The 144,179-nt window shown below is 45.3% G+C and overlaps 2 protein-coding genes across 2 annotated transcripts; one reads left to right on the top strand and one right to left on the bottom strand.

The window, feature by feature from the left end:
• Positions 1 to 26,093: 26,093 nt before the first annotated feature.
• On the bottom strand, positions 26,094 to 54,069 carry LOC143793509 (uncharacterized). The gene is made up of 6 exons (XM_077280542.1): positions 53,923 to 54,069; positions 53,427 to 53,606; positions 52,390 to 52,548; positions 43,010 to 43,194; positions 42,770 to 42,887; positions 26,094 to 28,810 (listed from the first exon to the last, which is right to left on the bottom strand). The coding sequence occupies exons 5-6, from the start codon at positions 42,834 to 42,836 to the stop codon at positions 26,391 to 26,393; spliced, it is 2,487 nt and encodes an 828-aa protein (XP_077136657.1). The 5' UTR covers positions 42,837 to 42,887; positions 43,010 to 43,194; positions 52,390 to 52,548; positions 53,427 to 53,606; positions 53,923 to 54,069; the 3' UTR covers positions 26,094 to 26,390.
• A 969-nt stretch (positions 54,070 to 55,038) lies between these two features.
• On the top strand, positions 55,039 to 102,728 carry LOC143793495 (uncharacterized). The gene is made up of 9 exons (XM_077280512.1): positions 55,039 to 55,154; positions 55,666 to 55,812; positions 56,129 to 56,308; positions 58,422 to 58,545; positions 71,738 to 71,835; positions 71,914 to 71,992; positions 72,098 to 72,195; positions 72,318 to 72,435; positions 99,800 to 102,728. Exons 2-9 carry the CDS (start codon positions 55,723 to 55,725, stop codon positions 102,613 to 102,615), a joined length of 3,603 nt encoding a protein of 1,200 aa, XP_077136627.1. The 5' UTR covers positions 55,039 to 55,154; positions 55,666 to 55,722; the 3' UTR covers positions 102,616 to 102,728.
• The last annotated feature ends 41,451 nt before the right edge of the window (positions 102,729 to 144,179 follow it).

Below are 144,179 nucleotides of genomic sequence, written 5' to 3'. Positions count from 1 at the left end.
TATCACCAAGTCCTGCTGCACACATAGATTCTAAAGACATTCCTAAGAACTGCTGGATATGCACCCATAGCCCAATATCCTCTGATACTATACCATATCTCGCAGTTCCCCTAACCCTATATGAGGGATTAAACTTTACCCATTACCATAAGGAGACTTTAGATTCTGCCCGTTACAACAGAGGAAATCTCCCCGGCAGCCATGTGGTTCCAGTCCAGATTTTGTGGTGGGTGAAGAGTCCATGGTTACAGATAAATCTTACAGGTAGCTTGAAACATTGGTATGAGCTAGACCTAGTACAGGGTAAATTCATAGCACACAAGACTAAGAAGTTTCCAGTAGGTGAGATTCCAGTAAAGAACTTCAGTGAAGCCTGCGATGCCCACACTCCGAGGACCAGGAAAGGTGTGAGACCACATCTATGATTTGTGATGATGGATATTTTCGGGAAATAACCATGGATATTTGGACAATATTGAGTATATGGATTTTGCACAGACTTGTGAACGACTTGACCCATTTATTTACCATTTTGAGACTGACATGCCAAGGCAATGAGGTCGGCTTCCAAAACAACTTAGTTATGCCAAACCTCTGATGCAAGGGCTTCTGACTTCTATACGTTGTCTTGGGAGACCCACTGACATCGTACCCTGCATATTGCCTAAGGATTTATATCTAGTATGTGGTCACCAGGACTATAAATGGCTTCTCCTGAGTGCAGAAGGAACCTGCACCTTGGCACGCCTTACATCTGCTACCTTCATACTTCTGTACGGTGGACTAGATATAAATGCTGTCCCCAAACATTCCCTATATAAACGAGCTGCAGACAATCGCCCCGAATGGTGGACCTCATATAGTGGAGGTAGGGACAGGGAATAAGAATATATTCATTCACCCTTTCATTACATAAATGTTGGTATTACTAGTGGATATAACCGCTAGAACTGGTATATTTGTTATGACGACACTATGTAAAGAGACGTAAGATCAGAAATCATAGACCGTCAGTTATCACATCTGCAGAATATCACCGTGCTCCGCCAGTAATCATATATGATGAGTAGTGTTGAGCAATACCTTCCGATATCAGGATAAAATATCGGGTATCGCCGATTCCGATACCGGAAACCAATGCAAGTCAATGGGACACAAATATCTGATTTAAAATAAACCCTTTCTTTCCTTGCACATCCTGTTCGGGAAGGGGGAAGAGTGTGAGTGGTGCATGGGCGGAGACTGTGCATGTCTGTGTGTGCGGGCGGTGTCTGTGCGGGCCTCTCGGGGGTCTGTACGGGCCTGTTGGGGCCTGTACGGGCCTCTCGGGGGTCTGTGATGGCAACACGTTTCATCCGTTTTTTGCCGGATCCGTCAAAAAAGCTGTTTCCGCCGGACGGAAAACACATACAGAGGAACAGTTTTTCTGTCCGGCGAAAAAAAAGCACAGCGACGGATCCGGCAAAAAACAGATGAAACGTGTGGCCATCAGGCGCAATCCGGCGCTAATACAACTCTATGGGAAAAAACGGATCCAGCAGAAAAAAAAACAGATCGTTTTTTTTCAAAACTCGCCGGATTGTGCCTGATGGCAAAAACCTGATGTGTGAAATTAGCCAGATAGATCTATGGATAGAAACATCTATGTATCTATAGATATATCTATAGATAGATATATCCAGAGATAGGCCGATGATGATAAATGAACATAAAGAAAAAAACGGGAAAAAAACAGCATGGGCTCCCGCGCAATTTTGTGCGCCAGAGGGGGAAAGCTGGGGGCCAATATTTGTAGCCTGGGAAGGGGGTAATACCCATGGCCCCTCCCGGGCTATGAATATCAGCCCGCAGCCTTTACTGGCTATTAAAATAGGGGAACCCCCCCAAAAAATGACGTGGGGTCCCCCTATATTTTATAGCCAGAATGGCTATGCAGACAGCTGCGGGCTGATATTCATAGCCTAGAGAGGGGCCATGGATATTGGCCCCCCCGGCTACAAATACCAGTCCGCATACCCCCCAGAAATGGCGCATCTGTAAGATGTGCCAATTCCGGCACTTAGCCCCTCTTCCCACTCCCGTGTAGCGGTGGGATATGGGGTAATATGGGGTAATAAGGGGTTAATGTCACCTTGCTATTGTAAGTTGACATTAAGCTGGGTTAATAATGGAGAGGCGTCAATAAGATTATTAATCCTACAGTAGTGAAAGGGTTAAAATAAAGACACAGCCAGAAAAAAGTATTTTAATATTCTTCATTTAATCATACTTACCATACTTAAGCGCCTGCAAAAAACGTAAAATAATAAACCGTATACTACCTGTCTGCCATAGTCCAATTAATAACGAGTGTCCCACGACGATCTCCCCTATAGAACAGTGACATCGGGTGATGTCACTGCTCTATAGGACCTCCAGTGACACACTGACAGGAGACAATGGCTCCTGCAGTGTATCATTGAGAGGTTACCTTAGTTCAGAGTCTCACTTTATGGCAAAAGCTGCGTGGGAACTTTCTCACACAGCAATGCCAAAAGTGAGACTAGTGACAAATTTTTTACAGCGGCGGAGGAATACAGTGCGGAAGGATACCTCCCTCCCGTCATTGTATTCCTCGAGCCCCTGGAGAGCGGTCGCATCAGCTGATGCTGCTGTTCTCCACGGGAGATCGTCGTGGGACACTCGTGGATTTCTGCGGATCAGGGAGTATATTGTTTGTTTGTTATTTTACTATTTTTTACAGGTGACACTGGCTTCGGGGAACAAAGTGACAAGTGATGGTGAGTATGTACTCTATGTTATATGCACTGTATGTCTATATGTATGTATTGTATGATGGGCAGGTTTTAGGCAAAGTGGGGCCCTAGGCAAAGTTTAAAATGGGGCCCAAAATGCTAACATATTGCACAGCATACAGAAGCATTTCTGCTATATTTACATGCGCTGATCTCAGGCCGCTAAACGAGTGTGATCGACAATACTGAAGTCGTTGGACGCTTGTTTCCCGGCCTCTTTCCACCATCTGAGAAAGAATAAAGGGGACAGAACGATCACTTACCCTACGTTCACATTAGCGGCGGGCGCCGCAGCGGCGGGTGCCGCAGCGGCGCCGCATGCGTCATGCGCCCCTATATTTAACATGGGGGCGCATGGACATGCTTCGCACATGCGTTTTGCGCCGCATGCGTCGCTGCGGCGCCCGCGTCCGGGCGCAGAGGACGCAGCAAGTTGCATTTTTGCTGCGTCCAAAATCAATTAAAAAAAGGACGCATGCGGCGCAAAACGCAGCGCTGTGCATGCGTTTTGCGGCGTTTTTGTTTGCGTTGTGCGCTGCGGCGCCGACGCTGCGGCGCACAACGCAATTGTGAACGTACCGTAATAGATCACTATCAGATCACCATAAAGTATCATGTTATCAGCAGCACATCTACAGTCTATACCGGCGATGTGCTGCTGAGAACAATGATTTTTATTCCGGCATAAACAATCCAATCACCTAATAAATATGCAGCATTTTGCTTGTTTAGTATAATACACCCCATAGTCCTCCATATAATATAATGTGCCCCATAGTCCTCCATATAGTATAATACACTCCTCATAGTCCTCCATATAGTATTATACACTTCCCATAGTCCTCCATATAGTATAATACACTCCTCATAGTCCTCCATATATTAAAATATACTCCTCAGTCCTCCATATAGCATAATACATTCCTCACAGTGCTCCATATAGTATAATGCACCGCCATAGTCATCCATGTAGTACAATTCACTTCCCATAGTATAATGCAACCCATAGTTCTTCATATAGTATAACGTATTCCCCATAGTCCTCCATACAATATAATTCAGCCCACATATAGTATAATGCAGCCACCACCCCACAAAGTATAATGCAGCCACCCCAGAGTATAATGTATCCCCCCACAGAGTATAATGTAACCTCCCCATAGAATATAATGCAACCCCCCATATAGTATAATGTAGCCCCCTCATAGAGTATGATGCAATCACCCCTCATAGAATATAAATATAATACAGCCCCCCCCATAGAATATAATGTAGCCCCGAACAGGATATAATACAGCCCACCTCCCCATAGAATATAATGTAGCCCCATCAAAGGGTATGATGCAATCATCCCTCATAAAATCTAATAAAGCCCCCCACAGAATATAATGCAGCCCCCTCCATAGAGTATAATGTACCCCCAAATATATAACACAGCCACATAGTATATAACACAGCCTTCCCCATAGAATATAATATACCCCCATAGTATATAGCACAGCCCACATAGTAGTATATAGCACAGCCACGTAGTATATAGCACAGCCCACACAGTAGTATACAGCACTGCCCACAGTAGTATACAGCACTGCCCACACAGTAGTATACAACACTGCCCACAGTAGTATACAGCACTGCCCACAGTAGTATACAGCACTGCCCACAGTAGTATACAGCACTGCCCACAGTAGTATACAGCACAGCCCACAGTAGTATACAGCACAGCCCACAGTAGTATACAGCACAGCCCACAGTAGTATACAGCACTGTCCACAGTAGTATACAGCACAGCCCACAGCAGTATACAGCACTGTCCACAGTAGTATACAGCACAGCCCACAGTAGTATACAGCACTGCCCACATCCCCCCTTCCCTCCCCGCCTCTCTCCTCCCGAGAATGGCCCCACAGTCCAGTAAAAAAAACAAAAAAAAACACAAGCTCCTTACCTCTCCCTGAGCCCGCGCTGCTCCCTGCTCCTGTGTCGGGGGCTGCCGCCGCACTGCCTGGCACACAGTGAGTACACGATGACGTGCACCCACTGTGTCAGAGGCAGAGCGGGGAATGATGGGAGAGGGAGCGTTAGGTGACGCTCTCTCCTCCATCATTGCTTTGAACTGTACCGGCAGACGCTGGTATAGTTCAATGCGGCGGGGGAGTCGGCGCTGGCGGCAGGCAGGCCCCCTTGCCTCACAGGGACCCCATAGCGGCTGCGTGACTTGCCACTAGCTGGGGGCCCCATGGGGGAGCAGGGGCCCCAGGCAGCTGCCTGGTCTGCCTGCCCCTAACGCCGGCCCTGATTGTATGTAATGTATGAATGTATTGTATGTAGTATGTATGTATGTATGTAGTATGTTGTATGTATGTAGTATGTATGTTGCATGTATGTAGTATTATGTAGTATGTTGTATGTATGTAGTATGTATTATGTATGTAGTATGTATGTTGCATGAATGCAGTATGTATGTAGTATGTTGTATGTATGTAGTATGTATGTAATATGTAGTATGTTGTATGTATGTAGTATGTATGTAGAATGTATGTATGCTGTATGTATGTAGTATGTATGTATGTTGTATGTATATATGTTGTATGTATGTTGTATGTATGTAGTATGTGTCACGCCGTTATCGGCGATAAAGGGGCAGAACGGCGTACTGGACTCCGCACCTGTCCCTGCCACTATAAAGGGGCCCTGGCTTTCCCTTATCTCAGGGGGTACCTATAATGGTTAGGAGGCCTGAGCCGCCAGCGTATCCCTGTCTCCTGTGCAGGCCATATCAGTGGCCCCCTCTCCCCCCCAGGTTGGAGGACTGCACCAGTGTATTAATATGACAAGTAAACAGGGTATACAGACAAGGTAACTAAAATCTCAAACTCACCAAATGCTCACACAGCCACAGAGGAAACAGAGAAGGGAAGGGGGGGGGGGGAAACTAGGAAGGAAAGCAGGTTTAACATGCACCCAAAACAGCAGACAACAATCTCTGTAAATAAACCTCCAAGCTCCTAAACAGCACGCTCCTTCCCACTTCAAGCCAGGCAGCAGGACTGATCACTGACAACAGTTGTAGTCAAAGCTGAGTCTATATAGGAGAGGAGATTACAAAAAAACAATTCAGCTGAGAGTCCAAGCCCTCAGCAACTTCAGCAAGAAAGTTTAACTTCTGCCCTGCTGGCACAAGACAGCCAGGTCAGAATTCAGGAGAAGAGCTTCTGTTCATCGTGCGTGAACGAGGCCCAGAGCGCTGCGGTTCTCTGGAACCTCTCTGTCGCGGTAGCCCCATGACAGTACCCCCCCTTCTACGAGGGACCTCTGGAAGCTCAGGACCAGGTTTCTCAGGATGAGCTGTATGAAATGTCCGGACTTACCTAACTGCATGGAAATCGGCTGCAGGTACCCACATCCTCTCCTCAGGACCGTACCCTTTCCAATGTACTAGATACTGTAGAGACCGGCGAACAAATCGAGAATCTATGACCCTGGCTATCTGGAACTCGAGATTTCCATCAACAAGGACCGGAGAGGGAAGTAAAGGTGATGGATTAGGTGACACCACAAACCTCTTGAGTAAGGAGCGATGAAAAACATTATGGATCCTAAACGACTGAGGTAAAGCCAGCCGAAATGCAACAGGATTGACGACGGCCACAATCCTATAAGGGCCAATAAACCTAGGGCCCAATTTCCACGAGGGAACACTCAGTTTAATATTCTTTGAGGACAACCACACCCAATCACCCACACATAGGTCCGGACCTTCCATACGTCTCCGATCAGCCGCATTCTTATATCTGGAACTCATCCTCTTTAATTTATCAAGAACCCCTTGCCAAACGGACGTGATGGACGAAGAAAGCCTCTCCTCTTCAGGCACCCCTGAGGAATCCTTCCTATTAAATGAACTGAATTGAGGATGAAAACCATATGCCCGAAAAACGGGGATTTACCAGTAGACTCATGAGTACGATTGTTTATAGCAAATTCTGCTAACGGTAAGTACTTAACCCAGTCCTCCTGATTTTCTGAAATGAAACACCTGAGATAAGTTTCAAGATTTTGATTTACACGTTCTGTCTGACCATTGGATTGAGGATCAAAAACTGAAGAAAATGACAAATGAATCCCCAACCGGCTGCAAAAAGCCCTCCAAAACTTAGAAATAAACTGCACCCCACGGTCTGACACAATATCTGAAGGAACACCATGCAATCTCACAACCTCCTTGATAAAGATCTGTGCCAGAGTCTTGGCATTAGGTAACGCAGGAAGGGCAATAAAATGTGACATCTTGCTAAATCTGTCAACTACGAATAAAATAACTGTATTACCCTCAGAAACCGGTAAGTCAGTGATGAAGTCTATTGACAAATGGGTCCAAGGTCTATTGGGAATCTCCAGAGGTTGGAGAGACCCAGACGGGCGAGTACGAGGGGTCTTGGAACGCGCACACACACTGCAGGCAGCGACATATTCCTGTACATCATGATTTACCCCAGACCACCAAAAACGCCGAGTGAGAAGGTCCGAGGTAACTTTACTTCCAGGGTGTCCGGCCAAAACCGAATCATGATGTTCATTGATGACCCTAAGACGAAGATTAGCAGGAACGTACAGTTTACCTAAAGGACAGGCTGCTAGGGCATCCCCCTGCGCCTCTACCACCTCTCTCAAGATCCGAATTAATTGCAGCGACAATTACACCTTTCTGCAGTATAGGACCTGGCTCACAATTATCCCCACCCCCTGGAAAACAATGGGATAACACATCAGCCTTGACATTCTTGCTTCCTGGCCTATACGTAATGTAGAAATTGAACCTTGTGAAGAACAGAGACCACCTAGCTTGCAGATTCTAAATACAACAGATTTTTGTGATCTGTGATCACCATGACTGGGTGAAGTGCTCCCTCCAAAAAATGGCGCCATTCTTCAAATGCCCATTTAATTGCCAACAGTTCCCTGTTACCAATATCATAATTCCTCTCAGTAGGAGATAATTTTTTCGAGAAAAATGCACATGGACGCCACTTAATCGGAGAAATCCTCTGTGACAATACAGCTCCCACCCCTACCTCAGAGGCATCCACCTCTACCACAAATGGCTGCGTGATGTCAGGCTGTATTAATATGGGTGCAGTGGAAAAACAATTCTTCAAAGTTTCAAAAGCCTGGCAGGCTGCACTTGACCAGACAGAGAAGTCCGTGCCTCTTTTGGTCATGTCTGTTAAAGGTTTGGCTACTACTGAAAAGTCTTTAATAAATTTGCGATAGTAGTTTGCAAAACCTAAAAACCTCTGTAAGGCCTTAAGGTCCTCAGGACGCTCCCACTCCAAGACCGCCTTGACCTTAGCCGGATCCATACGAAATCCTGTGGAGGATAAGAAATAACCCAAGAACGGAATCTCTTTGACCGCGAACATGCATTTCTCAAGTTTGGCAAATAGTTTATTGTTCCTGAGTACCTGAAGGACCTGCCTTACATGAACCTGATGGGACTCGAGGTCAGGGGAATAAATTAAGATGTCATCGAGATTTACCACCACAAACTTACCTATCAGGTGACTAAGTATATCATTGACAAAGCGTTGGAACACCGCAGGAGCACCACACAACCCAAAAGGCATGACTAGGTTCTCGTAATGTCCCTCTGGAGTATTAAACGCCATTTTCCATTCATCCCCCTCCTTCATCCGAATGAGATTATATGCCCCCCCTGAGGTCTAATTTGGAGAACCACTTAGCCCCCACAATTTGATTAAAGAGGTCCGGAATAAGAGGGAGCGGTAAAGAATCCCGGACCGTAATTTGATTAAATTCATGGAAGTCTAAGCATGGGCGTAAACCCCCGTCCTTCTTCTTTACAAAGAAGAACCCGGCAGGAATGGGTGATGACGTGGGTCTGATATGACCCTTGGCCAGACTCTCCGTGATATAATCCTTCATGGCCTGTCTCTCTGGGGCAGAGATGTTGTATAGCCTACTCTTAGGCAGTTTAGCACCAGGAATGAGACGTATGGCGCAATCATAAGGGCGGTGTGGAGTTAGCTCCTGACTCCCCTCCTCAGAGAATACATCCTCAAAATCTGAGATGAACTCCTGCAGAACCTGAGAACTCAACCCGGCCAGCCGAGTGCCCAGGCAATGTTCCTGACAAAACTCACTCCATCTAGCAACCTCCCGAGTCTGCCAGTCTAACACCGGGTTGTGTAATATGAGCCATGGTAAACCGAGAACTACAGGTGACGGCAATCCCCCCAACACATAACAATCTATTGACTCGGAGTGCAACGCCCCTATTTGTAGGCTCACCCCACGGACGATCTGAGTGAAAGTCCCCTGGCTCAAAGGCAGAATCAATAGCAATTATAGGTATGGGTCTAGACAACTCTTGAGGTTTAAGCCCCTGTGCCTGAACAAACCCAGCATCAATTAAATTAAACCCTGCCCCAGAGTCCAGAAAGGCAGAGATTATGAGCCTACTTTCACCAAGACGAATCTTGGCTGGTAAGAAAAATTGTGGCTTACCTATGGAGGAAACAAGTACACCCGAGTTGCCAAGCTCCCCGCAACCCGGGCTCAATAGTTTTCCGGCGGTTGTCTTCTAGAAGGACACACATTCACATAATGACATCTTCTGTCACAAAAAAAACATGCACCTCCCTTACGCCGTACTACTGCAGCCCCCTTAGAACGAGAAGCGCCACCCAACTGCATAGGTTCTCCTAGAGACTCAGGTTCTGGTAAGTCCAAATCTGAGTTACCCTTGAATAGCGGCAATTCATTAAGTCTCTGGGGCAGGCGGCGGTCCACACGGATCGCTAGAGACATAGCTGCCTCCAGTGTGGTTGGTCTCTCCTATAGGGCGAAGGCATCTTTTATCTTATCAGATAGTCCCTGATAAAATTGACTGCAGAGTGCAGGGTCATTCCACTTTGTGTCAGTAGCCCATCTCCGAAACTCGGGGCACTACTCCTCTACAGGCCGGTCTCCCTGCCGAAGGTGGCGTATTGTGGACTCAGCGAGGGAGACGCGGTCAGCATCATCATACACTTGACCTAGGGCTCGAAAAAACTCCTCCACAGTCCGTAACGGCAAAGCGTCAGTGGGAAGTGAAAAAGCCCAGGCCTGAGGATCACCCTGTAGGAGCGATACTACAATACCAACCCTCTGCTCCTCTGAACCTGAAGTGTGAGGACGCAACCTAAAGTATAATTTACAAGCTTCCCTGAATGTAACAAACTTGTCGTGCCCCCCAGAGAACCTGTCAGGTAATGCAATTTTAGGCTCCAGCGAAGCTTGTGGAGGTGTAATAACCCCTGCAGTGGCCACTGGAGTGCGTTGTACAACCGCTGAGCGGAGGTCAGCCACCTCTAAACTGAGTTGCTGCAATTGTCCAGCTAAAGCAGCAATGGGGTCCATATTGGACCAAGAAAATTTTATAGGTCAGTGATACTGTCACGCTGTTATCGGCGATAAAGGGGCAGGACAGCGTACTGGAACCCGCACCTGTCCCTCCCACTATAAAGGAGCCCTGGCTTTCCCTTATCTCAGGGGTACCTATAATGGTTAGGAGGCCTGAGCCGCCAGCGTATCCCTGTCTCCTGTGCAGGCCCTATCAGTGGCCCCCTCTCCCCCCCAGGGAGGAGGACTGCACCAGTGTATTAATATGACAAGTAAACAGGGTATAGAGACAAGGTAACTAAAATCTCAAACTCACCAAATGCTCACACAGCCACAGAGGAAACACAGAGAAGGGAAGGGGGAAAAAACTAGGAAGGAAAACAGGTTTAACATGCACCCAAAACAGCAGACAACAATCTCTGTAAACCTCCAAGCTCTAAACACCACGCTCCTTCCCACTTCAAGCCAGGCAGCAGGACTGATCACTGACAACAGTTGTAGTCAAAGCTGAGTCTATATAGGAGAGGAGATTACAAAAACCAATTCATCTGAGAGTCCAAGCCCTCAGCAACTATAGCAAGAAAGTTTAACTCCTGCCCTGCTGGCACAAGACAGCCAGGTCAGAATTCAGGAGAAGAGCTTCTGTTCATCGTGTGTGAACGAGGCCCAGAGCGCTGCAGTTCTCTGGAACGTCTCTGTCACGGTAGCCCCATGACAGTATGTATGTTGTATGTATGTAGTATGTATGTAGTATGTATGTATGTAGTATGTACAGTATGTAGTATGTATGTAGTATGTATGTTGTATGTAGTATGTATGTTGTATGTATGTAGGATGTATGTTGAATGTAGTATGTAGTATGTATGTTTGTGTTGTTTTTTTTTACATTCAACACATTAGCCGGATGATGGGACTACTACTGTCCCATCATTGGCTAATGTGTCAATCACTGTCATTGTAGCAGGCATAGCCCAATGGGACTTGTAGTCCCATCGGACGATGCCTGCACACACAGACAATCCCCGAGAGGCCCGCACAGACCCCCAGCAGCCAGCACAGACCCCCGGCAGGCCCGCACAGACCCCCAGCAGCCCGCGCAGACCCCCGGCAGGCCCGCACAGACCCCCCACAGTCATGCACAGACCCTGCCCGCACACACAGACACGCAGTCTCCCCCCACGCACCGCCCACACTCCATTATAGTGCATCATTGCATTATGGGAACTTCCGATTCCGGTATTCTATATTGCAAAAGTATCGGAACTCAGTATCGGAACTCCAATACAGCGAATATCGGCCGATACCCGATATTTGCAGTATCGGAATGCTCAACACTAATGACGAGATCTACAGACAAGATGTCCTTCTGTGAACAGGATTCGTCCCCTCCAGGCTCTTATAGCATGGAAAAGTATCTGATGGATACATTGTCTGTAATAAAAAAAATAGGAATTGTTATGGGAAATATTTATACTTTGCTCCGATTATTATTAGACAATTAAATCTCCCTATATCTCTGATAACTCTGTATTTAGTATTCGCTTTATAAGTGCTATTCATAATATCACAGGGGGTTATATCTGATATACAGTAAGTAAGGAAAGTATTCAGACCCCTATAGATTTCTCACTCTTTGTTTCATTGCAGCCATATGGTAAATTCAAAAAAAGTTCACTTTTGTCTCATTAATGTACACTCTGCATCCCATCTGAAAAAAAAACAGAAATGTAGAAATTTTTGCAAATTTATTGAAAAAGAAAAACTGAAATCTCCCATGGTCATAAGTCTTCAGCCCCTTTGCTCAGTATTGAGGAGAAGCCCCTTTTGAGCTAGTGCAGCCATGAGTCTTCTTGGGAATGATGCCACAAGTTTTTCACACCAGGATTTGGGGATCCTATGCAATTCTTCCTTGCAGATCCTCTCCAGTTCAGTCAGGTTGGATGGTGAACGTTGGTGGACAGCCATTTTCGGGTCTCTCCAGAGATGCTCAGTTGGGTTTAGGTCAGTGCTCTGGCTGGGCCGGTCAAGAATGGTCACAGTTGTTCTGAAACCACTCCTTTGTTATTTTAGCTGTGTGCTTAGGGTCATTGTCTTGTTGGAAGGTGAACTTTCGGCCAAGTCTGAGGTCCAGAGCACTCTGGAAGAGGTTGTCATCCAGGATATCTCTATACTTGGCCGCATTCATGTTTCCTTCAATGACAACCAGTTGTCCTGTCCCTGCAGCTAAAAATCACCCCCACAGCATGATGCTGCCAAGACCATGTTTCACTGTTGGGATTGTATTGGGCAGGTGATGAGCAGTGCCTGGTTTTCTCCACACATACCACTTAGCATTATCACCAAAAAGGTCTGTCTTCATCTCATCATACCAGAGAATCTTATTCCTCATAGTCTGGGAATCCTTCATGTGTTTTCTAGCAAACTCTTTGCGGGCTTTCATATGTCTTGTACTGAGGAGAGGCTTCCGTCAGGCCACTCTGCTATAAAGGCCCGACTGGTGGAGGGCTGCAGTGATAGTTGACTTTGTGGAACTTTCTCCCATCTCCCTACTGCATCTCTGGAGCTCAGCCACAGTGATCTTTGGGTTCTTCTTTACCTTTCTCACCAAGGCTCTTCTCCCACGATTGCTCAGTTTGGCTGGATGGTCACGTCTAGGAAGACTTCTGCTGGTCCCAAACTTCTTCCATTTAAGGATTATAGAGGACACTGTGCTTTTGGGAACCTTGAGTCCTGCAGAAATTCTGTTGTAACCTTGGCCAGATCTGTGCCTTGCCACAATTCTGTCTCTGAGCTCCTTGGCCAGTTCGTTTGACCTCATGATTCTCCTTTGGTCTGACATGCACTGTGAGCTGTGAGGTCTTATATAGACAGGTGTGCGCCTTTCCAAATCAAGTCCTATCAGTTTAATTACACACAGCTGGACTCCAATGAAGGAGTAGAACCATCTCAAGGAGGAGCACAAGGAAATGGACAGCATGTGACTTAAATATGAGTGTGTAAGCAGGTTGTGGGATGCAGTGACAGACAGAAGGCAGAGCAAGCGTCAACAAATTTAACAGTTTTAATTCAACAGGATATTAACTCCTTGCAGGGAGATGAAGGGTTAAAAAGGGGAATAGCAGTCCAATTGCAGAGAATATACAGGGTAAATAAACAAAGTGACAGTAGTTCTGTGGTGCACTTATCGTGTCAGGAGTTCTTCAGAATGCAGGTACCACTTGGAGGTTGGTAGTGCCATCAAGGAGATTCAGCTGGTAATGGTGATCCGTCTTCTGGAGGCAGCAGTCGGTCTCCGGTACCTTCCACTGAGCCCCTAGTCCATGAACATATGCAGCCGGAGCAAACAAGGCCGCAGCACGATCAAGGCCCTCCGTGGGCGGGAAGGTATATGCTGGTAAGGTGGGCCGCAAATGTCTGTCCAGTAACCGATTCTCTCTTTGCGGCACGTGCCCTGCACTCATGGCCACGAAGCTCAAGGCATCTTGCTCACTGCCAGTTACCGGGCGTGCTGCACTTCTCTCTCTGAAATCCCCGTTGGTCAAGGTGGGAGTACACGAACGTGGGCCAGTGCAGACCCATTGCTCAAGGGCCGGAGCATTTCTCTCTCTGTCCTGCGCGCTGCCTGTTCCCGCCAAGACTGACTGCTTCCGCGTGCGCTGTGGCTCTTGCCACTTAGCCACACCACCCTATTTCCGAGTGCAATGGTCTGTCTGGTCTCTTACTCTTGTGGAGAGTGACATACCAGCTCTGGCTTGTCAAGGTAAGGAGGCTTATTCGCCGTGCAATGCTCCTCTGGGAAATGTAATATGCAAATTGCCTCTTCAGACAAAAAGATAACTTGAACTCTATAGCGCCACCTATTGGAAGTAGCGATCCTACAAGTCACAATCAACCTTTTAACGAGTTTTGCAATATGACTTAGGATAAAAGCCAAATCAGTATCTCAATTTGCAGACACGGTGTTTTGGGCTGTTGGCCCTCGTCAGTGCGAAGGATGAGAACTGATTTGGCAGGTGAGAGGCTCTGGACTGAGGTATAAGGGGTAAAGTTTCTCCTTGTGGAGAGTGACATACCAGTTCTGGCTTGTCAAGGTAAGGAGGCTTATTCCACAAAGAAAAAAAAAAAAAATGGTTCCAGCTTCTTGTAAAATGTAAAACTTTAATCCAACATGGTAAAATCAGAGTAACTCCTGGGACAACACCATAGCACTGTATGAGGCAAGCGAGGCGTTTCGACCGACACAGCGGTCTTTGTCCCAAGGAGGCTTAATCACCGTGCAATGCTCCCCTGGGAAATGTAATATGCAAATTGCCTCTTCAGAGCCACTAGTCACCGAAGCTCCGTTACCTTCATTTCATTCATTCCCCAGTCTCTTACAGCCTTGAGCAGCTGCATTAGCAGCGCTCCTGGCAGTAGCTGTATTTAACCTCTTCAGATGGATTTACAGCATGGGACATGACTGTACGGCGGACAGGTATGGGATGTTCTTGCTTTTTTTCCAGGAGAACAAGGGTCTTCAGTTGGATTGAGCATACAATAAAGATTTTAAAACCTGTGTTTCTTTCGTTCAATAAAATACTTTATTCTTAACGTGTGTGTATTTTTAACCCTTTCCTACTATTGGATTATTAATGGAGAGGTGTCTTATTGACACCTCTCCATTATTAACCAGGCTTAATGTCACCTCACAATAGCAAGGTGACATTAACCCCTTATTACCCCATATCCCACCACTACTCGGGAGTGGGAAAAGAGAGGCTAAGTGCCAGAATAGGTGAATCTTACAGATGTGCCTTTTCTGGGATGGCTGGGGGCAGATGTTTTTAGCCAGGGGAGGGTCCCTCTCTAGACTATATCTGCCCTCAGTCACTGGCTTTCCCACTCTGGTGGAGAATATTGCGCGGAAGCCCATGCCAGTTTTTTGTGATTTAACCCTTTATTTTAACACCTAGAGCTCCCAAATGTTGCACACACATACTACTAACATTACTAGTGAGGGATATGTAAAAATATAACGGATATGAAATGGTTTACTGTATGTAACCATGTCTCATATCCTGTCGGGTTCGGGAATTATTTAGCAAAAGCCAGCAATTGAATTACCAGCTTTTTTGCTATCTAGCGCTGTATGAAATATAAAAAAAATATATATACAGTGGGGCAAAAAAGTATTTAGTCAGTCAGCAATAGTGCAAGTTCCACCACTTAAAAAGATGAGAGGCGTCTGTAATTTACATCATAGTTAGACCTCAACTATGGGAGACAAGCTGAGAAAAAAAAATCCAGAAAATCACATTGTCTGTTTTTTTATCATTTTATTTGCATATTATGGTGGAAAATAAGTATTTGGTCAGAAACAAACAATCCAGATTTCTGGCTCTCACAGACCTGTAACTTCTTCTTTAAGAGTCTCCTCTTTCCTCCACTCATTACCTGTAGTAATGGCACCTGTTTAAACTTGTTATCAGTATAAAAAGACACCTGTGCACACCCTCAAACAGTCTGACTCCAAACTCCACTATGGTGAAGACCAAAGAGCTGTCAAAGGACACCAGAAACAAAATTGTAGCCCTGCACCAGGCTGGGAAGACTGAATCTGCAACAGCCAACCAGCTTGGAGTGAAGAAATCAACAGTGGGAGCAATAATTAGAAAATGGAAGACATTCAAGACCACTGATAATCTCCCTCGATCTGGGGCTCCACGCAAAATCCCACCCCGTGGGGTCAGAATGATCACAAGAACGGTGAGCAAAAATCCCAGAACCACGCGGGGGACCTAGTGAATGAACTGCAGAGAGCTGGGACCAATGTAACAAGGCCTACCATAAGTAACACACTACGCCACCATGGACTCAGATCCTGCAGTGCCAGACGTGTCCCACTGCTTAAGCCAGTACATGTCCGGGCCCGTCTGAAGTGTGCTAGAGAGCATTTGGATGATCCAGAGGAGTTTTGGGAGAATGTCCTATGGTCTGATGAAACCAAACTGGAACTGTTTGGTAGAAACACAACTTGTCGTGTTTGGAGGAAAAAAAATACTGAGTTGCATCCATCAAACACCATACCTACTGTAAAGCATGGTGGTGGAAACATCATGCTTTGGGGCTGTTTCTCTGCAAAGGGGCCAGGACGACTGATCCGGGTACATGAAAGAATGAATGGGGCCATGTATCATGAGATTTTGAGTGCAAACCTCCTTCCATCAGCAAGGGCATTGAAGATGAAACGTGGCTGGGTCTTTCAACATGACAATGATCCAAAGCACACCGCCAGGGCAACGAAGGAGTGGCTTCGTAAGAAGCATTTCAAGGTCCTGGAGTGGCCTAGCCAGTCTCCAGATCTCAACCCTATAGAAAACCTTTGGAGGGAGTTGAAAGTCCGTGTTGCCAAGCGAAAAGCCAAAAACATCACTGCTCTAGAGGAGATCTGCATGGAGGAATGGGCCAACATACCAACAACAGTGTGTGGCAGCCTTGTGAAGACTTACAGAAAACGTTTGACCTCTGTCATTGCCAACAAAGGATATATTACAAAGTATTGAGATGAAATTTTGTTTCTGACCAAATACTTATTTTCCACCATAATATGCAAATAAAATGATAAAAAAACAGAATGTGATTTTCTGGATTTTTTTTTCTCAGTTTGTCTCCCATAGTTGAGGTCTACCTATGATGTAAATTACAGACGCCTCTCATCTTTTTAAGTGGTGGATCTTGCACTATTGCTGACTGACTAAATACTTTTTTGCCCCACTGTATGTGTGTCAATGACACATATATATATATATACTGTACTGTATATACCCCTATACTATGTGTAGACATTTATTTTAGCTATTCTATTTTAACCTGTCTGTGTGATTTTACTGTACAACGCACTGAATTGCCGGCTTTTCTATAGAACACTGGTGCATATTTCTCACAAGTCATATGTGTGGTCCGTGTGTAATCCGTATTTTTCTCGCCCCCATAGACTTGCATTGGCGTATTTCGGGCGTAATACGCTGACAATCGCAGCATGCTGCGATTTTCTCGGCCCATAAAATACGGCTGAGAAATATACGGCTGATGGAAGCAGCCCCATAGAGAAACATTGGTCCGTGTGCAATGCGTTGTTTTTGCTCCTCTCCCTCGTCCGTATTACTCTCTAGTGTGATGCTGGCCTGAGTCTGTACTCTAATCTCCACAGGATAAGATATCTTCACTCTAGGGGCAACCTCACATGTGACTATCCTTTGTGGGGACAGGAAAAACAATGGATGGTGGAGGGGAGTTTAAATCCCTTAGTGACCAGGATTTTTTTTTTAAATCTGACCAGTGTCACTTTAAGTGTTAATAACTCTGAAATGCTTCAACAGATCTAATTGATTTTGTGGGTTTTTTTGTGACACATTGTACTTTATGTTAATGGTACATTTATGTCAATATTTTTTGCATTTATTTATAAAAAACATCAGAAATTTGTCAAAAAAATTCTAAAAATTAGCAATCTTCAAACTTTGAATAATTATCCCTTTTATCCAGTCAGACCACATAAAATAGTCATTAAATAGCTTTCCTCATGTCTGCTTTACATCAGCACCGTTATTAAAATATCCTTTTATTTTGTTTAGAAGGTTTAAAATTGTAGCTGTAGGTTTTCATTTTTTCAAGGAAATTTGCAAAACATATTTTTTTTTTAGGGAACTATTCAGTTTTGAAGTGACTATGGCAGACCTATATGTTGTAAAATCCCCAAAAGTGAGACCATTTTACACTGTGTTCCAAATTATTATTGAAATAATATTTCCTCATATTTTCTCTAAATTACCTATCTGAATTGCAGTCATTGTTATTTTCCAGTCATTTACCATTCTAGTATAATTGCAATGTTTTGGAACAAACTGCCTATGACAACAGTATCTTTTTTTAAAAATAAACACTCAAAATGCATGTTCCAAATTATTATGCCCAGCAGATTTTTCATCCGTTTTTTTTTATTTTGAACAAAAAAATGGTCAATTGTGAAGTTATAGCATTATCAGCTGAAAACTTTATTCTAGGTGATGTTACATTTGCACATAGGACCCCTTGGTGGAAAGAAGCTTCTGAACTCTCTCGTCCATTGAATTTGTCAGTTTTTGGATGGTTTCTGCTCCAATTGTTTTGCATGTGGACAGAATCCCCCCCCAGAGCTGTTGCTTAGATGTGACCTGCCTCCCGCCATCATAGACACTCCTTTTGATGATGCTCCAGAGGTTCTCAATGGGGTTGAGGTCAGGGGAAGATGATGGCCGCACCATAAGTTTGTCCTCTTTTATGCCCATAGCAGCCAGAGATGCAGATGTGTTTTTTGCAGCATGAGACGGTGCATTATCATGCATGAAAATGATCTTGCTGCGGAAAGCACGGTTCTTCCTCTTGAACCATGGCAGGAAGTGTTGTTTTAGAAACTCCACATAGATTATGGAGTTCATCTTTACCCCTTCAGGAATCAAAAAGGGGCCGACAATCTCTCTCCCCATGATTCCAGCCCAAAACATTACTCCACCTCCTCCTTGTTGGGCCTTAGCCGTGTTTTCATGGGGTGTCCATCCTCCACTCCATCCATCTGGACCATCGAGCGTTGCACGGCACTCATCGGTGAACAAAACAGTTTGGACGTCAGTCTTCATGTATCGTTCGGCCCACTGGAGCCATTTCTGCTTGTGTGCAGTGGATAGAGGTGGTCGATAGGATGGCTTACACACAGCTGCAAACCTCTGAAGGACCCTGCATCTTGTTGTTCTGGGGACGTTGGAGGCACCAGCAGCTTCAAAAACTTGTCTGCTGCTATGACAAGGCATTTTTGCAGCTGCTCTTTTAATCTCACGCAATTGCCTGTTGGAAAGAGTCCTCAATTTTTCCTTATCAGCACGCACACGTGTGTGCTGGGAATCAGCTACATACTTCTTGATTGTGCGATGATCACGATGAAGGGTCTTGGCAATGTTGATTGTAGTCATGCCTTGACCTAAATACTCCACAATTTGTTGCTTCTCAGCAGCTGACACATCCTTTTTCTTTCCCTTTTTGGCAAAAAATGTAGGCTGCTTAATAATGTGCAACAGCCTTCTTAAGTAGTCTTGCCTTTATTTGGACACACCGGCCAAACTAATGTGCACAGGTCTCTGCAATTGCTTTCAGTGATATAAAGAGCCCTGACACACATCACCAGCAATGAGTTTACATGACAAACAAAAAAATTCTAATCTTATCACTCCTAAACTCTTTGTGCATAATAATTTGGAACACAGTGTAAATACAGAACCCTTCAACATATTCAAAACTGCGGTCAGGTAGTTTATTAACCATTTGGGTGCTCTTCAGGAATTAAATACAAATTGGCACGAAAAATGTTATTTTTATAGAGAAGTGTCGCTAACTTCTGAACAGGCTACTAGAGCTGGCAGAGCTAAGGCCGTTATTTGGCTGTAAATTACTATGGCAAACATCAGGACCACATGATCAATATCTCAGGGCGCTGACTTCGTTAAAGAGGGAACCCCCACACTATATTAACCATTTTAATGCTGTAATCACTATTGACAACGGTATATAAGGAGTTAAAAAGCCATAGTTTGTGCCAAAACCAATCAAGGCTGATACAGCAAGGTGTCTGCTATAGTGTACAGACGACAGATACTGCATTTTCACCAGTCAGGGGATGTTATTTTTTGATACGTGAAGTCAGTAAAAAGATTTATTGGTGGTCACTAATGCTACTTTCACACTAGCGTTTTTTTTACATACATCGCAATGCGTCGTTTAGGAGAAAAAAAAAAGAAGAAGAAAAAGAACCCATGCAACGAAACATGCACACCTGCTACAATTCTTATGAAAAATGTAAAGAACAATTTTTATTACAAGCAAAAACACATTACAACCATAAAATTAATTAAAAACAGTATAAGTACAAAACACCCCCAAACATCAATCAATACAATTGGCAAAAAATGTGCAAACACACACTGTATGTCCTATGCTAATGGACTGGATATATCACATAATATGGGGTAAATCAGCATGAACTTAGCAACAATTATAACAATGGCCAAAGCAAGCCCTATAAATACGACATAATAGGCGTCCCTATATGTGTCCTGAATAGTGCCAAAAAGTTAAGCATATGGCTCATAGAGTGAAAATATGTCACTGGCCCTAAAAGGGTGAACAAGTGCCGCAAAAGAATAATGCTCGCGGCGTGCAACCTGCAAACCACCCCTGGGAACCACAATGGAGGGAGAATTGAAGAAAATCAGGTAGATAAATAAGACCTGAAGCCTGGTAACATGGCCAGCGTAGCAAAGTGGACCACAGGGAAAGCATGAAATAACCTGCAATGAACGGTGCCTCAGGGTAAAGGCAGCCAAGAAATATATACCGGCATCACTCATGCATGTCAGGGCCAAGATGTAGGGGGTGGGAAAATCCCACGCGTATCGCTGCTGGGGAGCAGCTTCGTCAGGGAAAGTAACACATTTGAGTAAGTGTCCGCTTTATATATAATACACATGAAAAGGAAATAGTTTACCGGTGTGTTGCGCCAGTGATCCAGGACCGGAAGTGAATGCAGAAGGGCGGCGCATGCGCAACCACAGAAAAAATCGGGCAGGTAAATACACTTGCAGGAACAGAAGAGCCGCCGGAGAAAATGCTCAAGCAGAATGGAAGAAACAAGCGCAGTGTGCGGCCGCACAACAAAACATAAGACAAAGCAGACAGATAATAATATTAGATACAAGAAATAGCGTTGCAGATTTAGATGCAGATAAAATCCACATACGCCCTGTTAGGATGACAACCAAGGAGCAAAACTGCATATTGGTTTTAGAAAGCACACAAAAATAATAATAAAAATGATACAAGAAACATGTCAATAATGAAAATATATAAACCAAAAAACAAAATGAACTGAAATACCTGCATAAAGATATACATAATGTGCACAAAAAAGTTTTGATAATAAAGAAAGACCTCATATCGCGTTAAATATACAAAAAATAATAAGTAATATACACATGTAGCATACAAGATTTTTACAAAATAAAGACAAAAATAAAAAAAACCACAGTTCATGAGACAATAGATGTTTGAGTTTCAAACGTGCTGCATTGTCCAGATGAAAACCAGTTCCAGAAATAGGTAAGTCATATCGTTCTGGGAGAAAATCATCTCCCTACCAATAATCAAAGGATATCTCGAAGGTCATCATACAGCCACGCAATAGGAGGACGCAGTCCAGAGATCCAAGGGCAGGTACACTCCCCCAAGAGACGAAGTTATAAAAGAAGAATCAGCCCAGAAATCCTGTATATAACAGCTCTTCATTTAAACCGGAAGGTGCCATGGATTGGAGGCGAAAGATCCAACGGGCTTCATGTTGTAAGAGAAGTTTGTGTCGGTCACCCCCTCTTTCATTGCAGAAAATTTTCTGCAGGCCAAAGATTGAAGTATTATTAGGCCTGCCACCATGATTCTTGAGATAATGAAGTGCTAATGGGGTCAAGACCTTACCCTTCTTATGATCCGTAGAAGCCAGATTAATTGTTGACAAGTGCTTCTGTGCCCGTCTCCTCAACTCCTGCGAGGTTTGACCAACATAGATTTTCCGACATGGGCAGATAATTGCATAGATGACAAAGCTTGACCTGCAATTGACATATTGATAAAGAGGATGGTCAGTCTTATCAAAAGGATTAAAAAAATGATCCTTAGTCGGAGGCACATATGGACAAATGACACAGTCCCCGCAGGGGAAAGAACCGTAGAGGCGAATACCTCAATTTTATTTGATGACTGGCCTTGAAAAATGACTCCTTGTAAGCAGGTCCCGAAGATTCGGGGCCCTACTGGCAGTCAGCAACGGTCTAGGGCTAACACAAGATGATGTTTGGGCATCCAAAGTAAGGATATCCCAGTTTTTACCAAGAATCTGTCTCACCTCGTTCCAATTCGTGCTGTATGCTGTAACAAATCTGATGAAGGGATCCTGTGGGCGAGGATGTGGTATCAAAAGAGCCGCTTGATCAGATGCTTTTGCGCGTTGAAATGCCTTGGAAATTGTCCTACGAGGATATCCTCTCTGATGAAATCTCATAGTCAGATCTCTGGATTGTTCCTTAAAGCTTGTATCTGTACTGCATAGGAGAAAAAACGCATCCTGCATAAGTGCTTGCAGGATGCGTTTTTTTCTACATACTTATTAACGACGCAGTGCGACGCATTGCCACACGTCGCAACCGTCGTGCGACGGTTGCGTCGTGTTGCGTCTGCACAAAAAGTTACATGTAACATTTTTTTGTGCGTCAGCGACTTTTCCGACCGCACATGTGCGACCGGAACTCCGCCTCCCCGCACATCACAATGGGGCAGCGGATGCGATGTAAAACTGCATCCGCTGCCCCCATTGTGCGGCGGTTTCACTGCTAGCGTCGGTGCGCCGCAACGTCGCATAGCGACATGCGGTGCACGACGCTAGTGTGAAAGTAGCCTAAGGGGTTAACCTCTCTGTGATCCGGTCCAGTCATAGGTAAAGGAAGGACGACCTCCTGGTGTGCTGTTGGGATTGTTGTACTGGAAAATGTGATTCAATAAAATTAAGTTTTACACAGCATGTAATCTCCACTTTTTGTTTACCAGGTTATTTCCTAGAACTAGTTATTTAATATATCTTTTTTTTATTAGCCCATTGTGAGTCACTTAGAGGCCAAATATTATTTTCCTATATTCATCTTAATTCTGTTGGAAACCTACTGCAGAAATCCCCCCAGTACAGCTTTAAAGAGGATCTTTCACCAGTATGAGCATGCTAAACTTCCACATCTTGGAATAATGGCTGAAAGCTGAAGAAAATATAGTTTCTATTTTTTTTTTATTAATTCCTCCTCTCCAATGTGGAGATATCAGCTTGTAAACTTTAGGTTATAATTTATGATAGTGTGGCGATATCAGAGAATTTCTTCTTGGAGAACATGTACTTGTGATGTAACTGCAAGGCAGTTGCACGCAACCTCCCCCAGGGGGCGCAGGAAGGGGACAAGGTAGCACTCACCGTGTAGCACCACAGTGCAAGGCGCGGAGCTCCACTAGGAGGCGGAAGAGTAGTCAGACAGGCTGGTCCACAAAAACAGGAGACGAGATACCAGAAGTAACAGCTGAGCACGTAGTCAGATACAAGCCAGAAGTCAGAGCCAAAAGGGAGTGCGGTATACAATACGTGAGATGTAAGACAAAGTCGGGGTACAAGCCAGAGTCAAAAGCCGGGAACATGGTACAGATACGGAAAACAAGAGGCGAGGTCAGGCCGAGTCATACACTGTAGGGAACGGGTCTAATACAAATAAGGGAATTCAGAGGCAGAAGGAACACAAGGGTAATCAGGTCAGCTGCTCTAGCCAGGAAGTATGGACTTTCACTGACGCCTGCCAGACTACAGAAGACTTAAAAAGCCCAGCAAGCTCCAAAACGAGGCCGAGAGGATTAACTTCTGCATGACCAGTCCAGAGAGGGAACAGCGGAAAACAAACTCCGAACTGGGTCATGACAGTACTTTATTATTATTTATATAGCACCATTAATTCCATGGTGCTGTACATGAGACGGGGTTACATCAAAATACAAATATCACTTACAGTAAACAAACTAACAATTACAGACTGGTACAGAGGGGAGAGGACCCTGCCCTTGAGGGCTTACATTCTACAGGATTATGGGGAAGGAGACAGTAGGTCGAGGGTTGCAGGAGCTCCAATGGTGTTGAGGTGGCCGTGTGGTAATTACAGGTTGCAAGCTTCTTTGAAGAGGTGGGTTTTCAGGTTTCTTTTGAAGGATCCAAATGTGGTGGATAACCGAACGTGTTGGGGCACAGAAATCAAGAGGATGGGGGATATTCGGGAGAAGTCTTGGAGGCAATTGGGTGAGGAGCGAATAAGCGTGGAGGAGAGAAGGAGGTCTTGGGAGGACCAGAGATTACATGAGGGAAGATATTGAGATTAGTTTGGAAATATAAGGAGGAGAAAGGTTATGGATGGCTTTGTAGGTCAGTGTTAGTAGTTTAAACTGGATACGATGGGAAATTGGGAGCCAGTGAAGGGATTTGCAAAGAGGGGAAGCAGGAGTGTAGCGAGGACAGAGATTAATTAGTCGGGCAGCAGAGTTAAGGACGGACTGGAGGGGTGCGAGTGTTAGAAGGTAGGCCACAGAGGAGGATGTTGCAGCAGTCGAGGCGGGAGATTAGGGCATGCACAGCAATTTGGTAGAGTGAGGGTTGAGGAAAGGACGGATTCTGGAAATATTTTTGACCTGGAGGCGACAGGAGGTGGCGAGAGCTTGGATGTGCAGTTTGAAGGACAGGGCAGAGTCAAGGGTTACTCCGAGGCAGCGGATTTTGGGGACAGGGGAAAGTGTGGTCATTTATTTTAATAGACAGATCAGGTAGGGTTGATGTGCGAGATGGAGGAAAGATAATTAGTTCAGATTTGTTCACATTGAGCTTGAGGAAGCGAGAGGAGCAGGATATGGCTCATAGGCACTCTGGAATTCTGGAGAGCAGAGGTGACATCTGGGCCAGAGAGGTAGATCTGAGTGTTATCAGCATATAGATCTGAGTGTTATCAGCATATAGATGGTACTGGAAGCCATAGGACCGTATTAGTTGTCCCAGGCCAAGTGTATAGATTGAGAAGATTAAGGGCCCAAGGACAGAGCCTTGAGAGACACCAACAGAGAGGGGGCGAGATGAAGAGGTAGTATGGGAGTAGGAAACGCTAAATGTGTGGTTGGTAAGGTATGAGGAGATCCAAGATAGGGCAAGATCTTTAACACCAAAGGAAGAGAGGATCTGTAGGAGGCAGTGGTTAGGTCTAGAAGGAGGAGTATAGAGAATTGTCTGTTAGCTTTGGCTGTAAGTCATTAGTAATTTTGGTCAGGGCAGTCTCAGTGGAATGGTGGGGACGGAAGCCAGATTATAGGTTGTTGAAGAGAGAGTTAGATGCAAAGTGAGAGGAAAGTTCAGCATGGACGTGCTGCTCAAGGAGTTTGGAAGCAAATGGGAGCAAAAATATGGGGCGATAGCTGGACATAGCGCTTGGGTCAAGGGATGGCTTTTTGAAGATAGATGTGATTGTGGCATGTTTGAAAGCAGAGGGTAAGGTATCAGAAGTTAGTGATGGGTTGAAGAGATGGGTTAGGGATGAGATTAGTGTGGTGGTGAGGTTGGGGAAGAGGTGGGATGGGGTCAAGCACACAAGTGGTGGGGTGTGATTTGGAGAGAAGATGAGCTAGCTCCCCTTCAGTAATTTTGGAGAGGGAAGTTATGGGGTTAGAGCATTGGTCTGGTAAAGAAAGGGGTTGTGGTGGTTTGACAACAAAGACTTGCCTTGTTTCGTCTATCTTATTTTTGAAGTGCGTGGCAAAGTCCTCTGCAACGATTAGGGAACTCGGAGGGGGCAGTGGTGGACAGAGGAGGGAGTTAAAAATGTTGACCAACTGTTTGGGGTTGTGGGATAAAGAAGATACCAACTAGGCCTGTTTAGCAGGTGAGAGCTGATTTGAATGAGGGTTGCTTGTTTGAGTGCAGCGAAGTCATCTTGCGAATGTGTTTTCTTCCAACGCCGTTCTGCAATTCTGGATACTTGCCGAATCTTTTTTAGTGATGTCACTGTGCCAGGGTTGTCTATCGATTTATCACACTCTGCTATGCATGACAGGGGCGACCGCGTCAAAAGCTGATGCGAGTGTGGCATTGTAGAAAGCAGTGGCAGTGTCGTGGAGTGAGGATATGGATGCTAATGGTAGGATAGAATCAGAGAGCGTGTGGGTAGAAGGTAGAAGAGAACTAAAATTTAAAAATATATATATTTTATTGAGCTCCGCAGCCACTATGCCATGATGTGAGCAGTTTAACATGCTCAAGATGGGGGAACATCCCCTTTAAACATCCAGATCATTTTATTTTTTTCCCCAAAATTTGTTTTGGATTCAATTTGCCCATAAATTGCGATTTGGAACCAAATCGATTCAGCAAAAATTTAACATGGTTCAATGTCTTCAACTGCCCTTAAAATACATGTATGACACTCCTGAGCCTTCCACCGTTTATTGCATTTCACAAAACACAGTCAACATAATTACAATTTCTTTCCTTCAGGAGTTCCCTTATGTAAAACAAAATTATATTTTGGAAAAAACGTCTCTCACAGAGGACATGAATACGGCTTTCTCTCCAGTGTGAATTTTCTCATGTGTAGTAAGGCTTGATTTACGTGTAAAAGATTTCCGACATTCGGAACATGAATACGGCTTCTCTCCAGTGTGAATTCTCTCATGTGCAGCAAGCCTTGATTTAACTCTAAAAGATTTCCCACACGCAGAACATGAATGCGGCTTTACTCCTGTGTGAATTCTCTCATGCTTAGCAAGACTTGAGTTACATGTAAAAAATTTCCCACATTCTGAACATGAATACGGCTTCTCTCCTGTGTGTCTTCTCTCATGTGTCACAAGACTTGTTTTATCTGAAAAGCATTTCTCACAGTGTGAACATGAATACGGCTTCTCTCCAGTGTGAATTCTCTGATGTAGAACAAGATTATATTTTTGTATAAAACGTCTCTCACATAGTGAACATGAATATGGCTTCTCTCCAGTGTGAATTTTCTCATGTATAGTAAGACTTGATTTACATGTAAAAGATTTCCCACATTCGGAACATGAATACGGTTTCTCTCCAGTGTGAATTATCTCATGTGCAGCAAGCCTTGATTTAATTCTAAAAGATTTCCCACATTCAGAACATGAATACGGCTTTACTCCTGTGTGAATTCTCTCATGCTTAGCAAGACTTGAGTTACATGTAAAAGATTTCCCACATTCTGAACATGAATACGGCTTCTCTCCTGTGTGTCTTCTCTCATGTGTCACAAGACTTGTTTTAGCTGAAAAGCATTTCTCACAGTGTGAACATGAATACGGCTTCTCTCCAGTGTGAATTCTCTGATGTTTGACAAGATTATATTTTTGTATAAAACGTCTCTCACATAGTGAACATGAATACGGCTTCTCTCCAGTGTGAATTTTCTCATGTGTATTAAGACTTGATTTACATGTAAAGGATTTCCCACATTCAGAACATGAATACGGCTTTCCTCTTGTGTGAATTCTCTGATGTTTAAGAAGTTGTGTTTTATGTGAAAAGCACATTTCACATTGTAAACATGAAAACGGTTTCTTCCCGGTGTGAGTTGTTTGATGTACAACTAAATTTGATTTAATTTTAAAACATTTCCCACATTCTGAACATGAATACGGCTTCTCTCCAGTGTGAATTCTCTCATGTGTATCAAGAATTGATTTATACATAAATGATTTCCCACATTCTGAACATGAATACGGCTTCTCTCCAGTGTGAATTCTCGCATGTGTATCAAGAATTGATTTATACATAAATGATTTCCCACATTCTGAACATGAATACGGCTTCTCTCCAGTGTGAATTCTCCGATGTGTATCAAGAGTTGATTTATACATAAATGATTTCCCACATTCTGAACATGAATACGGCTTCTCTCCAGTGTGAGTTCTCTCATGTGTATCAAGAATTGATTTATACATACATGATTTCCCACATTCTGAACAAGAATATGGCTTTTCTCTTGTGTGATTTCTCTCATGTGTAGCAAGACTTGATTTATACATAAATGATTTCCCACATTTTGAACATGAATATGGCTTTTCTCCTGTGTGAATTCTCTGATGTGTAATAAGACTAAATTTAATTTTAAAGCATTTTCCACATTCTGAACATGAATATGGCTTCTTTCCTGTGTGAATTTTCTGATGTTTATTAAGATTCCCTTTGTCTATAAAAGACTTCCCACATTCTGAACATGAAAATGGTTTTTCTCCTGTGTGAATTCTCTGATGAACAGTAAGAGTCCCTTTATCTGTAAAGCATTTCCCACATTCTGAACATGAATATGGCTTCTCTCCAGTATGAATTTTCTGATGTTTTATGAGCCTCCCTTTATATGTAAAGCTTTTCCCACATTCTGAACATGAATAAAGGTTTTCACCAGTATGAATTCTCTGATGTATATTAAGAGTCCATTTAGCTTTAAAGGACTTCTCACATTCTGAACATGGAAATTTTTTTTTTCTTGTGTGAATTATCTGATGTCTAATAAGCTTCCTTTTATTTGTGAAGGACTTCTCACATTCCAAACATGAAAATGGCTTTTCTCCTTTGTGACTTCGCTTATGCATAACACATTGTGATTTCTTTGTAAAGCATTTCCCACATTCTGAACAGGAGTATGGCTTTATTCCTTTGTGCTTTCTTGGTTTTGAAAAATCTGAGCTTTTAGTGATTTGCTTGTCACACTGAAATCTTGTATCCATTTTGGCTCCTGGAATTGTGGTAACAATGCGAGATTGCTCAGGAGAGGGTTCCTCATGATTAGAATTATTACAAAGTGAAGTGCTGTGACGTCCAGGAGGTCCATGAAGGGTAAAAAGGTTTTCTCTATTAGAGTGCTTCCTGATATCTTCTTTTTTACAGTTTGGTGATAAACCGTTGTTCTCACAAGGATTTCCTATAAAGATGAAAGATAAATTGGATGTGATTTTTTCAACAACATAAAAATGGATTTCTACATTTATTTTATGGAGCTCACAATGAAGACAATCGTCAGTGAAAGTACCGGTAATAAGGAAGACAACTACATGCTATAACATTAACACAATGACGGGTAAAGTGAATAACACAAACTGGTGATATTGGCACAAGTCAGGGGTGGCAGAGATTAGACAGCAAGAACCTGTCATCAGGGGTTACCTCCTTAATGTACCACCAGTGCCATTCTCTCTCAAGCTTCCTATCATGCCCATAGTGTAGAAAAGAGTCCACACAATTAAAAATGGAGCTTTAAAATTTCATAACCATATGCAAATGAGATCGATTAATCACAAAGGTGACTCTACATCCAGGAACAGTCAAGCTCCATGCACCGTAATCATGTCCTTAGAATGCCTGAGGCCATGATAGGAAACCTTAGAAGACTGCAATAGCACTGAAGGTACATTAAGGGGATAAATCCTAATTAAAGGTAACCTGTCACCTCCAAAATGGAAGTTGAGCTACGCCCACCGGCATCAGGGGCTTATCTACAGCATTCTGGAATGCTGTAGATAAGCCCCCGATGTAACCTGAAAGATGAGGAAAAAGAGGTTAGATTATACTCACCTGGGCGGGCGGTCCGATCCGATGGGCGTCGCGGTCTGGTCCGGGGCCTCCCATCTTCTTACGATCATGTCCTCTTCTTGTCTTGACGCCGCAGCTCCGGCGCACTTTGTCTGCCCTTTTGAGGGCAGAGCAAAGTACCGCAGTGCGCAGGCGCCGTGCCTCTCTGACCTTTACGGGCACCTGCGCACTGCAGTACTTTGCTCTGCCCTCAACAGGGCAAAGTATGCCTGCGCTGGAGCCGCAGTGTGAAGACAAGAGGACGTCATCGTAAGAAGATTGGAGGCCCCGGACCGGACCACAACGCCCATCGGACCTGGACAGCCCTTGGGTGAGTATAACATAACCTCTTTTTCTCATCTCTCAGGATACATCGGGGGCTTATCTACAGCATTCCAGAATGCATTACAGAATGCTGTAGATAAGCCTCTGATACAGGTGGGCTTAGCTCAACTTCCATTTTGGGGGTGACAGGTTCCTTTTAAAGGCTCCCTTTAACGAGGACCTGTTGCATGTTAGAAAAAATAATTGAGATAAATACCTTGTCAAAATCCCTGAGCTCTGGTGATTCTTCTGCTCAGCTCTGTGTCACTCCTTTGCAGAGATATTCACATTTGCTCTTTCTGGAGCGCGCTATGTGAAATCTCTGCGTTTTTCAGTCGTCTCTGGGGACATGCGATTTCTCCAGCCTTCCCAGATGCTGCTAATCACAGCTTGGCATCCTCAGACTGCTGCATCAGATGTTGAGCTGTGATTAGCAGAATCTGGGAGGGGTGAAAGCGTATGTCCCCAGAGAAGACTCTGAAGAACGCCCAGCGGGGCTGCAGAGTAAAGATTTCACATGGTGCACTCCAGAAAGAACAAATCTGAATATCTCTTCAATAGAGTGACGCAGTACAAAACAGAAAACAGCTGAAGAATCAGGAGAGCACAGGTATTAAACTCAATTTTTGGAGGAAGTGACAAGTCATCAATAAAGTTTATGCGTTGGAATCAGGAAAAAGGGTCAAACTTCTGACAAGGTAACTAGATCAGCATGTCTGAAAAGTAAACTGGTCCAGGGGAAAAAAAAAAACCTACAGTAGCACAAAGCATTGAAATAGTTAATGCTGGATGGTTAGACTGCCCATGCTCCCCCTGTCCACCACTAAAAGTGCTTGTAATGGGCAAGCGAGTATGAGAATCGGTCCATAGAGCAGTGTAAGATGGCCTCTTCTAATGAATCGCATTGTCATTTCCATCACGAGGACTGCAGGCGATAGTAATTAGTAAACTATGACGCACAAACTCACCCACCAAACACCATTTGTGAAATGTACATCAGGTATTTGGTGGGTGAGTTTGTTCACTAATATCTATACTCTGTTCTGTAACTGTTTGTGACTCATCTGTAGGTTATATTATGGAAAGCTCTATAATCTCCATTACTATATGGTCATAGTCATTGGGTGATCACATGCTACATCACGTGCATAAAGTACAGGGTGGGCCATGTATATCGATACACCTAAATAAAATGTGAATGGTTGGTGATATCAACTTCCTGTTTGTGGAACATTAGTATATGGGAGGGGAAAATTTTCAAGATGGGTGGTGAACATGGCGGCCATTTTGAAGTCAGACATTTTGAATCCAACTTTATTTTTTCCAATGGGAAGAGGGTCATGTGACATCAAACTTATTGAGAATTTCACAAGACAAACAATGGTGAGGTTGGTTTTAGTGTAACTTTATTCTTTCATGAGTTATTTATAAGTTTCTCTTTGTTTACAGCCATTGACATGTCGCAGAGGTTGACACATGAGGAGCGGATAGAAATTGTGTTGATGTCTGGTGAACACAGTACCCGGGTCACTGCAGCAGATTTCAATGCAAGACACCCTATGCAAGAAAACTGTCACCATTCCCATTTGATTAAGGTGTATCTATATAAATGGCCCACCCAAAAAAAGTTTGCCTCATCACTGAACATAATGTTCTGTGTAAACTGAGGATCCTGCTCCAATTTTTATTTTGCCCATTCTGCAAATTCAGCGCGCCAATCTGGCAACAGTCGAACATCCCTTCGGCGGATATTAACTACTCACAAATGACACCTTACAAAATCCAGCTGCTGCCTCATCTCAACAAGGATGACCCAGATCGGCATGCTGAATTTGCAGAATGGGCAAAACAAAATGGCCGACTTCAAAATGGCTGCCTTGGTCACCACCCATTTTGATTAGTATATGGGAGTGGGAAAACTTGTGTGCCACAAACAGGACGTTGATATCACCAACCATTCCCATTTTAGTTAGGTGTATCCACATACATAGCCCACACTGTATATACTTTGTCTATTCCTTCCTTAAGTATATGCAAATTGCCTCTTCAGAGACAAAAAGTACTTGAACTCTATAGCGCCACCTATTGGAAGAAGCAATCCTTTAAGTCCCCATCGACCCGTTAACAGGCCTTGAAATGTGACTTAAGCTAAAAGCCACATCAGAAACTCAATTTGCAAACACAGTGTTTCGGAGTATTGGCCTTCGTCAGTGCAAAGTATGAGAACCGATTTGGTTAGGTGAGAAGCTCTGGACTGAGGTCTAAGGGGTAAAGTTTCTCCTTGCAGAGACTCACATACTGGCTCTGGCATGTGTATTTATTCAGTGTTTATATACATGTTGTCATACGAGTGAGACTTTTTACTATTGGGAGTCCTACAGTGGCTCAGTCACCTATTTGTCCTTGTGTCTGTACTTTGGGATTTTACTATATGCTTTTATGTTTTGTATTAAATAAAGTTTACATTTTTATTCAGCCTGTGTTACAATTCCAGGCACATTTTTTTGGTTTGGGTCTTTCAGTGCCTTACCCTGACTCGGGTTGACAGTTCTTCGATGTTGACAGAATCTTATCAGAAGAAGCCGTCATCTCGGAGCTCGGTAATGTAATAATTATTGATGAGCAAGCATGTGTGTGGTTGCGGCATTATATATCTATATAAGATCAGTGACGCCATACTCAGCACACTGTACCCCAGACACAGCCAGCGTAGGGAGAGGTGCTCATGAGAGGGACAGAATTGTAGCTACGTATGAGCAAGAAATTCAGCCACATTTATATTTCTGTGAAGTCCAACAACAACCGCCCTTCTTAGGGCTAATAATAATAAATAGCAATACTGCTGTTAGAGAGGTTGTGATGAAGGGATTGTGTAGGACAGGTTAGGGGTAGTGATGAGCGAGTGTACTCGTTGCTCGGGTGACCTCCCAGTATTTATGACAGCTCGGAGATTTAGTTTTCATCATGGCAGCTGAATGATTTACAGCTAGTAGCCACGCTGAGTACATGTGGGGTTTGCCTGGTTGCTAGGCAACCCCCACATGTAATCAAGCTGGCTAGTAGCTGTAAATTATTCAGCTGCCATGATGAAAACTAAATCTCCGAGCTGTCATAAATACTCGGAGGTCACCCGAGCAACGAGTACACTCGCTCATCACTAGTTAGGGGGAATTGTATATCCTTTATACTGAAACTAATACCAGAAGCCCATATCAGAGCTAATAAAATTATTTTTGCTCTTAATCCTGCAAATTGTTCTGAGCCGGGAAATATAATACACCATTTATACTGTGGCAGTTGTGCGTCAAAAGCTACAGCCAGACTTGTTGGATCTCAATAGCATCGCTATATTTATGCTGCAGTCTTATACGTCCATCTCAGGTGTGCAAATTTGCCTTGCTTTCTAACAGAATTTTTTTGAGCAGTGAAACTTCATACAGCATTTAGCATGCTACAGTAGGGTCTCAATATAGAAAAACACCGTATGCACTGCCAGTCGTGGTGCCTAAGTAGGGTCCCACACCATAGATACAGAAGAAAATAAAACTAGGCACTCAACTTATGGAGAGTTTGTTTGTGATTTAATGTAGTCTGAGCTGACTAGCGGTGGATGCCGCATCTTCGCCATATATGCCGGCACGCTGTTCCCGCTTGGCTCTCCGCATTTACCGGATTAGCTGGTGGCAGATAAGTGTGTTCTGGGCTAGGTGGGTAAAGTTGGCAGCAACGGAACGTGGTTTTATAAGCTATTGTCTGCCTGCGGCCTGAGCATTTATAATTCCCTTGCTGCAGCGCGCCTGCTAGCCAGTCCACAGCAAAGTGGCCCATCCGGCGACTTATCTGAGGTGTAGTTCCCTGACTGACCTGAGTGTAAGGGGGCGCTAGAGAGCTGCAAGTTCTGAAGCGAAACTGGAAAGCAGAATATACATAAATCCCTGCAGTTCGTGACATATTGTAGCAGCAGTGGGATAACTAAAATAAGCCCCTGCGGTAAACTGATAGGTCAATAGCCTTGTTTGTGTTTTCATCAGTGTAGCAGTGGTGGGATAACTAAGATAAGCCCCCTGCAATGTGATTTCTGTGTGTCAACCAAAGGTCACCCCCCCTTTTCGTGACAGGGAGCTTAAGTGTCTGCTCTCCAAATCACACCTCACCACTAGTGCACTGGACCCCATCCCATCCCACCTCCTCCCCAACCTCACCACCATTCTTATCCCATCCCTAACCCACCTCTTCAACCTATCACTATATTCTGGCACCTTCCCTTCTGCTTTCAAACATGCCACAATCAAGCCTATCCTTAAAAAGCCAACCGTCGATCCAACAGCTATGTCCAGCTATCGCCCAATATCGCTGCTCCCATTCGCTTCCAAACTCCTGGAGCAGCACGTCCACGCTGAACTTTCCTCCCACCTCTCATCTAACTTGCTCTTTGACAATCTACAATGTGGTTACCATCCCCATGATTCCACTGAGACAGCCCTGACCAAAATCACTAACGACCCACTTACAGCCAAAGCTAACGAGCAATACTCTTTTTTAACTCAAATAATTTTTATTTAGAATCACATGACAATTTACTTGTTACATTCTTATATTTCAATACGAAGTTTTCACCCCAAACCAAACCCCCCCATTCCCAACTTAAACCACCCCCTCCCAAACAGAGAGCCCACCTCCTTTATTAACTGAACCATCAGGACTATAAAGTTACTATCATCACATGTAGATCTGCATGCCTCATATTATGCATCCTTCTTTAATAGTAAACCTATCCCATGACAAGCCACGGAGACCACAATTTATCAAAGGTTCCTAATTTCCCTCTTTTCTTATAAATCCCTTTTTCTAATATTAGGCCCTGTTTTACATACTGAAGAAATTCCCTTCTTGTAGGCGGCTCATCCTTAATCCAATTTCGCGCTATTACCTTTCGGGCCATATACAGTAATCTGGCAATGGCAATCTTCAGGTTGTTATCCACTCCAATCTCATCCACACATCCCAGCAAGCACACCCAATGGATCTCTTGGCACCGTGCATTTGTACGCACTTTCCACTTGACTCAAAACTACCAACCAAAAAGCAGCCAGTCTTGGACATGTCCACATCATATAAAATATATAAATAATTAAAAGAGGTGGCGCAAAGTGTCACCGCTAATATAAATTCCTGCGGCGGTACCAACAAACCTCCACAAATGGCTTGTAAAAAATAAATAAAAACTGGTATACACCTAAGTGTATGGGGGTACGCGCTGGACTATTAGCGAAACGAGATAAAAGCTGTGCATATAGTTCACAAGATGGCCATTGATAACAGTCTGAATTAGTGCCAATAGAGTGACCGGATAGATGCCAGTATCTCCACAATTTGTTACACACATATGAACAAAGGGTAAATAATAGGTGTATTCCTACCTCCAGATCATGAGGCAGAGGGACACAGCGGTGCTCCTGTTTTTCTTACAGTTTCCAAATCCTTGCTGGTGGAAAGGATATAATGAGCAGGTGGCTGCCCCGGCCGGTAGCAAGCCACCACTGACTAACCTTCTGGTAAAGATGAGATCCTGCAGAACCGACGCCGCGTGTATACTCAGCGGTGAGTGCGGGCGGTGCGCAGGACCTGTGTGACGTAGTAAGTCACGTGACCGTAATCCCCCGGGGAGTGAGTACGATGTGCAGCTAGGACATAAACAACCAACGCGTTTCTGAGACGCCTGTCTCCTTCTTCAGGGTTCAGGCACCGCTGTGTCCCTCTGCCTCATGATCTGGAGGTAGGAATACACCTATTATTTACCCTTTGTTCATATGTGTGTAACAAATTGTGGAGATACTGGCATCTATCCGGTCACTCTATTGGCACTAATTCAGACTGTTATCAATGGCCATCTTGTGAACTATATGCACAGCTTTTATCTCGTTTCGCTAATAGTCCAGCGCGTACCCCCATACACTTAGGTGTATACCAGTTTTTATCATATAAAATATGTCAGCATTTGCGGACCTACACCTTGGGCATTCAGAGTTGTCACGTAAACCTGCTTTAAACAACACCTCCGGAGATTTATCGACTCTGTATCACATAGAGCTGTGAAAGCCTATACGGCTCACTCAGTGACAGCCTTGGGACCCATTCCAGCACCGATTCCCAAGTTTCATTCTCCATTGGGCCCACATCTCTCTCCCACCTAGCTCTTGCCGTGATCGGATATCCCAGAAGGTAAATATGCAGCAAGTCTTTATAAAGAGTAGAAATAACCCCCCTAGTAGACCCCTCACCACAGATATATTCCAACACTATATCCCTTTGAATACTGACATTTCGGTCCCTATTCTGAACTCCAAATGCGTGCCTCAACCGCAAATATTGATATTCCCCCTTAGGCCCAAGACCAAACTCTGCACGCAATCGGGAAAAGGATTTTAACTCCCCCTGCTCAATTATCTGATATACATATTGAATTCCCATGGTCTGCCATTCTGGTAATACCCCCAGTGCGACAAATTCCGGTAAGTTATTATTATGCCATATCGGGGAGAACCTGGTCAGACCCCTAATCCCACGTATGTGTCTCAGTCTACCCCCCACAACTTACATATCACTAGTATAGTGGGATACGATTTCCCCAAGGCCCCCAGGGACCCATCCTCTAGACACTGCACTACCGGTCTTCTGTTTGTAACTTTTTCCATCAGTTGCTGCACCGCACTGGACGAGCCCTCAAACGCCCAGCCCTTCAAGTGCTGACTCTGGGCTGCAAGAAAATATACTTCTGGGTTAGGCAGCGCCAAGCCCCCCTCATCCTTGGGTCGCTGAAGCGTCTCCAGCCTGATCCGTGGGTGACGTCCCCCCCATACCAACTTTCTAAACAGGGAGTTAATCTGTCTAAATTTCCCCCGTGGTATCCAAACTGGCGCGTTATGGAGAACATATAGGATTTTCGGCATCAGAATCATTTTGATGAGATTCACCTTGCCTACCACAGATAAATGCAACTTAATCCAAGCATCCACTTTTGCCTTATGAATACTTAAGATTGGAGTCAGATTCTTATGCATGTAGTCCGCGACAGGCATCGAGATCCATATCCCAAGATATTTAAATAGACCTACCACCCTCAATCGCCCATCCTCCAGCGGCTCACTCCCCTCGTCCCCCACATCGTCTACCTTGAACAATATAGACTTACTCCAATTTATCATCAGCCCTGACAATGGCCCAAATCTTTCAATAAGCCCAATGGCACCCCCCCAAGGAAACGACCGGGTCAGCCAGAAACAGTAGGATGTCGTCCGCCTACAGCGCCACCTTTTCTTCAATCATCCCATATTTAAACCCAGACACCTCGTCCGACTGTCGAAGCCTAGCAGCCAGCGGTTCCACAGCCAGGGCAAACAAAAGAGGGGAAAGTGGACACCCCTGTCTCGTTCCCGTAGCTAAATGTATAGTCCTTGATAACTCCCCATTCACCCTGACTCTAGCCACCGGCCGCGAGTATAGCAGCCGTATCCAGGACACAAACTGCGAGCCAAACCCCATACACTGCAATACCTGCCAGAGATATCCCCATTCCACACTGTCGAATGCCTTATGGGCATCTAAAGATGCAATGACTCTCTGGCCACAGTTGTCGGACCTAAGCTGCAGATTCATAAAAATCTCTGTAGGTTGACCGCCTTGGATCTATCAGGCATAAAGTCAGATTGGTCTGGGTGCACCAGGCTGGAGATGACACTCGTCAACCTAGTCGCCAACACCTTGGCCAGAAGCTTGACATCAACAGTGAGTAAGGAAATCCGCCGGTATGATTCAGGCTGCTCTAAGTCTTTCCCTTCCTTAGGAATTACCATTATTATGGCTTCTCGCATGGATGCTGGCAGATACCCTCTACTCTTAGCCTCATCTAGGACCACCTTTAATCTGGGAATTAGCATCTCCCCCATATTTTTGTAGATCTCAGCGGGAAATCCATCCACACCAGGCGCCTTCCCATTAGCCAAAGATTGTAATGCCCGACCCAGTTCCTCCTCCGTAATGGGAGTCTCCAAGCTCTCTCTATCCACATCACTCAACCTCGGAAGCGCCAGTCCTTCAAGAAACGCCACTGTGTCTCCTGCCAATTCGTCTACCCGAGAGGAATATAGGTCAGTGTAAAAGTCCGCAAAGACTCCCAGAATCTCCGAATTTTCGGAGACAATCCTACCATTCCCAGAAGTCAGAGAGTGAACAAACGAAGTATTCCTTTGAGCAGAAGCCACCAGCGACAGCATGTGACCGACAGTCTCACCTTCCTGATAATACGCCAGTTTCTGAAACTCCCGCTTCCTTTCTGCCTTTTCTAGCAAAACTTTTTCCAGGTGATTCTGAGCTGCCTTTAATCTGTTCCCAGCTTCAGGGGTACCCAATGTCACCATCTCATCCTCGGCTGCCCTCAGCCCATCAATCGCTGTCCTCTCTGCCTCTCTCGTCCTCCGTTTACATCTACTAATATCTCTAAACAGTAGTCCTCAAGTACGCCTTCACAGCTTCCCACACGGTAAGAACATCTGCACTCCCATCATTCAACACAAAATATTCCTCCAACTCCTGTTTTATCTTATCTAAATCTATACTGTGCAGCCAGTTAGGGTGAAACTTCCACTCTCTCCTGCCCACAGCCCGCGTTCCCACCAGTCGAAACTCCACTTCAAATCAGACTATGGTCCGAGAGAGCCCTGGGTAAATATCGAACATCCACCACCATAGTATCCAACAGACAATTGCCCAGCGCCAGATCAATTCTTGATAGAGTACCATGATCCGGTGAATAACATGAATACCCCCTTTCCCCAACATGTCTAACTCTCCATAGGTCAGTCATACCAACTTCGCGAATATAAGTCCCAAACGTAGTAATATGTCCCACTGTCCTGTTCTGGGGATTATTTTTATCCCAAAATTCATCACATATGTTATTAAGATCCCCTATGATTAGAAAAGGTATCGGTATTCCACCCATTTCAACACCTCCCTAATTTTCTTACTTGAGTACGGGGGCGGAATGTACATTGCTGCTATACACATCAATACTCCATTTATTTTACATTGCACCACCACATACTGACCATCCACATCCACCCGTACCGTCACCTCTTCATACTGCACTACCACGGGTACCAACACCGACACACCCCTAGAATACGCAGAGAAGATGGAGTGGTATGCCTTCTGTATCCAGCGTCTCTTTAATACATCCACTTTTTCATGCACCAAATGCATTTCCAACAGACATATCATTGAGACCCTCTGCTCTCGAACATACTGTAGACTCGCCGCCCGCCGGGTCCCATCCGCAAGGCCTCTCACATTCCAACTCAATATTTTAGTGTGGCCCCCCATCCTGTGGCTCATCATCCTTCATAGCAACCTCATTTTCAAATTTGAGCTGTCTAATCCCTCCCACCCCCCCATCAACCCCGAACTTACCCCCCTAACCCATCCAATACCAAAAATTCTACCTCTTATCAATAGTGGGGCTCCATCGCCCATTGTGAACACTCTCCCTTGCTTTACCCTCTTCACCCACCTCTCGCTGCCAAAGCAAACAGAATTTCCCACAATTTTTGTTTTCAGAACAATCCAACTTATATACATATGTAGAGAAACTTCAAATCAAACTTGCAGTACCCCGCAGAACCCTCCTCCCCCATATTTATTAACCGTTGCTGCCCTCTTTGGCCGTACACTCAATATGGCCTGGCACATTCCTCAACAATTGCTCAACCATCTGGCAAATATGCCATTAAGCGCATATCCCTCCTTCAACAACAGAGAAATATCTCCCATCTGGATCCCCATAAAATGTCAATCGCCTTTTCCCTTGAGTTTTTTAGCATTAGTATCAATCCACTGGGTAGCATCCTCTGGTGTCAGGAAAAAGTGGGTCTTATCAAAAGCCACCTCTCAGCTTTGCGGGGAACAGCATAGAGTATTGCACTCCCAGTTCCCTCAGTCGTCTCTTGACCCCAGTGAACTTCATCCGTTGTTTCTGAACTGCAGCAGAATAATCCGGGTAAATGGCAATCTTTTGGCCTCCAGCCGTCAGATCCTCCATTTCTCTAGCCTTTCTGAGGATAATGTCTCTGTCCCTGTAGTTCAGTATTTTGGCAAGCATGGTACGGGGATTCGCTCTTGGGGCAGGGGGCTGCGGCGGGACCCTATGAGCTCTTTCAACAGCAAAAACTTTTGTCAGCACTGCGCCCCCAATTTTCTCCAGCAGCCAGCTTTCAACAAACTCTGTGGGGTTTTTCCCCTCAGTCTTTTCAGGCAGCCCCACTATACGTATATTATTTCTTCTGGATCTGTTTTCCAGATCCTCATTTTTGGCAGCGAGCTCTGATATTGCTTGGGCAAACTTTTTCTCCGCTTTTTGCAGCTTAACTATATGATCTTCTGCCGTGCTCACCCTCTCCTCCACCGCTCCCATACGTCTGTCCATCTTTTGCAGGGCTGCATTAATTTGTGCTGTGTCCCCTTTTACCTCCTGCATCTGCAGGGTCAGGGAATTCAGGGACTGCTGGCACGATGAGATCAACGCAATAACATCTCTGAAGGTCGGCTCCTTTTCCTGCATCAAACCTTCAGATCCCCCTTTTGCCCCCGCCATGCTGCCTCTCTCCTTCCCCCTCTGTACCTCATGCTTTGCGGCCAGGACTGTATCCACCTCCTCCTTATCAGCTCCAGCTCCGGTTCCTTGCTCTGCCTCCTCCACAGCCTCCACTCTGGCATATTGCTGGAGCTTCGCCGCCACTTCCATACGTCTATGGCATGCGGCGTTTTCTTTATCAGCTTGCTCTCTGACCTCGGCGCCATCTTGGCTGGCTCCTGCATCGCCAAATCGCCAGCTCCCGCGTCTTTCTGCCGCCGCCTGGTCATCTCTTCCACTGTCGGATCCACCGCTCTGCACCGTACAGTTCCCCCGACCCTCAGCTAGCCGGTAAGCAGCCGAAAAGCCCGGCCCACGGTGTCTGCACAAGATAAATCACTCTTTAGCAGCCGGAGCGCTCTGCTATGCGACCGCTCACATGGCCAGCTAGGACACGCTCCAACGAGCAATACTCTGTACTCCTCCTCCTAGACCTGTCCTCTGCTTTCGACACAGTTGACAACTGCCTCCTACTACAGATCCTCTCCTCCTTTGGCATCAAAGACCTCGCCCTATCCTGGATCTCCTCGTACCTTTCCAACCGCACATTCAGCATTTCCCACTTCCACACTACCTCCCCATCCCACCCCCTCTCAGTTGGAGTCCCCCAAGGCTCTGTTCTAGGACCCCTACTCTTCTCAATCTATACACTTGGCCTGGGACAACTCATAAAGTCCCATGGATTCCAGTACCACCTTTATGCTGATGACACTCAGATCTACCTCTCTGGACCAGACGTCACCTCTCTGCTGTCCAGAATCCCGGAGTGTCTATCAGCCATATCCTCCTTCTCCTCTCGCTTCCTCAAACTCAATGTGGACAAATTTGAACTCATCATCTTTCCTCCATCTCATAGATCTTCCATACCTGACCAATTTATCGCAATTAACGACATCACACTTTCCCCCGTACTGGAAGTCCGCTGCCTCAGAGTAACTTTTGACTCTGCCCTGTCCTTCAAACTGCACATCCAAGTTCTTTCCACCTCCTGTCGCCTCCAGCTCAAAAATATCTCCAGAATCCGTCCTTTCCTCAACCGTCAATCTACTGCATGCCCTCATCATCTCCCGCCTTGACTACTGCAACATCACTGGCTCCCATTCCCTCAGTGTATCCAGTTCAAATTACTAATACTGACCTACAAAGCCAACCATAACCTGTCTCCTCCATATATCTCTGAACTAATCTCCCGATATCTTCCCTCACGTAATCTCCAGTCCTCCCAAGACCTCCTTCTCTCCTCCACACTTATTCACTCCTCACCCAACCGCCTCCAAGACTTCTCCCGAATATCCCCCATCCTCTGGAATTTTTTGCCCCAACACGTCCGACTAGCAACCACATTCAGATCCTTCAGACGGAACCTGAAAACCCACCTCTTCAGGAAAGCCGACAGTCTGCACTGACCCCACTGCCTCCTCACCACTACCGGAGCTACCGCCTCACCAACACCGGAGCTCCTGCAACCCTCAACCTATTGTCTCCTTCCCCACCATCCTGTAGAATGTAAGTCCCCAAGGGCAGGGTCCTCGCCCGTCTGTATCAGTCTGTCATTGTTAGGTCGTTTACTGTGATATCTGAAATTTGTATGTAACCCACATTCTCATGTACAGCCCCATGAAATCAATGGTGCTATATAAATAAATAATATTAATACATGAGATTTGAGCTGGCTTATTGTAAATAAAATGTACTTACAAAAATGAAGGTTCTTAGCACATAAATTGGCCAATTCATGTGTGCCCATCAACCACGGCAGGGTGACCTACCTATGGGTCGCTAAGTTAGTAATTATCAAACATGATTCCCCCAGGCTACAAGCCTACATTTTACATGGGCTGCTATCCAGGACGCCAGCCTCAGTGTAGGAGGCAAACACAGGTGACAGGTAGGACAACTCTACATGTGACATGTGTCGTCAATCATGAGCACCAGGCAGAGGCTGCTACATCACCGACATCCATAGGACGGAGAGATTCATAACCTGTAACACAAGCTCAGTCATTTATATGGCAGCACAGGACTTGTGGAAGAAAAATATGGACAGAAAGGATAGAAGTATTATGAACAAAGGTAAAGGAAAACTAAATCTGTGCTTCCTAAATCATTAAGAGGTGTGAAGGCGGCCCCGTTATTCATCGGTGCACCGCCGGACTCCACAGGAGCAGACGCGCCATCACCGGACGCTTCTGCTGTGATGTGGATAGCGGATAAAGCTTCAATGAAGTGGAGACTCCTCACACGCCGGACATTACTACACACCAGTCATTATCACCATCATCACCCGCCGGTCATTATTACCTGTGGAAACATCTTCCGGAATCTCCTCCTTCCCGTCAGTCACACAAGGCTGATCCCCCCTCGTCATCGCTTCTTCTTCTGTCTCATCCTTCACTTTATTATTAGTCGGATCTTCCTCCTGATATATCAGATGTAACAATCAGCAAAATAAAAGAAAGAAACAAAATCTATGAAATCTATGACCTCGATTAGAAATGTCCCCCCATATACAGATCCGGTACAGGGCTCAGCACCGTCTACCTGATGATCCTCCGGGATGTTGTGATTCTCCTCCGGACAGTCCTGGGGACACAGAGGACGGGGACATCTCTCTGGTGGATTTCTCCTCCTGGATCCATCTGTGGAGACACACAGACTGAATACATGAACCGGTAATTCTACGTTCAGCGTGTTGTGGGGAGCCCCCGGTACGCAGCGGTTACTGCCTATCAATGTGCAGAAACGACAACTAGAGAGCAGGCACCGGGGTCATGGGCGCTTACTGATGCACACGGGGAGCCGAGGAGAGATTGTCTGGTCAGATTCCACAGAAAAGCCCCATAATACATATTCATCTGAACAAACATCCCATTAACCCCTTCAACCCCGGTCTGTTTTCACCTTCCCGGCCAGGTAAATTTTACAATTCTGACCAGCGTCAATTTATGAGGTAATAACTCTGGAGCTTCTATAAATCCCGGTGATTCTGAGATTGTTTTATTCGTGACACTTTGTACTTTACATTACTGGTAAATTTACGTTAATATGATTTGCGTTTATTTATGAAGCTTTGACAAAAAATAAAAACTGACACTTAAATTTTATGCCCTTTAACCCCTTCACGCCATGGCAATTTTCCATTTTTTCTTCACTGTATCCCAAGAGCCATAACTTTTTATTTTTCCGTCCCCATAGCAGTATGAGGGCTTGTTTTTTGCGGGACAAGTTGTATTTTTGGTTGGGGTCATTCATTTTATCATGCGATTTACTGGAAAGTAGGAGGACTAAAAAGTAGAAAGTAGGAATTCTAAGTGCGTTGAAATTGCAAAAAAAAAAATATTTAAAATCTTTGGGGTAATTTTTATTGATCATGTTCACTATACAGTAAAACAGACCTGCACTATGATTCTCCAGGTCAGTACAAGTAACAGACACCAAACATCAATAGGCTTTTTCTTATTTAAGTGGTAAAAAAAAAATTACAAATACATTGAAAAAAAAATAAAATCTCTTTCTTGGGTCGCCATTTCCCAAGAACTGTAACAGTTTCACTTTTTGGGATCTGGGGTGGGTGAGGGATTATGTTTTGTGCTGAGCTGAGAATTTTAATGATGCCACTGTGGGGTAGATACGACGTTTTGTTCACCTCTTATTTAATTTTCTTGCAATGTTGTGGAGCCAGAAAACTATAATTCTGCAATTTCTATTTTTTTTTTTCTTATTACGCCATTGACCGATCGGATTAATTTACTTTCTATTTTGATAGATTGGACTTTTAAAGGGCATCTGTCACCCCGTTTTTTTCCGTATGAGATAAAAATACTGTTAAATAGGGCCTGAGCTGTGCATTACAACAGTGTATTTTGTGGACCCCGATTCCCCACCTATGCTGCCAAAATACGTTACCAAAGTAGTTGTTTTCGCCTGTCAATCAGGCTGGTCTGGTCAAAAGGGCGTGGTGTCTTCCCCCAGATCTTGCTTAGTTTTCCGTTGGTGGCGTAGTGGTTTGCGCATGCCCAAGGTCCCGAATCCACTGCACAGGGGAGTTAAAAGAGCGCGATCTGCACTATTTCATTGGTGATCGGTGGGGGCGGCCATCTTCCTTTGGCCGCGCGTGCGCAGAAGCGGCGCTCTGCTGGCCGCGGCTTCAGGAAAATGGCCACGGGATGCCGCGCGTGCGCAGAGATGCGAACTCTGCTTCAGGAAAATGGCCGCCGCGATCTCCGTCTGCGCACGCGCGGCATCCCTCGGCCATTTTCCTGAAGCCGCGGCCAGCAGAGCGCCGCTTCTGCGCACGCGCGGCCAAAGGAAGATGGCCGCCCCCACCGATCACCAATGAAATAGTGCACATCGCGCTCTTTTAACTCCCCTGTGCAGTGGATTCAGGACCTTGGGCATGCGCACACCACTACGCCACCAACGGAAAACTAAGCAAGATCTGGGGGAAGACACCACGCCCATCTGACCAGACCAGCCTGATTGACAGGCGAAAACGGCTACTTTGGTAACGTATTTTGGCAGCATAGGTGGGGAATCGGGGTCCACAAAATACACTGTTGTAATGCACAGCTCAGGCCGTATTTAACAGTATTTTTATCTCATACGGAAAAAACGGGGTGACAGGTGCCCTTTAAGAACGTAGCAATAGCAAATGTTTATTATTTATATATTTTTAATTGTTTTATTTTTAATGGGTCACACTATGACAGTCATTCGGTAAGGAAACTGTCCTGGCCTGGTTTCGGGGGCAGTCTTGAAGGTAGAGAGGCCTGGGTCTCCGACCTCACTGTTCTCCTGTTATACCCTAAGCTGTCCCCTCTCCCTCCCCCCTGAGGCCCAGGACAGAATGCTAGTGTATCAACACATAAGAGACAGTGGTAACAGAGAGCAACAAACATACAAACACTCACCAAAGGTAGAGAGGTATAAAGGGAAGGATAGGAATGGGACAAGGAGGAAAGCATAGACTTAAAGACAGCAACAATCTCCAGTAGCAAAAACGATCTACAATTCAGCACAATGTCTCCAAGGAGCTAAGAAGCAAATGTTTTACTGGTAAGGAAGAGAAGGTATAGAAGGTTTTATAGGGAGAGGTAATGACCAGATCAGAAGCAGATGAAATGGAGCTGTATGTTTCTGACCAGCATAAAAAGGGTTGTTAACCTCTTCAGCACCAAAAGAAACCAAATCCATTTACTATGGGACATAAACACAGGCTAAATGGAAGATTTGCGATTAATACTACATAGTAATTTTCTAACCCCAGATCTCCCAGAAGGACGTGACGTGACAGGGGGTGATTTGAACATGTGTTTTATTTCTTTTTCAAATTTTTAAAAACGTTTTTCTTCTATTTGATATAATAGTTCCCTTAAGGTGACTGGAAGCTGCGATCATCTGATCACTTGTGCGATGTACACCATGTTCCAAATTATTATGCAAATTGGATTTAAGTGTCAAAGATTTAATTGTTTTGTTTTTCAAATCAACTCGTGGATGGTATTGTGTCTCAGGGCATCACTGAAATCAATCTTAAACACATGGGATAATTAGTTTTCTAGGGGATTCTAATTAAAGGAAAACTACTTAAAAATTATGTTCCACATAATTAAGCAGGTCACAGGTTTCAAGCAATATGGGAAGTAAAAAGGATCTCTCTGCTGCTGAAAAGCGTTAAGTAGTGCAATGCCTTGGACAAGGTATGAAAACATTAGATATTTCACAAAAACTTACGAGTGATCATCATATTGTGAAGAGATTTGTGACGGAAACAGAGCACAGACAGAGTTCATGCAGATAAAGGCATAATGAGGAAGGTTTCTGCCAGACAAATTCATTGGATTAAGAGAGCAGCTGCCAAAATACCATTACAAAGAAGCAAACAGATATATGAAGCTGCTGGTGCCTCTGGAGTCCCTCGAACCTCAAGGTGTAGGATCCTTCAAAGGCTTGCTGTGGTGCATAAACCTACTATTCGGCCACCACTAACCAGTGTTCACAAGCAGAAACGGTTGCAGTGGGCCCAGACATACACGAAGACTAATTTCCTAATTTCCATACAGGCTTGTTTACTGATGAGTGTCGAGCAACCCTGGACGGTCCAGATGGATGGAGTAGTGGATGGTTGGTGGAGGGCCACCATGTCCCAACAAGGCTGCAACGTCTGAAAGGAGGTGGAGGAGTCATGTTTTGGGCCAGAATCATGGGGAAACAGCTGGTTGGGCCCTTTAAGGTTCCTGAAGGAGTGAAAATGACCTCTGCAAAGTATATAGAGTTTCTGACTGACAACTTTCCTCCATGGTATAAAAAGCAGAAACGTGCCTTCAGGAGCAAAATCATCTTCATGCTGACAATGCCCCATCTCATGCTGCAAAGAATCCCTCTGAGTCATTGGCTGCTGTGGGCATAAAAGGAGATAAACTCATGGTGTGGCCACCATCTTCCCCTGACCTCAACCCTATAGAGAACCTTTGGAGGATCATCAAGCAAAAGATCTATGAGGGTGGGAGGCCGTTCACATCAAAACAGCAGCTCTGGGAGGCAAAGAAATACAAGCAGAAACTCTCCAAAAACTCACAAGTTCAATGGAGGCAAGAATTGTGAAGGTGACATCAAAGAAGGGTCCTATGTTACATGTAACTTGGCCTGTTAGGATGTTTAGGAGTTAAATAGCTTTTTTGTTCAGTGAATGTGACCTCCTAATGCTGCAAATTCCACAAATGAGACTTTTCAGTTCTTTATATCAAATGTTTAAAATTCTACTGTGCCTAATAATTTGGAACAGTGCATTGTGGGGTTTTACTCATTTTGGAGATCATACTGTTATCATTGGGAGGTTTCTTCAATAAAATTCGATGTATAATCTAACGGGTGATGACTTTTATTAGACTGACTGTTATTTGCACCAACCATTTAGGAAAATCCCAGAAAAATATTATTTGTATAATAATTTGGAACATGGTGTATAGTGAAAATCACGATCTCCTATGAACGCCGGCCATGGACTGTATCTCACAGGAGGATTGTAATGACGGGCACGCGGGGCTTCAGGAGACAGCCTATGACAACCCACTGGCACCCCGCGATCATGTCATGGGCGCTCCGATGGGTGGAAAGACGCGCCCCCCCTCCCTGCGCTGGTTAAATACAGCTGTCAGATTTACAGCGGAATTTGACAGGTTAAGAGTTGCTGGTGGAGCTCAGTTCCACTTGTAGCTTTTAGAGGCACAAGATGATCAGCCATAATCTGCCGGGAAAGTTGCAGGCTCAGTGTGCGAGCCCGCATCAAAGTCAGGCAGCCGGCATATGAATATGTAATACTAAGCAATCCCCCCCTCCATGAGTTGGGAGGCTGCGAGTGGCGTCTCATCAGTATCTTGCACCTGTGCTGCCGCCATCTTTACTACATGGGCTTGCTGCACCCTGTAGTGCATTTGTTAGGAGGTTAGAAGGGCTAAACGTTTATCAGTAATTTCTGAACAAAACTCATAAAACCAATTCTTTTAGGGGGCCGCGTCACAAATCAATTATATTTTCCAAAACAAATATATGGGCACATAGTCCCTGTGGAGAACCATTTCCTTACATCCTTATCCTCCCATAACTGTTAGCCTTCAGTTATTATAGGATATTAATATAAATGTGTTTTTATTTATAGTGCCTATATGTGAACAAGGCTCGGGAGGAGCAGAAACGTCGTATATGGAAAAAGTCACAGTTATTCCTGAGTTACAATTATTCCTGTAAAATTTCTCTTTAATTTGGATGAAATATTTTGAACATCTGAAAATAAAAGTGAAAAGAATATCAACCAATGAGAGAGCTGTGTCTTTAAAAATCAAAATTTAGTTTTAGACCCAGATTTTACATTTTCACACAAGTGGGTAAAAATGGCACCAAAATTTGTCCCACAATTTCTACTGAACGTGGCAATACCCCATATGTGGCTGTACAGTGCTACTTAGCCATGCGGAGAGACTCAGGGGGGACGGAGCGCTATTTGCCTCCTGGAGTAGATTGTCCTAGAAGTTTGCAGACTCCATATACAGAGCCCCTAATTGCTAGAAGAGCAGAATCCCCCCTCAAGTGACCCCACTTTGGAAACTATACCCCTTGGGAATTTATCTACAGGTGTAGCGGCAATTATGACTCCATGGGTGTTTTCCAGAAACAAGCAGCAATGAATGGTGCCGAGTGAAAATTGCAAACTGCCGTTGTAGTGACCGGGACGCTGCAGTGACCAGTACGTTGCAGTCAGCAGTACATTATGCCCAGCCCGTGCTACTGGAGGCATGCACCCAAAAGTTTGGCATTTCTGTAGTGATGAGAGTCTGCCTAACGTGGACGCAATAAGTGGTTAGGCACATGGGGGCTCAGAAGGGAGGGGGGGTATATGGATTTGGGAGCGGAGAATTTGCTGAATTTCTTTTGGAGGGTGAGGAGCCATTTCGCTTTTCCAGAGCCTTTGTGCTACCAGTAACGTGGAAGCCCCCTATATTTCCGTTAACAGATGACGGACCTGAGTGGGGACTTGCTTTTTTGTGGATTGAGTTGCAGCTTTTATTGGGAACATTTTACATAACATTTATGATCACATTTATCCTGTGCTCTACGCTGAGCACTTACTTTGTGGTTTCCATCTAAATCTCTGAGTGACGTGACAGATGAAACCCCGGAGGGATCCATTCACTATGAGGCAGCAGAGTTACTCTGGGCTCAGTCTGGCCTCTGTTCAGTGGTATCCTTCTTTACAGAAGTGCAAAAAACTGTGGTCAACAGCACTTTTATGAAATCCTAAAAAGACAGACACCGCCAGATCACAGGATCTATGGCGTCCGTAGTGCCTCCATCTGCCTCATTATAGGGGATCTTCCAACGGAGGCTCCGTCTGAATCACATATTTCAGAGATTTACACGGAATCCCCGGTGTAAGCGCTCAGCATAGAGCGCAGGATAAATGTGCGCCAAACCTTACTGCAATCTTTGGGGGCAGAATAAAAAAAGAAATCAACAGTAGGAGAACAATTGGTTTTATTTATTTTTTACACCGTTCCTTGTGCAATATAAGTGATTAGGCGACTTTATTCATCAGGTCGGTGCGATTACAGCGATACCAGATTTATAGCGAGTTTTTATGTTTGGCTCCGTCACACACTAAAAAACAGTTTTTCATTACAAAAACTAGTTTTTGCATCACATTTTAAAAGCTATAATTTTTCCATGTTTTGGCCCACAGAGTCATGTGTGGTCTTGCTTTTTTGTGGGACGAGTTGACGTTTTTATTGGCACCATTTTCGGGCACATGACATTTTTTGATCACTTTCTATTCTGATTTTAGGGAGACAGAATAACCAAAAACCACCAATTCAGCAATTTTTTTTTTTTTTTTTGGGGGGGGGGGGGGGGGTTTATGCCGTTCCGTGTGTAATAATATTGATAAAGCAGCTTTATTTTTTGGGTCACTACGATTATAGCGATACCACATTTATATAATTTTTCATGTTTTGGCGCTTTTATACAATAAAAATTATTTTATAGGAAAAGTAATTATTTTTGCATTGCTTTATTTTCAGAGCTGTAACTTTTTTATTTTTCCATTGATGACGCTGTATGGCAGGTCGTTTTTTGAGGGACAATATGACGTTTTCAGAGGTACAATGTTTATTTATATCCGTCTTTTTGATCACGTGTTATTCCACTTTTTGTTCGGCGGTATGATGATAAAGCATTGTTTTTTGCCTAGTTTTTTATTTTTGTTATGGTGTTCACTAAAGGGGTTAACTAGTGGGACAGTTTTATAGGTTGGCTTGTTATGGACACAGCGATACCAAATGTGTGTACTTTTATTGTTTAGATTTTTTTCATACAAATATTTATAGATACAATATCTTTTGATTTTTCCATTATTTTTGATTTTTAAAAAAAATATTTTTACACATATTTAAAAAAAGTTTTACTTTTATTTATTTATATTTTTTTTACTTTGTCCCACTATAGGACAATCATTTTTTTCAGGCTGAGCGCTTGTATAGCATGGAGATGCAGCAGCATACCCATGCTGCAGAAACTATCAGCGCTGCACTGACAGAGAAACTTGCTCATCATGCACTGGGGATGATCAGCAAGTTTCCTAGGTCTGGTGATCCGGATGTTGTCATGACGATATCGGGTCACCATGGAAACGATCGAGACCCCACGTCACACTGCAGGGTCTCCAATACAAAGGCAGAGGGGCTGTCGATCCTCAGCCATCTCCCAAAATGCTACTACTGGCAAATAGTGCCGGGTGTCTGCAGTCAGAATCAGCTGACAACCGGTGGCGATCGCCCGCGCACCCCCCGTGTGTGCAGATCGCAATGATGGAATAATCTGTCCCTGGTCAAATAGGTCCAGGGCACATGGGCGGAATATTACGTCAGATGTCAGAAAGGGGTTAAATGAACTCTTGATGGCGATCAGCCAGTAACAACCAATAAACCAAATGGAACAAAAAGGGTTAATAAAGAGGCGACGCTGCGATCACCCCCTCTATTGTCACTGGTGCCCTCTCAGACATTACCAATCATAGTCTGCCACATTTTATTTTTTGGCAACTTTATTGGTAACATGCAATGATTGGCGGCTCAGAATAGACTGGCCAATCACAGCGATGGCAGACATGGCGAGGCGGGACAGTCCCCGGTAATGACGTGCAGGGTTGGTCTGCTGCCAGAAACAGCAGCCATCTTTAATCCATCACCATGTGATTCAGCGTGATGACCGGAACATGTACGACGCATCTGGGAAGAGGAAATTATTTCTCATGGGGCATTGCATGGCCTGTAACGCTCCGTACTGTGAACTAACGCGCTCCTCAAAGAGGAACATGACCGCCTGTAGCCGATGTCCCAACCTTTCAGGCCATGACAGCTACATTCAGCTCCTGCCACACTCACAGTAGTGACTCCCAGAGCCCTCCATTACCGGGATAATCACAGCCACGGCCGTATGCCAAGCTCCAGGGTTTCCCGTCTTACCCTCATTCAGATCTTCTCTTCAGCACTACCACCAACAGTCATCATCTAGAGATCTACTCTTAATAGTGTGCAGCTACATCTGGTGCTAAAGCAGTAAGCCGGCAGAACAGCAGCGAACCCACATCACAGGCCGGCGAGCCACAGGAGGCTCTGGAGCTACAGGTTGGGGACCCCTGACCTACAGGGAGGAGTGAGCGGTGATCCGACCTTCTCCTCCAGTACGGAGAGTTCTGGCTTCTACACCTGCAGAGCGAGTGGGGAATAGACGCGGGGGCCGGAGAACAGCTGGAAAGCCTCCATGTCAGACTGACGGGTGATCGGCTCCACCACGTCCCATCTTTATGTCAGGACGGCACTCGTGTTTACAGGTCTGAGGGGCGGTCCGGTGCCGATATTTATCCAGGACTTTGTGCACAGAACGGAGAAAGTGATTTGTCACAAAGAAGAAGAAGAGAGAGAATGAAGGAGAAGACCAAGGAAGGAGACAAGTGTCAGCCAAGAGGGAGGAGCCGGACGCCGACCACGACTGATGACGACATTGAGCCGATTCTGAGGGACGGACGAGCGACAGCGGATTAGGGGGAAAATCACCTGTAAATTAACCCCGACTCTGCTGAGTAACAATCCACGACAGACTTAGGGACTGAAAGAAGTCACAGGAGAGAACGGACAGAAGGACAAAATGTGACCGATGCTCTAAGGAAGGAGAAAGATTCTGAAAGAAGCCGCCGAGGACGAAGACTCAAGACTGATGAAGACGACAGCGGAGAAACCGCGACTCACAGATCAGAAGGAAATAATCAGGGAAATGAAAGCTGTTGTCAGACGGAGAAAATGTAGAGAAAACCAGAGCAAGTCTGGAGAAAACTCATCTATTATAGGACGACGCCGGAGAGACGTCATCACATCCACCGGAGCCAACAAGGAGCCTCGCTTCTCACCTCGTGGTGTAAGAGGCCGGAGCTCCTCCATCATCACGTCCTGGTACCGATCCTGGTGTCCTTCTAGATACTCCCACTCCTCCATGGAGAGATAGACAGCGACGTCCTGACACCTTATAGGAACCTGACAACAGCGACACCGTCATCACCCAGAATCCTCCAGTGCGTATAATATCCCAGCAGTCACCTCTCTGCTCATCACCCAGAATCCTCCAGTGCTGTATAATGTCCCAGCAGTCACCTCTCCGCTCATCACCCAGAATCCTCCAGTGCCATCCTGTATAATGTCCCTGCAGTCACCTCTCCTGTCATCACCCAGAATCCTCCAATCCTTTATAATGTCCCTGCAGTCACCTGTCTGCTCATCACCCAGAATCCTCCAGTGCTGCATAATGTCCCAGCAGTCACCTCTCCAGTCATCACCCAGAATCCTCCAGTGCTGTATAATGTCCCAACAGTCACCTCTCCGCTCATCACCCAGAATCCTCCAGTCCTGTATAATGTCCCAACAGTCACCTCTCCGCTCATCACCCAGAATCCTCCAGTCCCGTATAATGTCCCAGCAGTCACCTCTCCGCTCATCACCCAGAATCCTCCAGTCATGTATAATGTCCCAGCAGTCACCTCTCCGCTCATCACCCAGAATCCTCCAGTGCTGTATAATGTCCCAGCAGTCACCTCTCCGGTCATCACCCAGAATCCTCCAGTCATGTATAATGTCCCAGCAGTCACCTCTCCGCTCATCACCCAGAATCCTCCAGTGCTGTATAATGTCCCAGCAGTCACCTCTCCGGTCATCACCCAGAATCCTCCAGTCCTGTATAATGTCCCAGCAGTCACCTTTCCGCTCATCACCCAGAATCCTCCAGTGCTGTATAATATCCCAGCAGTCACCTCTCCGCTCATCACCCAGAATCCTCCAGTCCTGTATAATGTCCCAGCAGTCACCTCTCCGCTCATCCCCCAGAATCCTCCAGTCCTGTATAATGTCCCAGCAGTCACCTCTCCGCTCAGCAGCTCAATCATCTTGTTGCTGAGCTCCAGGATCTTCTTGTTCCTCTCATGTAGCAGGGAGTGCGGGGGAGGCTCTGTGTTGAGGCCCGGGCTCCGCCCTCCTGACTCCTGGAGATGGATGATGGGAGTCACACCGTCCCCCGGTGTCTTCCTCACTAGTGTGTAATCCTGTGTATGGAGAGAGACACTTAGGGAGAAGATTCCTTCCCGACTCCAGATCTGACAATCAGTAGAAATCCCGGGATCAATAACCGTCTCCAGTAATCTGGGGCCATAACCGGGAATATTATTCCCCTCCGGACAGACATCCCGGCCCCTCTACAGCTCTTATAGGGAATCCCCATGACAACTCCTCCGGGCAGAGAGCTCCACACAATCACTGCTCTTACAGGAAAGAATCCTTCTCTCTATTCTGGATTTCCTCCTCCCGATGTCGGACTTGTCACAGAACACAATAAAGCTGATAGAAATGTAGAGGAGTTACCTCTCCGCTCAGCAGGGAGACGATCTCCAGGGCCAAGTGGAATAATCTTCTGGTGGTCTCATCCCTGTCCTCGTCCATCCTCGGGGTCATTCAGGGGGAGGAGGGATGAGCACTGGATCAGCTGGAGGGATCTCGTCCTGCCGGCGTCTTCATGATGAAGGAGAAGATGGAAATCACAGGGGACGAGAGAACGACAATCACTAAATTCTGCCAAATATCAACATTTATCAGGAGGAAAAGCCACAAAACTCCACCGCGGCCTCCTCCGCCGATCTGACCGCTCATTATCAGCCTCGTAGGAGGAGGACGGTCACCATGGTAACTACACCTCCAGCAGAGGACGGTCACCATGGTAACTACACCTCCAGCAGAGGACGGTCACCGTGGTAACTACACCGCCAGGAGAGGACGGTCACCATGGTAACTACACCACCAGCGGGGGCCGTGAGATGAGGAGCAGACGCTGCACACCCCCCATACAATGCTGCCCGTCCCCAACACTGAGGAGCCGCAGTCACATGGAGCAGGAGCCTCCACAGGAACAGCTCTGATCTCACCCCACACTCTCCTCTCACAGATTTACCACAAGCACCAAAACTCCACCAAACCCTCCTGTAATCTCACCGGAATGGCGGGAAATCTGCTGCTGGCTGACACCAGAGAACACGAGCTGCACACAACCAGGACGGAGCTGCTGCACTGAGAGACTCCTCGCTCCAGAAACTGCGATGTTGTATGATGAATTGCGACCTCAGCACTGACCGTCTCATCTACAGCGGAGGAGGAGCCAGAACCAGAGAGGGAGGAGCTGTGGTGACGTCATGATGGTCACATGACCGGATCATCAGCCTTCACCTCTTCTCTCTTCAGCCCCGCCCCCTGATCACATGACGGTGACGTCACCACAGGTCCTTCACCACTTCTCTCCTGAGCCCCGCCCCATGATCACATGACGGTGACGTCACCACAGGTCCTTCACCACTTCTCTCCTGAGCCCCGCCCCCCGATCACATGACTTTGACGTCACCACTTTCCCCCCTGAGCCCCGCCCCCTGATCACATGGCAGTGACGTCACTACAGGTCCTTCACCACTTCTCCTGAGCCCCGCCCTCTGGTCACATGACGGTGACGTCACCACAGGTCCTTCAGCTCTCAGTGCAGCAGCTCCGTCCTGGTTGTGTGCAGCTCGTGTTCTCTGGTGTCAGCCAGCAGCAGATTTCCCGCCATTCCGGTGAGATTACAGGAGGGTTTGGTGGAGTTTTGGTGCTTGTGGTAAATCTGTGAGAGGAGAGTGTGGGGTGAGATCAGAGCTGTTCCTGTGGAGGCTCCTGCTCCCTGTGACTGCGGCTCCTCAGTGTTGGGGACGGGCAGCATTGTATGGGGGATGTGCAGCGTCTGCTCCTCATCTCACGGTCCCCGCTGGGGGTGTAGTTACCACGGTGACCGTCCTCTGCTGGCTGTTTAGTTACCATGGTGACCGTCCTCTGCTAGCAGTGTAGTTACCACAGTGACCGTCCTCTCCAGGCTGTGTAGTTACCACGGTGACCGTCCTCTCCTGGCGGTGTAGTTACCTCGGTGACCGTCTTCCTCCTACGAGGCTGATGATGAGCGGTCAGATCGGCGGAGGAGGCCGCGGTGGAGTTTTGTGGCTTTTCCTCCTGATAAATGTTGATATTTGGCAGAATTTAGTGATTGTCGTTCTCTCGTCCCCTGTGATTTCCATCTTCTCCTTCATCATGAAGACGCCGGCAGGACGAGATCCCTCCAGCTGATCCAGTGCTCATCCCTCCTCCTCCTGAATGACCCCGAGGATGGACGAGGACAGGGATGAGACCACCAGAAGATTATTCCACTTGGCCCTGGAGATCGTCTCCCTGCTGAGCGGAGAGGTAACTCCTCTACATTTCTATCAGCTTTATTGTGTTCTGTGACAAGTCCGACATCGGGAGGAGGAAATCCAGAATAGAGAGAAGGATTCTTTCCTGTAAGAGCAGTGATTGTGTGGAGCTCTCTGCCCGGAGGAGTTGTCATGGGGATTCCCTATAAGAGCTGTAGAGGGGCCGGGATGTCTGTCCGGAGGGGAATAATATTCCCGGTTATGGCCCCAGATTACTGGAGACGGTTATTGATCCCGGGATTTCTACTGATTGTCAGATCTGGAGTCGGGAAGGAATCTTCTCCCTAAGTGTCTCTCTCCATACACAGGATTACACAATAGTGAGGAAGACACCGGGGGACGGTGTGACTCCCATCATCCATCTCCAGGAGTCAGGAGGGCGGAGCCCGGGCCCCATCACAGAGCCTCCCCCGCACTCCCTGCTACATGAGAGGAACAAGAAGATCCTGGAGCTCAGCAACAAGATGATTGAGCTGCTGAGCGGAGAGGTGACTGCTGGGACATTATACAGGACTGGAGGATTCTGGGTGATGAGCGGAGAGGTGACTGCTGGGACATTATACAGGACTGGAGGATTCTGGGTGATGAGCAGAGAGGTGACTGCTGGGACATTATACAGCACAGGGGGATTCTGGGTGATGAGCAGAGAGGTGACTGCTGGGACATTATACAACACTGGAGGATTCTGGGTGATGAGCGGAGAGGTGACTGCTGGGACATTATACAACACTGGAGGATTCTGGGTGATGAGCGGAGAGGTGACTGCTGGGACATTATACAGGACTGGAGGATTCTGGGTGATGAGCGGAGAGGTGACTGCTGGGACATTATACAGGACTGGAGGATTCTGGGTGATGAGCGGAGAGGTGACTGCTGGGACATTATACAACACTGGAGGATTCTGGGTGATGAGCGGAGAGGTGACTGCTGGGACATTATACAGGACTGGGGGATTCTGGGTGATGAGGGGAGAGGTGACTGCTGGGACATTATACAGGACTGGAGGATTCTGGGTGATGAGGGGAGAGGTGACTGCTGGGACATTATACAGGACTGGAGGATTCTGGGTGATGAGCGGAAAGGTGGCTGCTGGGACATTATACAGCACTGGAGGATTCTGGGTGATGAGGGGAGAGGTGACTGCTGGGACATTATACAGGACTGGAGGATTCTGGGTGATGAGGGGAGAGGTGACTGCTGGGACATTATACAGGACTGGAGGATTCTGGGTGATGAGCGGAGAGGTGACTGCTGGGACATTATACAGCACTGGAGGATTCTGGGTGATGAGTGGAGAGGTGACTGCTGGGACATTATACAGGACTGGAGGATTCTGGGTGATGAGGGGAGAGGTGACTGCTGGGACATCATACTGGACTGGAGGATTCTGGGTGATGAGCGGAGAGGTGACTGCTGGGACATTATACAGGACTGGAGGATTCTGGGTGATGACTGGAGAGGTGACTGCTGGGACATTATACAGCACTGGAGGATTCTGGGTGATGAGTGGAGAGGTGACTGCTGGGACATTATACAGGACTGGAGGATTCTGGGTGATGAGCGGAGAGGTGACTGCTGGGACATTATACAGGACTGGAGGATTCTGGGTGATGAGCGGAGAGGTGACTGCTGGGACATTATACAGGACTGGAGGATTCTGGGTGATGACTGGAGAGGTGACTGCTGGGACATTATACAGCACTGGAGGATTCTGGGTGATGAGCGGAGAGGTGACTGCTGGGACATTATACAGGACTGGAGGATTCTGGGTAATGAGCGGAGAGGTGACTACTGGGACATTATACAGCACTGGGGGATTCTGGGTGATGAGCGGAGAGGTGACTGCTGGGACATTATACAGGACTGGAGGATTCTGGGTAATGAGCGGAGAGGTGACTACTGGGACATTATACAGCACTGGAGGATTCTGGGTGATGAGCAGAGAGGTGACTGCTGGGACATACAGGACTGGAGGATTCTGGGTGATGAGCGGAGAGGTGACTGCTGGGATGTTATAAAGCGCTGGAGGATTCTGGGTGATGAGCGGAGAGGTGACTGCTGGGACATTATACAGGACTGGAGGATTCTGGGTGATGAGTGGAGAGGTGACTGCTGGGACATTATACAGGACTGGAGCATTCTGGGTGATGAGTGGAGAGGTGACTACTGGGACATTATACAGCACTGGAGGATTCTGGGGGATGAGCGGAGAGTTGACTGCTGGGACATTATACAGGACTGGAGGATTCTGGGTGATGAGCGGAGAGGTGACTGCTGGGACATTATACAGGACTGGAGGATTCTGGGGGATGAGCGGAGAGGTGACTGCTGGGACATTATACAGGACTGGAGGATTCTGGGTGATGAGCGGAGAGGTGACTGCTGGGACATTATACAGCACTGGAGGATTCTGGGTGATGAGCGGAGAGGTGACTGCTGGGACATTATACAGCACTGGAGGATTCTGGGTGATGAGCGAAGAGGTGACTGCTGGGACATTATACAGCACTGGAGGATTGTGGGTGATGACCAGAGAGGTCACTGCTGGGACATTATACAGCACTGGAGGATTCTGGGTGATGACGGTGTCGCTGTTGTCAGGTTCCTATAAGGTGTCAGGACGTCGCTGTCTATCTCTCCATGGAGGAGTGGGAGTATCTAGAAGGACACCAGGATCGGTACCAGGATGTGATGATGGAGGAGCTCCGGCCTCTTACACCACGAGGTGAGAAGCGAGGCTCCTTGTTGGCTCCGGTGGATGTGATGACGTCTCTCCGGCGTCGTCCTATAATAGATGAGTTTTCTCCAGACTTGCTCTTGTTTTCTCTACATTTTCTCCGTCTGACAACAGCTTTCATTTCCCTGATTATTTCCTTCTGATCTGTGAGTCGCGGTTTCTCCGCTGTCGTCTCGTCTTCATCAGTCTTGAGTCTTCGTTCTCGGCGGCTTCTTTCAGAATCTTTCTCCTTCCTTAGAGCATCGGTCACATTTTCTCTGCAGATGTCCTGTCCTTCTGTCCGTTCTCTCCTGTGAGTTCTTTGTTTCCCTAAGTCTGTTGTGGATTGTTACTCAGCAGAGTCGGGGTTAATTTACAGGTGATTTTCCCCCTAATCCGCTGTCGCTCGTCCGTCCCTCAGAATCGGCTCAATGTTGTCATCAGTCGTGGTCGGCGTCCGGCTCCTCCCTCTTGGCTGACACTTGTCTCCTTCCTTGGTCTTCTCCTTCATTCTCTCTCTTCTTCTTCTTTGTGACAAATCACTTTCTCCGTTCTGTGCACAAAGTCCTGGATAAATATCGGCACCGGACCGTCCCTCAGACCTGTAAACTCGAGTCGCTGTCCTGACATAAAGATGGGACGTGGTGGAGCCGATCACCCGTCAGTCTGACATGGAGGCTTTCCAGCCGTTCTCCGGCCTCCGCGTCTGTTCACCACTCGCTCTGCAGGTGTAGAAGCCAGAACTCTCCGTACTGGAGGAGAAGGTCGGATCACCGCGCACTCCTCCCTGTAGGTCAGGGGTCCCCAACCTGTAGCTCCAGAGCCTCCTGTGGCTCGCCGGCCTGTGATGTGGGTTCGCTGCTGTTCTGCCGGCTTACTGCTTTAGCACCAGATGTAGCTACACACTATTAAGAGTAGATCTCTAGATGATGACTGTTGGGGGTAGTGCTGAAGAGAAGATCTGAATGAGGGTAAGACGGGAAACCCTGGAGCTTGGCACACGGCCGTGGCTGTGATTATCCCGGTAACAGAGGGCTCTGGGAGTCACTACTGTGAGTGGGGCAGGAGCTGAATGTAGCTGTCAAGGCCTGAAAGGTTGGGGACATCGGCTACAGGCGGTCATGTTCCTCTTTGAGGAGCGCGTTAGTTCACAGCACGGAGCGTTACAGGCCATGCAATGCCCCATGGGAAATAATTTCCTCTTCCCAGATGCGTCGTACATGTTCCGGTCATCACGCTGAATCACATGGTGATGGATTAAAGATGGCTGCTGTTTCTGGCAGCAGACCAACCCTGCACGTCATTACCGGGGACTGTCCCACCTCGCCATGTCTGCCATCGCTGTGATTGGCCAGTCTATTCTGAGCCGCCAATCACTGCATGTTACCAATAAAGTTGCCTAAAAATAAAATGTGGCAGACTATGATTGGTAATGTCTGAGAGGGCACCAGTGACAATAGATGGGGTGATCGCTGCGTCGCCTGTTTATTAACCCTTTTTACCCTTCGCCACGACAGCACCCCACATGAGAGAGAGGGATCCGCCCCATAGGAACAGGAAACCTACAGAATAAAAGGAGGCGGTCCCCTCTCCCCCTCAGTTTAGGTTTCCTGTTCCTACAGGGACCCGGCTTACCTACAGATGAAGAGGATCCCTGGGCCATGCACCCGCCTGCGTCGGTGTCTGTGGGAACGGCAGGGGCTGCGGTTCCAGAAGCAGCGGCGGGGGAGCCCCTGCTTGCAGCCTCCCCCCTCGTCTGGCAAACATCCACGGTCCGGGTCCGGTCACCGTGGGTCCGCCCGGCACCGTGAGGACGCGCGCGCTGCAGCGGCCGGCTTAATATCCCTAGCCGCCGCATGGTGAGTAAGAGCGGCGCGTCTAACCCGGAAGTCGCTGGAGCACTTCCGGGTTGGTCCGGGGAGGCAGGAGAATGGGCGGCAGTTTTAAAAATGCAGCGCTAGCGTCGGGCCGGTGTGTGTAAGATGGCTTCACCGGCCGACGATGCGCACTTGCCCGCAGTGCAACAGCGTTCTCCTAGCAAGGAGAGGAGCGCTAGGAGCAGCACAAAGAGTGGTGATCGACCTCCAGGGAAGGGTTCTACCACCAAACGAAATCCGCCTCCAGAACCGGTACCTGTCAGCTTCACTGGGTGAGTTTTTGAAAGAGTCTCTTCCTATATGCTGATATATGTTCCTCCTGTATCCTTCCTCTAGACTAAGAAAAGGACACACAAGTCCAAGCACAAGGAATGTGCTTTATGTACACAGCCCCTCCCGGATGATTATGTCAAAAAACTATGTTCGGAGTGTATCATGCAGACCTTACGACAGGAAAACATAATGACTCCGTCAGATGTCCGAGCTATAATCCGGGAAGAAATGCAGGGGTTGGCGCAGACTAGTACTACCAGTACCCGTCAGCCTAGTAGGTCCAAATCTCCGGGCAGTTCACAGTCAGAGGACGTATGTATATCCTCAGACGAAGCGGAATCCCAGCCGAGCTCATCCGAGGCTGAAGGAGGACTTTGTCTTCCCAACAGCAGTGTGGACAATTTAATAAAATCGGTCAGAAGCACGATGGGGTGCTCAGAGGAGAAAGGAAGTAAAACGGCTCAGGACATCATGTTCGCGGGGTTAGGACAGAAAAAACGTAGGTCCTTCCCCGTCATAAAAACTATTAAAGAAATAGTAAAAAAAGAGTGGGATAAGCAAAATAGAGGTTTTCTACCATCATCCTCTAAAAGACGCTATCCCTTCAGTGACGAGGAACTAAATACCTGGTCAAAGGTGCCGAAGGTGGATGCCGCTGTAGCCTCCACAACCAAACAGTCGGTCTTACCGGTGGAAGATTCAGGAGTCCTGACAGACCCGCTGGATCGTAAAGCGGAAGCTTTACTAAAAAGGTCGTGGGAAGCCAACACGGGGGCGTTCAGACCCGCCATATCCAGCACCTGCACTGCAAGGTCACTGCTAGTGTGGATGGAGCAATTGGAGGAACAGATTAGAGGTAGAACTTCGAGAGAGTCAATCCTGCCGAAATTCCCTCTAATCAAAGAAGCAGTAGCATTCCTGGCTGATGCCTCTGTGGACTCGCTACGCCTAGCAGCCAGGTCAGCCGGCCTAGTGAACACAGCCCGGCGAGCACTCTGGCTAAAGAACTGGAAAGGGGACGCACAGGCCAAAGCAAAACTTTGTGCGATCCCCTGCCAGGGTGAGTTCCTTTTCGGAAAAGCACTGGATGAGCTCCTAAGTAAAGCAGGTGAAAGGAAAAAAGGCTTCCCTAACCAGTATCTTCCATCCTACAGGAGAGCCTTCAAAAGACGTCCCTTTACCAGGAACAAGCCGTTCGAACAAAGGGAGCGATGGGAATCGAAGGACCCGAAGCAAAAAGGTGCCTTTTTTAGCGGGTCCCATAACCCGAAACGCAAATACCGCTAACCAGGAAGTAGGCAGCAGATTGAAATTCTTCTTCCCCAGATGGGAACAAATAACATCCAGCCAGTGGATTCTGGACATTGTACAATACGGCCTAAAATTGGAATTTGAGCGAATCCCTTGGGATTCCTTTATAGTAACATCTCCAAAAGGTCAAGACCAACAAAGGGCTCTGGAATCAGAGATCCTATCTCTTCTGTCTAAAAAAGTCCTGATAGAAGTTCCCCAAGACCAAGAAGGGAGGGGTTCTATTCCCCTTTATTCTTGATCAATAAGCCTGATGGTTCATTTAGAACCATCATAAACCTCAAGAGGTTAAATGCCTTCCTGCGTAATCATACCTTCAAAATGGAATCTATTAGTTCAACCATAAAACTCTTGTTTCCTAGGTGTGTCATGGCCGGAATAGACTTAAAGGATGCTTATTATCATCTTCCCATACATCCGGAACATCAAAAGTATCTAAGGGTAGTAGTCATCCTGGAAGGACAGGTTCGTCACTTTCAGTATGTTGCAATGCCATTTGGGCTTTCTATGGCTCCCCGCATCTTCACTAAGGTGATATTAGAAGTAATGGCTCATCTACGTCAACAAGATACCTTGATAATACCCTACCTAGATGACTTTCTAGTGGTGGGAAATTCCATGCTTCAGTGTAAAACTCGTCTATCTAACACGATCTCGTCCCTACAGGAGTTAGGTTGGATCATCAACTTCGAAAAATCCCGGCTGAATCCAGAAACCGTCCAGACATTTCTAGGAATCCAGCTAGACTCAGTAAGTCAGAGATGCTTCCTCCCCCAGGCAAAGAAACTGACTATACAATCAAGGGTATCAGACGCAATACGCAACCCCTACATGACACTAAGGAAGAGCATGTCCTTACTGGGGTCATTATCATCATGTATCCCTGCTGTACCATGGGCACAATTTCATACTCGTCAATTACAGTATGAGGTATTGTCGGCTCAGGGTAAAAACGGACATCTAGAAAGCAAAATAACTCTTTCCAAAGATGTCTTAGAATCACTATCCTGGTGGCTAGACATGGACCACCTCTCAGAGGGTGTGCCATGGATAATAGACCCGTCTAAAATAATTACCACTGACGCCAGCCCTATTGGGTGGGGAGCACATATGAAAAACAGTCTGGCCCAAGATACTTGGGACCAGGCAGAATTGTCATGTTCCTCCAATTGGAAGGAGTTAAAAGCGGTAGAATGTGCCTTAAATCACTTTCTTCCGCAGATTCAAGGAGCAGATGTAAGAATTTACTCGGACAATTCCACCACAGTGGCATATGTGAATCGTCAGGGTGGCACAAGATCAGGAAGTCTAATGACCATAGCTGCAGACATCTTTCAGCTGGCAGAGACTCATCTAACATCCCTAACAGCCCTGCATATCAGAGGTGTAGAAAACATCAGGGCAGACTACCTCAGCCGAAACGAGCTACGTCAAGGGGAATGGACCTTAAACAGATCCATATTCAGTGTGATAACAGAGTCATGGGGGATACCACAAATCGACCTATTTGCCACAAGAGACAACCGGCAAGTAAAAAGGTTCGCTTCCCTGAACGTCATGGATCACCCAGATATGTTGGACTCTCTCCACCATCCTTGGAGGTTCCAGCTGGCATATGCCTTTCCTCCAATGTCTCTGATTCCTCTAGTGATCAGAAAAATCAGGAGAGAACAAGCAAGAGTGATCCTCATTGCACCATTCTGGCCGAAAAGACCATGGTTCTCTTGTCTCCAGACCATGTGCCTATGCGATCCATGGATCCTCCCATCAGACAAGGAACTGCTGTCCCAAGGCCCCTTTTTCCACCCGCAAGTGAAAGGTCTTCACTTGACGGCGTGGAATTTGAGAGGCAACTACTAAGATCAAGAGGGTTCTCAGCAGAACTAGTTAACACCCTCTTATTGAGCAGGAAAAGATCTACCACCCTAATATATAGTAGGGTGTGGAATAAATTTTTAGACTTTCACGCAGTACCGTTCACTAAGCAAGTTCCAATCACACCTATTTTAGAGTTCTTGCAGAAAGGCCGAGAGTTAGGATTATCTGTAAATACCTTGAGAGTTCAGGTCTCGGCATTAGGAGCCCTATATGGATGCAATATAGCAGCTAATAGGTGGATCTCCAGATTCATAAAATCTTGTGAACGTAGTAAACCGGTCCATATCCCCCGTCTACCCCCGTGGGATTTAAATCTAGTGCTAGAGGCTTTAACTAGCTCCCCATTTGAGCCACTAGATTCAATACCTTTAAAAATCCTGACATATAAAGTAGCCCTCTTGGTAGCCCTAACCTCAGCTAGACGGGTTAGCGACATCCAGGCCCTATCAGTAGACCCACCCTTCTTACTGATATTCCAGGATCGGATAGTCCTAAAACCAGACCCCTCATACCTCCCTAAGGTAGCGTCCACCTACCACAGGTCCCAAGAGATATTTCTCCCTTCCTTTTTTGATCCACCTGTAACTCCAGAAGAGCATAAATTCCACACCTTAGATGTCAGAAGAGCCATCCTGACCTATATAGAAAGGTGTCAGACATGGAGGGAGAGTAGGGCTCTGTTTATCTCCTTTCAGGGCCACAAGAAAGGACATGGGGTCACGAGAGCTACCATATCTCGATGGATCAGAGATGCTATCTGCTTGGCCTATACATCAAAAGGCGAGATTCCTCCAGCGGGTATTAAAGCGCACTCGACACGAGCCATGGCTTCCTCCTGGGCGGAACAAGCGGACGTACCGATCCATTTAATATGTAAGGCCGCAACTTGGTCTACACCTTCTACCTTTTACAACCATTATAGACTTGATCTATCTACATCTTCTGATCTGACCTTTGGTAGAGCTGTTCTTAATACAGTAATCCCACCCAAATAATGAATCTCTGAAAATCTCTCATGTGGGGTGCTGTCGTGGCGAAGGGTAAAAAGCCGGATTACTCACCGGTAATGCTCTTTTAATGAGTCCACGACAGCACCCATTTACTACCCTCCCTAAGTTATGCACAGCTCTTCCTTTTAAATTCACAAATAATGGTTGTATAGAGTTTAAGATATTTTGCTGAATAAGAATTAATACTAAAGCTTTGGTGGTTCCCTTTTTGTACTCTGTAAACTAAACTGAGGGGGAGAGGGGACCGCCTCCTTTTATTCTGTAGGTTTCCTGTTCCTATGGGGCGGATCCCTCTCTCTCATGTGGGGTGCTGTCGTGGACTCATTAAAAGAGCATTACCGGTGAGTAATCCGGCTTTTTGTTCCAATTGGTTTATTGGTTGTTACTGGCTGATCGCCATCAAGAGATCATTTAACCCCTTTCTGACATCTGACGTAATATTCCGCCCATGTGTCCTGGACCTATTTGACCAGGGACAGATTATTCCATCATTGCGATCTGCACACACGGGGGGTGCGCGGGCGATCACCGCCGGTTGTCAGCTGATTCTGACTGCAGACACCCGGCACTATTTGCCAGTAGTAGCATTTTGGGAGATGGCTGAGGATTGACAGCCCCTCTGCCTTTGTATTGGAGACCCTGCAGTGTGACGTGGGGTCTCGATCGTTGCCATGGTGACCCGATCTCGTCATGACATCATCCGGATCACCAGACCTAGGAAACTTGCTGATCATCCCCAGTGCCTGATGAGCAAGTTTCTCTGTCAGTGCAGAGCTGATAGTTTCTGCAGCATGGGTATGCTGCTGCATCTCCATGCTATACAAGTGCTCAGCCTGAAAAAAATGATTGTCCTATAGTGGGACAAAGTAAAAAAAAAAAAAAAAGAAATAAATAGAAGTAAAACTTTTTTAAATGTGTAAAAATATTTAAAAAAAAAAAACTAAATAAAAAAATGAAATTAATTCCTGAATTGGTGGTTTTTGGTCATTCTGTCTCCCTAAAATCAGAATAGAAAGTGATCAAAAAATGTCATGTGCCCGAAAATGGTGCCAATAAAAACGTCAACTCGTCCCACAAAAAAGCAAGACCTCACATGACTCTGTGGGCCCAAACATGGAAAAATTATAGCTCTCAAAATGTGATGCAAAAATTAGTTTTTGCAACAAAAAACTGTTTTTTAGTGTGTTACGGCAGCCAAACATAAAAACTCGCTATAAATCTGATATCGCTGTAATCGCACCGACCTGATGAATAAAGTCGCCTAATCACTTATACCGCACGAGGAACGGTGTAAAAAATAAACAAAACCAATTCTTCTCCTACTGTTGATTTTTTTTTTTTTTATTCTGCCTCCCAAAGATCGCAGTAAGGCTCGGCGCACATTTATCCTGCGCTCTGCGCTGAACTCTTACACCAGGGTTTCTGTGTAAATGTCGAAATACGTGATTCAGACGGAGCCTCCGTTTGAAGATCCCCTATAATGAGGCAGATGGAGGCACTACGGACGCCATAGATCCTGTGATCTGGCGGTGTCTGTCTTTTTAGGATTTCATAAAAGTGCTGTCGACCACAGTTTTTTGCACTTCTGTAAAGAAGGATACCACTGAACAGAGGCCAGACTGAGCCCAGAGTAACTCTGCTGCCTCATAGTGAATGGATCCCTCCGGGGTTTCACCTGTCACGTCACTCAGAGATTTAGATGGAAACCACAAAGTAAGTGCTCAGCGTAGAGCACAGGATAAATGTGATCATAAATGTTATGTAAAATGTTCCCAATAAAAGCTGCAACTCAATCCACAAAAAAAGCAAGTCCCCACTCAGGTCCATCATCTGTTAACGGAAATATAGGGGGCTTCCACGTTACTGGTAGCACAAAGGCTCTGGAAAAGCGAAATGGCTCCTCACCCTCCAAAAGAAATTCAGCAAATTCTCCGCTCTCAAATCCATATACCCCCCCTCCCTTCTGAGCCCCCGTGTGCCTAACCACTTATTGCATCCACGTTAGGCAGATTCTCATCACTACAGAAATGCCAAACTTTTGGGTGCATGCCTCCAGTAGCACGGGCTGGGCATAATGTACTGCTGACTGCAACGTACTGGTCACTACAACGAACTGGTCACTACAACGTACTGGTCACTGCAGCGTCCCGGTCACTACAACGGCAGTTTGCAATTTTCACTCGGCAACATTCATTGCTGCTTGTTTCTGGAAAACACCCATGGAGTCAAAATCGCTGCTACACCTGTAGATAAATTCCCAAGGGGTATAGTTTCCAAAATGGGGTCACTTGAGGGGGGATTCTGCTCTTGCGATTAGGGGCTCTGTATATGGAGTCTGCAAACTTCTAGGACAATCTACTCCAGGAGGCAAATAGCGCTCCCCGTCCCCCCTGAGTCTCTCCGCATGGCTAAGTAGCACTGTACAGCCACATATGGGGTATTGCCACGTTCAGTAGAAATCGTGGGACAAATTTTGGTGCCATTTTTACCCACTTGTGTGAAAATATAAAATCTGGGTCTAAAACTAAATTTTGATTTTTAAAGACATAGCTCTCTCATTGGTTGATATTCTTTTCACTTTTATTTTCAGATGTTCAAAATATTTCATCCAAATTAAAGAGAAATTTTACAGGAATAATTGTAACTGGGGAATAACTGTGACTTTTTCCATATACGACGTTTCTGCTCCTCCCGAGCCTTGTTCACATATAGGCACTATAAATAAAAACACATTTAGATTAATATCCTATAATAACTGAAGGCTAACAGTTATGGGAGGATAAGGATGTAGGGAAATGGTTCTCCACAGGGACTGTGTGCCCATATATTTGTTTTGGAAAATATAATTGAATTGTGACGCGGCCCCCTAAAAGAATTGGTTTTATGAGTTTTGTTGAGAAATTGCTGATAAACGTTTAACCCTTCTAACCTCCTAACAAATGCACTACAGGGCGCAGCAAACCCATGTAGTAAAGATGTCGCCAGCACAGGTGCAAGATACTGATGAGACGCCACTCACAGCCTCCCAACTCATGGAGGGGGGATTGCTTAGTATTACATATTTATATGCCGGCTCCCTGACTTTGATGCGGGCTCGCACGCTGAGCCTGCAACTTTCCCGGCAGATTATGGCTGATCATCTTGTGCCTCTGAAAGCTACAAGTGGAACTGAGCTCCACCAGCAACTCTTAACCTGTCAAATTCCGCTGTAAATCTGACAGCTGTATTTAACCAGCGCTGGGAGGAGGGGGGCGTCTTTCCACCCATCGGAGCGCCCATGACATGATCGCGGGGTGCCAGTGGGTTGTCATAGGCTGTCTCCTGAAGCCCCGCGTGCCCGTCATTACAATCCTCCTGTGAGATACAGTCCATGGCCGGCGTTCATAGGAGATTGTGATTTTCACTATACACCATGTTCCAAATTATTATGCAAATAATATTTTTCTGGGATTTTCCTAAATGGTCGGTGCAAATGACAGTCAGTCTAATAACAGTCATCACCCGTTAGATTATACATCGAATTTTATTGGAGAAACCTCCCAATGATAACAGTATAATCTCCAAAATGAATAAAACCCCACAATGCACTGTTCCAAATTATTAGGCACAGTAGAATTTCTACACATTTGATATAAAGAACTGAAAAGTCTCATTTGTGGAATTTGCAGCATTAGGAGGTCACATTCACTGAACAAAAAAGCTATTTAACTCCGAAACCTCCTAACAGGCCAAGTTACATGTAACATAGGAGCCTTCTTTGATGTCACCTTCACAATTCTTGCATCCATTGAACTTGTGGGTTTTTGGAGAGTTTCTGCTTGTATTTCTTTGCCTCCCAGAGCTGCTGTTTTGATGTGAACGGCCTCCCACCCTCATAGATCTTTTGCTTGATGATCCTCCAAAGGTTCTCTATAGGGTTGAGGTCAGGGGAAGATGGTGGCCACACCATGAGTTTATCTCCTTTTATGCCCATAGCAGCCAATGACTCAGAGGTTTTCTTTGCAGCATGAGATGGTGCATTGTCAGCATGAAGATTATTTTGCTCCTGAAGGCACATTTCTGCTTTTTATACCATGGAAGAAAGTTGTCAGTCAGAAACTCTATATACTTTGCAGAGGTCATTTTCACACCTTCAGGAACCTTAAAGGGCCCTACCAGCTGTTTCCCCATGATTCCGGCCCAAAACATGACTCCTCCACCTCCTCGCTGACGTTGCAGCCTTGTGCGGACATTGTGCCATCCACCAACCATCCACTACTCCATCCATCTGGACCATCCAGGGTTGCTCAACACTTATCAGTAAACAAGCCTGTATGGAAATTAGTCTTCATGTATGTCTGGGCCCAATACAACCGTTTCTGCTTGTGAACACTGTTTAAGGGTGGCCGAATAGTAGGTTTATGCACCACAGCAAGCCTTTGAAGGATCCTACACCTTGAGGTTCGAGGGACTCCAGAGGCACCAGCAGCTTCAAATATCTGTTTGCTGCTTTGTAATGGTATTTTGGCAGCTGCTCTCTTAATCCAATGAATTTGTCTGGCAGAAATCTTCCTCATTATGCCTTTATTTGCCTGAAATCTGTCTGTGCTCTGTTTCAGTCACAAATCTCTTCACAATATGATGATCACTCATAAGTTTTCATGAAATATCTAATGTTTTCATACCTTGTCCAAGGCATTGCACTACTTAACGCTTTTCAGCAGCAGAGAGATCCTTTTTACTTCCCATATTGCTTGAAACCTGTGACCTGCTTAATTATGTGGAACATCATTTTTAAGTAGTATTCCTTTAATTAGAATCACCTAGAAAACTAACGATCACATGTGTTTAAGATTGATTTCAGTGATCCATTGAGCCCTGAGACACAATACCATCCACGAGTTGATTTGAAAAACAAAACAATTAAATCTTTATGACACTTAAATCCAATTTGCATAATAATTTGGAACATGGTGTACATCACACAAGTGATCAGATGATCGCAGCTCCCAGTCACCTTAAGGGAACTATTATATCAAGTAGAAGAAAAACGTTTTTAAAAATTTGAAAAAAAATAAAACACATGTTCAAATCACCCCCTGTAACGTCCTCCTGGGAGATCGGGGGTTAGAAGATTACTACGTAGTATTAATCGCAAATCTTCCATTTAGCCTGTGTTTATGTCCCATAGTAAATGGATTTGGTTTCCTTTGGTGCTGAAGAGGTTAACGACCCTTTTTATGCTGGTCAGAAACATACAGCTCCATTTCATCTGCTTCTGATCTGGTCATTACCCCTCCCTATAAAAACTTCTATACCTTCTCTTCCTTACGGTAAAACATTTGCTTCTTAGCTCCTTGGAGACGTTATGCTGAATTGTAGATCGTTGTTGCTACTGGAGATTGTTGCTGTTTTTGAGTCTATGCTTTCCTCATTGTCCCATTCCCATTTGGTTGGTACATTCCTATCCTTCCCTTTATACGTCTCTACCTTTGGTGAGTGTATGTTTGTTGCTTTCTGTTACCACCGTCTCTTATGTGTTGATACACTAGCATTCTGTCCTGGGCCTCAGGGGGGAGGGAGAGGGGACAGCTTAGGGTATAACAGGAGAACAGTGCGGTCGGAGACCCAGGCCTCTCTACCTTCAAGAGTGCCCCAGGACAGGGACAGTTTTCTTACCGAATGACTGTCATAGTGTGACCCATTAAAAATAAAACAATTAAAAATATATAAATAATAAACATTTGCTATTGCTACGTTCTTAAAAGTCCAATCTATCAAAATAGTAAATTAATCCGATCGGTAAACGGCGTAATAAGAAAAAAATAAATAAATAAGAGGTGGACAAAACATCGTATCTACCCCACAGTGGCATCATTAAAATTCTCAGCTCGGCACAAAACATAATCCCTCACCCACCCCAGATCCCAAAAAGTGAAACTGTTACAGTTCTTGGGAAATGGCGACCCAAGAAAGAGATTTTATTTTTTTTTCAATGTATTTGTAATTTTTTTTTTACCACTTAAATAAGAAAAAGCCTATTGATGTTTGGTGTTTGTTACTTGTACTGACCTGGAGAATCATAGTGCTAGGTCTGTTTTACTGTATAGTGAACATGATCAATAAAAATTACCCCAAAGATTTTAAATATTTTTTTTTTTTGCAATTTCAAAGCACTTAGAATTCCTACTTTCTACTTTCTAGTCTTCCTACTTTCCAGTAAATCACATGATAAAATGAATGGCCCCAACCAAAAATACAACTCGTCCCGCAAAAAACAAGCCCTCATACTGCTATGGGGACGGAAAAATAAAAAGTTATGGCTCTTGCAATACAGTGAAGAAAAAATGGAAAATTGACGTGGCGTGTAGGGGTTAAAGGGCATAAAATTTAAGTTTTTGAAAATTCCGAAATTGTCAGGTTTTGTTTTTTTTTTTGTCAAATTTTCATAAATAAACGCAAATCATATTAACCTAAATTTACCAGTAACGTAAAGTACAAAGTGTCACGAATAAAACAATCTCAGAATCACCGGGATTTATAGAAGCTCCAGAGTTATTACCTCATAAAGTGACGCTGGTCAGAATTGTAAAATTTACCTGGATGGGAAGGTGAAAACAGACCGAGGCTGAAGGGGTTAATGGGATGTTTGTTCAGATGAATATGTATTATGGGGCTATTCTGTGGAATCTGACCAGACAATCTCTCCTCGGCTCCCCGTGTGCATCAGTAAGCGCCCATGACCCCGGTGCCTGCTCTCTAGTTGTCCTTTCTGCACATTGATAGGCAGTAACCGCTGTGTGCCCGGGGCTCCCCACAACACGCTGAACGTAGAATTACCGGTTCATGTATTCAGTCTGTGTGTCTCCACAGATGGATCCAGGAGGAGAAATCCACCAGAGAGATGTCCCCGTCCTCTGTATCCCCAGGACTGTCCGGAGGAGAATCACAACGTCCCAGAGGATCATCAGGTAGATGACACTGAAGCCCCCACAACATCTGACCATGAAGTGATGGGACCTGAGCTCATCTTACATTTTACTTTTTAGGGTGAAGATCTGATTGACATTAAGGTTGCAGTTATACATGGAGGACAAGAGGCGATCGCAATATGGGCCGATCAGCAGGGTGAGGAGGGGAGACAGTCATGTCTGTTCTGTGGTCACCTACTACTACTCCCATCATCTCATCATCACATGGCACAATCTGTTCCATCACTGTGTGTCTCCACAGATGGATCCAGGAGGAGAAATCCACCAGAGAGATGTCCCCGTCCTCTGTATCCCCAGGACTGTCCGGAGGAGAAGCACAACATCCCGGAGGATCATCAGGTAGACGGTGCTGAGCCCTGTACTGGATCTGTATATGGGGGGACATTTCTGATTTAGGTCATAGAGGTCACAGATTTTGGTGTTTTCTTGTATTGTGCTGATTGTTACATCTGATATATCAGGAGGAAGATCCGACTAAGAATAAAGTGAAGGATGAGACAGAAGAAGAAGCGATGACGAGGGGGGATCAGCCGTGTGTGAGTGACGGGAAGGAGGAGATTCTGGGAGAGGTTTCCACAGGTAATAATGACCGGCGGGTGATGATGGTGATAATGACTGGTGTGTAGTAATGTCCGGCGTGTGAGGAGTCTCCACTTCATTGAAGCTTTATCCGCTGTCCACATCACAGCAGAAGCGTCCGGTGATGGCGCGGCTGCTCCTGTGGAGTCCGGCGGTGCACCGATGAATAACGGGGCCGCCCTCACACCTCTTCTTCATGATTTAGGAAGCACAGATTTAGTTTTCCTTTACCTTTGTTCATATTAATTCTATCCTTTCTGTCCATATTTTTCTTCCACAAGTCCTGTGCTGCCATATAAATGACTGAGCTTGTGTTACAGGATATGAATCTCTCTGTCCTATCAATGTTGGTGATGCAGCAGCTTCTGCCTGGTGCTCATGATTGACGACACATGTCACATGTAGAGTTGTCCTACCTGTCACCTGTGTTTGCCTCCTACACTGAGGCTGGTGTCCTGGCTTGCAACCCATGTAAAATGTAGGCTTGTAGCCTGGGGGAGTCATGTTTGATAATTACTAACTTAGGGACCCATAGGTAGGTCACCCTGCCGTGGTTGATGGGCACACATGAATTGGCCAATTTATGTGCTAAGAACCTTCATTTTTGTAAGTACATTTTATTTAGCAATAAGCCAGCTCAAATCTCATGTATTAATATTTATTTATATAGCTCCATTGATTCCATGGTGATGTATATGAGAAGGGGTTACATACAAATTACAGATATCACTTACAGTAAACTTACAATGACAGACTGATACAGAGGGGCGAGGACCCTGCCCTTGGGGACTTACATTCTACAGGATCGTGGGGAAGGATACAATAGGTTGAGGGTTGCAGGAGCTCCGGTGGTGGTGAGGCGGTAGCTCCGGTAGTGGTGAGGAGGCAGTGGGGTCAGTGCAGACTGTCGGCTTTCCTGAAGAGGTGGGTTTTCAGGTTCCGTCTGAAGGATCTGAATGTGGTTGCTAGTCGGACGTGTTGGGGCAAAAAATTCCAGAGGATGGGGGATATTCGGGAGAAGTCTTGGAGGCGGTTGGGTGAGGAATGAATAAGTGTGGAGGAGAGAAGGAGGTCTTGGGAGGACAGGAGATTATGTGAGGGAAGATATCGGGAGATTAGTTCAGAGATATATGGAGGAGACAGGTTATGGTTGGCTTTGTAGGTCAGTATTAGTAATTTGAACTGGATACGCTGAGGGAATGGGAGCCAGTGATGTTGCAGTAGTCCAGGCGGGAGATGATGAGGGCATGTACAAGTATTTTTAGTAGATTGACGGTTGAGGAAAGGACGAATTCTGGAGATATTTTTGAGCTGGAGGCGACAGGAGATGGAAAGAACTTGGATGTGCAGTTTGAAGGACAGGACAGAGTCAAGTTACTCTGAGGCAGCGGACTTCCAGTACGGGGGAAAGCGTGATGTCGTTAATTGTGATAAATTGGTCAGGTATGGAAGATCTATGAGATGGAGGAAAGATGATGAGTTCAAATTTGTCCACATTGAGTTTGAGGAAGCGAGAGGAGAAGGAGGATATGGCTGATAGACACTCCGGGATTCTGGACAGCAGGGAGGTGACGTCTGGTCCAGAAAGGTAGATCTGAGTGTCATCAGCATAAAGGTGGTACTGGAATCCATGGGACTTTATGAGTTGTCCCAGGCCAAGTGTATAGATTGAGACGAGTAGGGGTCCTAGAACAGAGCCTTGGGGGACTCCAACAGAGAGGGGGTGGGATGGGAAGGTAGTGTGGAAGTGGGAAATGCTGAATGTGCGGTTGGAAAGGTACGAGGAGATCTAGGATAGGGCGATGTCTTTGATGCCAAAGGAGGAGAGGATCTGTAGTAGGAGGCAGTTGTCAACTGTGTCGAAAGCAGAGGACAGGTCTAAGAGGAGTACAGAGTATTGCTCGTTGGGGCGTGTCCTAGCTGGCCATGTGAGCGGTCGCATAGCAGAGCGCTCCGGCTGCTAAAGAGTGATTTATCCTGTGCAGACACCGTGGGCTGGGCTTTTCGGCTTCTTACCGGCTGGTTGAGGGTTGGGGGAATTGTACAGTGCAGAGCGGTGGATCCGACAGTGGAAGAGATGACCAGGCGGCGGCAGAAAGACGCGGGAGCTGGCGATGCAGGAGCCAGCCAAGATGGCGCCGAGGTCAGAGAGCAAGCTGATAAAGAAAACGCCGCATGCCATAGACGTATGGAAGTGGCGGCGAAGCTCCAGCAATATGCCAGAGTGGAGGCTGTGGAGGAGGCAGAGCAAGGAACCGGAGCTGGAGCTGATAAGGAGGAGGTGGATACAGTCCTGGCCGCAAAGCATGAGGTACAGAGGGGGAAGGAGAGAGGCAGCATGGCGGGGGCAAAAGGGGGATCTGAAGGTTTGATGCAGGAAGAGGAGCCGACCCTCAGAGATGTTATTGCGTTGATCTCATCGTGCCAGCAGTCCCTGAATTCCCTGACCCTGCAGATGCAGGAGGTAAAAGGGGACACAGCACAAATTAATGCAGCCCTGCAAAAGATGGACAGACGTATGGGAGCAGTGGAGGAGAAGGTGAGCACGGCAGAAGATCATATAGTTAAGCTGCAAAAAGCGGAGAAAAAGTTTGCCCAAGCAATATCAGAGCTCGCTGCCAAAAATGAGGATCTGGAAAACAGATCCAGAAGAAATAATATACGTAGAGTGGGGCTGCCTGAAAAGACTGAGGGGAGAAACCCCACAGAGTTTGTTGAAAGCTGGCTGCTGGAGAAAATTGGGGGCGCAGTGCTGACAAAAGTTTTTGCTGTTGAAAGAGCTCATAGGGTCCCGCCGCAGCCCCCTGCCCCAGGAGCGAATCCCCGTACCATGCCAAAATACTGAACTACAGGGACAGAGACATTATCCTCAGAAAGGCTAGAGAAATGGAGGATCTGACGGCTGGAGGTCAAAAGATTGCCATTTACCCGGATTATTCTGCTGCAGTTCAGAAACAACGGATGAAGTTCACTGGGGTCAAGAGACGACTGAGGGAATTGGGAGTGCAATACTCTATGCTGTTCCCCGCAAAGCTGAGAGGTGGCTTTTGATAAGACCCACTTTTTCCTGACACCAGAGGATGCTACCCAGTGGATTGATACTAATGCTAAAAAACTCAAGGGAAAAGGCGATTGACATTTTATGGGGATCCAGATGGGAGATATTTCTCTGTCGTTGAAGGAGGGATATGCACTTAATGGCATATTTGCCAGATGGTTGAGCAATTGTTGAGGAATGTGCCAGGCCATATTGAGTGTACGGCCAAAGAGGGCAGCAACGGTTAATAAATATGGGGGAGGAGGGTTCTGCGGGGTACTGCAAGTTTGATTTGAAGTTTCTCTACATATGTATATAAGTTGGATTGTTCTGAAAACAAAAATTGTGGGAAATTCTGTTTGCTTTGGCAGCGGGAGGCGGGTGGAGAGGGTAAAGCAAGGGAGAGCGTTCACAATGGGCGATGGAGCCCCACTCTTGATAAGAGGTAGAATTTTTGGTATTGGATGGGTTAGGGGGGTAAGTTCGGGGTTGATGGGGGGGTGGGAGGGATTAGACAGCTCAAATTTGAAAATGAGGTTGCTATGAAGGATGATGAGCCACAGGATGGGGGGCCACACTAAAATATTGAGTTGGAATGTGAGAGGCCTTGCGGATGGGACCCGGCAGGCGGCGAGTCTACAGTATGTTCGAGAGCAGAGGGTCTCAATGATATGTCTGTTGGAAATGCATTTGGTGCATGAAAAAGTGGATGTATTAAAGAGATGCTGGATACAGAAGGCATACCACTCCATCTTCTCTGCGTATTCTAGGGGTGTGTCGGTGTTGGTACCCGTGGGAGTGCAGTATGAAGAGGTGACGGTACGGGTGGATGTGGATGGTCAGTATGTGGTGGTGCAATGTAAAATAAATGGAGTATTGATGTGTATAGCAGCAATGTACATTCCGCCCCCGTACTCAAGTAAGAAAATTAGGGAGGTGTTGGAATGGGTGGAACGCCGAGGCCCGATACCTTTTCTAATCATAGGGGACCTTAATAACATGTGATGAATTTTGGGATAAAAATAAAAATCCCCAGAACAGGACAGTGGGACATATTACTACGTTTGGGACTTATATTCGCGAAGTTGGTATGACTGACCTATGGAGAGTTAGACATGTTGGGGAAAGGGGGTATTCATGTTATTCACCGGATCATGGTACTCTATCAAGAATTGATCTGGCGCTGGGCAATTGTCTGTTGGATACTATGGTGGTGGATGTTCGATATTTACCCAGGGCTCTCTCGGACCATAGTCTGATTTGAAGTGGAGTTTAGGACTGGTGGGAACGCGGGCTGTGGGCAGGAGAGAGTGGAAGTTTCACCCTAACTGGCTGCACAGTATAGATTTAGATAAGATAAAACAGGAGTTGGAGGAATTTTTTGTGTTGAATGATGGGAGTGCAGATGTTCTTACCGTGTGGGAAGCTATGAAGGCGTACTTGAGAGGACTACTGTTTAGAGATATTAGTAGATATAAACAGAGGACGAGAGAGGCAGAGAGGACAGCGATTGATGGGCTGAGGGCAGCCGAGGATGAGATGGTGACATTGGGTACCCCTGAAGCTGGGAACAGATTAAAGGCAGCTCAGAATCACCTGGAAAAAGTTTTGCTGGAAAAGGCAGAAAGGAAGCGGGAGTTTCAGAAACTGGCGTATTATCAGGAAGGTGAGACTGTCGGTCACATGCTGTCGCTGGTGGCTTCTGCTCAAAGGAATACTTCGTTTGTTCACGCTCTGACTTCTGGGAATGGTAGGATTGTCTCAGAAAATTTGGAGATTCTGGGGGTCTTTGCAGACTTTTACGCTGACCTATATTCCTCTCGGGTAGACGAATCGGCAGGAGACACAGTGGCGTTTCTTGAAGGACTGGCGCTTCCGAGGTTGAGTGATGTGGATAGAGAGAGCTTGGAGACTCCCATTACGGAGGAGGAACTGGGTCGGGCATTACAATCTATGGCTAATGGGAAGGTGCCTGGTGTGGATGGATTTCCCGCTGAGATCTACAAAAATATGGGGGAGATGCTAATTCCCAGATTAAAGGTGGTCCTAGATGAGGCTAAGAGTAGAGGGTATCTGCCAGCATCCATGCGAGAAGCCATAATAATGGTAATTCCTAAGGAAGGGAAAGACTTAGAGCAGCCTGAATCATACCGGCCGATTTCCTTACTCACTGTTGATGTCAAGCTTCTGGCCAAGGTGTTGGCGACTAGGTTGACGAGTGTCATCTCCAGCCTGGTGCACGCAGACCAATCTGGCTTTATGCCTGATAGATCCACAGCGGTCAACCTACGGAGATTGTTTATGAATCTGCAGCTTAGGTCCGACAACTGTGGCCAGAGAGTCATTGCATCTTTAGATGCCCATAAGGCATTCGACAGTGTGGAATGGGGATATCTCTGGCAGGTATTGCAGTGTATGGGGTTTGGCTCGCTGTTTGTGTCCTGGATACGGCTGCTATACTCGCGGCCGGTGGCTAGAGTCAGGGTGAATGGGGAGTTATCAAGGACTATACATTTAGCTACGGGAACGAGACAGGGGTGTCCACTTTCCCCTCTTTTGTTTGCCCTGGCTGTGGAACCGCTGGCTGCTAGGCTTCGACAGTCGGACGAGGTGTCTGGGTTTAAATATGGGATGATTGAAGAAAAGGTGGCGCTGTAGGCGGACGACATCCTACTGTTTCTGGCTGACCCGGTCGTTTCCTTGGGGGGGTGCCATTGGGCTTATTGAAAGATTTGGGCCATTGTCAGGGCTGATGATAAATTGGAGTAAGTCTATATTGTTCAAGGTAGACGATGTGGGGGACGAGGGGAGTGAGCCGCTGGAGGATGGGCGATTGAGGGTGGTAGGTCTATTTAAATATCTTGGGATATGGATCTCGATGCCTGTCGCGGACTACATGCATAAGAATCTGACTCCAATCTTAAGTATTCATAAGGCAAAAGTGGATGCTTGGATTAAGTTGCATTTATCTGTGGTAGGCAAGGTGAATCTCATCAAAATGATTCTGATGCCGAAAATCCTATATGTTCTCCATAACGTGCCAGTTTGGATACCACGGGGGAAATTTAGACAGATTAACTCCCTGTTTAGAAAGTTGGTATGGGGGGGACGTCACCCACGGATCAGGCTGGAGACGCTTCAGCGGCCCAAGGATGAGGGGGGCTTGGCGTTGCCTAACCCTGAAGTATATTTTCTTGCAGCCCAGAGTCAGCACTTGAAGGGCTGGGCGTTTGAGGGTTCGTCCAGTGCGGTGCAGCAACTGATGGAAAAAGTGACAAACAGAAGACCGGTAGTGCAGTGTCTAGAGGATGGGTCCCTGGGGGCCTTGGGGAAATCGTATCCCACTATACTAGTGATATGTAAGTTGTGGGGGGTAGACTGAGACACATACGTGGGATTAGGGGTGTGACCAGGTTCTCCCCGATATGGCATAATAATAACTTACCGGAATTTGTCGCACTGGGGGTATTACCAGAATGGCAGACCATGGGAATTCAATATGTGTATCAGATAATTGAGCAGGGAGAGTTAAAATCCTTTTCCCGATTGCGTGCAGAGTTTGGTCTTGGGCCTAAGGGGGAATATCAATATTTGCGGTTGAGGCACGCATTTGGAGTTCAGAATAGGGACCGAAATGGCAGTATCCAAAGGGATATAGTGTTGGAATATATCTGTGGTGAGGGGTCTACTAGGGGGGTTATTTCTACTCTTTATAAAGACTTGCTGCATACTTACCTTCTGGGATATCCGATCACGGCAAGAGCTAGGTGGGAGAGAGATGTGGGCCCAATGGAGAACGAAACTTGGGAATCGGTGCTGGAATGGGTCCCAAGGCTGTCACTGAGTGAGCCGTATAGGCTTTCACAGCTCTATGTGATACAGAGTCGATAAATCTCCGGAGGTGTTGTTTAAAGCAGGTTTACGTGACGACTCTGAATGCCCAAGGTGTAGGTCCGCAAATGCTGACATATTTCATATGACGTGGACATGTCCAAGACTGGCTGCTTTTTGGTTGGTGGTTTTGAGTCGAGTGGAAAGTGCGTACAAATGCACGGTGCCAAGAGACCCATTGGTGTGCTTGCTGGGATGTGTGGATGAGATTGGAGTGGATAACAACCTGAAGATTGCCATTGCCAGATTACTGTATATGGCCCGAAAGGTAATAGCGCGAAATTGGATTAAGGATGAGCCGCCTACAAGAAGGGAATTTCTTCAGTATGTAAAACAGGGCCTAATATTAGAAAAAGGGATTTATAAGAAAAGAGGGAAATTAGGAACCTTTGATAAATTGTGGTCTCCGTGGCTTGTCATGGGATAGGTTTACTATTAAAGAAGGATGCATAATATGAGGCATGCAGATCTACATGTGATGATAGTAACTTTATAGTCCTGATGGTTCAGTTAATAAAGGAGGTGGGCTCTCTGTTTGGGAGGGGGTGGTTTAAGTTGGGAATGGGGGGGTTTGGTTTGGGGTGAAAACTTCGTATTGAAATATAAGAATGTAAGAAGAAAATTGTCATGTGATCCTAAATAAAAATTATTTTAGTTAAAAAAAGAGTATTGCTCGTTAGCTTTGGCTGTAAGTGGGTCGTTAGTGATTTTGGTCAGGGCTGTCTCAGTGGAATCATGGGGATGGTAGCCACATTGTAGATTGTCAAAGAGCAAGTTAGATGAGAGGTGGGAGGAAAGTTCAGCGTGGACGTGCTGCTCCAGGAGTTTGGAAGCGAACTGGAGCAGCGATATTGGGCGATAGCTGGACATAGCAGTTGGATCGAGGGTTGGCTTTTTAAGGATAGGCGTGATTGTGGCATGTTTGAAGGCAGCAGGGAAGGTGCCAGAAGTTAGTGATAGGTTGAAGAGGTGGGTTAGGGATGGGATAAGAATGGTGGTGAGGTTGGGGAGGAGGTGGGATGGGATGGGGTCCAGTGCACTAGTGGTGAGGTGTGATTTGGAGAGCAGACACTTAAGCTCCCTGTCACGAAAAGGGGGGGTGACCTTTGGTTGACACACGGATATCACATTGCAGGGGGCTTAACTTAGTTATCCCACCACTGCTACACTGATGAAAACACAAACAAGGCTATTGACCTATCAGTTTACCGCAGGGGCTTATTTTAGTTATCCCACTGCTGCTACAATATGTCACGAACTGCAGGGATTTATGTATATTCCGCTTTCCAGTTTCGCTTCAGAACTTGCAGCTCTCTAGCGCCCCCTTACACTCAGGTCAGTCAGGGAACTACACCTCGGATAATTAGTCGCTGGATGGGCCACTTTGCTGTGGACTGGCTATCAGGCACGCTGCAGCAAGGGAATTATAAATGCTCAGGCCGCAGCCAGACAATAGCTTATAAAACCCCGTTCCGTTGCTGCCAACTTTACCCACCTAGCCCAGAACACACTTCGCTGCCACCAGCTAATCCGGTAAATGCGGAGAGCCAAGCGGGAACAGCGTGCCGGCATATATGGCGAAGATGCGGCATCCACCGCTAGTCAGCTCAGACTACATTAAATCACAAACAAACTCTCCATAAGTTGAGTGCCTAGTTTTATTTTCTTCTATATATATGTTGTGGGACCCTACTTAGGCAGCACGACTGGCAGTGCATACGGGTTTTTCTATATTGAGACCCTACTGTAGCATGCTAAATGCTGTATGAAATTTCACTGCTCAAAAAAATTCTGAGGGGGGGCGTGGCTATGGAGTGAGAGAGGAAGGACGCATACTGGGACAGCTCCTAGAATCCTGCAATAATCCTGCCTATTAGACCCCTTTCTAAAGGTACCGTCACACTAGGCGATATCGCCAGCAATCCGTGACGTTGCAGCAACCTGGATGGCGATATCGCTGTATTTGACACGCAGCAGCGATCTGGATCCCGCTGTGAAATTGCTGGTCGCTGCTAGAAGGTCTGCACATTATTTGGTCGCTAGGTCGCCGTGTATCGCCGTGTTTGACAGCAAAAGCGACGATACCAGCGATATTTTACACTGGTAACCAGGGTAAACATCGGGTTACTAAGCGCAGGGCCGCGCTTAGTAACTTACCAGCGTAAAAGTTAAAAAAACAAACAGTACATGCTCACCTGCGCGTCCCCCAGCCTCTGCTTCCTGACACTAAAGCGCCGGCCCTAAACTGAAAGTGAAAGCACAGCGGTGACGTCACCGCTGTGCTGTTAGGGCCGGAGCTCAGTCAGTGTCAGGAAGCAGAGGCTGGGGGACGCGCAGGTGAGTATGTACTGTTTGTTTTTTTAACTTTTACGCTGGTAACCAGGGTAAACATCGGGTTACTAAGCGCGGCCCTGCGCTTAGCAACCCGATGTTTACCCTGGTTACCCGGGGACCTCGGCATCGCTGGTCGCTGGAGAGCGGTCTGTGTGACAGCTCTCCAGCGACCAAACAGCGACGCTGCAGCGATCGGCATTGCTGTCGCTATCGCTGCAGCGTCGCTTAGTGTGACGGTACCTTAAGCCTATATTTCACTGCTGCCGAGGCCCCTGGAGACGTGGAGGCTGCTGACCCCTGGAGAGGACTGTGGCGGTGACTGGAAGGAGCCGGTGAGGGAAGAAATTTAGCGGAGCGGTGAGCCCCACGTGTGGCGGCGGCCATCTTCTGGGAGGACGCTCCATTGGCAGACAGCGCGGTGTAGCTGTAGCTGCGGCTGGAATCCCTCCCTGATCCCCGGGAAATACTGGGCGCCTGCAGGTGAGAGCTGCGGGACCCTGGCCCGACGGAGAGGAAGAGGAACCTATACCGGCGGTGGCGGCGGCTGTGTGAGCGGCTGCCATTATTGAAGCGCGCGCTCCTGCAGTAGGAGACGCGGCGCAGCCCATCATCATTGCAGCGTAGCTGAGAGGTGAAAATCTACTCTGCACAGACTAAAGGGAAGCGCGGTGAGTGCTCTGAAAGATTGAGCCCCGCGCTCCCTTATTAACCATAGCCCGGCCGGCTGTACCTTTAACTAGAGATCCATTAGGCCCCTCTCGCTTCTACCACTGCTGCTTAAGAGTTTCCCTGTTGTAGGGATCACCATCAAACTTTCAGCCTGCACCACCTGATAATATATCAGTGTGCCTCCTGGTCATAGAGGCTCCCAACAGCGCCATACATTATATATAACAGCCTTGGTGTGGCCGCATGACACTGTTACAGATCTGACTTGGATTTGCTGTGTCACATAACTATTAATCATGCACCGTACAAAGAATATGACTGCAGCTGACAGGCTAAAAGAATTTGCTAGGAGTGATGCCCCGGATGGTGCAAGATCTCTAAGAAATAACTCCTCACAAGCCCAGCGGGGGAAAAATCGTCTTTCTGACAGTATTGACGAGAGTGAGCAGGATGAACTGACTCTTAAGCAAGCATCTGCACAATTAATGCAAGCTATATCTCTGACCAGAACGTCCCTTTCTGAACAAATAGAGGATGTACACACTGAGGTGGGGCGTCTGAGGCAAGACATGCAAGCTATGAAGGGACGTATGACGGAAGTGGAGACAAGGGTCTCTCAGGTAGAAGACACTATTAAACCTAGGGAGGCAAAACTGGCAAAAGTTGCTGGTTCTACAAACACCTGGAAACAAAAGGCTGACGATCTGGAGAATAGAATGCGCCAAAATAATATTCGCATCATCGGTCTGCCGGAACGCTCGGAAGGCCAGCAGCCTGAAAAGTTCCTGGAGGATTGGCTTAGATCCTCTTTGGGAGACACATTTTCTCCAATGTTTTCGGTGGAAAGAGCCATACAGTCCCCACAAAATCCCTCCCTCCTGGAGCTCCACCCAGACCTTTCCTGGCACGCAACCTTAATTGTAAAGACAGAGATGCTATACTACGACTGGCACGACAAAAGAGTCCCATCAAGTTCAACAACGCTACAATCTCGATATTTCCAGACTTCTCCGTTGAGCTCCAGAAACAGCGGGCAAGATTTATAGATGTTAAGAAGCAACTCGGAGACAAGAATATTATCTATTCCATGATCTACCCGGCGCGTCTCCGTGTTGTCAGCGACGTCTCCTCCCTGTTCTTTACTGACCCATCAGAGGCAGCGGACTGGCTGCGATCCCGTGGGAAGTCTAATGCAACAGAACCCTGATAAGTTCCCGACTAATTAATATCTATCCAATTTCCGAATTGGAGCTCTCCCTGCGAGCGTTCAATATACCAACAATACCGGACGCTGGAGTCACTGGGGGTATCCCCAGGTTTATTTGAGGATGGGAGCGTTACATTATGCTCCTGGATTGTTCAGTTCTTGTTAGGTTTTTTTTCTTGTTAGAATTAACTAGCCTTAGTGGGTATTTGGGTAAAAGTCGCCTCCGAAATTATTATAACTGTCTATGCGTAATCTGTAGACCTTTCTTAACCATCACTGTATACCATGTTTTAAGGAGTGAATATGGGGTCTGAGTTGATATGTATGACATGGAACATACGGGGTATTAAATCACCCTGGAAGAAAATTAAGGTGTTCTCCTAGATCAGACGATATCATCCTCATATTGTAGCCCTGGTAGAGACGCATCTGACCAGAGATACGGCCAGAGGTGTACAGAAACCTTGGGTACAATGGCATGTGCACGCGTTGCACACTAGCTATTCGAGAGGGGTATCATTATTAATACACAGAGATGTTCGATGGGAGGCCCGGACGACTCGGCGAGACATGGAGGGACGTTTTATTTTTGTCCATGCATTAATTAATTCCCGCGAATATGTCATATTATGCATTTATAACCCCCCTCCGGCTAATATTTCAATACTTAAGATGGCAATGAGCTTTGCGTTGAATTACCCGGACGCACATGTTATCTGTATGGGTGATTTTAACTCAGTCATGGACAGTGGTCTTGATAGAGTGAGATTGGGAGATGGGTTGTCTGGGGAACCTTTATCTTCTCCCCCTCCCTTCGACCCCGACACAGTTGGCACTGTTCATAGAAAATAGCGGCTGGATAGACTTGTGGAGGATGCGTCGCCCTGGGGAAAGGGGATATACCTGCCACTCGTCCACTAAAAGCTCCCTTTTCCGTATAGACTATATTTTTGGATCCGGCAACCTGGTGCAGTGGGTGGATAGTGTGGAACATGGTAATAGAGGAACCTCAGACCACAGCCCGATTATACTTAAACATGTGTTTGGGAAATTAAATAATGGTAGAATATGGAAGTTGAATCCCTTTTGGCTTAAATTAACCCCTTCATGACCCAGCCTATTTTGGCCTTAATGACCTTGCCGTTTTTTGCAATTCTGACCAGTGTCCCTTTATGAGGTAATAACTCAGGAACGCTTATTGGGCTTCATGTTAGTGGTAAATTTAGGTCGATAATTTCTGAGTTTATTTGTGAAAAAAACGGAAATTTGGCGAAAATTTTGAAAATTTCGCAATTTTCACATCTTGAATTTTTATTCTGTTAAACCAGAGAGTTATGTGACACAAAATAGTTAATAAATAACGTTTCCCACATGTCTACTTTACATCAGCACAATTTTGGAAACAATTTTTTTTTTTGCTAGGAAGTTATAAGGGTTAAAATTTGACCAGTGATTTCTCATTTTTACAACAAAATTTACAAAACCATTTTTTTTAGGGACCACCTCACATTTGAAGTCATTTTGAGGGTTCTATATGGCTGAAAATGCCCAAAAGTGACACCATTCTAAAAACTGCACGCCGCAAGGTGCTCAAAACCACATTCAAGAAGTTTATTAACCCTTCAGGTGTTTCACAGCAGCAGAAGCAACATGGAAGTAAAAAATGAACATTTAACTTTTTAGTCACAAAAATGATCTTTTAGCAACAATTTTTTTTATTTTCCCAAGGGTAAAAGGAGAAACTGGACCACGGACGTTGTTGTCCAATTTGTCCTGAGTACGCTGATACCTCATATGTGGGGGTAAACCACTGTTTGGGCGCACGGCAGGGCTCGGAAGGGAAGGAGCGCCATTTGACTTTTTCAATGAAAAATTGGCTCCAATCTTTAGCGGACACCATGTCGCGTTTGGAGAGCCCCCGTGTGCCTAAACATTGGAGCTCCCCCACAAGTGACCCCATTTTGGAAACTAGACCCCCCAAGGAACTTATCTAGAGGCATAGTGAGCACTTTAAACCCCCAGGTGCTTCACAAATTGATCCGCAAAAATGAAAAAGTACTTTTTTTTCACACAAAATTTCTTTTAGCCTCAATTCTTTCATTTTCACATGGGCAACAGGATAAAATGGATCCTAAAATTTGTTGGGCAATTTCTCCTGAGTACGCCGATACCTCATATGTGGGGGTAAACCACTGTTTGGGTGCACGGCAAGGCTCGGAAGGGGAGGCGTGCCATTTGACTTTTTGAATGGAAAATTAGCTCCAAACGTTAGCGGACACCATGTTGCGTTTGGAGAGCCCCTGTGTGCCTAAACATTGGAGCTCCCCTACAAGTGACACCATTTTGGAAACTAGACCCCCCAAGGAACTTATCTAGATGCATAGTGAGCACTTATAACCCCCAGGTGCTTCACAGAAGTTTATAACGCAGAGCCGTGAAAATAAAAAATAATTTTTCTTTCCTCAAAAATGATTTTTAGCCCAGAATTTTTTATTTTCCCAAGGGTAATAGGAGAAATTGGACCCCAAATGTTGTTGTCCAGTTTGTCCTGAGTACGATGATACCCCATATGTGGGGGTAAACCACTGTTTGGGCGCACGGCAGGGCTCGGAAGGGAAGGCACGCCATTTGGCTTTTTGAATGGAAAATTAGCTCCAATCATTAGCGGACACCATGTCGCGTTTGGAGAGCCCCTGTGTCCCTAAACATTGGAGCTCCCGCACAAGTGACCCCATTTTGGAAACTAGACCTCCCAAGGAACTAATCTAGATGTGTGGTGAGCACTTTGAACCCCCAAGTGCTTCACAGAAGTTTATAATGCAGAGCCGTGAAAATAATAAATCTGTTTCCTTTCCTCAAAAATATTTTTTTAGCCCAGAATTTTTTATTTTTGCAAGAGTAACAGGAGAAATTGGACCCCAAAAGTTGTTGTCCAGTTTCTCCTGAGTACGCTGATACCCCATATGTGGGGGTAAATCACTGTTTGGGCATATGCCGGGGCTCGGAAGGGAAGTAGTGACGTTTTGGAATGCAGACTTTGATGGAATGGTCTGCGGGCATCATGTTACGTTTGCAGAGCCCCTGATATGCCTAAACAGTAGAAACCCCCCACAATTGACCCCATTTTGGAAACTAGACCCCCCAAGGAACTTATCTAGATGTGTGGTGAGCATGTTCAACCCCCAAGTGCTTCACAGAAGTTTGGGTGTACATGGTACTGTAAACCTGATGGAAAACTGCTACGAATTCACAGCGGCCAATCCGCTGCGGATCCGCGGCCAATCCGCACTGTGTGCACATGCCATAACCCTAACCCTACCCGTAACCCTAACCCTACCCCTAGTTCTAACCCTAGTTCTAACCCTAACCCTAGTGGAAAAAGAAAAAAAAATATTTTCTTTATTTTATTATTGTCCCTACCTATGGGGGTGATAAAGGGGGGGGTTTATTTATTTTTTTTTATTTTGATCGCTGTGATAGAACCTACCACAGCGATCAAAATGTACTTGTAACAAATCTGCCGGCTGGCAGATTCGGCGGGCGCACTGAGCATGCGCCCGCCATTTTGGAAGATGGCGACGCCCATGGAGAAGACGGACCGACACCGGGAGCCTCGGTAAGTATAAGGGGGGGGAGATCGGGGCACGGGGGGGCGTCGGAGCACGGGGGGTGACATAGGAGCACGGGGGGAGCGGACAGGAGGACAGGGGAGCAGAGCACAGGACGGAGGGGACTACGGGACAGATCGGTGGCTTGGGGGGGCGATCGGTGGGGTGGGGGGGGGTCACTTCAGTATTTCCAGCAATGGCCGATGATATTGCAGCATCGGCCATGGCTGGATTGTAATATTTCACCAGTTTTTTAGGTGAAATATTACAAATCGCTCTGATTGGCAGTTTCACTTTCAACAGCCAATCAGAGCGATCGTAGCCACGGGGGGGTGAAGCCACCCCCCCTGGGCTGAAACACCACTCCCCGTGTCTCTGCAGATCGGGTGGGATTGGAGTTAACCCTTTCACCCGATCTGCAGGGACGCGATCATTCCATGACGCATACGCTGCGTCATAGGTCGGATTGGCACAGACTTTCATGACGCAGCGTATGCGTCAAAGGTCGGGAAGGGGTTAATAGACTCAGATGATAGGACAGTTGACCAATTGAATTGTTACATCCAATCCCACTCAGAACTTCAGAATATTAATTTATTTTGGGATGCCCTGAAGGCATATCTAAGGGGCTGTCTGTCTTCTACGATCTCTTATGTCAAAAGGGTAACATCGAGGGAGGACGATGAGATTGAGCAACGTTTGAGAGATGCTGAGGCCACATATACAGCTGACGAAACTAATGATAATAGGGTTGAGTGGTTGACTCTGCAACGATTATATACCCAAAACGCAAGCTATTTTTTACGCGACAATAGTACTTTGAAATGGGGAATCAGGCGGGAAAATTTTTGGCCTTTTTGGTACGTCAACATAATACCTCTAATATGATAATACAAATTCGCTCACCAGACGGCTCACTAAACTCCACCACTGAGGAAATACTTCAATGTTTTTATAATTATTATAAAGGGTTATATGAATCTAAGAGCGGTTTCAGTGTTTCAGATTGTTTAGGATGTTTGTCCGATATAACATTCCCTACACTGAGTTCCACCCAGCAGACCTTTATGGACGCTAAATTTACCTTGGAAGAAGTGGAGCAAGCTATAACAGATATGGCCTCTGGGAGGGCCCCTGGGGCCGGATGGCTTCCCTGTTGAGTTGTATAGGAGATACCGGGAGATACTGGCTCCGCTTTTATTGAAAATACTTAAGGAGATATGGAGAGGAGGGTGTCTGCCCGATACTTTTTATGAGGCGCATATTATCGTACTCAAAAAGGAGGGGAAAGATCCTTTAGAATGCGGATCCTATCGTCCCATATCGTTGGTGAATGTAGATTATAAGATCTTTGCTAAAATATTAGCTACCAGGTTGAACTCCATTATATTAGATATTATACATCCAGATCAAACTGGCTTTATGCCTGGTAAGAGGACTTCCATAAATGTCAGGCGGGTTCAGTCGGTAATTCAGTATAGTTCTTTGTTGCCAGATAATAACTGGGCGTTGGCATCGTTGGACGTAGCCAAGGCGTTTGACTCTCTTGAATGGCCCTTTTTGACTGCTTGCCTGCAGAAATATGGCTTTGGGGAAAATTTTTTGAAATGGGTTAGTGTATTGTACATGAAACCTAAGGCCCGTATAATTGTAAACGGTTCCATTTCTGAACCATTTTCATTATATAGGGGAACCCGTCAAGGATGCCCCCTTTCCCCAGCCTTATTTTCTCTAGCAATAGAGGCATTAGCTATACGTTTACGTTCTTCCCCTGGTATTGATGGTATAAAAATAGCGGACCGCACTGATATCATTGGTTTGTACGCTGATGACATGATAGTATTCATGGATAAAGCAGAAGAGGCGTTGCCGAGGGTGATTGCTACCATAGATACATTTAGTGGGTTCTCAGGCCTATATATTAACTGGGATAAATCTGTCTCAGCCCCCAGCACCTAATCTTAATACTTCCTCCTCGTTGCCCATAGTATCTAACCTCTGTCTCAGCCCCCAGCACCTAATCTTAATACTTCCTCCTCGTTGCCCATAGTATCTAACCTCTGTCTCAGCCCCCAGCACCTAATCTTAATACTTCCTCCTCGTTGCCCATAGTATCTAACTTTAAGTATTTGAGTATCTATATGTCCCAATTCAGTAAGTCGGATTTACAACTCAATGTTCTCCCTCTGCTGGACTACGCTAAATGAAAATTTACATCTTGGAGTAAGCGTCCATTATCTGTAGCAGGCCGAATTAACCTCCTAAAAATGATATTGCTCCCTAAATTCAACTACTGTCTTCAACATAGCGCAGTAACTGTACCAAAATTCTTTTTCACCAACTTAAACTCTCAAGTTGCTTTATTCGTATGGGGGAAGAGCAGGCCCAAACTTAAATTGACTACTTTGCAGAGGCCTAAACAGGGGGGAGGAGCGGCATTGCCAGATTTATTTTTATATTATCTGGCGGGACAGGCTAAGGCACTATGTAAATGGATGCCTCATAACTATCTCCCTAACTCTGAAAGTCACCTGGTCCGTTGGGTCTTCTGGAATCGGAAAAAATAAACACTCCCTGCCTGTTACCTATGCTCCGATTGGCGCGGTCCACTTGGAAGAAAATTTAAAAAGTTACTGGGTTTGGGGATATTATCGCCGAGATGCCTCTATGGGATAGCGGTTATTTCCCGTCGTTGATGAATCACCCATCCACAGGTTTTTGGGTTTCCTACGGGGTCCTCTCGGTGGGGGATTTATATGATCAGGGGGTCTTTATGTCCTTTGAACAGCTGCGAGCTAGATATTCTCTTCCAAGGTCTCAATTTTTCCGTTACCTGCAACTCAGTTCAGCCATTCAGTCATTTGTTAGAAATGTGAGAACAAACCGTAACATTTCATCTTTACCCCTGATAGGTATTCTTAAGTCACAGGGACCTCAGGGTCTTATCTCATCTTTATACACATATCTCTTATCAATGGGAACGAACTCTGTTATAAATTGGGTGAGAGGCAAGTGGGAGGGACTTATCCCTGATATGCAAAACGAAGAGTGGGAAGATATTTTGGACTCCCCCCCCCCCCCCCCCCTTAACCCCTCTGTGACCTTAGACGTACTATCCCGTCGAGGTGACCTGGGCCTATCTGACCCTCGACGGGATTGTACGTCATAGCCGATCGGCCGCACTCTCGGGGGGAGCGCGGCCGGGTGTCAGCTGCCTATCGCAGCTGACATCCGGCACTATGTGCCAGGAGCGGCCACGGACCGCCCCCGGCACGTTAACCCCCGACACACCGCGATCAAACATGATCGCGGTGTGCCGGCGGTACAGGGAAGCATCGCGCACGGAGGGGCTCCCTGCGGGCTTCCCGGAGACCCCCGGAGCAACGCGATGTGATCGCGTTGCTGCGAGGGTCTCTTACCTCGTATCCCTGCAGGCCCCGGATCCAAAATGGCCGTGGGGCTGCATCCGGGTCCTGCAGGGACTACTTCCGGGTGCAGAGCAGGCTGCAGATGAAAGCTGCAGCCTGCACTGCTGGAAGTAAGATCGCCGATTTGACAGAGTGCTGTGCAAGCTGTCAAATCGGCGATCTGTGATGTTCCTTCCTGGGACAAAGTAAAAAAGTAAAAAAAAAAATTTCCATATGTGTAAAAAAAAAAAAAAAAAATCCTAAATAAAGAAAAAAAAAAATATTATTCCCATAAATACATTTTTATCTAAATAAAAAAAAAATCAAACAATAAAAGTACACATATTTAGTATCGCCGCGTCCGTAACGACCCCACCTATAAAACTATATCACTAGTTAACCCCTTCAGTGAACACCGTAAAAAAAAAAAAAAGAGGCAAAAAACGCTTTATTCTCATACTGCCAAACAAAAAGTGGAATAACACGCGATCAAAAAGACGGATATAAATATCCATGGTACCACTGAAAACTTCATCTTGTCCCGCAAAAAACGAGCTGCCATACAGTATAATCAGCGAAAAAATAAAAAAGTTATAGTCCTGAGAATAAAGCGATGCCAAAATAATTATTTTTTCTATAAAATAGTTTATATCGTATAAAAGCACCAAAACATAAAAAAAATGATATAAATGAGATATCGCTGTAATCGTACTGACCTGAAGAATAAAACTGCTTTATCAATTTTACCAAACGCGGAACGGTATAAATGCCTCCCCCAAAAGAAATTCATGAATAGCTGGTTTTTGGTCATTCTGCCTCACAAAAATCGGAATAAAAAGCGATCAAAAAAATCTCCCGTGCCCGAACATGTTACCAATAAAAACGTCAACTCGTCCCGCAAAAAACAAGACCTCACATGACTCTCTGGACTCAAATATGGAAAAATTATAGCTCTCAAAATGTGGTAACGCAAAAAATACTTTTAGCAATAAAAAGCGTCTTTCAGTGTGTGACGGCTGCCAATCATAAAAATCCGCTAAAAAACCCGCTATAAAAGTAAATCAAACCCCCCTTCATCACCTCCTTAGTTAGCGAAAAATAAAAAAATTTTAAAAATGTATTTATTTCCATTTTCCCATTAGGGTTAGGGCTAGGGTTAGGGTTAGGGTTGGGGCTAGGGTTAAGGCTACAGTTAGGGTTGGGGCTAAAGTTAGGGTTAGGGTTGAGGCTAAAGTTAGGGTTAGGGTTTGGATTACATTTACGGTTGGGAATAGGGTTGGGATTAGGGTTAGGGGTGTTTCTGGGTTAGAGGTGTGGTTAGGGTTATCGTTGGGATTAGGGTTAGGGGTGTGTTTGGATTAGGGTTTCAGTTATAATTGGGGGGTTTCCACTGTTTAGGCACATCAGGGGCTCTCCAAACGCGACATGGCTTCCGATCTCAATTCCAGCCAATACTGAGTTGAAAAAGTAAAACAGTGCTCCTTCCCTTCCGAGCTCTCCTGTGTGCCCAAACAGGGGTTTACCCCAACATTTGGGGTATCAGCGTACTCGGAACACATTGGAGAACAACTTTTGGGGTCCAATTTCTCCTGTTACCCTTGGGAAAATACAAAACTGGGGGCTAAAAAATAATTTTTGTGGAAAAAAAATTTTTTTTTATTTGCATGGCTCTGCGTTATAAACTGTAGTGAAACACTTGGGGGTTCAAAGTTCTCACAACACAACTAGATAAGTTCCTTGGGGGGTATAGTTACCAATATTAGGTCACTTGTGGGGGTTTCTACTGTTTAGGCACATTAGGGGCTCTGCAAACGCAATGTGACGCCTGCAGACCAATCCATCTACGTCTGCATTCCAAATGATGCTCCTTCCCTTCCGAGCTCTGCCATGCGCTCAAACGGTGGTTCCCCCCCACATATCAGGTATCAGCGTACTCAGGACAAATTGGACAACAATATTTAGGGTCCAATTTCTCCTGTTACCCTTGGAAAAATACAAAACTGGGGGCTAAAAAATAATTTTTGTGGAAAAAAAAATATTTTTTATTTGCATGGCTCTGCGTTATAAACTGTAGTGAAACACTTGGGGGTTCAAAGCTCTCACAACACATCTAGATGAGTTCCTTAGGGGGTCTACTTTCCAAAATGGTGTCACTTGTGGGGGTTTTTACTGTTAAGGTACATTAGGGGCTCTGCAAACGCAATGTGACGCCTGCAGACCATTCCATCTAAGTCTGCATTCCAAATGGCGCTCCATCCCTTCCGAGCTCTGCCATGCGCCCAAACTGTGGTTCCCCCCCACATATGGGGTATCAGCGTACTCAGGACAAATTGGACAACAACTTTTGGGGTCCAATTTCTCCTGTTACCCTCGGGAAAATACAAAACTGGGGGCTAAAAAATAATTTTTGTGGGAAAAAAGTTTTGTTTTATTTTTACGGCTCTGCATTATAAACTTTTGTGAAGCACAATTTTGCATTGAAAAGTCAAACGGCGCTCCTTACCTTCCGAGCTCTCCCATGCGCCCAAACAGTGGTTTACCCCAACATATGGGGTATCTGCGCACTCAGGACAAATTGTACAACATCGTTTGGGGTCCATTTCCTCCCGTTACCCTTGGTAAAATAAAACAAATTGGAGCTGAAGTAAATTTTGTGTGAAAAAAAAGTTAAATGTTCATTTTTATTTAAACATTCCAAAAATTCCTGTGAAACACCTGAAGGGTTAATAAACTTCTTGAATGTGGTTTTGAGCACCTTGAGGGGTGTAGTTTTTAGAATGGTGTCACACTTGGGTATTTTCTATCATATAGACCCCTCAAAATGACTTCAAATTAGATGTGGTCCCTAATAAAAAATGGTGTTGTAAAAATGAGAAATTGCTGGTCAACTTTTAACCCTTATAACTCCCTACCCAAAAAAAAATTTTGGTTCCAAAATTATGCTGATGTAAAGTAGACATGTGGGAAATGTTACTTATTAAGTATTTTGTGTAACATATCACTGTGATTTAATTGCATAAAAATTCAAATTTGGAAAATTGCAAAATTTTCAAAATTTTCGCCACATTTCCATTTTTTTCACAAATAAGCACAGGTAATATCAAATAAATTTTACCACTATCATGAAGTACAATATGTCACAAGAAAACAATGTCAGAATCACCAGGATCCGTTGAAGCGTTCCAGAGTTACAACATCATAAAGGGACAGTGGTCAGAATTGTAAAAATTGGCCCGGTCATTAACGTGCAAACCACCCTTGGGGGTGAAGGGGTTAAAGTATCACCGTCGATTAATAATAAGATGACCCAGTTATACATAATTCATCAGTCATATTTGACTCCGTTGAGACTTTTTCGGATGGGTCGATACTCGACATCGGAATGTTTGCATTGCCACTCACCAGACGCTGATTTTATACATATGATATGGCAGTGCCCCATTGTTTTTCAATATTGGAGGGGGTAACGTCGTTATTGACTTCAATACTGTCAATTCCGATTCCTCTTGAACTCTTAGTTTGCCTGTTTGGAGTGTGGGACGAGGAGGCTTGGGAACACTATACTGGGATTTTTCTACGAGAAACACTTTTTTTTAGCACGAAAGATGTTAGCTTTGCGGTGGATGGGAAACTCACCCCCCTCCCCTAGGTCCTGGATCGAATTGGTGAATGCAGTTGTCCCCTATGAGCGCACACTTTATCAAAATAGGGGCTGCCCGGGTAAATTCAACAAAATCTGGGATAGATGGAACGCCTCCCATCTCACTCTGTGACCTGACTAATTGATGAAGACATGGTTTATTTGATCTTTTGTTCTGCAAGTATTGCGTAATGGAAAACACTCAGCTATTGTTCAATGGCGGCTTAGTAGTTCTAGAGGCTTAGTTTAGTTGTAGTTTAAGAACTTTATGTACTGACAGTTCCATAATTTCACATATATGTTTTTTATATGTAAATGATTGGCATATGTATGCTCTGTCTTTTTCATTCCCTGTAAATGTACCCATGCAGACCAATGACAGGGACAAATATGTATGCTGTATTTTATTTGTGATTAATAAATAAACGAATTTAAAAATTTGCACACCTGAGATGGACGTATAAGACTGCAGCATAAATATAGCGATGCTATTGAGATCCAACCAAGTCTGGCTGTAGCTTTTGACGCACAACTGCCACAGTATAAATGGTGTATTATATTTCCCGGCTCAGAACAATTTGCAGGATTAAGAGCAAAAATAATTTTATTAGCTCTGATATGGGCTTCTGGTATTAGTTTCAGAATAAAGGATATACAATTCCCCCTAACTAGTGATGAGCGATTGTACTCATTGCTCGGGTGACCTCTGAGTATTTATGACAGCTCGGAGATTTAGTTTTCATCATGGCAGCTGAATGATTTACAGCTACTAGCCTGCTTGATTATATGTGGGGGTTGCCTAGCAACCAGGCAACCCCCACATGTACTCAGCGTGGCAACTAGCTGTAAATCATTCAGCTGCCATGATGAAAACTAAATCTCTGAGCAGTCATAAATACTGGGAGGTCACCCGAGCAACGAGTACACTCGCTCATCATTACCCCTAACCTGTCCTACACAATCCCTTCATCACAACCTCTCCGTAAGTCCTGCTAACAGCAGTATTGCTATTTATTATTAGCCCTAAGAAGGGCGGTTGTTGTTGGACTTCACAGAAATATAAATGTGGCTGAATTTCTTGCTCATACGTAGCTACAATTCTGTCCCTCTCACGAGCACCTCTCCCTACGCTGGCTGTGTCTGGGGTACAGTGTGCTGAGTATGGCGTCACTGATCTTATATAGATATATAATGCCGCAACCACACACATGCTTGCTCATCAATAATTATTACATTACCGAGCTCCGAGATGACGGCTTCTTCTGATAAGATTCTGTCAACATCGAAGAACTGTAAACCCGAGTCAGGGTAAGGCACTGAAAGACCCAAACCAAAAAAATGTGCCTGGAATTGTAACACAGGCTGAATAAAAATGTAAACTTTATTTAATACAAAACATAAAAGCATATAGTAAAATCCCAAAGTACAGACACAAGGACAAATAGCTGACTGAGCCACTGTAGGAATCCCAATAGTAAAAAGTCTCACTCGTATGACAACATGTATATAAACACTGAATAAATACACATGCCAGAGCCAGTATGTGAGTCTCTGCAAGGAGAAACTTTACCCCTTAGACCTCAGTCCTGAGCTTCTCACCTAACCAAATCGTTTCTCATACTTTGCACTGACGAAGGCCAGTACTCCGAAACACTGTGTTTGCAAATTGAGTTTCTGATTTGGCTTTTAGCTTAAGTCACATTTCAAGGCCTGTTAACGGGTCGATGGGGACTTAAAGGATTGCTTCTTCCAATAGGTGGCGCTATAGAGTTCAAGTACTTTTTGTCTCTGAAGAGGCAATTTGCATATACTTAAGGAAGGAATAGACAAAGTATATACAGTGTGGGCTATGTATGTGGATACACCTAACTAAAATGGGAATGGTTGGTGATATCAACGTCCTGTTTGTGGCACACAAGTTTTCCCACTCCCATATACTAATCAAAATGGGTGGTGACCAAGGCAGCCATTTTGAAGTCGGCCATTTTGTTTTGCCCATTCTGCAAATTCAGCATGCCGATCTGGGTCATCCTTGTTGAGATGAGGCAGCAGCTGGATTTTGTAAGGTGTCATTTGTGAGTAGTTAATATCCGCCGAAGGGATGTTCGACTGTTGCCAGATTGGCGCGCTGAATTTGCAGAATGGGCAAAACAAAAATTGGAGTAGGATCCTCAGTTTACACAGAACATTATGTTCAGTGATGAGACAAACTTTTTTTGGGTGGGCCATTTATATGGATACACCTTAATCAAATGGGAATGGTGACAGTTTTCTTGCATAGGGTGTCTTGCATTGAAATCTGCTGCAGTGACCCGGGTACTGTGTTCACCAGACATCAACACAATTTCTATCCACTCCTCATGTGTCAACCTCTGCGACATGTCAATGGCTGTAAACAAAGAGAAACTTATAAATAACTCATGAAAGAATAAAGTTACACTAAAACCAACCACACCATTGTTTGTCTTGTGAAATTCTCAATAAGTTTGATGTCACATGACCCTCTTCCCATTGGAAAAAATAAAGTTGGATTCAAAATGTCTGACTTCAAAATGGCCACCATGGTCACCACCCATCTTGAAAAGTTTTCTCCTCCCATATACTAATGTTCCACAAACAGGAAGTTGATATCACCAACCATTCACATTTTATTTAGGTGTATCGATATACATGGCCCACCCTGTACTTTATGCACGTGATGTAGCATGTGATCACCCAATGACTATGACCATATAGTAATGGAGATTATAGAGCTTTCCATAATATAACCTACAGATGAATCACAAACAGTTACAGAACAGAGTACAGATATTAGTGAACAAACTCACCCACCAAATACCTGACGTACATTTCACAAATGGTGTTTGGTGGGTGAGTTTGTGCGTCATAGTAAATGGTAAACAATCGTCTGCAGTCCTCGTGATGGAAATGACAATGTGATTCATTAGAAGAGGCCATCTTACACTGCTCTATGGACCGATTCTCATACTCGCTTGCCCATTACAAGCACTTTTAGTGGTGGACAGGGGGAGCATGGGCAGTCTAACCATCCAGCATTAACTATTTCAATGCTTTGTGCTACTGTAGTTTTTTTTTTCTTTTTTTCCCATGGACCACGGTACATACTGGGTAAACCAGTTTACTTTTCAGACATGCTGATCTAGTTACCTTGACAGACGTTTGACCCTTTTTCCTGATTCCAACGCATAAACTTTATTGATGACTTGTCACTTCCTCCAAAAATTGAGTTTAATACCTGTGCTCTCCTGATTCTTCAGCTGTTTTCTGTTTTGTACTGCGTCACTCTATTGAAGAGATATTCAGATTTGTTCTTTCTGGAGTACACCATGTGAAATCTCTACTCTGCAGCCCCGCTGGGCGTTCTTCAGAGTCTTCTCTGGGGACATACGCTCTCACCCCTCCTAGATTCTGCTAATCACAGCTCAACATCTGATGCAGCAGTCTGAGGCCGGGTTCACACTTTGCGGTGTGCTCTGCGGGTTTATCCCGCAGCGGAATTGATAAATCTGCAGGGCAAAACCGCTGCGGTTATCCCTGCAGATTTATCGCGGTTTGTTCCGCGGTTTCCGCTGCGGGATTACTCCTGTACTATTGATGCTGCATATGCAGCAATATGCAGCATCAATAGTAATGATAAAAATAATAAAAATTGGTTATACTCACCCTCTGACGTCACGATCTCCTCGGCGCTGCACTCGGCGGTCCGATTCCAAAGCTGCTGTGCGAGAAGGACCTTCATGTGACCGTGGCGTCATCACGATCATGTGACCGCGACGTCACCACAGGTCCTGCTCGCACAGCAACTCTGACCGGACGGCCGCGGGCAGCGCTGAGAGGTGAGTATAGGATCATTTTTTATTTTAATTCTTTTTTTTTTTTTTACACTATTCATGCTTCCCAGGGCCTGGAGGAGAGTCTCCTCTCCTCCACCCCGGGTAGCAACCGCGCATTATCCGCTTACTTCCCGCAACGTGGGCACAGCCCCATGCGGGAAGTAAGCGGTTCAATGCATTTCTATGGGTGCAGAATCGCAGCGATTCTGCACAAAGAAGTGACATGCTGCGGGTTTTAAACCGCTGCGTTTCTGTGCGTTTTTTCCCGCAGCATGTGCACTGCGGTTTGCGGTTTCCATAGGGTTTACATGTTAATGGAAACGCTATGGAAACTGCTGCGGACCCGCAGCATCAAAATCGCCGCGGATCCGCGGTAAAAACCGCGAAGTGTGAACATGGCCTGAGGATGCGAAGCTGTGATTAGCAGCATCTGGGAAGGCTGGAGAAATCGCATGTCCCCAGAGACGACTGAAAAACGCAGAGTTTTCACATAGCATGCTCCAGAAAGAGCAAATGTGAATATCTCTACAAAGGAGTGACGCAGAGCTTAGCAGAAGAGAGCAGAAGAATCACCAGAGCTCAGGGATTTTGACAAGGTATTTATCGCAATTATTTTTTCTAACATGCAACAGGTCCTCGTTAAAGGGAGCCTTTAAAAGGAACCTGTCACCCCAAAAATGGAAGTTGAGCTAAGCCCACCTGTATCAGGGGCTTATCTACAGCAGTCTGTAATGCATTCTGGAATGCTGTAGATAAGCCCCCGATGTATCCTGAGAGATGAGAAAAAGAGGTTATGTTATACTCACCCAAGGGCGGTCCAGGTCCGATGGGCGTCATGGTCCGGTCCGGGGCCTCCCATCTTACAATGACGTCCTCTTGTCTTCACGCTCCGGCACAGGCATACTTTGCCCTGTTGAGGGCAGAGCAAAGTACTGCAGTGTGCAAGTGCCCGTAAAGGTCAGACCGGCACGGCGCCTGCGCACTGCAGTACTTTGCTCTGCCCTCAACAGGGCAGACGAAGTGCGCCGGAGCTGTGGCGTCAAGACAAGAAGAGGACATGATCGTAAGAAGATGGGAGGCCCTGGACCAGACCGCGACGCCCATCGGATCGGACCGCCCGCCCAGGTGAGTATAATCTAACCTCTTTTTCTCATCTTTCAGGTTCCATTCCAGAATGCTGTAGATAAGCCCCTGATGCCGGTGGGCGTAGCTCAACTTCCATTTTGGAGGTGACAGGTTACCTTTAATTAGGATTTACCCCCTTAATGTACCTTCAGTGCTATTGCAGTCTTCTAAGGTTTCCTATCATGGCCTCAGGCATTCTAAGGACATGATTACGGTGCATGGAGCTTGACTGCTCCTGGATGTAGAGCCACCTTTGTGATCAATCGATCTCATTTGCATATGGTTATGAAATTTTAAAGCTCCATTTTTAATTGCATGGACTCTTTTCTACACTAAGGGCATGATAGGAAGCTTGAGAGAGAATGGCACTGGTGGTACATTAAGGAGGTAACCCCTGATGACAGGTTCTTGCTGTCTAATCTCTGCCACCCCTGACTTGTGCCAATATCACCAGTTAGTTAGTAGTGGTCTTCCTTATTACCGGTACTTTCACTGACGATTGTCTTCATTGTGAGCTCCATAAAATAAATGTAGAAATCCATTTTTATGTTGTTGAAAAAAATCACATCCAATTTATCTTTCATCTTTATAGGAAATCCTTGTGAGAGCAACGGTTTATCACCAAACTGTAAAAAAGAAGATATCAGGAAGCACTCTAATAGAGAAAACCTTTTTACCCTTCATGGACCTCCTGGACGTCACAGCACTTCACTTTGTAATAATCCTAATCATGAGGAACCCTCTCCTGAGCAACCTCGCATTGTTACCACAATTCCAGGAGCCAAAGTGGATACAAGATTTCAGTGTGACAAGCAAATTACTAAAAGCTCAGATTTTTCAAAACCAAGAAAGCACAAAGGAAAAAAGCCATACTCCTGTTCAGAATGTGGGAAATGCTTTACAAAGAAATCCCAATGTGTTATGCATAAGCGAAGTCACAAAGGAGAAAAGCCATTTTCATGTTCGGAATGTGAGAAGTCCTTCACAAATAAAAGGAATCTCATTAGACATCAGATAATTCACACAAGAAAAAAAAAATTTTCATGTTCAGAATGTGAGAAGTCCTTTAAAGCTAAATGGACTCTTATTATACATCAGAGAATTCATACTGGAAAGAAGCCATATTCATGTTCAGAATGTGGGAAATGCTTTACAGATAAAGGGACTCTTACTGTACATCAGAGAATTCACACAGGAGAAAAGCCATTTTCATGTTCAGAATGCGGGAAGTCTTTTATAGACAAAGGGAATCTTAATAAACATCAGAAAATTCACACAGGAAAGAAGCCATATTCATGTTCAGAATGTGGAAAATGCTTTAAAATTAAATTTAGTCTTATTACACATCAGAGAATTCACACAGGAGAAAAGCCATATTCATGTTCAAAATGTGGGAAATCATTTATGTATAAATCAAGTCTTGCTACACATGAGAGAATTCACACAAGTGGAAAGCCATATTCTTGTTCAGAATGTGGGAAATCATTTATGTATAAATCAATTCTTGATACACATGAGAGAACTCACACTGGAGAGAAGCAGTATTCATGTTCAGAATGTGGGAAATCATTTATGTATAAATCAACTCTTGATACACATCGGAGAAGTCACACTGGAGAGAAGCCGTATTCATGTTCGGAATGTGGGAAATCATTTATTTATAAATCAATTCTTGAAGCACATGAGATAATTCACACTGGAGAGAAGCCGTATTCATGTTCAGAATGTGGGAAATGTTTTAAAATTAAATCAAATTTAGTTGTACATCAAACAACTCACACCGGGGAGAAACCGTTTTCATGTTTACAATGTGAAATGTGCTTTTCACATAAAACACAACTTCTTAAACATCAGAGAATTCACACAAGAGGAAAGTCGTATGCATGTTCTGAATGTGGGAAATCCTTTACATGTAAATCAAGTCTTAATACACATGAGAAAATTCACACTGGCGAGAAGCCGTATTCATGTTCCGAATGTGGGAAATCTTTTACATGTAAATCAAGTCTTACTACACATGAGAAAATTCACACTGGCGAGAAGCCGTATTCATGTTCACTATGTGAGAGACGTTTTATACAAAAATATAATCTTGTCAAACATCAGAGAATTCACACTGGAGAGAAGCCGTATTCATGTTCACACTGTGAGAAATGCTTTTCAGATAAAACAAGTCTTGTGACACATGAGAGAAGACACACAGGAGAGAAGCCGTATTCATGTCCAGAATGTGGGAAATCTTTTACATGTAACTCAAGTCTTGCTAAGCATGAGAAAGGACACACAGGAGTAAAGCCGTATTCATGTTCTGAATGTGGGAAATCTTTTAGAATTAAATCAAGGCTTGCTGCACATGAGAGAATTCACACTGGAGAGAAACCGTATTCATGTTCCGAATGTGGGAAATCTTTTACATGTAAATCAAGTCTTACTACACATGAGAAAATTCACACTGGAGAGAAGCCATATTCATGTTCACTATGTGAGAGACGTTTTATACAAAAATATAGTCTTGTTCTACATCAGAGAATTCACACTGGAAAGAAGCCGTATTCATGTTCACACTGTGAGAAATGCTTTTCAGATAAAACAAGTCTTGTGACACATGAGAGAAGACACACAGGAGAGAAGCCGTATTCATGTTCAGAATGTGGGAAATCTTTTACATGTAACTCAAGTCTTGCTAAGCATGAGAGAATTCACACAGGAGTAAAGCCGTATTCATGTTCCGAATGTGGGAAATCTTTTAGAATTAAGTCAATGCTTGCTGCACATGAGAGAATTCACACTGGAGAGAAGCCGTATTCATGTTCACACTGTGAGAAATGCTTTTCAGATAAAACAAGTCTTGTGACACATGAGAGAAGACACACAGGAGAGAAGCCGTATTCATGTTCAGAATGTGGGAAATCTTTTAGAATTAAATCAAGGCTTGCTGCACATGAGAGAATTCACACTGGAGAGAAGCCGTATTCATGTTCACACTGTGAGAAATGCTTTTCAGATATAACAAGTCTTGTGACACATGAGAGAAGGCACACAGGAGAGAAGCCGTATTCATGTTCAGAATGTGGGAAATTTTTTACATGTAACTCAAGTCTTGCTAAGCATGAGAGAATTCACACAGGAGTAAAGCCGTATTCATGTTCCGAATGTGGGAAATCTTTTAGAATTAAATCAAGCCTTACTACACATGAGAGAATTCACACTGGAGAGAAGCCGTATTCATGTTCCGAATGTGGGAAATCTTTTACATGTAAATCAAGCCTTACTACACATGAGAGAATTCACACTGGAGAGAAGCCGTATTCATGTTCCGAATGTGGGAAATCTTTTACATGTAAATCAAGCCTTACTACACATGAGAGAATTCACACTGGAGAGAAGCCGTATTCATGTCCTCTGTGAGAGACGTTTTTTCCAAAATATAATTTTGTTTTACATAAGAGAACTTCTGAAGGAAAGAAATTGTAATTATGTTGACTGTGTTTTGTAAAATGCAATAAACGGCGGAAGGCTCAGGAGTGTCGTACATGTATTTTAAGGGCAGTCGAAGACATTGGACCACGTTAAATTTTTGCTGAATCGATTTGGTTCCAAATCGCAATTTATGGGCAAATTGAATCCAAAACAAATTGTGGGGAAAAAATAAAATGATCTGGATGTTTAAAGGGGATGTTCCCCCATCTTGAGCATGTTAAACTGCTCACATCATGGCATAGTGGCTGCGGAGCTCAATATAATAAATATTTTTTTTAGATTTTAGTTCTCTTCTACCTTCTACCCAAACGCTCTCTGACTCTATCCTACCCCTAGCATCCATATCCTCCACAATACTGCCACTGCTTTCTACAATGCCACACTCGCATCAGCTTTTGACGCAGTCGCTCCTGTCATGCATAGCAGAGTGCGATAAATCGATAGACAATCCTGGCACAATTACCTCACTAAAAAGCTTCGGCAAGTATCCAGAATAGCAGAACGGTGTTGGAAGAAAACACATTCGCAAGATGACTTCACTGCACTCAAATAAGCAACCCTCTCATTCAAATCAGCTCTCACCTGCTAAACAGGCCTGGTAGGTATCTTCTTTATCCCACAACTCCAAACAGTTGGTCAACACTTTTAACTCCCTTCTCCGCCCACCACTGCCCCCTCCGAGTTCCCTAATCGTTGCCGAGGACTTTGCCACGCACTTCAAAAATAAGAAAGACGTAACAAGGCAAGTCTTTGTTGTCAAACCATCACAACCCCTTTGTTTACCAGACCAATGCCCTAACCCCATAACTTCCCTCTCCAAAATTACTGAAGGGGAGCCTGCTCCTCTCCAAATCACACCCCACCACTTGTGTGCTTGACCCCATCCCACCTCTTCCCCAACCTCACCACCACACTAATCTCATCCCTAACCCATCTCTTCAACCCATCACTAACTTCTGGTACCTTACCCTCTGCTTTCAAACATGTCACTGTTACTTCTGGTACCTCGTCTCCTGTTTGTTGTGGACCAGCCTGTCTGACTACTCTGCCGCCTCCTAGTGGAGCTCCGCGCCTTGCACTGTGGTGCTACACGGTGAGTGCTACCTTGTCCCCTTCCTGCGCCCCCTGGGGGAGGTTGCGTGCAACTGCCTTGCAGTTACATCACAAGTACATGTTCTCCAAGAAGAAATTCTCTGATATCGCCACACTATCATAAATTATAACCTAAACTTTACAAGCTGATATCTCCACATTGGAGAGGAGGAATTAATTTAAAAAAAAATATAAACTATATTTTCTTCAGCTCTCAGCCATTATTCCAAGATGGGGAAGTTTAGCATGCTCATACTGGTGAAAGATCCTCTTTAAAGCTGTACTGGGGGGATTTCTGCAGTAGGTTTCCAACAAAATTAAGATGAATATAGGAAAATAATATTTGGCCTCTAAGTGACTCACAATGGGCTAATTAAAAAAAAAGATATATCAAAGAACTAGTTCTAGGGAATAACCTGGTAAACAAAAAGTGGAGATTAAATGCTGTGTAAAACTTAATTTTATTTTCCAGTACAACAATCCCAACAGCACACCAGGAGGTTGTCCTTCCTTTACCTATGGCTGGACCGGATCACAGAGAGGTTAACCCCTTAGTGACCACCAACTATATCTTTTTACTGACTTCTCATATCAAAAAATAACATCCCCTGACTGGTGAAAATGCAGTATCTGTCGTCTGTACACTATAGCAGACACCTTGCTGTATCAGCCTTGATTGGTTTTGGCACCAACTATGGCTTTTTAACTCCTTATATACCGTTGTCAATAGTGATTACAGCATTAAAATGGTTAATATAGTGTGGGGGTTCCCTCTTTAACGAAGTCAGCGCCCTGAGATATTGATCGTGTGGTCCTGATGTTTGCCATAGTAATTTACAGCCAAATAACGGCCTTAGCTCTGCCAGCTCTAATAGCCTGTTCAGAAGTTAGCGACATTTTTCTGTAAAAATAACATTTTTCGTGCCAATTTGTATTTAATTCCTGAAGAGCACCCAAATGGTTAATAAACTACCTGACCGCAGTTTCGAATATGTTGAAGGGTTCTGTATTTAAAATGGTCTCACTTTTGGGGATTTTACAACATATAGGTCTGCCATAGTCACTTCAAAACTGAATAGTTCCCTAAAAAAAAAGTATGTTTTGCAAATTTCCTTGAAAAAAATGAAAACCTACAGCTACAATTTTAAACCTTCTAAACAAAATAAAAGGATATTTTAATAACGGTGCTGATGTAAAGCGGACATGAGGAAAATGCTATTTAATGACTATTTTATGTGGTCTGACTGGATTAAAGGGATAATCATTCAAAGTTTGAAGATTGCTAATTTTTAGAATTGTTTTGACAAATTTCTGATGTTTTTTTATAAATAAATGCAAAAAATATTGACATAAATGTACCATTAACAAAGTACAATGTGTCACAAAAAAAAAACACAGAAAATCAATTAGATCTGCTGAAGCATTTTGGAGTTATTAACAAAGTGACACTGGTGAGATTTAAAAAAAATTTCCCGGTCACTAAGGGATTTAAACTCCCCTCCACCATCCATTGTTTTTCTGGTCCCCACAAGGGATAGTCACATGTGAGGTTGCCCCTAGAGTGAAGATATCTTATCCTGTGGAGATTAGAGTACAGACTCAGGCCAGCATCACACTAGAGAGTAATACGGACGAGGGAGAGGCGCAAAAACAACGCATTGCACACGGACCAATGTTTCTCTATGGGGCTGCTTCCATCAGCCGTATATTTCTCGGCCATTTTTTATGGGCTGAGAAAATCGCAGCATGCTGCGATTGTCAGCGTATTACGCCCGAAATACGCCAATGCAAGTCTATGGGGGCAAGAAAAATACAGATTACACACGGACCACACATATGACGTGAGAAATATGCACCAGTGTTCTATAGAAAAGCCGGCAATTCAGTGCGCTGTACAGTAAAATCACACAGACAGGTTAAAATAGAATAGCTAAAATAAATGTCTACACATAGTATAGGGGTATATACAGTACAGTATATATATATATATATATATATATATATATATATATATCATTGACACACATATACATATATATATATATTTATATTTCATAGAGCGCTAGATAGCAAAAAAGCTGGTAATTCAATTGCCGGCTTTTGCTAAATAATTCCCGAACCCGACAGGATATGAGACATGGTTACATACAGTAAACCATTTCATATCCTTTATATTTTTACATATCCCTCACTAATAATGTTAGTAGTATGTGTGTGCAAAATTTGGGAGCTCTAGGTGTTAAAATAAAGGGTTAAATCCGACAAAACTGGCGTGGGCTCCCGCGCAATTTTCTCCACCAGAGTGGGAAAGCCAGTGATTGAGGGCAGATATTAATAGCCTATAGAGGGACCATTGTTATGACCTGGTGGTTAAGAGGCAACATGGGACAAGCTCTGAGGAGGTGGTATCTGTACTGACCGCAGTTCCTAATCCTAACACCAACACTAGAAGTAGTCGTGGGATGTTCCTGTCACTCCCTAGACACCTCGTCACAGCCTGAGAACTAACTACCCCTAAAGATGGAAACAGAAAGCTATCTTGCCTCAGAGAAAACCCCCAAAGGAAAGATAGCCCCCCACAAATATTGACTGTGAGTGGAGAGGGAAATGACATACACAGAATGAAAACAGGATTTAGCAAAGGAGGCCAAAACTACCTAAATAGACAGAACAGAAAAGGCTACTGTGCGGTCAGTATTAAAAGCTAAAAGATTCCACACAGAGTTTACAAAAATAATCTCCACACCGACTCACGGTGTGGAGGGCAAATCTGCTTCCTCAGAGCTTCCAGCTAAGTTGAATATATCATACTGAAAAGCTGGACAAGAAAAAACATAACATGAGCTGAGCGATTAAGTCCACAGCAGGTGGACAACAAAAGAACAAGCAAGGACTTAGCTTTGCTGAAATGGACCAGCAATCGGAGAAATCCAAGGAGAGATCTGAATCCAACCAAGAAAAATTGACAGCTGGCACTGGCTGAAGCCCAGAGCCAGGTTAAATAGCAGAGCCAGGAGAGACGATCAGTGGAAGCAGCTGCTAATGCTAAACCCAAGGAGCAGCAGTTCCACTCAAAACCACCAGAGGGAGCCCAAGGGCAGAATTCACAAAAGTGCCATTCACAACCACTGGAGGGAGCCCAAGAACGAAATTCACAACAGACCATGGCTATTGCCTCCCCTGCCTAAAAACATCTGTCCCCAGCCACCCCAGAAGACACATCTGTAAGATGCGCCTATTCTGATACTTAGCCACTCTTTTCCCACTTCTGAGTAGCGGTGGGATATGGGGTAATAAGGGGTTAATGTCACCTTGTTATTTTAAGGTGACATTAAGCCTGGTTAATAATGGAGAGGTGTCAATAAGACACCTCTCCATTATTAATCCAATAGTAGGAAAGGGTTAAAAATACACACACGTTCAGAATAAAGTATTTTATTGAACGAAAGAAACAGGTTTTAAAATCTTTATTGTACACTCAATCCAACTGAAGACCCTCATTCCGGGAAAAAAAAGCAAGAATATCCCATACCTGTCCGCCATACAGTCATGTCCCATGCTGTAAATCCATCAGAAGGGGTTAAATACAGTTACAGCCAGGAGCGCTGCTAATGCAGCCGCTCAAGGCTGTAAGAGACTGGGGAATGAATGAAATGAAGGTAACGGAGCTTCGGTGACTCGTGGCTCTGAAGAGGCAATTTGCATATTAAATTTCCCAGAGGAGCATTGTATGGCGAATAAGCCTCCTTACCTTGACAAGCCAGAACTGGTATGTCACTCTCCACAAGGAGAAACTTTACCTCTTATACCTCAGTCCAGAGCCTCTCATCTAGCCAAATCAGTTCTCATGCTTCGCACTGACGAGGGCCAACAGCCCAAAACACCGTGTCTGCAAATTGAGATACTGATTTGGCTTTTATCCTAAGTCATATTGCAAAACTCGTTAAAAGGTTAATTGTGACTTGTAGGATCGCTACTTCCAATAGGTGGCGCTATAGAGTTCAAGTCCTCTTTTTCTCTGAAGAGGCAATTTGCATATTAAATTTCCCAGAGGACCATTGCACGGCGAATAAGCCTCCTTACCTTGACAAGCCAGAGCTGGTATGTCACTCTCCATAAAGAGAAACCTTACTTCTGTAGCAATGAAATCTTAACACACAGACAGCTCTACAGTGGGTGCGGAAAGTATTCAGACCCCTTTAAATTTTTCACTCTTTGTTTCATTGCAGCCATTTGGTAAATTCAAAAAAGTTCATTTTTTTCTCATTAATGTTCGCTCTGAACCCCATCTTGATTAAAAAAAAAAAAACTGAAATGTAAAAATATTTGCAAACTTAATAAAAAAGGAAATCTGAACTATCACATGGTCATAAGTATTCAGACCCTTTGTTCAGACACTAGTAAGGAGGAGAACCGGGCCGCGGGTACCTGTCCTAGGCCGGGTCCAGAACTGTTGGGGCTGTCTCCTCTGTTGTCCAGGGGATAGAGTAAGAGACCGGACAGACCATTGCACTCAGAAATAGGGGGTGTGGCTAAGTGGCAAGAGCCACAGCGCACGCGGAAGCAGTCAGTTTTGGCGGGAACAGGCAGTGCGCAGCACAGAGAGAGAAATGCTCCAGCCCTTGAGCAACGGGTCTGCAGTGGCATTTCTGTGGGACTCAAATAGGTCTACCGGGGTAATGTTTTGCATAAACGAGGCACACTTTTTAGCTATATTCGGGAACCGTGAGGGCACCAAGTTTGTTGAACCACTGCACACATCTCACCCTTTGAGTTACCTGACATACACCTGATGACTGTAGACCAATGCGCTGTCCGTGTGGGGGGCCTCAGTCTGGGAGAACTACAGTAGTTTGCGATTAACGACACTGGGGCCGATGCAGTGACAGTCTCTTCTGTCAAAAGGGGGCTTCCAGCACTCTCAGTCAGATTCCCCAGGGGTAGCCACGTTGGCTATGGCCAATACACTGTAGCTGATAGAGGTAGTTGTGCTGCTTCTCAAGCCACCTGGTCATCCAAGGCAATCCCTACTGCTTGAGAAGTTTATTCCTGTGTGTGCGCTGATAGCTGCCCTACAGGGAAGGGTGAGTGCTGTGAGTAGATGCTCTACCACCTCATAGGTTTGCCAGCAGAGTCCAGAAAATTACAGCTCTGCCAAATGGCGTCAAAGTCATGTGCGACTCTTTAAAACATATCGAGTCCAAAAATACATCAATCTCCTCACCTTTTCCCATATTGCACGCTGCAGCAAGAGCCTTCACCTCAGCCTCTGGTGTAGAGCAGTTGGAGGAGAGTGGTTCATGTATTACTGCCTTACCATTGTGGACTACTGCATACCGGTGATGAATGGTTCAAGTATTACTGCCTTACCATTGTGGACTACTGTATACCAGTGATGAGTGGTTCATGTATTACTGCCTTACTATTGTGGACTACTGTATACCGGTGATGAGTGGTTCAAGTATTACTGCCTTACCATTGTGGACTACTGTATACCAGTGATGAATGGTTTATGTATTACTGCCTTACCATTGTGGACTACTGTATACCGGTGATGAATGATTCATGTATTACTGCCTCACCATTGTGGACTACTGTATACCGGTGATGGATGGATCATGCATTACTGCCTTACCATTGTGGACTACTGTATACTGTATACCGGTGATGAGTGGTTCATGTATTACTGCCTTACCACTGTGGACTGCTACGTACCGGTGATGAATGGTACATGTATTACTGCCTTACCATTGTGGACTACTGCATACCTGTGATGAATGGTTCATGTATTACTGCCTTACCAATGTGGACTACTGCATACCGGTGATGAGTTGTTCATGTATTACTGCCTTACCATTGTGGACTACTGCATACCGGTGATGAGTGGCTCATGTATTACTGCCTTACCATTGTGGACTACTGTATACCGGTGATGAGTGGTTCGTGTATTACTGCCTTATCATTGTGGACTACTGCAAACCGGTGATGAATGGTTCATGTATTACTGCCTTACCGTTGTGGACTACTGTATACCGGTGATGAATGGTTCATGTATTAGTGCCTTATCATTGTGGACTACTGCAAACCGGTGATGAATGGTTCATGTATTACTGCCTTACCATTGTGGACTACTGTATACCGGTGACGGATGGTTCATGTATTACTGCCTTATCATTGTGGACTACTGCAAACCGGTGATGAATGGTTCATGTATTACTGCCTTACCATTGTGGACTACTGTATACCGGTGACGGATGGTTCATGTATTACTGCCTTACCATTTTTAACTACTGCATACCGGTGATGAGTGGTTCATGTATTACTGCCTTCCATTGTGGACTACTACATACCGGTGATGAGTGGTTCATGTATTACCGCCTTCCATTGTGGACTACGGCATACCGGTGATGAGTGTCAATGCATTACTGCCTTACCATTGTGGACTACTGCATACCGGTGATGAATGGTTCATGTATTAGTGCCTTACCAATGTGGACTACTGTATACCGGTGATGAGTGGTTCATGTATTACTGCCTTACCATTGTGGACTACTGCATACCGGTGATGAGTGGTTCATGTATTACTGCCTTACCATTGTGGACTACTGTATACCGGTGATGGATGGTTCATGTATTACTGCCTTACCATTGTGGACTACTGCATACCGGTGATGAGTGGTTCATGTATTACTGCCTTCCATTGTGGACTACTGCATACTGGTGATGAGTGGTTCACGTATTACTGCCTTACCATTGTGGACTACTGTATACCGGTGATGAGTGGTTCATGTATTACTGCCTTACTATTGTGGACTACTGCATACCGGTGATGAGTGGTTCATGTATTACTGCCTTACCATTGTGGACTACTGTATACCAGTGATGGATGGTTCATGTATTACTGACATCCATTGTGGACTACTGCATACCGGTGATGAGTGGTTCATGTATTACTGCCTTACCATTGTGGACTACTGCATACCGGTGATGGATGGTTCATGTATTACTGCCTTACCATTGTGGACTACTGCATACCGGTGATGAGTGGTTCATGTATTACTGCCTTACCATTGTGGACTACTGCATACCGGTGATGGATGGTTCATGTATTACTGCCTTATCATTGTGGACTACTGCATACCGGTGATGAGTGGTTCATGTATTACTCCCTTACCATTGTGGACTACTGCATGTCAAAGAAACTTAGTAGAAACTTGCAGCTCTCTGGCATCTTGTTACCCTACTGACCAATATGACAGAGGATAAGGGGATCAGCTGCTCTAATTTATGGTGAGTATTGTGGCATGTGATGTGACAGGATGTATATACACCACCAGTTCCTGATAGGAACATATATATATATACCTTAATCCAGTCACCATCAAGTCCCCAACACCACATAAATACGAAAACTATGCTGCCACCACCGACCTCTTATAGGTGGATATGACATCCGTTTGGTAACGTGAATTTGCGCGCAGTACATGGCGGATCGCTTATAGAGCAAGAAGAACGAAGATAGCAAATTTATAATTTTACTCCAGAAAAATCGGCATTGTTTATAAAAGATAGAAACGATATTACAAAAGAGACAAAATACAAGTATGTACAAACAGTTATGAAATAAAACGGGATAAAAATTATGAAAAGTTACTAAATGCGCCGGACATTGGTACCACCTTAAGGGAACTTTTTTTTAACTGTTCCAGGTGATTTAGGCAAGATGATACTCTTTGCACTTGTCTTAAACCCTCCCTCCATGTCTCCAGGTCAAGGGATATGCCTAGCTCCCCCTCCCACCGAATCATATATATGGTAATTTAGTATCAACATCTGGTGCATTCAAAGCACTATATAGGATGGAAATCCCCCTAGATCCCGACTTCGGTCTCAGAATATACCCATTAGCCCTGTGGGCCAAGGGAGTCTTAAAAAACGACAACGCTAGTGATGTGTGGATCAGATGCCTAATTTGCAAATACTGATAAAATAGGCATCGTGTATATGGATGTTTTGAGGACAGTTGGTCAAAGGGGAGGAGGTTCAGAGCACCATCCCTCAAATTCTGAAGACTTTTAACCCCCGCATTGATCCAATTATGCAGACCAATGTAAGTGATATGCTGCTCAAGAGCATTCAAAGATACATCGGTGAGGGGGATTTTAATAACTTCGAGGCTATTTGTCCCCAATAGTCTATAGTAACCGCCATCGTCAGAAGGGGTGGGGTAAACGAAGTTCTCTTAATTGTCTCACTTTCTAATGTAAGACGGGTTGAACCCCTACAAGCATCAAATGCTTTAATCTGTAGCCACTTATGAGCATTATCCATTAACCACCAGTCTCTTACCCCAACAAGGACTGCCGCCCTATGGTACGCAAGCAAGTCAGGGACTCCCATCCCTCCTGCATCATACGAGTAATACATACATTTTCTAGCCACCCTCGGTCTTTTATTAGCCCAAATTAAATGATTAGCCATTTTTTTTGAAGCAACAAAAGAAATCTAATAGGAACCTTGACTGGAATACACCTAAAATAATACAAAATCTTAGGAAGCACCATCATTTAAAAAATATTGATCCTGGCTATCCAAAATGCTGGAATAGATTGAAATTTGTCTAATTCTAACTTGATCTTTTTCAGGAGGTTGGAGAAGTTTCTCTAAAAGCTGTTTAGAGTGTGTAAGAGCTATACCTAAGTATGGGATCCCTTCATCTACCCATTTAAAAGGGTATTTACATTCCAATAATCCTCGAGTCACAGGCGGAACCAAAACAGGAAAAACTAATGATTTATTGGCATTAAGTTTATAGCACAATACCTTAGCGAATTCCTCTAGCGTGGCGACAATGGCAGGAAAGGCTGATACTATATCCGTGCATGAGATAATTACATCATCCGCATACGGTCCAATTTTGTAAATTACCAGCCCAACTTTAATGCCCACTATCTTCGGAGAAGCTCGTACTTTTTCAGCTAATTGCTCCATGCACAAAGCGAAAATGATGAGAGATAAGGGGCAACCCTGACGTGTTCCGTTAATTATTGCAAATGAGTTTGACAAAAATCCCGACGACAATACCCTAGCATTGGGGTCCTAAGATATCCCCAGTGTACTCTGTCAAAGGCTTTTTCAGCATCCAAAGACAGGAATGCACTGGAGAGTCCACAGAACTCCGCCACTTTGATTAAGTTAATCATTCTGCGTGTCCCATCTTTTGTTTCTCGACCGGCCACAAAAACAACCTCATCCAGGGAAATTAATGTGGGAATAATGTGGTGTAATCTTAAAGCTAATATTTTAGAGAAAATTTTTACATCGCAATTTAAAAGGGCAATAGGCCTAAAGTTGCCAGGACATGTTGGAGATTTCCCTGGTTTTGGCAGAGTACAGATCGTAGCTTCTAAGTTAGTTTTAGATATAGACTCCTTATCCTGCCATAATGTATACAAACGTAGGCGAAAGGGGGATAGAATCTTCAGGAACTGACTATAGTACTCATTTGGTAACCCATCCGGACCCGGGGCCTTATGACCTTTGGTGGACCTAATGGTGGTCCAAATTTCCTCTTTAGTAAAGGGCGCGTTAAGGAAATTCAAGTGTCCCTGGGAAACCTTTGGTAAGTTAATGCCATCTGCTCTATGGCTATTGCGCTGTGTATTGCCTATTTATTGATATCCTTAAATTCTCAGCTTTTACCACAACATTATATGCTGTGATTTTTTCTTTTTTTCAGTCGCTTTCGCGCATGCGCCGGCTTCAACATTGCCATGATTGTGCAGCGTTACTTGTATCTTCGCTTGGTGCTTGCGCATCGCCTTGTTTACATCATTGGCGGACTTTACTTGCATGCGCCGTCCTATTTGTTGTCTGGTCTCCATGATACGATCACATGACTGGTATGCACTGCGCCTGCGTATTGTTTGTTTATGTACTCATTTGCTTGATTCTTAGTTTCTATAGCAATATTACCCTTTTGGATCCATGGTTTCATCTTAGTCGCTTTACGCATGCGCCGGCTCCTATATCGTCATGGGTACGCAATGTTATTTATGTCTTTGCTCGGCTCCTGCGCATTGATTTGTTTATACCATCGGCGGACCTTTCCTTATCTACAGCATACCCATGCGCCGTCCTATTTGTTATCTGGTCTCCAGGATACGATCACATGACCGGTACGCACTTCTGACTTGCCTCACCGCCACTTCCCTGGTAAGCTACACTGCTGTTTATCATTGCTAATCGACTCTACCGATATATATTCCTGGCATTAGAGCATGCAATCACCGGCCCCGATGATGTCACCTTCTGTGGCGACACGCGTCGGGCAAGTCTCCCGCCCTCTTGATGTGACTCTTTCTTTGGTACCACCATCCAAGCTCGCCTCTATTATAGAGAAGTATTTAGGATTCTGGGTATTTCCTCCCCTGTATTCAGGTGTATGTTTACACTTGTACTTGGATTGGAGGGGTTTTGTACTTTTCTGGGATCTTCCCATTGCCAGAGAAGCACCTTAGGCTTTGTGTCAGCACATGTGATTCATGCATTCCATTGACTTTTGTCATCTTACTTTTCATTTTGGATCTCTTTGAACTTTGCATTTATGCAACGTACTCCATGGATGCATGATTATTCCATCTTTTTAGGCTGGTTATTCACACGGCCTTGTCATATGGTTACACACATTCAGTGCTATGTGTGCATGTTGCAGGTAATCACTTGGTATTATTTTTGCCTCTGAGCCTTTTTTGGTGTGCTGATCGTTTATATACTGGTGATTTACTGCCTTACAACACATATGTTGAGTCTGTCATCTTGAGGGCTGCCTCTATTATGAGCATGTTTACATTTGTTATTATATGACTTTTACATGTTTTTATATATCGGTGTTTGTGTATTTTTTCCATTTTGTCCAATAAATTATTGTTTATATTTAGCAGCTATTTGGGTGATCCTCGTGCATATGGTCTGTGGTCTTTTCTGTTTATATTTAGCTCTGCAAGTACTGATCAATCACCACTGGAGAGGGCTGGGGTGTATCAGGATCTTCCCCTAAATTATAAAGTTGAGTATAATATCGAGCAAACTCATTCACAATCTCCATTGTGTTTCTGATATGTTTCCCCTGGGGGTCCGCCAAATGATCCATCCTGGATCTTACATCTCTTTTCTTGACCCTACGGGCTAAAACAGCGCGGCCCTGTCCCCAGTTGCATCGAATTTTAGATTTAAGGTTATGTTCATACACCGACAGGAGATTCTCAATTTAAATCTAATATTGTAAATCTCTTCGGACAATGCCTGAGACGGGGATGATTAATTTAGAGAGTCTAACTGCTTGAGATGGGAAATGAGGCCGTCTCTATATTTTTCTCTGTTGCGCTTCAAATAGGACGCTTGCTGTAAAAAAAATCCCCCTTATAACAGCCTCATGGAAATAATGTGTCAGTTCCGCTGACCCTCTCTTTACCAACTGTTCATCCAGAAGGAGAGACGTGTTCAGCCGCCATCTGGAGGAAGAGTTAGCCTGGTGACGCAGAGCTAATTTCAGGGATACAGGGGCACGATCCGACCATGAAATCGACCAATATTCGCTGAGATGCATCTACCCAATGCTTTATTGTCCACTAGAAAGAAATCTATCTTACTATAAGTCCGATGACGGAAGGAATAGAAGGTATAATCCTTTCATCAGCAGGGGAATATCTCCAAAAATCATGTAGATGGTATTAATTTATTAATGATTTCAACTCCCTCCAGACTCGGACTGTCCTATTGGAACAATCTGCAACTCTGTCCCCTGGAATATTAAAGTCCTCACATATGGTTCTCTCCCCCTTGGCTAATTCAGATGTTTTCTGGAAAACATTATGGATGAAGGGGTGTTGGGCTTCCTTTGGGGCATATGATACTACCAGAGTGTATACCTCTCCATTAAAGGAGCATATTAATATAAAAAATCTGCCCGCTGGGTCTGCATGCATATGGAGATTTTTAAAAGCAACCGCATTTTTGATCATTATACAAACCCCTGCTTTTATACTCATATTGTTAGCAAAGATTGTATGAGGGAATTGTGGATGATGTATCCTGCAATTATCAGAATCCAACAAATGCGTATCCTGTAAACAGATAATTTCAGCCCGTGACTTCTGCGCTTCCCTCCATAACATAGATCTTTTCCCCGGGGAATTCAGTCCCCGTACATTCAGGGATAAAAGTTGGATACTCATGATACAACACAAAATTTCCTATGCCTAGTCCTCTGAAGCACAATTAACATTCCCTGCGCCTCCACCATCAAGACCCGGTTATGTGTCCACAAGCCTGCCCGACATATACAATGCTGTGTGAAGCTATCAAGTATTCAAGTACCAAAATATAGATCATACAAAAAACAGCAAAGATGAACAAACATGAAAAACAAGAACAAAAAACAAAAGCATGAACCAAAAAGCAGGACGCAAAGTTTCAGATGCATCCTATAAACATCAGTTGTAATCCGCAGACACAGTAACTGCATGGGGCAAGTGAGCTCTTCCAACTCCACCATCAGTCCTGGATCACAAGAATAGTAATCCTCCACAAGGCTCCAGAGAAACGGACCATGTCCCTCCCTCCATGTCAGGCCAGAAACCACTCCTGGGCAATCTTTGTCCCTTGTGACTGCTGTGTTTCCCTGGTAAGTTTATCCTCCACTTGTTTAGGGGAATGACAGACCACCCTCCGCCCATCATATGAAATCAGCAGCTTTACTGGGTTAAAACCTCCATCTATATCTTGTACCAACATCCCGAAGGGCTTTACACACGTATGCACACTCTCTCCTTTTAGCCAAAGTCACAGCAGATAAGGCTGGGAAAACTTGGACACTCTGCAGTTCCTCAGGCAACACTGGACTCGTTCTCATCTTTTGCATGACTAGATCCTTGGTGGTAAAAAAGTGCCGTCTTGCCAATGTATCTCTAGGGAGATCCTGATCCACATGTCTCGGCTTTGGTGTTCTGTGAACTCTGTCAACCATCAGATCTCTGGTGGATAATTCAGGAAGAACAGCCTGAAGATATTTTTGCAGAAAGGCAGGTACCTCTTTGTCAGTGACCCCCTCTGGTATACCCCTTATGTGAATATTATTCCTACGGGATCTATCTTCAAGATCATACACTTTATCACTGACCTGAGACAATTCCTCTCTGAGTGCTTCATTTTCATCCACCAGTGCATTAAACGATGTAGTGTATTCAGCCATTTTATTTTCCATATGGCTGGGGCGCTCTCCCAGGGCTGATCTCTCCCCCTTCATTTCCTATATAATAACATGCATATCTTCCTTCAGGGAGGCCCTTAGGGAGGTGAGAAGTCCCTGCATGTCTTCTCTTGTTAGCGGGACAGCATATTGCTGCCGCTGATCTCCCACAGCACTCGCACCTCCCCCAGAGCCCAGCGAGGAGTGTAAGGACCCCGATAGAGACGCCAGCGCCATTTTACCTGCGGTCCCCACAGGCTTACCCCTGGCAAAGAAGTCAGGCAGTCTTGGCGGGGACCTGTGCTTCTGGGCTCGGCCACGTGTTATCATGTGCCCCAGGCAGTGGGGAAGCTGATGTCGCTTATGTGGAGAAGCAGGGAGGTCTGTAAAGGCCGATTTAGGGTACGTTCACACAGGACTTTTTTGCTGCTTTTTTTTGCTGCTTTTTTTTATGCTAATTTTCAGCTGCTTTTTACAGTACCAGTAAAGCCTATGAGATTTCAGAAATCTCATGCACACACGTTGGTTTTTTGTTTGATCAGTTTTTTCTGCTTTGCTGCTTTTTTTGGACATAGGGCATGTCACTTCTTTCAGCGTTTTTGCTGCGTTTTTGCAGCGTTTTTTCACCCATTGACTTGAATGGGTGATGAAAAAAACGCTGCAAAAACGCTGAAAAAACGCATGTAGCATTATTTGCTGCGTTTTTTGTGCAGAAAATCATGGCCAGCAGGAAGGGATCTCACAGCCAAGAGCTTAGGGGTGTGGTTAGTGAGGTGTGAAGAGCCATTGTGAGCCATTGTGAGGTGTGAAGAGCCATTGTGAGGTGTCCTGATTGTGATCTATTGTGAGGGAGTTCCTGGTAGTGAGGTGTGAAGAGCCATTGTGAGCCATTGTGAGGTGTGGAGAGCCATTGTGAGGTGTCCTGATTGTGATCTATTGTGAGGGAGTTCCTGGTAGTGAGGTGTGAAGAGCCATTGTGAGCCATTGTGAGGTGTCCTGATTGTGATCTATTGTGAGGGAGTTCCTGGTAGTGAGGTGTGAAGAGCCATTGTGAGCCATTGTGAGGTGTGAAGAGCCATTGTGAGGTGTCCTGATTGTGATCTATTGTGAGGGAGTTCCTGGTAGTAAGGTGTGAAGAGCCATTGTGAGGTGTCCTAGCAGCTGAAAATTGGCATAAAAAAAGCAGCAAAAATCTGCAGCAAAAATCTGCAGCAAAAAAGTCCTGTGTGAACGTACCCAAAAAACGCACCAAAAAAACGCACCTAAATTAGCATAAAAAAAGCAGCAAAAAAGTCCTGTGTGAACGTACCCTTAAGCTGGTATAGGTCCGATGTCTCTGTAGTTATACAGCTATACAGCCTCCACGCCCAGCTTGCAGGCCACGCCCCCATTTCTGAAGGCCCTAAATGCTGCAAAACGCTGCCATGCATAACCCTAAGTGCCCTGATACTGGAAATCTAATATTCATGTTTCTGGGATTAATGTGTATTATTGAATTTGACTTTGAGTGTTTTGCTTAGAGTTTTTTGAAGGGAAAAACACATTCAGCTCTGCTAGTCCTGGCAGGCAATAAAACTCAGTATTCCAAGTCCTACAGAAACCAATTGTGGGAGAAGCAGTAGGCCAGATCTGGTTGTGTCCCCAGAACAATGGAAAATAATTAATATTTTCCTGACACCTCCCCCTTTTTGATTGCGCTACTGAGGCAGGACCTCTCAGTACTCCTCCAGGCACATTTCTGTAGGTTTTCAGTGCTGGGACAACCCGTCTGCATTGCCATGCTTGCAGCCTTTTCTGTGTTGAATGGTAAAGTCCAGATGTGCCCCCGGAAGAAGTTGGCAGGGAAACGTGCATCAGGGTGAGGGGGACCGTCCAACACCCAAGTCTCTAAGTGCTCTGTTCAGGGATCCGATCCTACTCCCAGGACCTCCAACACAGGCCACTGTGTTATGGTTACCCCAATGAACATGGGAAAAAAAATACAAAACGGACTAGCTCTCGGGTGATGGAAACTAAGGTCGACCGTGACCTGAACCTGACCCAACACTTACAGTAGCCGGGGGATGTACCTACGATGCCCTAGACACCACGCGCCAGCCGGAGATCTAACTACCCCTATAAGAGGAACATACAGGCCTGCCTTACCTCCAGTGAGGAACCCCAAAAGATGATAGTAGGCCCCCACAGATATTGACGGTGAGTTCAGAGGAAATGACATACGTAGGATGAACAGCAGATTTAGCACAGTGAGGTCCGCTTACTAGATAGCAGAAGGACAGGAAAGAGTTACTTCACGGTCGACCTAAAAATCACTATTCAAAAACACCATCCAGAAATTACTTTAAACTCCAGTGACAACTCATGCCACTGGAGTAGTAATTTTCTGTCCACAAGAGCTTCCAGCACTGAAGAGTCACATTGCAGATAGCTGGACAAAAATAGCAAGACAAGAAACAAAATTCAACTTAGCTGAACTGGAACTTGAGGCAGGTGAATGCAACAGAATGCTACTAGCACATTGTTGGCCGGCATGTGACTAACAGCCAAGCAGCCTTAAATAGGAAACTCCCCAAGAGGGTGGCGACAGGTAATCAGAGATGGAGGAAGGCACATAAGAGACACTACCATAACAGACCACCGGGGGAGCCCACAAACCGAATTCACAACAGTACCCCCCCCTTAAGGAGGGGGCACCGAACCCTCACCAGAACCACCAGGGCGACCTGGATGAGCACTATGAAATGCACGAACCAAATCGGGAGCATGAACATCGGATGCTGTCACCCAAGAATTATCCTCCTGGCCATAACCTTTCCACTTAACCAGATACTGAAGTTTCCGTCTGGAAACACGGGAGTCCAAGATCTTTTCCACCACATACTCCAATTCACCCTCAACCAACACAGGAGCAGGTGGATCAGCAGAAGGAACAACCGGTACCTCATACCTCCGCAATAATGACCGATGGAAAACATTATGGATATTAAAAGATGCTGGGAGGTCCAAACGAAAGGACACAGGATTAAGAACCTCCAGAATCCTATAAGGGCCGATAAACCGAGGCTTAAACTTAGGAGACGAGACCTTCATAGGAACAAATCGAGAAGACAGCCACACCAGGTCCCCAACACAAAGACGAGGACCAATACGCCGATGACGATTAGTGAACTGTTGAGTCTTCTCCTGGGACAACTTCAGATTGTCCACAACCTGTCCCCAAATCTGATGCATCCTATCAACCACAGCATCCACTCCAGGACAATCCGAAGACTCCAATTGACCGGACGAAAACCGAGGGTGAAACCCTGAATTACAAAAAAATGGAGAAACCAAAGTGGCAGAACTAGCCCGATTGTTAAGGGCAAACTCTGCCAATGGCAAAAAGTCAAGCCAATCATCCTGATCAGCGGACACAAAACATCTCAAGTAAGTCTCCAAGGTCTGATTAGTACGCTCAGTCTGGCCATTAGTCTGAGGATGGAATGCAGACGAAAAAGACAAATCGATACCCATCCTGGCACAGAACGTCCGCCAAAATCTAGACACAAACTGAGTACCCCTGTCAGACACTATATTCTCAGGAATACCATGCAAACGCACCACATTCTGAAAAAATAGAGGAACCAACTCAGAGGAGGAGGGCAATTTGGGTAAAGGTACCAAATGAACCATCTTGGAAAAACGGTCACAAATCACCCAGATGACAGACATCCTACGAGAAACCGGAAGGTCAGAAATAAAGTCCATAGAGATGTGCGTCCAAGGCCTCTTAGGAATAGGCAAGGGCAACAACAACCCACTGGCCCTAGAACAGCAGGGCTTGGCCCGAGCACAAACATCACAAGACTGCACAAACATGCGCACATCTCGAGACAAAGAAGGCCACCAGAAGGACCTAGACACCAAATCCCTGGTGCCAAAAATTCCAGGATGACCTGTCAACGCGGAAGAATGAACCTCCGAGATAACTCTACTGGTCCAATCATCAGGGACAAACAGTCTACCAGGCGGACAGCGATCAGGCCTATCCACCTGAAACTCCTGCAAAGAACGCCGCAGGTCTGGGGAGACAGCTGACAATATCACCCCATCCTTCAGGATGCCGGTAGGTTCGGAATCACCAGGCGAGTCAGGCTCAAAACTCCTAGAGAGGGCATCCGCCTTCACATTCTTGGACCCAGGCAGATATGACACCACAAAGTTAAATCGGGAGAAAAACAACGACCAGCGCGCCTGTCTAGGATTCAGACGCCTGGCCGACTCAAGATAAATTAGATTCTTGTGGTCAGTGAGGACCACCACCTGGTGTCTAGCACCCTCAAGCCAATGACGCCACTCCTCAAACGCCCACTTCATGGCCAGAAGTTCCCGATTTCCCACATCATAATTTCGCTCAGCGGGCGAAAACTTTCGGGAGAAAAACGCACATGGTCTCATTACTGAGCAGTCAGGATCTTTCTGCGACAAAACTGCACCTGCTCCGATCTCCGAAGCATCCACCTCAACCTGGAACGGAAGTAACACATCAGGTTGGCGCAACACAGGAGCGGAAGAAAAGCGGCGCTTAAGCTCTTGAAAGGCCTCCACAGCCGCAGAGGACCAATTAGCAACATCAGCACCCTTTTTGGTCAAATCAGTCAAAGGTTTAGCAATGGCAGAAAAACCCGCTATAAATCGGCGATAGAAATTAGCAAAACCCAAGAACTTTTGCAGACTCTTCAAAGAAGTAGGTTGCATCCAATCACAAATAGCCTGGACCTTGACAGGGTCCATCTCCATAGATGAAGGGGAAAAAATATATCCCAAAAAGGAAATTCTCTGAACTCCAAAACTACACTTTGAGCCCTTTACAAAAAGAGAATTAGCTCGCAAAACCTGAAAAACTCTCCTGACCTGTTGAACGTGAGATTCCCAGTCCTCCGAAAAAACAAGAATATCATCCAAATACACAATCATAAACTTATCCAGATATTCACGGAAAATATCGTGCATAAAGGACTGAAAAACGGAAGGGGCATTTGCGAGACCGAAAGGCATTACCAAATACTCAAAATGGCCTTCAGGCGTATTAAATGCGGTCTTCCACTCATCCCCCTGCTTAATCCGCACCAAATTATACGCACCACGTAGATCGATCTTAGTGAACCACTTAGCCCCCTTTATACGAGCAAACAGATCAGTCAGTAAAGGTAACGGGTACTGGTATTTAACTGTAATCTTATTCAAAAGTCGATAGTCGATACAAGGTCTCAATGAACCATCCTTTTTACCTACAAAGAAAAATCCTGCCCCTAGTGGAGACAACGAGGGGCGAATATGACCCTTTTCCAAGGATTCTCTGATATACTCCCGCATAGCAGTATGTTCAGGTACAGACAAATTAAACAAGCGACCCTTAGGAAACTTACTACCGGGGATCAATTCAATAGCGCAGTCACACTCTCTGTGGGGAGGGAGAGAATCAACTTTAGGCTCTTGAAAGACATCATAAAAATCTGACAGAAATGCTGGGATCTCAGAGGGAGTAGATGAAGAAATAGGAACCAAAGGTGCATCCCCATGAATACCCCGACATCCCCAGCTCAACACAGACATAGATTTCCAGTCCAAGACGGGATTATGAATCTGTAACCATGGTAATCCAAGCACTAAGACATCATGTAGGTTATATAATACAAGGAAACGAATAATCTCCTGATGGTCTGGGGTAAGACGCATAGTCACTTGTGTCCAATATTGTGGTTTATTGCTAGCCAAAGGTGTAGAATCAATACCCTTCAGGGGAATAGAAACTTCCAACGGCTCCAAATCAAACCCACAACGCTTGGCAAAGGACCAATCCATGAGACTCAGAGCGGCGCCAGAATCCACATAAGCATTCACAGTCACAGATGATAAGGTACAAATCAATGTCACGGACAAAAGAAATTTTGACTGCAAGGTACCTGTAGAAAAAGATTTATCAACCTTTTTATCAACCTTATTTATACGTTTAGAGCATGCTGATATAACATGAGCTGGATCTCCACAGTAGAAGCACAATCCATTTTTGCGCCTGTAATTTTGACGTTCGCCTCTAGACAAAACACGATCGCATTGCATATGCTCCAATGCCTTTTCAGAGGTCACCGCCAAATGGTGCACAGGTCTTTGCTCAGAAGACACCGCCATATGGTGCACAGGTTTTTGCTCAGAAGATACCACCATATGGTGCACAGATTCTTCCTCAGAAGACCCCGCCATATGGTGCACAGATTTGCGCTCCCGCAAACGCCGATCAATCTGGATAGCCAATTTCATGGCATCATTCAGACCTGTAGGCACAGGGAACCCCACCATGACATCCTTCACGGCATCAGAGAGACCTTCTCTGAAATTAGCTGCTAAAGCGCACTCATTCCATTTAGTAAGCACCGACCATTTACGGAATTTCTGGCAGTATATCTCAGCTTCATCTTGCCCTTGGGAAAGAGCTATCAAGGCTTTCTCAGCCAAAATCTCCAAATTAGGTTCTTCATAAAGCAACCCCAAAGCCTGAAAAAACGCATCTACATTTAACAACGCAGGATCCCCTGGCGATAATGCAAATGCCCAACTTTGTGGGTCGCCGCGCAGTAGAGAGATAACAATTTTAACTTGTTGAGTCTGATCACCAGCAGAGTGAGATCTCAGAGACAAAAACAATTTGCAATTTTCTCTGAAACTCAAAAACCGGGATCTGTCTCCGGTAAAGTATTCAGGCAGAGGAATCTTAGGTTCAGACATTGGAGCACGTATAACAAAATCTTGTAGGTTCTGTACTTTTGTCGCAAGGTTATTCAAACCCGCAACTAAACTCTGTGGATCCATGTTTCAAATGGGTGTAACCCAAGCATTCAGAGGTTAAGAGGAGAGGAGAAAAAAAAAAAAGGCTGAAGACTGCAGTTTAAGCAAGGAATACAAATGATCAAACTAAGGTGCACTTTCAAACACAGAAAAAAAAAAAAAACCTTTTCTTCTCCTTCCTACTTTAGTGCATATTTTAACACATAGATTTTTTACTGGCCGGCCAAACTGTTATGGTTACCCCAATGACCATGGGAAAAAAATACAAAACGGACTAGCTCTCGGGTGATGGAAACTAAGGTCGACCGTGACCTGAACCTGACCCAACACTTACAGTAGCCGGGGGATGTACCTACGATGCCCTAGACACCACGCGCCAGCCGGAGATCTAACTACCCCTATAAGAGGAACATACAGGCCTGCCTTACCTCCAGTGAGGAACCCCAAAAGATGATAGTAGGCCCCCACAGATATTGACGGTGAGTTCAGAGGAAATGACATACGTAGGATGAACAGCAGATTTAGCACAGTGAGGTCCGCTTACTAGATAGCAGAAGGACAGGAAAGAGTTACTTCACGGTCGACCTAAAAATCACTATTCAAAAACACCATCCAGAAATTACTTTAAACTCCAGTGACAACTCATGCCACTGGAGTAGTAATTTTCTGTCCACAAGAGCTTCCAGCACTGAAGAGTCACATTGCAGATAGCTGGACAAAAATAGCAAGACAAGAAACAAAATTCAACTTAGCTGAACTGGAACTTGAGGCAGGTGAATGCAACAGAATGCTACTAGCACATTGTTGGCCGGCATGTGACTAACAGCCAAGCAGCCTTAAATAGGAAACTCCCCAAGAGGGTGGCGACAGGTAATCAGAGATGGAGGAAGGCACATAAGAGACACTACCATAACAGACCACCGGGGGAGCCCACAAACCGAATTCACAACACCACTGCATGTGCTGTTCAGGACGTCCGTTCCCACCTGGGACCGTCCAACACACAAGTCTCTAAGTGCGCTGTTCAGGGATCCAATCCTACTCCCAGGATCTACCAACACACCAGTCTTCAGATCCACAGTCTTACAGTGCGCTATTCAGGGATCCAGTCCACACACAGGACCTCCCAACACACAAGCCGGCCAGGATCTCACACTCTCCATTACAGAGAACATTCAGGTCCATACACAGGAACCATGTGACCACACTATGGTCACATTATGTAGTTGTAACCACTCCCATAGATGGGAGGTGTGTGGCTAGTTTGACCCTCCCAACTCTCATAAGTAGCCCTGCAAGTCTCCCTTCACAATTATACAAACACTTGTGGGACTACAGGTCCTAGAACAACATTACTTCAGGCTTACAGCGCAGACTTCCTCTGCAACACATATCGGCCATTTACAATTCTGCCAGTCACTGTTACACCATCATTATAACCACAGATACGCTTCCATGCATATCCTCAGCAGCACACACAGAGCCCCCTAGCTGTAACGGGGGTCACTGCATCACAGTGGGAATAATTATTTTGCTGCCCCAGGAGGGTCCTCTAACCTGGGATGACTCTGCTTTAAAATGCCAGTTCAGGAGAGGACTTTCGGAACATCTCAAGGATGCTCTGGGTCCTCCATCAGCCACCCTGTTCCCTGGAGGAGGCCATTCGCATGGACTGGAGATTACGGGAAAGAGGAATTATCAAGCGAGAGATTCCTGTATTGCCTGCTAAGTCTGAGGTGATGCCATTTACGGAGACCATGGAGGTTGGTGCCGCCAACTTCAAGGAAGAGAGGAAGCGACAATGTGATGGGAAATTATGTTTTTATTGTGGAGATCCGGGATATTGGAAGGACTGCCCCTCTTGTCGGTCGATTAACACGCTTCTGAGTCTGGTTTATTGTCGAGGAGGTCACCCAGACTCTCAGGTACCATTTTCATAATTTCAAAAACTTTTGTTAGAGGTGGAACTGTGTTATGGAGGTAGTTAAGCATCTACTTCAGCTTTCGTGGACTGTGGATCTTCCATGAACTTCATTGACTCTAGTCTGGTGTCCAAGTTAAAGTTAGGGAAAGTTAGGCTAGAGACTCCCATCCATATCATTGCCATTGATAAGACACCGTTGGCTCAAAATGTCCTTAAGTTTGTCTCTGAGGAGTTCCTCCTCAAGGTGGATTCCTTGCACCAGGAACAAATTTCATGTTATGAATAATCTTCCTGCAGGACTGGTGTTGGGGTTCCCCTGGTTACAGAGGCATAATCCTGTTATAGACTGGGGATCTCGTGATATTGTTAAATGGGGTCCTAATGGTTCCAATGGTTGTCTTTCTGCTGTTTTTGTGTCTGCCATTATTCTGGAGGGCATTCCAGAGTAACTGAAAGATTTTGATTACGTGCTTTCCAAAAAAGAGGCTCAGGTCTTGCCACCACATTGTCCTTATGATTGTACTATTAATTTTATTCTGGGTTCTAAATTGCCCAAGGCCCGTTTGTACAATCTTTCTGGCTTGGAAAGTACTGCTATGAAAAACTATATCTCTGATAGTCTACGCAAAGGTCACATCCATCCCACTGTCTCTCCTGTGACCGCTGGATTCTTTTTTGTTAAGAAAAAAAGACGGTGGTTTACGCTCGTGCCTCGATTTTCAAGAACTAAATAAAATTCCAGTGAGAAATACCTACCCTCTCCCACTCATTCCAGATTTTTATAACCAATTGTCTGGGGCTAAACTTGATCTCAGGGGAGCATATAACCTTATCCGCATTTGGGAAAGGTATGAGTGGAAAACAGCTTTTCTCACCTCCGAAGGTCTGTCTGAAAATTTGGTCATGCCCTTCGGTCTCACAAACGCACCTGCAGTGTTTCAGAACTTCATGAATGATGTTTTTTCTGATTTTATCTGGTGCTTTATGATTGTATACCTGGACGATATCCTTGTTTTCTCTCCTGACAAGGAATCCCACATTGGCCATTTATGTGCTGTTCTTTGTAAGTTACAGGGAAATTCTCTGTTCGGTAAATCCTAGAAATTTGTTTTGTGTCCAAGAGCTTTCCTTTCTGGGGTTCATCCTTTCTGCCAATGGGCTTTGGATGGATCCCGGAAAGGTACTGGCCATTGTTGATTGGGTGCAACCCAGAGACCTCAAGGGTCTGCAACGTTTTCTGGGTTTCGCCAATTATTATCAAAAATTCATCAAGGGGTTTGAAGTTGAATGGATTGTCGATTCTCGTAGGGTTCACAATACACTTCTGCACTTGGTTCATTGGAGAGGTTATGTCCTGAGGAGCGATCTTGGGTTCCAGTGCGTTCTGTCCATGCTGATTGTCTAGTTCGGGCATTTCATGCACGTTATCCTGGTAAACCTGGGGTCCGGTGGCCCCCCTTGAGAGGAGGGTACTGTCATGATCCGGTCCGGGTTTTAGTCCTGTCTGTCCTTTTCCCGGGCTGATCATGTCAAGGGTTACCTTTGCTCTGCTTCAGTCTGGGTTCAAGTTTGCTATTTAGTTCCATTGCATCCTAAAGGTGGTGTCAGTTATAGCTTCTGCCTACGGTGTGAGTAGCTCACTGGTTATATCCTGATTTGTCCTGCTGCGATCCCTGACTGTTCCCATGTCTGTTTATTCCCCTTCCCCCATTCCGACTCAGTGTTTTCCCTTTGTGTTTGGACTCTCTGGTACTTGACTCGGCTTTGTCTCTGACCTGTCTTTTGCTGCTGGTACTTCTGCTTCCGTCTGGTATTGACCCTCTGGCGCGTCTCTGACTCTGAGCTGATTTTCCCGTTTGTAATACGTTACTCTCCTGGTTTTTGACGCGGCTTGTATGACTATCCTATTGCCACCTGGTGGTGGCCTCGCGGCAGCACTGCCGATCTGCTCTGGCAAGTGTTGCAGTCTTCCCTCCACTCTACTGCCATCTAAGATACCACGAAAAAATGGTGTACTGGTCCAAAAGGTAATATAAATACAAGCTTTATTAGAATATAAATACACAACAGGTCAAAAGTGACATTAAAGGGTTAAAATCGGCTACACAGCCGTGATTGCATGGTGAGGGAACGACACAGCACCTATAATCCAGCAGGTGGAGTAGATCATAATGCAATGCTCAAGCCTAGGTAATTAGCCCTCCCAAATGAAGTGAAACCCAGCCATGGGGGTCAAAACAGAGGGAAAACAACAGCAAAATCAAAGTATTAATGCAGTTAACATACCATATAAAAGGTAGGTGCTGGACAAAAGGGCCCTGGCGTCCCCAGACCTCCCGACGTACGTTTCGGATGAACCTTCCTCAAGAGAGGAACTGCCATCTAGTGGAGCGTGCATCTACCTGCATAGTTGTGGCATGGCAATAAATAAATCAATCAATTGTGGAATGGCACTTTTTTTCAGTTTCACCGCATTTGGATTTGTTTCCAATTTTTCAGTACACGATATGTTAAAACCAATGGTGTCGTTCAAAACTACAACTTGTCCCGCAAAAAACAAGCCCTCACATGGCAATATTGGCAGAAAAATAAAAAAAGTTATGACTCTGGGAAGAATGGGAGCAAAAATGGAAAATGGCCCAGGGGTGAAGGGTTAATACTGTATGGGTTGTTCCAGGGTCTTTCATGAATGAAACAGTTTGTCCCTCCCTTGGGAAATGTGTATAGTGAGTGTGGTTCCCTGGGGGGTGGGTGACAACGGGGCGCAGGGAGACATCTGGATGGCCAGTTTCCTATGGGGGGTTCAGGATAGTAGCTGCTGATTTATGTAGAACATTTGAAAGAAAAACGTCCTTTTTTACCCACAAGACCAACATTTTACATGGCTGCAGTCTCTATTTCTTCCTTCATGGTTACTTCCCTCTTCTTCTTCCCTTTCTGGCTGCACGGGCCATAATTAACTCTTTCTATGTCATACTTCCTAGCTCAGCACCCGGGCTATTTCCTTCAGAACAACCCATTGCATATTACAGCACTGCGGGCGACTGGTACATACTGCAGTCTGGACTATAGGTCTAAGGCCGTAAATGGAACACTGCAGCAATAGTAAGAGGTCACTAAAATGACTGAGACTAGATCCCCCTGTGGCCGATATGTCTCCTCAGCACCCTGGTGCATATCCTGTCAGGGGACACTAATAATGACTGAGACTAGATCCCCCCTGTGGCCGATATGTCTCCTCAGCACCCTGGTACACATCCTGTCAGGGGTCACTATATAATCACTGAGACTAGATCCCCCCTGTGGCCGATATGTCTCCTCAGCACCCTGGTGCACATCCTGTCAGGGGTCACTATATAATCACTGAGACTAGATCCCCCCTGTGGCCGATATGTCTCCTCAGCACCCTGGTACACATCCTTGTCAGGGGTCACTATATAATCACTGAGACTAGATCCCCCCTGTGGCCGATATGTCTCCTCAGCAGCCTGGTACACATCCTGTCAGGGGTCACTATATAATCACTGAGACTAGATCCCCCCTGTGGCCGATATGTCTCCTCAGCACCCTGGTACACATCCTGTCAGGGGTCACTATATAATCACTGAGACTAGATCCCCCCTGTGGCCGATATGTCTCCTCAGCACCCTGGTACACATCCTTGTCAGGGGTCACTATATAATCACTGAGACTAGATCCCCCCTGTGGCCGATATGTCTCCTCAGCAGCCTGGTACACATCCTGTCAGGGGTCACTATATAATCACTGAGACTAGATCCCCCCTGTGGCCGATATGTCTCCTCAGCACCCTGGTGCACATCATGTCAGGGGTCACTAATAATGACTGAGACTAGATCCCCCTGTGGCCGATATGTTTCCTCAGCACCATGGTGCACATCCTGTCAGGGGTCACTAATAATGACTGAGACTAGATCCCCCCCTGTGGCCGATAGGTCTCCTCAGCACCCTGGTGCACATCCTGTCAGGGGACACTAATAATGACTGAGACTAGATCCCCCCTGTGGCCGATATGTTTCCTCAGCACCCTGGTGCACATCCTGTCAGGGGTCACTAATAATGACTGAGACTAGATCCTCCTGTGGCCGATATGTCTCCTCAGCACCCTGGTTCACATCCTGTCAGGGGTCACTAATAATGACTGAGACTAGATCCCCCCCTGTGGCCGATAAGTCTCCTCAGCACCCTGGTGCACATCCTGTCAGGGGACACTAATAATGACTGAGACTAGATCCCCCCCTGTGGCCGATAAGTCTCCTCAGCACCCTGGTGCACATCCTGTCAGGGGTCACTAATAATGACTGAGACTAGATCCCCCCTGTGGCCGATATGTCTCCTCAGCACCCTGGTTCACATCCTGTCAGGGGTCACTAATAATGACTGAGACTAGATCCCCCCCTGTGGCCGATAAGTCTCCTCAGCACCCTGGTGCACATCCTGTCAGGGGACACTAATAATGACTGAGACTAGATCCCCCCCTGTGGCCGATAAGTCTCCTCAGCACCCTGGTGCACATCCTGTCAGGGGTCACTAATAATGACTGAGACTAGATCCCCCCTGTGGCCGATATGTCTCCTCAGCACCCTGGTGCACATCCTGTCAGGGGACACTAATAATGACTGAGACTAGATCCCCCTGTGGCCAATATGTCTCCTCAGCACCCTGGTGCACATCCTGTCAGGGGACACTAATAATGACTGAGACTAGATCCCCCCTGTGGCCGATATGTCTCCTCAGCACCCTGGTTCACATCCTGTCAGGGGTCACTAATAATGACTGACACTAGATCCCCCCATGTGGCTGAGATGTCTCCTCAGCACCCTGGTGCACATTCGGGACCTGGGTAACCAGTGATGAGCTCCCTGGGGGGCCGGGGCCAATGTTCTGCTATCAGCTATACCTGGGGTGGATTATGTACCAGCAGGTTATTCTCTATCCCAGGAGGTAGAATGTGTACATGATTTGTGGTCCTCATGGGGGCAGAGGCACCTCGGGCGTCTATGGCGTGGGGACCCACAGGACACAGTAATTACCCCACAAAGGATTTTGATGGCCTCAATATCTGCAGTCTCCTCCTATCATTTCTGCATAAGGCAGCGGTGTCAGAAAGGCTGGAAGGCATTACATCAAGTGCAGAGACTACAGGGGTCTCCGCGGCTTCATACCACCATAGATCACATCCACAGCTCTGCGTCTATTTCTTCTGATTTATCTTCACTCATTGACAGATGCTGTGACGACTTCTCACCACCTCCCAGCCAGCTCCAGTCTGCTCTCATCTCTCCTCCAGTCATCCTCCACAGCTACACACACTTTTCCCATTCCTTCCCAGTTACACACATTTCTATTCTTTCCCAGTTACACACACTTCTCCCATTCCTTCCCAGTTAGTTACTTCTCCCATTCCTTCCCAGTTACAGACACACTTCTCCCATTCCATCCCAGTTACAGATACTTCTCCCATTCCTTCCCAGGTACAGACACTTCTCCCATTCCTTCCCAGTTACACACATTCTCCCATGCCTGCCCAGTTACACACACTTCTCCCATTCCTTCCCAGTTACAGACACACTTCTCCCATTCCTTCCCAGTTACACACACTTCTCCCATTCTTTCCCAGTTACACACACTTCTATTCCTTCCCAGTTAGATACTTCTCCCATTCCTTCCCAGTTACACACACACTTCTCCCATTCTTTCCCAGTTACACACACTTCTCCCATTCCTTCCCAGTTACACACACACTTCTCCCATTCTTTCCCAGTTACACACACTTCTATTCCTTCCCAGTTACAGATACTTCTCCCATTCCTTCCCAGTTACACACACACTTCTCCCATTCCTTCCCAGTTACACACACTTCTCCCATTCCTTCCCAGTTACACACACACTTCTCCCATTCCTTCCCAGGTACAGACACACTTCTCCCATTCCTTCCCAGGTACAGACACACTTCTCCCATTCCTTCCCAGTTACAGATTCTTCTCCCATTCCTTCCCAGGTACAGATACTTCTCCCATTCCTTCCGTTACACACACACTTCTCCCATTCCTGCCCAGTTACAGACACACTTCTCCCATTCCTTCCCAGTCACACACACACTTCTCCCATTCCTTCCCAGTTACAGATTCTTCTCCCATTCCTTCCCAGTTACAGACACTTATCCCATTCCTTCCCAGTTACAGACACACTTTCAATTTGAAAAGAGGTACCCTGGACCACTAGTACTCAAAATGACCAGCTCAATGTCCTGGATAATATTTGGCAAAAAAAATATCAATAGTGATGGGCGAGCACTAAAATGCTCGGGTGCTCGTTGCTCGGGTCAAGCAGATTGGAATACTTGGGTACTCGGCCAGAACAACGAGCCCAATGTAAGTCTATGGGAGACCCGAGAATTTTTACCATGATCCCCCCAGGGTTTTTTAAAGGTCTAAAAACGTCTGAAAATGATGGAAACGCTGCTCAAATGACACAGGGACCTCATGGGGATCGCCCCTGGAAGCATTCCTAACTCCTAGTTCACAGCTTTAATCAATTTTTTCCGAGATTCATGACATTTGTCCCGATGCCACAAAAAACACATTAAAACAAAACCAAAGCGTTTTTTTTCTGGGATATATGTCAGGGTACGTCCTTTGCAGGTTAATGACTTGCCTGTAAGGCCAATATTTAACCCCAGACCGAAAATTTCCTCCCCCACTTAGGCTTAGTTCAGACGCAGCGTTTTTGAAGCGTTTTTCAACTTTAACATTGCTTTCAACCTCTACAAATGCATTCACTGGGAAATGTCATTGTAACATTTAACACCCCTAGCGGGCCATGTGGTGTGTGACACATACGCAGACCCATCTTGTTTCATTTATGAAGGAGGGACTCTTAACAGAGCCTATTTTTACTGGTGCATCAGGCGGCATTAATCTTCTTAAAGGGCCATTATTAAAAAGTGGGTCTCCTAAGCTGTTGTAGCCTATGCTGTGAGAGGATGGGCTGCCAAGAATTATGACGCACCACAATGCCCCTGTCATAAGATATCCAGGGGGGACTCCTGAAAAAGTGTTGCATTGAATTCAAGGCCTGTCCTGCTACCAATTCATATGCCCCCCAATAAGCCTTTGAACCCACATACTGGATAGGCCCGTGAAAATCCACTTCACTATATGCATTTTGTACTCCATACTCCTTTGTTTTACACATTGGCGGCAAGGCCAGCCCTGCTGCATAGTCAGTCATATGCACCCCATTACACCTTGGAACCCACATACTGGATGGGCCCATGAAAATGCACTCATATTTTTTAATGGTATGATGGTTCCCTCTTTGCAGAATTATTTACAGGAGAATTTTGCTATTTTATTTGACACGTTTTTAACACTAAGGTTCAGATACGGCTTTAAATAAGGCAAATATTTGCAATACAACACAATTTTATTGCAAACTACAAAATTCAAGGAATAGTATGATTGAATAGTGTGAGTGCGTACACTTTTGGATATGTTAACATACAAAGGTTAATAAGTACATATAAGGATTACATAAATATACTGATTACGTATATATGAAGATTAACTACATACTGTATACTTAGATCATCACCAAGAGGCTTTTAAACATCATCCGTCTGGAATATCAGAGAAGCAACAACAAGACAGAGAACCCCTGGGAGATTACCTATACTGCATGGGCGTCCCCAATTATGCAGGTATCAGCACACTGTACATGTACAGGTACCCCAGTTTTGGCATCTGTCTTAGTCATGTTTCTCTGGTCTTATATAGTGATTTACACTATGTAGTCACTCTATTTTCAACCAGACCTTCAAGTGGCCACTTTTCAAGGTTGGATGAAACTGAGATATCATGGAGTCATCAGACGAGGGGCCATAAACCCCTAGAAAATAAAAGCCACAAGGATTTAGATCAAACCACCACAGGTAGAGTTTCAGTAAACCTTAATGTTTTACAATGACAAACAGAAAACATATAGAGGCTTAGAACTGTTTGTGAAGTGAATAAACAAACATTTAAAAAGATCGTGTCACTATGAGCATTGTCTGTCACATCTGTAAATGTTTTACAAGAAATGCAGCTATGTAATTGTCTGAATGCATTCAGTATACAGTATTTTAATCTGGATTCCAAATCGCCATTTGTATATACGCCATTTGTACATTTGATGCAGCCAAAGTTATGGCTCTCGAGGAGAGAAACTAATATAGTGGACAAAGAAATATTTGTAATGAATTACTGAGCCACACTAACAGCATTGCTTTATCAAATTTATATGAAGTGTATTGTGTCCAATGTGAGCAACCAGGCAACACAAAAAGGAGCTTTTAAAGTGAGCTCTTTACGGTACACAAATGTTATGAAGTCTTTGCTAACAATGATGTGGTTTCACCAATGGGGGGTACCTTTTTCTAAAAATATACTATTGCCATCACAGCCCCATTTGCTCAAAATTCTGTGGCCTATAACAGTACAGAGCACGTTCACCAAGGTCATGTCATCGGAGATAAGGAAGAGACATTGCAGGAAACAAAGTTAAGAAGTAGGCCCAATGTAGGGGTGTGGGTCTCTGAGACTTGTAATGGAGGGCATGAGCTGACAAACAATTCCCCAATGGGGGGTATGTTTTTTAATAAACTAGTGCCATCACAACCCCCTTGCCCAAAATTCACCGGCCTATAACAGTACAGAGCACGTTCACCCTGGTTCTGGGTGATGAGGATGAGGATAAGAACCAACAGACCAAATCTCCTGCTCCCTGTCCTCAGGCCATCCCCGCTGAATAGACAGTATGACAGCTGTACTTGTAGTACCGTCTATAGCGCATGAAAGTAGCTCCTGTTCTTCCTCCTCCTCCTCCTTATTGCCTACCAATCCACGTTAAGAAGACATGAGGCTGGGCTGAGTGTAATCCCCCTGTATGGTTCCTTGCTCCATGTCCTCATGCTCTGCCTGCAATGCATCCTCTTTAATTGTGAGCAGAGAGGTTTTCAGAATGCTGAGAAGGGGGATGGTGACGCTAATTATGGCGCCATCGCCGCTAACCATCTTGCTGCAGTCCTCAAAGTTTTGTAGGATGGTACATATGTCTAACAAAAGAAAAAAGGAATGTAGTCAGCTTACCGGTCTTACACGAAATCCCCAGACCTGCCAACGCCCAGCACGGTTCGGGGTGAGCGCCCACAGCAAATGAAGACAAAAAGAGAAATGATCCAGCTGGAGGTGGAGGCAGTTCAGACTTTGTGAGACTTTATTAGACAACTAAAGCAATAAATAGTTCTTCAAAAAGAAAAATATTTACATAGCAAACACCTGGCACACCAGTGAGGAGGATCAACGCGTTTCAACTATGAAGTCTTACTCATGATCTACCATGTGGGGACATCACACACCAGTCGGTGAGCTGGAAGTTGCAAACGCTGCTGAAGCACGGCAAGGGTGGCTGAAGCTGTAGCTGACTTTCTAAAATGGGCAAACAGATGGCGTACTTTCACTAGCAGATCTGGCAGCTCTGGGTAGCTTTTCAGAAAACGTTGAGCCATGAGGTTAAGCACATGGGCCAAGCAAGGTACGTGTGGGAGCTCACCTTGCCTCCGAGCCGCCACCAGGTTACGGCCATTGTCACACACGACCATGCCTGACTGTAGGTTCAGCGGTATTATCCAAATATCTGACTGCTCTTTCAGTGCTGTCCACAACTGTTCTGCATTGTGCGGTTTGTCACCTATGCAGATTAGCTTCAGCACAGCCTGTTGACGCTTGACTAAGGCAGTGCTGCAGTGCTTCCAGCTTCTGACTGATGTGTTGATTTCAGAGATGGAGGATGAAGAGGAGGAGGAGGAGGTGCAGGAGCTGAAGACTGTGGGGGCAACCGTGATTGACGTAGGGCCCGCAATCCTCGGCGTGGGGAGGAAGTGTTCCATCCCAAGGTCCGACTGGGTCCCGGATTCCACTATGTTAACCCAGTGTGCCTTCAGTGGGATGTATCGTCCCTGCCCACAAGCACTTGTCCACGTGTTAATGGTTAGACTTTCCCTGTAACAGCATTGGTGAGGGCACGAGTAATGTTGTGGGACACATGCTGGTGTAATGCTAGTATGGCACACCGGGAGAAATAGTGCCGACTGGGGACAGAGAACCTTGGGACAGCCGCCGCCATCAGGTTGGTTGCGGAAAGCTTCTGTCTCAGCGAGCCTAAAAGGCAACATTTCGAGAGCAAGCAGAAGAGAAATGTTACAATTCAGGACTGGCCTGTGGGGCATTGGCTGGGTTTTTCCGCTTGCTTTCCAAAGACTGTGGTATAGACAACTGAAGGCTGTGCTGGGACAAGGACGTGGATGGGCTTGATGATGGTGCTGTTTGACTGTGGGCAACAACAGGTGCAGGGCTAGGGGCATCTTCACATGGACTGGGGATTGGATTCTTCGCAAAACAGTTGAAGAAGCAGTGGTGTCACCTGCAGACAGTGTTCCTGGAGCCTGGGGTTCGGTCCACAAAGTCGGGTGCTTTGCTGCCATGTGCCTGATCATGCTGGTGGTGGTCAGGCTCGTTGTTTTACTACCCCTGCTGATGCGGGCATGGCAGGTGCTGCAAATGGCCTGTTTGGGGTTATCGGCAGAGTCTTTAAAAAATAGCCAGACTCGGGAAGATCTCATGTTGGTGGTACGGGGAATGGATGCACGCCTTCTGTTTGTGGCCACCACTGCTTCTTCCTGCCTGTTGGGGGATATGCCTCCTTCCCCATGTGTGCTGCTCTCCTCACTATGCATGTCCTCCTGCCAGGTTGGGTCAGTCACTATGTCATCCACCACTTCGTTTTCCACATCCGCACCCTGCTCCTCCTCTTGACTTTCTGGCAATTGTGTCTCATCATCGTCCACCTCTTGTGACACTTTCCCAACATCGCCTTCATGTGACCGAGGCTGGTCAAAGCTTTGGGCAGCTCTACATGCGACCTCATCTGTCCCCACTTCAAGTTGACCGGTCGAGAGTCCGGTCAAACTGAAACAGAAAACTGAACAGCTCTTCAGAGTGTCCAAGTGTGGGATCAGTTGTCTCATGGCACTCAGCATGGTGGAAGGAAGGAGGATCAGGGTGATGAATATCCGGGCCACACTCATGGCTACTCAGACTTGACCGTGTGGAAGACATGGTGGTGGTGGCTAAGTGTCTGGAGGCGTTATCCGCTATCCAACCAACAACTGTTTCACACTACTCTGGCTTCAATATTGATGTGCTGTTGTCCCCTAGAAACTGGGACAGGAAGGTCAAGCGAGAAGATGTGGGTCTTTGTTGTGGCCCACTTTCACCTAGGCCATGGCCTCGTCTTCTGCATGCACCATCAGCATCACATCCACTTCCCCATCCTTTGCCTTGCCCTGCCCATTTTAAATGGACTACTGCACTATTTCAAAAGCTCAACACAAATGTATTTATTTGGAGCTAAATGATATCTGATCAGTATGCCTGCAAATCTACGATTTTTCAAACACAAACACCAGGCCTCAGCCTGACATGACACACTGTATTACATTTTTGGGGGCTTTTTGGTGAATTTAAAACACACAAAAAAAAGAGTGGCACAAGGCTAGTACACAGAACTATGCTACGTATGTGTTCCTATAGCCGTTTTGCTACTGTTTTTGCTGTCTGATACTCTAATTATATCCAGCACTATTTTTCATTAAAATAAAAATATAGGACACATATTTGGCAGTGTGGTACTTCTGTGACAGGCCTCATATCTGCGTGCTCCAAGTTTGGGCATTATATACAGCACTATTTTGCATGTAAAAAAATTCTACAAAACCCCCATTAAATTTAAGACAGTCTGTTATGTCAGACTGAGGCCTGTTGTATCTGTGGTGGAAAGATCGAAGCTTGACAGGCATAAGTTTCATAGTTCTGTCTGCTAGCCTTGTTCTTTTTTTTTTTTTTAAACTATACAAAACCCTAAAAAAAGTTAATAAAGTCTGTTATGTCAGGCTGAGTTCTGTTGTTTCTGGTTGCGAAAAATCGTATTTCAGCGGGCATACGTAGCATAGTATAATGCCGCCTCACTGTATAGTACCACCCACACAGTATACTGACCCCTTAGTAGCCCCCAAACAGCTTGATGGCCCCAACACCATGTGATGGCCCCTTCACTGTAATCCCCACACTGTATGATGGCCCCTAGATAGCCTCCATATAGTATAACTAGACTGTGGCCCGATTCTAATGCATCGGGTATTCTAGAATATGCATGTCCCCGTAGTATGTGATTCGCGGCAGACTGTGCCCGTCGCTGATTGGTCGAGGCAACCTTTATGACATCATCGTCGCCATGGCAACCATTATGACATCATCGTCGCCATGCTGTGCCCATCTCTGATTGGTCGAGGCCGCCCGACAAACCGTCGACCACTCCATATAAGGTATGGTCTACAAACCGCCGACCACTCCATATAAGGTATGGTCTACAAACCGCCGACCACTCCATATAAGGTATGGTCTACAAACCGCCGACCACTCCATATAAGGTATGGTCTACAAACCGCCGACCACTCCATATAAGGTATCCTGTTTGTAGACCATACCTTATATGGAGTGATTTCCAGGACAGACAGACAGAAAGACAGACAGACAGACAGACAGACAGACAGACAGACAGACAGACAGACAGACAGACAGACAGACAGACGGAAAAACCCTTAGACAATTATATATATAGATGTGCCAAATAGCCTTCAATATAGTATAATACATTCCCCATAGGCCTCCATATAGTATAATGCATTCCCCATAGGCCTGTATAGTATAATGCACTCCCCATAGGCCTGTATAGTATAATGCACTCCCATAGGCCTGTATAGTATGATACATTCCCCATAGGCTTGCATAGTATAACGCATTCCCCATAGGCCTGCATAGTATAATGCACTCCCCATAGGCCTGTATAGTATAATACATTCCCCATAGGCCTATATAGTATAATGTTCTCCCCATAGGCCTGTATAATATAATGCACTCCCTATAGGCCTGTATAGTATAATGTTCTCCCCATAGGCCTGTATAGTATAATGCACTCCCTATAGGCCTTTATAGTATAATGCACTCCCTATAGGCAAGTATAATACATTTCCCAAAGGCCTGTATAGTATAATGCACTCCCCATAGGCCTGTACAGTATAAAGCACTCCCCATAGGCAGCCAGTACAGTATAATGCTCCCCCATTAGGCAGCCAGTACTGTATAATGCACCCCCATTAGGCAGTCTGTATAGTATAATGCACCCCCATTAGGCAGCCTGTATAGTATAATGCACCCCCATTAGGCAGCCGGTACTGTATAATGCACCCCCATTAGGCAGTCTGTATAGTATAATGCACCCCCATTAGGCAGTCTGTAAAGTATAATGCACCCCCATTAGGCAGCCTGTATAGTATAATGCACCCCATTAGGCAGTCTGTATAGTATATTGCACCCCGATTAGGTAGCCGGTTCAATATAATGCACCCCCATTAGGCAGCCTGTATAGTATATTGCACCCCCATTAGGCAGTCAGTACAATATAATGCACCCCCATTAGGCAGTCTGTAAAGTATAATGCACCCCCATTAGGCAGCCTGTATAGTATAATGCACCACATTAGGCAGTTTGTATAGTATATTGCACCCCCATTAGTCAGCCTGTATAATATAAAGCACCCAATAAAAAAAATAAAAAAACAATACTCACCTTTCTTCCTCCTTGTTCCCACGGTGCTCTGAGTACTGACGTCATCGCTACTCCCTGTGTCAGCGTTGGTGATGTCAAACGCTGACAGGGGGATGATGGGACAAGGAGTGTAATGCTCCCTCTTTCATCAAGCTGACCCTACAATGACAGGCGGGGGCGCACTGCTGGCACAGGGCCCCCACCGCCTCCTCAGGGGCCGCACAGTGGACGGCGACAGAGCAGGGAGATCATGTCTCCCTGCTCTGCCGCAGAATATAACTGTGCACACCGATACAGTTACAGTAGCATAGCTCCGGGTGGGCCCGCTCAGAGGGCGGGGCCCTGGGTCACCGCCCTCTGTCCCCCGGTAGCTACGCTACTGCTTGGAGGGCAGGTCTGTCCAGGGCCGGTGTTAGGGGCAGGCAGACTAGGCAGCTGCCTGGGGCCCCCGCTGCCCTAGGGGCCCCCAGCCAGGGGCAGACATACTGCTGATGGCACTGCTCCGGGGCCCAGAGGTGGAGGGGGGCCCCTGCAGGCAGGCCCGGTATCATGCAGGATCGGGCCCCTCTCACTCCCTCCTGTAATCATGGAACACCGGGTGCCAGGGAGAGAGCGGGCGCGAAGTGCAGGAGATCAAAAAGGGGGCGTGTCATGCAGGGAGAGACGCTGGCCAATGAACGCTTTCCTTACCTCACAGTGACCAGACTGAGGAGAGCGCTCACTGGCTGCCGTCTGTCCTCCTGCATGGCGTGTCCTAATGGTGAGTGCTCACCTACAGTCAGGGGCCCCACAGCACAGCACATAGAGCCATCATGGAGGAAGAGCAGGACTTACAGGGGGTCTTCTGCTCCCTCCACTGTTCTGTTCAGAGCAGGCTGCAGCGTCTCCTCACAGAGAAGAGATGGGGGAGGAGGCTCACTGCACGGAGGCTCACTGCACGGGACAGCACCAGGGGGCTGATATCAGTGCTGTCTGCTCTGTGCCCCATCCCCCACAGTGGGGTCTGCAGCCCTCTCCAGCTGAACTATGTGACCTCATCCAGGGCTCCTCTGACCACCTATACAAGATTAGTATGTGTGTATGTATATGCTTGTATATGTATGTGTGTGTGTGTGTGTATCTGTGTGTCTCTATGTGTATGTTTCTGTGTGTGTATCTGTATATATGTACGGTATATGTGTGTATGTATGGTATAGTTGTATGGCTGTGTGTGTGTATGCATGTACAGTATGTGTGTATCTGTGTATGTGCAATAAATTTGTATGGATATATGGTATATATGTATGTTTATGTGCATGTACATACAGTATATGTGTATGTATATGTGTGTACGGTATGTGTATATACTGTATGTGTGTATGTACGGTACGTGTATGTGTATCTGTATGTTCGGTATATGTGTATGCATGTACGGTATATGTATGTATGTACGGTATATGTATGTATGTACGGTATGTGTATTTGGGTGTGTGTATTTTATATGTATGTACGGTATGTGTGTACTATATGTATATAACTGTATCTGTGTATGTACGGAATATGTGTGTGTGTATGTACGGTATATGTGTGTACGGCATTTGTGTGAATGTACGGTATATGCATTTGTGTATGTACGGTATGTGTATGTATGATGGTATATGTATGTGTATCTGTGTACGTACGGTGTATGTATGTGTATTTGTGTGTATGTATGGTATATGTATGTACGGTATCTGTATACTATCAGTGTATATAACTGTATGTGTGTATACATGTAAGGTATATGTCTGTGTATGTATGTACGGTATGTGTATCTGTGTGTACGTATGGTGTATGTATGTGTATCTGTGTGTATGTATGGTATATGTATATGTGTGTGAATGTACGGTATATGCATGTGTGTATGTACGGTATGTGTATGTATGACGGTATATGTATGTGTATCTGTACGTACGGTGTATGTATGTGTATTTGTGTGTATGTATGGTATATGTATGTACGGTATGTGTATACTATATGTGTATATAACTATGTGTGTATGTACAGTACGTGTATGTGTATCTGTATGTATGTACGGTATGTGTATCTGTGTGTATGTACGGTGTATGTATGTACAGTATATGCCGGAACAAAAATCATTGTTCTCATCAGCACATCGCCCAGTTAAAACTGTAGATATTCTGCTAAGATGATACTGTATGGGGACAGATTGATTTACTAGTGATCATTCTGTCCCCATCATTGTTCCTCAGCCAGTGTAAAGAGGCCGGAAACAAGTGGCGAATGACTTCAATATTGTTGATCACACTCGTTTAGTGGTCTGAAATCAGCGCATGTAGCTACAACCAAAATGTTTCTGTTTGTTGGTGCAATTTGTTAGCATTTGGGGCCCCACTTTGCCTAAAACCGGCCCTGGGTCTGTCTGTTGCCGTGCGGAAGGAATCTCCTGCTTGGCAACAGATTTTAACTTTTGCTGGTGTCGGCGTGCATCTGACCCACCTGGATCCTGATCCGCCAGTCCAGTCCGCTGCGACCGCAGTAGTTACGCCCCTGGTGGTAATAACTCTGAAACTCTTCAACAGATCTCATTGATTTTGTTTTGTGACACATTGTACTTTATGTTAACGGTAAATTTGTCAATATTTTTTGCATTTATTTATAAAAACATCAGAAACATGTCAAAAAAATTCTAAAAATTAGCAATCTTCAAACTTTGAATGATTATCCCTTTAATCCAGTCAGACCACATAAAATAGTCATTAAATAGCATTTCCCTCATGTCCGCTTTACATCAGCACCGTTATTAAAATATCCTTTTATTTTGTTAGGATGTTAGAAGGTTTAAAATTGTAGCTGTAGGTTTTCATTTTTTCAAGGAAATTTGCATAACTTACTTTTTTTTTAGGGAACTATTCAGTTTTGAAGTGACTATGGCAGACCTATATATTGGAAAATCCCCAAAAGTGAGACCATTTTAAATACAGAACCCTTCAACATATTCAAAACTGCGGTCAGGTAGTTTATTAACCATTTGGGTGATCTTCAGGAATTAAATACAAATTGGCACGAAAAATGTTATTTTTATAGAGAAGTGTCGCTAACTTCTGAACAGGCTACTAGAGCTGGCAGAGCTAAGGCCGTTATTTGGCTGTGAATTGCTATGGCAAACATCAGGACCACACGATCAATATCTCAGGGCGCTGACTGCGTTAAAGAGGGAACCCCCACACTATATTAACCATTTTAATGCTGTAATCACTATTGACAACGGTATATAAGGAGCTAAGAAGCCATAGTTGGTGCCAAAACCGATCAAGGCTGATACAGCAAGGTATGTGAAGTCAGTAAAAAGATTTATTGGTGGTCACTAAGGGGTTAACCTCCCTGTGATCCGGTCCAGTCATAGGTAAAGGAAGGACGACCTCCTGGTGTGCTGTTCGGATTGTTGTACTGGAAAATGTGACTCAATAAAATAAAGTTTTACACAGCATGTAATCTCCACTTCTTGTTTACCAGGTTATTCCCTAGAACTAGTTCTTTGATATATCTTTTTTTTATTAGCCCATTGTGAGTCACTTAGAGGCCAAATATTATTTTCCTATATTCATCTTAATTCTGTTGGAAACCTACTGCAGAAATCCCCCCAGTACAGCTTTAAAGAGGATCTTTCCCCAGTATGAGCATGCTAAACTTCCACATCCTGGAATAATGGCTGAGAGCTAAAGAAAATATAGTTTCTATTTTTTTTTAGAAAAATATTTAGAATTGAGAGTCCTCAGTGGTTGATACCTTTTAATGGCTAACTGAAAAGATGGTAACAAATTGCAAGCTTTCGAGACTACATACGTCTCTTCATCAGGCAAAGACTAAAACAAATTCTGAAGAATCACATATTTATGCACAACATAGTATAGGAAAAAAAAAAAAAAAAAAAAAAAGGGGAAAAAAACCATGGATAAGCCTCTCTCCAATGTGGAGATATCAGCTTGTAAAGTTTAGGTTATAATTTATGATAATGTGGCGATATCAGATCATTTCTTGTTGGAGGACACGTACTTCTTCCCTGTATGACGCTGACAAGTAGGCACCTACAGGGGAAAAAAGAACAGGCTGCCACAACAGCTTAGAGCAGGTGTTTTCCTATATGAGACACATAATAACAGTCTGCTCTCCTCACTCTTCGCTGTGTGCACGGCTCACACGTTTCTGTTTTAATCAATTGTTTTCCTATTTGTACAAGACAAGGGAGTTTTCCACCCCTCCTTGTGAGCCGTGCACATAAAAGCCGTTCTATGCTGCGTGTCCACATTGTACATTTTCTCTCTGAATCCTGCTCATACAGGTATTATACATATGACCAGGTTTTTAAATACATCACATAGGGATTACATACATTAGTCAGGGACTGCTCTAATACGGGTATACCTTGACATTTGGTAGAGCGGCTTATAATCACCGCCGAATTCTAATATATAAATGTATAAAACTTCAACTTTTATTATTTCAATGACTAAAAAATGTAAATACAACAAGTGAGTATACACCAACACCAATGCATAAAATGTAAAATATATAGAGGCACCCGGGGGAAGTGCCTGACCCTGTGTACAGCCTGTCTCACCCTGCCTGACAGCGGAGGTTGGCACCGTATAGCCTGCGCTCTGGCGCCCACACTCGTCGGCGGCTCTCCCTCTCTGCC

The sequence above is a fragment of the Ranitomeya variabilis genome, chromosome 1 (genome assembly GCF_051348905.1).
Source record: "Ranitomeya variabilis isolate aRanVar5 chromosome 1, aRanVar5.hap1, whole genome shotgun sequence".
NCBI lineage: Eukaryota > Metazoa > Chordata > Amphibia > Anura > Dendrobatidae > Ranitomeya > Ranitomeya variabilis.
Note: the sequence above shows the minus strand (reverse complement) of the source record. Positions and strands in the feature narration are given on the sequence as shown.

What these genes read in the sequence shown, in the direction of transcription:
- LOC143793495 (XM_077280512.1), top strand. Translation starts at nt 55,723, where the DNA reads ATGACCCCGAGGATGGACGAGGACAGGGATGAGACCACCAGAAGATTA. An exon ending in CCGGCCTCTTACACCACGAG is followed by an intron (nt 58,546 to 71,737) that starts GTGAGAAGCGAG and finishes GTGTCTCCACAG; the next exon opens with ATGGATCCAGGAGGAGAAAT. An exon ending in TCTGGGAGAGGTTTCCACAG is followed by an intron (nt 72,436 to 99,799) that starts GTAATAATGACC and finishes TCATCTTTATAG; the next exon opens with GAAATCCTTGTGAGAGCAAC.
- LOC143793509 (XM_077280542.1), bottom strand. Translation starts at nt 42,836, where the DNA reads ATGACGAGGGGGGATCAGCCTTGTGTGACTGACGGGAAGGAGGAGATT. An exon ending in TCCGGAAGATGTTTCCACAG is followed by an intron (nt 28,811 to 42,769) that starts GTAATAATGACC and finishes TCATCTTTATAG; the next exon opens with GAAATCCTTGTGAGAACAAC.